The 108,956-nt window shown below is 52.2% G+C and overlaps 2 protein-coding genes across 6 annotated transcripts; one reads left to right on the top strand and one right to left on the bottom strand.

Moving 5' to 3' along the window:
• Nucleotides 1–4,541: 4,541 nt before the first annotated feature.
• Nucleotides 4,542–57,180, top strand: KCNG2 (potassium voltage-gated channel modifier subfamily G member 2). Of its 4 annotated transcripts, none has more exons than XM_065935107.1 (3): nt 4,542–4,598; nt 35,683–36,351; nt 55,827–57,180. In XM_065935107.1, exons 2-3 carry the CDS (start codon nt 35,719–35,721, stop codon nt 56,619–56,621), a joined length of 1,428 nt encoding a protein of 475 aa, XP_065791179.1. In that variant the 5' UTR covers nt 4,542–4,598; nt 35,683–35,718; the 3' UTR covers nt 56,622–57,180. The 4 variants fall into 4 exon arrangements, with proteins under 4 accessions (XP_065791179.1, XP_065791180.1, XP_065791181.1 ...); XM_065935108.1 differs by lacking the exon at nt 4,542–4,598 and adding an exon at nt 4,628–4,820; XM_065935109.1 differs by lacking the exon at nt 4,542–4,598 and adding an exon at nt 4,933–5,261.
• A 3,451-nt stretch (nt 57,181–60,631) lies between these two features.
• SLC66A2 (solute carrier family 66 member 2) lies at nt 60,632–102,602 on the bottom strand. 2 transcript variants are annotated; one of them, XM_065932259.1, is made up of 6 exons: nt 102,528–102,602; nt 101,822–102,155; nt 97,089–97,222; nt 89,830–89,883; nt 74,131–74,347; nt 60,632–62,128 (listed from the first exon to the last, which is right to left on the bottom strand). In XM_065932259.1, the coding sequence occupies exons 2-6, from the start codon at nt 102,022–102,024 to the stop codon at nt 61,921–61,923; spliced, it is 816 nt and encodes a 271-aa protein (XP_065788331.1). In that variant the 5' UTR covers nt 102,025–102,155; nt 102,528–102,602; the 3' UTR covers nt 60,632–61,920. The 2 variants fall into 2 exon arrangements, with proteins under 2 accessions (XP_065788331.1, XP_065788332.1); XM_065932260.1 differs by lacking the exon at nt 89,830–89,883.
• Nucleotides 102,603–108,956: the final 6,354 nt, after the last annotated feature.

Raw genomic sequence — 108,956 nt, 5'->3', positions numbered from 1 at the left:
CTGGAAGTTCTCAGTTTAGGTACCATTGAAGCCTGGCTTGGAGAATTTTGAGCATTATTTTGCTAGCGTGTGAGATGAGTTTAGTTGTACGGTGGTTTGAGCATTCTTTGGGATTTGTCTTTCTTTAGGATTGCAATGAAAACTGATCTTTTCCAGTCCTGTGGCCACGACTGAGTTTTCCAAATTTTTTGGCATATTGAGTGAAGCACTTTAACAGCATCATCTTTTAGGACCTGAAATAGCTTAGCTGGAATTCCATCACCTCCACTAGCTTTGTTCATAGTAATGCTTCCTAAGGCCCACATTTCTTTGCATTCCAGGATGTCTAGCTCTAGGTGAGTGATCATGCTATCGTGGTTATCTGGTTCATGAAGATTTTTTATGTGTAGCTCTTCTGTGTATTCTTGCCACCTCTTCTTAATATCTTCTGCTTCTTTTAGGTCCATACTGCTTTGTCCTTTATTGTGCCAATCTTTGCATGAAATGTTCCCTTGGTATCTCTAATTTTCAAGCTGATTGGCAAAACTGTATGGTGCACACGTTTCGGAAGGACCTCTGTTTCCTGGGTGAAACCCACCCTGTTCGTGAACCACAGGTTCAAGGAGGTTCAGGCCTTCCTGGATGAAGGGCTGAAGCAGACAGCGTCCCTTCAGCAGATGGAGCCCCTGCGTGGAGCTCAAAGTGAGATGAGGAAACGGAAGAAGAGAAGCACAGAGTAGGGGCGGCAGTCGGGGGATGAAAGGGGTGAACAAAGGAGGAAAGCTAAGGCGGCTCAGAGGCCCATCCTCCTGTGGAAGTGGCATCTGATCATCAAAGCGGAGCACGGAGCAGACACAGGAGCCAGACGGCCACCCGCAGCTGGGGAGGGAGGGGGAGCACAGATCAGGGCCGTCTGTGGGAACTGCAAAGTGAAAAGAACATGTGCATTGCTGCAAGTGCTCTGGAGAAAGAGACATCAGAGGCGAGAGAGGCAGGAAGAGAATGGCTTCCAAGTAGCAGTCGAGTGAACCAGGAAAAGGCAACTCAGGCTGGGGAACCATGATGGCGAGAGAGCTGGCTCCCCTCCACGCTCAGGTGGGGAACCAACATGTACAGGAAAAGAAAGTGAAAAAGAAAGCCAAGAACAGGCAGACAAAGAGTCAAGTATCTGGGAGGCTGACCGGGTCCAGGAGCTCTGCTGAATGCAGGAGGGACACCTGGACAGCTAGACAGATGGACACGTGGGCAGATGGACACATGGGCAGATGGACACATGGACAGATGAACTGAAAGGGGGTCCATATCACTAGGGACTGGGATTCTTTAGGCGGAGGTAGACATGTTCTACCATCGGTTGTGACGTCTCTATAATTCTGTGAACAACCTAAAGCCCACTGGATCGCACACTTTACAGGGATAAATTGTGTGGTGCCGGAATTCTTCTCAATAAGGCTGTTACCAAAAAAAGCGGACTGATTGTGTCATCTTGTTTTGAAAAGGAGCCAATAAATGAAAATTCATGAAAGTTAAATATAAATAGCTAGAAGAAAATAAGTAATTTGGAAAATATTGGTAAAGAAGGGAACTAGACTTCTATGTTTTAACAACTCTCATTCCCCTCGTCACTTCCACCCTCACAGTAAACACTTTCCAAACATATGTGGGTGCCAGGCCCCACCTGTGTGGAGGACAAGGAAGCAAAGATAAAAAGGCCCTGTGCAAGGGCCTTTCTGCCTGCTGAGACAGAGACAAGAAAATGCCTGTCAACTTTCTATTTCTTCAAAGAAATTATTTCAATTACATTCACACCAAGGATTTTCCACTAATAACATACCAGTCAGTATTTACTAATATGCAACTATAGTCAAGAAAGTAGGTTAAAATATATATATGAAAGTCATTTTGGTCAAAGTATTTTGTAACAGTAAAAAACTGGAGAAAACATAGATACCACACAATAGAGTTTGAGTTACAGTATGGTACCAGCCATATGACAATCATTTAAAATTATGTTGGAGCCTGGAAAACATTGAAGATGCTCATATCCTATTAAATCCAGTGAAAATCCAGGAGCTGTTTTGATGCTATTTTTGTATAGAAACAAACAAAAACATTCTTACATTTAAAGGGTACAAAATGTTTTGGTACCAAAATAGGTCCCAAACAGTAACAATGATAAAGTGTGGACAATGGAGCTGAGAGGTGTAGAGATTTCTCATTTTCTCTTTTGTGTTTTTCACAGAAGGTTTACTCATTTTCTACAACGGGCATGTATTACATTCCAAAAACATTTTGTAAATGTTTGCTCCTTTCCTAAAACAGAAGCCACACAAAAATGCAAATGCATCAACAAGCAATGAATTTAATATTATTTAAGAAAAGCAATGATGCACCATGTTCTGTAAGGAGGACACCGCAATCCACTCCAGTATTCTTGCCTGGAGAATCCCCATGGACAGAGGATCCTGACGGGCTACAGTCCATAGAGTCATAAAGAGTCAGACATGACTGAACAAACTGCAGGAAAAGTAATGATGCACCATCTTCTTCAACTTTGTCTCTGGTCTGTCCTGTGGACCAGCAGGCACTTTATTAAACACCAGCAGAGCTGGATACCCAGACATGTGGTCGCTGGAGTGTCAAACACCTGTATCCTACCCTGGGTTCATTGAACAGTGAGATACAGCAAGACAGTGTCCCAAAGAAAGTAGAAAATGTGTGCTGCTGGAGCAGTCAGGGTTGGGTAAAGTGTTCCTGGCACTGTGATCAGGCAAGGTCATTGCAGTTGACTCCAAACAGAGGTAGAGTTCAGTGGAGCTCGCCTGCAAGCTCGCCTCTTTGGACAATGTTGAGTTACCTCTTTTCCGCTGGCTCAAGGTGCTGTTTAGTCACTAAGTCATGACCGGCTCTTTGCTGACCCCATAGACTGTAGGCTGCCAGTCTCCTCTGTCCATGGGATTTCCCAGGCAAGAAAGTGGGTTGGAGTGGGTAGCCATGCCCTCCTCCAGGGGATCTTCCTGACCTAGGGATTGAACCTGGATCTCCTGTTTCGCAGACGGGTTTTTACCACTGAGCCACCAGGGAAGCTCAAGGTGAGGTTATAGCGATTGATAGGATGAAGCTTCTAAAACACCTGAGAGGCTCACCAAAGAAGTTAGTAAAAGCTGATAAACAATTGAAAAGAAACAAATACATTGAGCCTAGATTTTAAAGAACTGTATAACTGAAAACCATAGGTCAGAAAGCAAGAACAACGGCACCAACAGACACTGGGGAGGTGCAGATTTCCGTGGACCAAACCCCAGAGTTGGCTGAGAATACGGCATGGTGCCAGGGCAGGCTACTTGGCACTCGGGCTAGATGAACAGAGGTGTGGTGTGTGGGGAGGCAGGGGACAGTTCATTTGACTGTGCTCCTCACAACCAGCCAGGACTGCAAACAGGCACAGGGTCTGAAGGGGCAGCCAGGCGGCGCTGGGTCTGGAAATCTCCCCACATGGAGGGCAAGGGTCTGAGAAATCGTACATACCCACCCACACACACCTATGTAACCCAGCTGCAGGGCCCCGGTTGTGGGCCGGACATGGCCCGAGAATTCCATGAGCTATCTTGTTTAGTTACTTCTTAGCGTCCCTCAGGGTTGGAGGGGTCTCTGTTCCAGGGATCCTCCATGGAGCTCTGCCTCAGCAGCTACAACATCCACTCCTGGTGGGCAAATGCTGCCCCTCCCCCAACGGACTCTGCTCAGCTGGGCAGACTCTGCTGACAGATGGAGCTGCCTCAAACACGGGACAGTCAGCGCCCTGAGCTACCACTTCCTGTGGGAGAGGTGGCCTTGCGGGCTAGAGAGGTGGCCAGCCCTCTCTGGCTCTAAGAGGAGCCCGGCAGGCTACAGTCCACAGGGTCTCAAAGAGTCAGACACGACTGAAGGAGCTTAGCGCGCACGCACATGAAGAAAAAAAAAAAAAAAAAACCCTTCAAGGTCTCAGTGTCCAGGCTCAAGCCCGAGAGGAGCATCCCCGTGTCTACGATGAGAGCCCCTCACAGAGGCCGCGTCAGGATCAAGGCGCAGCTCACACGCATCTGGCGATGCCGGCCCGGGAGAGGAGGCTCTTCCGGTGACCGACCAAGCGTCTCCGGACCCCACAAGCTGCCTTCCTCCGGGCTGGCGACCACACCCACGTGGAGAGCCCCTCGTCTGCCCCTTTACACTAAGGGCCGCTTCGGCATGTGGTTACGGGGGACGCCGTCTGCGCCTCTGGAGCCGCCACTGTGCTTGAGGGTGGGCACATGTGCCTGTCGCGTCGGTGGGCGCGGTGCGCAGAGAGGGGTCCGCGCCTCCTATGCCCCAGAGAGTTCCTCTTGGGGAAACACGGCCCTGGGCTTCTGGCTCCCTGCCGGATAGGCCGGGGGTCCGCTCGCCCTGGGGACCCGCGGCCGGGCGCGAGGGGGCGCCACGCCACCGCAGCCGGCGGATCGCCAGGGCCCGGCCGGGCCGGGGGCGGCGCGCGGGGCGGTGCCGGACTCCGCGGGCAGCGGGCTCCAGAGACGCGGCGCCCCGCCCCGAGGAGGCCGCTGGCCGGGCGAGCGGAGCGGCAGCCAGCCGAGTCGGGCCCCGAGGTGAAGTTGCGTGCGCGGTGGGGCCGGGCATCCGCACCCGAGGGTCCTGGGGCCGGGTTAGGGACGAGGGCGCAGGGTCCACACGGAGGATCCGATGCAAGAGCGGGGGCGGGAGAGCTCGGGGCTTCTACACGGGGTTCCGGGGCAGAGACCGGGACGCAGAGGGTCTACAGCGGAGGGTCCCGAGGAGAGAGCAGATGGGAGGCTGACGCGGCGGGAGAGGTCGGTCTACACTGGAGTCTCTCGGGGCCGCAGCGGGGACAAGGGGTCTACACCGCAAGATCCCGATGAAGGAGAAGGGGCTGGAGGGGCGCGAGCGTCCACCTCCGAGCGTCCGGGCGGGAGCAGGGCAAGGGGGCCACTGTCCGGCGCGCGCGGTCTCCACTCGGCTGCGCAGACGGGTGGGGGCGAAGGAGAGTCCGGAAGGGACATGTACGCTCCCCTCCCCCCACCCGCGGCCCCCGGAGCCGAGGGCGGTGCCGGACTGGGTGCCGACCCCAGCCCCCTGCTCGGCTCCGAGTCCCCAGCCGGGCGGGCGTCCGGCCCCAGGCGCGCGCGGGCTCGGGCAGCTTCGTGCGCTTCCATGGAGGTCCGGGCGGCAGTGGCCGAAGTCTGGTTGCTGCTGCCGCCCCGTCTGTCCGCGTGGGATCTGCAAGAGCTCAGGTGAGAGGAAGGATGGGCGACAAAGCCAGCGGGATGACCAGGGATCCCCCAGGCGCCCGTGCTGGCTGGTTGTGGGCGCACTGGGTTCTGCGCAGAGGGCGCGGGATGCAGTCCTTGGCACATGGGTGCTCTTTCCTCGCCCCTTCCTGCCGCCCCTGCCCTGCAGAGGGGAACGTCGCCCCCGTATACACAGCGATGCGCGCAGATGTAGTCTTACACACACACACACACATACACACTCATGGTCTTGCCTTCTCCTGCCCGCCCGGAGCTGGAGCCAGAGCGGGGACGTATACCGGAATCCCAGAAAGGGAGCCCCTCTCAGGCAGCCTTGAATTCTCTAACTCGGAGCCCAAGTACCCCTGAGCCCCCCGGAGCCGAGTCTGGGAGGCTCCCACACTCACCCGCTGAGCCCCGGTTGACGCCGGGGCTGGGGGCGCAGAGAGGCCAGGGGTCCACATAGAGGATGGTGCCCAGGGGTCCTGGGCTTCAGCAGGGATGACCCGAGGCGTCTAGAAGAGCGAGCCCGGGTTCTCTATGCCTCGAATGCTCTCCCAAGCCTCCAGTCTTCCAGGACCCTGCAGTGTCCCGGGGCCTGAGGGTTTGCCTTCCTGAGGTTTCAGGTGACCCAGGGAGTCCCCTCCCAGCCCCCCTTGCTCCAGCAGATTCAGTTTCTGGTTTCTGACTCTCAGGACACGACTCTGATCATGGGCTCTGGCCCCTCCTGTCACCTTTGTCCCCTCGTCCGAGATTCTAGCCCCAAGCTGGGTTTGTGCTCGGGCAGACTCTCCTCGCCTTTGGCGTTCCCTGCGGGCCGCCCCTTCTCCTCCTTTCCCTGGGCTGCAAAGACCTGGTTTCCTCAGTCCTGCACTCAAAGCCAAGGTTTGGAGCCACTGGCTGTTGGAAGTGGGTTTTGACCCTGTTGGTGCTTGTGGCAGTGACCCCGCTGGGAGGTGGCCTCCGAGGGACAGCAGTGGCAGCTGGTTCACCCCTCTGCTCTGGGGCAGCTGCTAAGGGGGTCAGTTAAGAGAACCCCCAAGGTCTTCCTCTCCATCCCTGCTGAGAAATCCAGGGTGGACCCCACAAGCCCAGACGGGTTCAAGCAGAAGAGGGCGTGCTCCTTACCCCACCCCCACCTCTAGAACCGTGCAGTGTACGTGGCCTCCAAAGGCTCCCCTACACCTGTAGTCCCTAGGCAGTCAGCGGATAGACTTGCTCTGGTCTCTCTTACACTGGCCCCGGGGAGCGCTGTGGCCCACTGGAGGCTGGAGTCCACTTGCTCTGGATCCCTGTTGCTGACCAGCCACACACTCACCAAGGGTTATGCCGCCAATGGAGGATGGGTGCACTTGCACCTTCCCTGGGCACAGGCTTGGAGAACAACCCTTTCCAAGGCCAGCGCCCAGGTGTTCCGACCCTTTTAGACTTAAAATTTGTGTCCTTCCACTTTGCAGAAGTTTTTTTAATACCTTGAGATTTCCATAATTCGAGGAAAAAAAAAAAAACATTGGATGTTTTTGTAGACAGGGGAGAAAAGGAGGGAAGCAAGTTCTTGGCTGGCACCGAGGCCTGCACAGGCCAGATGCTTAGAAAATATGTGCGGGTTGATTCATTGTTTGAGTTTAATTAAGAGTTTCTACCCAGGGTATGGCTGGGAGCTGCATTATCATAATTACAGGTGTATGTGCCATGATTAATAGGTCGTGCAGAACACATGGGTTGGGAGGAAGTGGTAAAATGCTGGGGTTTGCCCTGGCAAAAGCAGGTCGGGTCTGTGTCCCTGGAGGGTTTTGCACCTGGGGTGCGGGCAGCCCCTCTTCTGCCCCCGGCTCTTCCATCCAGGCACCAGGAGCCGGGGGGCAGTTGGATTCTCAGCCTCTCTGCTGAGGGCCGGGGTGAAGGGGAGCAGGCGAGTCGGCTCAAGATGTGTGCACACGGTGGGGAGGGTCACATGAGCCAGGAGGGGCACTGGGGAGCCTGACGGATGGGCCGGTGGGCTCTGTGGGGGTCCGAGGAGAGCGGCCACGTATGTCTGCTCATTTGAGCACCGTGTCTTCATGGGCCATTCATGAGGAATAAGGACGCCTTAGGACAGAGCCACGGTGTCCCCACTGCCTGCAGGGTCCCTCAGGGTCAGGCTGAACAGGGTGTCCCCAGCTCAGGGCTGAGTGGAGGCACCCCATGCCCACAGCTCCACGGAGGGCCCTGGGACTTGCAGCCTCACTGTTGAGCTGGTCAGGGTGCAGGCTCTGGTCCCGCCCAGCCTGGCAGTGGGTGACCGGTGTGCCCTTCACAGCAGAAAGGGGTCCCGCGTGGGCATCGAAGAAATAGCTGTGTCTGTTTCACTGACCAGCAACTCTTCTGAGAGCTTCAGCCCTTCTCAGCCGAAGCAGAGAAGACAGAGGCTGGCTCCCTGCTCGGCGAGGCACCTGCGGGCGCCTGCGAGGTACAGCCAGTACTTGGTGCCTCGTGCCATTGACGCATGCAGGGAGGCGCGGGTGCGTGTGGCTGGGAGGGCAGGCATGGGCGTCCTGGGCCTCCTTGGCTCTGAGACGTGGGCAAATAGTTCAGCTGCTGCTGTTTTATATTTTCTGATTCCTCCTGTGTCAGACCAGAAGGCTGCTCTGAACCGTGCCAGCTCTCTGATTTTCAGAGGAGGAACCTGTGTCGTAAACCAGGGTCAGTAATGCATTCACTCAAAATGAAACTCCCAATATTTTGATTTGATTGTCTATTTAGAAAAAAGGAAAATTGAAATGTCATGTATAAATAGTACAGAAGACCTTTATGTTGCTTTTTAAATCCATGGAGCTATGACAGTAAGAGCAAACTGCACATGGAGGGGCAGATGGTCCCCTGGCCCCTGACACCCATGCTGCTCCTATGGGCGCTGGGCCAGGCTGGGCCACCGCTCTGTGCCCTGCCCGCTGGCCCTTGGCCTCTTGATGTAGCAGTCACACCCCTCGCTTCCCTCTGCACCTGCCCCCCCGGGCACACCTGCCCTGGCCCTGTCCTCCGCTCTGTTCAGCCTCCCTGGACAAGTCGGCTCAGGGAGGAGGCAGACAAGCGCTGGTAGCCAGAGCCCTGGGCTGCAGTTCCCGAAATTTAATGACCTTCCTGGCTATTTTTAACCTTGTCAGATATTTAAACAATGAAGTTTAAATCTTAGATTAGACTTGGGGAGTGCTGGGTACGTGAAAGCCGAGGCTGGGGTTCTGGGGCCCAGAGACTCTCAGGCTGCTCTGAGTGGTGCACTGCTTCTGACCAAATTCTAGCTTGAAGAGGCAAATTTATTTTTGTAAAGGATTAGCCTTTTTCTGGTGGACGAGGCTATGATCTCCGTATTCCTGACTCAGTTCTCACCGACCTGGCCACCTGACCCCAGCAGGACTCGGGGAGGGTGTGTGGATGGAGGGCCTGCCTGTGGGTGGCGTGGCTTCCAGGGGCCTCCACGCCCCAGCTGGGGGTCTCCACGTGCCCTCACCCCTCCCACACCAGCAGGCGCCTGCGTCTATCTGGGGTTCTGTCTGGGGGTTGGGGTGCTGCCCATCACTGGGACAGCGGAAACTGCTTTGTGGACTGTGTTGGCGTCTTTGTAGCAGGAGGACAGAAAGTACCAGCTTTGCACGTATTCCAGGTGCGGTTCTCTGTATTCTGGGTCACGACACTAAACAGGTTCAAAATCACAGAAAGCCCTGCCTGGACTGTGTGTCTGGAGGCCTGACCTCCTGGCTGAGCTCAGACAGGAGCGGCGGCTGGAGCCAGGCTCACAGCGGACCACCGGACAGTCTGCCGGGTGCAGAGGGTCTGGCCCGGCACGGGGGCTGCACCGGCTCAGACCCTGACGTTTGTTAAGTGCGCGCCTGCTGGCCTCCCCCACCCCAGAGCCCCCCAGCTCTGTTGGGGCTCAGGGCAGAGTCACCATGCGCCCGCAGGACAAGCAGATACATGTCATCTCCCTGAACAAGGTCAAACCTGGTTCTGGTGACAGCCAGGAAGAGGGTTCCCTTCCTTCTGGGGGGTTGAGGAGGCACGTAGATTAACATGGGGAAAAGTGCATGACAAGTTTTAAACCCAAATGTTTTATTTAACATCATAGCAATTAATGCAATGGAGTGAAATGCTTTGGTAAAATAAAATGCATTAAAAATTTATGCACTTTATGTAGATTAGCTACTTATTCTTCGAAAGGAACACCCTTCCTCCATAGCCTCTGATATTCGATTGTGAAGCTGTAAGGCCCCTTTCTGGAGCTGGTTCACAGTTACTTCAAGAAAATGACCATTTCTGACTGTGAACAAATTTCCTTGATTTTTTTTCCCCACCAAGAGTAAAAAAAGACATTTTTCCATGAGGAAATTTAGGAAATATGTATCATTGTCTTCTTTAATACATAACCAATTAGAAATAGAGGCTTCCCAGGTGACTCAGTGGTAAAGAATCTGCCTGCAATGCAGGAGACCCGTATTTGATCTCTGGGTGGGGAAGATTCCCTGGAGAAAGGAATGGCAATCCACTCCAGTATTCTTGCCTGGAGAATTCCATGGACAGAGGAGCCTGGTGGGTTACAGTCCATGGAGCCACAAAGAGTCGGACACAACTAAGCACAATTAGAAAAACTCCGCTATTTCAAAATGCTAAGGTGAGCTGGGCAGCACGCACAATGAACAAGGTGAATTTTTGTCTCCAGGAATTGTGATGTGTTGCCTTAACAAGAAACCTACATCTGGTGGGGGTGCTTGTCGAGTAAAAGGCTCCGAGGGGCTCCTCACTCCAGGAAACACCTGCCTAACTGCTGGTGGCCGAGATGCACCTGAGCCCAGGCCTGGTCCCGGGAGTGGAGGCGCCTGGTGTGTCCTCTGAACAGGGCTGCCTGCAGACAGGCCGTCAGAAGGCGAGGGGCCCACTGTGCCCAGTGGGTTGGCGTCCTTTCCTGGGAGGTTATTTCACCATCAAAGGGAACATGACCAAAAAGAAGCCCTCTCTGCCCCCAGAGGAACAGGTGGAAAGGTGAGGCCTCATGTTTCCAGGTACAACAAACACATACAGATCAATGGGATAGAGTTGGGGAGAGATGAACCTCCAAATCTGGGGGAGATTGATTTTCAACAGCAGAGCCAAGGCCATTCAGTGGGGAAAGAATTCAGTTCAGTTCAGTTGCTCAGTCGTGTCTGACTCTTTGTGACCCCCTGGACTGCAACCCCGCCCCCTAACTGGGCCCCACCCCCTAACCGATGTCCGACCCCATGGACTGCAGCACACCAGGCTTCCCTGTCTGTCTCCAACTCCCGGAGCTTGCTCAAACTCATGTCCATCGAGTCGGTGATGCCATCCAACCATCTCATCCTCTGTCGCCCCCTTCTCCTCCTGCCCTCAATCTTTCCCAGCATCAGGGTCTTTTCAAAAGAGTCAGTTCTTCACATCAGGTGGCCAAAGTATTGGAGTTTCAGCTTTAACATCAGTCCTTCCAATGAATATTCAGGACTGATTTCCTTTAGGATGGACTGGTTTGATCTCCCTGCAGTCCAAGGGACTCTCAAGAGTCTTCTCCAACACCACAGTTCAAAACCATCAATTCTTCGGTGGTCAGCATTCTTTATAGTCCAACTCTCACATCCATACATGACTACTGGAAAAACCATAGCTTTGACTAGACAGACTTTTGTTGGCAAAGTAATGTCTCTGCTTTTTAATGTGCTGTCTAGGTTAGTCATACTTTTTCTTCCAAGGAGCAGACATCTTTTAATTTCATGGCTGCAATCACCATCTGCAGTGATTTTGGAGCCCCCCAAGATAAACTCTGTCACTGTTTCCATTGTTTACCCATCTATTTGCCATGAAGTGATGGGACCAGATGCCATGATCTTAGGGGAAAGAATAGTCTTTTCAACAAATGGAACTGGATCACCTGGATGCAACTTGCAAAAGTGTCTCTGATACAAAAAAAAAAAAAAAAGAATCACTCATCATACCAAGAACAAGAAATATCAAAACCTGACTGAAAAAGACCGTCAGTAAATGCTGAGATGATAATTATCTGACCAATCTTTTAAAGCCAGCTTTGTAAAAATGCTTCACCAACCAATTATGGGTTTTCCTGAAACAAACAACAACAACAAAAAAAAGAGAACTTCAGCAAAGAAATTCAAGTTATAAAGAATACACAAATGAAGCTATGGAACTGAACAGTGCATTGATTGAATGGAAAAAACTTTGCATCCCTGCTGGTCCATCTCCCAGTGCAGGGGTCCTGGGTGTGACCCCTGGTCAGGTAGCTGAGATCCGACATGCCACGCGGTCAAAGAAAACCCAACCAACCGAGCAAAGCGTGTGCTGCCTGGGGTCAATAACAGAGGATAAAACCAGTGAGTCTGAGATTAATAAGAACTGCCCAGTCTCAACAATAGAGAGAAAAGAAAGACTGAAAAAACAAAAAAAGAAGAAAAGGAACAGATTCATAGGCACCTGTGTGAAAATAGCAGAAATGCCAACATTTGTACCGTCAGGTCTCAGAGGAGAGAAGAAAGAGGGTGGGGCTGAGAAGATTTGAATAAAGAATGCCTGAAAACCTCTCGAAACAGCAAAAAATACAAACCTACAGATTCAAGGAGCAGAGCTGAAAAACAACAGAAAAACTTGTAAATGCTTGGCAGTTAGATAACACACATAGAAAATTAATATGTCAAAGAAGAAGTCTCAAAGGAAATTTTAAAATATAGAGAACTGAAAGGAAAAGAAAAGACAAGTCAAAATACATGGAATGCAGCCAGAATAGTGCTGAGGAAAGTTCACGGCCCTGAAATGCTTACATGAGAAAAAAGGAAAGCTGTCTACATATGATATTATATCAGTAATATAACTTTTTAAATTGTATTAATTCTTTAAGAACTCCTTAAAAAAGAAATCTCCAGGTCCTGGGGATTTCACTAGAAAATTCTACCAAACATTACAAATCATTTTGAGGTTAATATTACCTGAAGACCACATTAGGAGAAAAATACAGATCCATATCATTCATGAACTTAGACAGAAAATCCTAAACAAAATATTAGCACATTGAATCTAGTGATGCATGAAGTTACTGGGCCAAGTGAGATCTAATCTGGGTATGCAAGTGTGGTTTAAAATTAAAAAATCAGTCAGTATAATTCACTGTATCAACAGACCAGATATAAAATCACAACTTATTGCAGAATTCGTATGGGAAGGCACAGGCTCTAACGTAGCTGAAACAGTCTCGAGAGGAGGGGCAAAGTGGATGAGGACTCTGCCCAGCATTAGTGCTGTCTGTGTGGCTGCAGTAACGAGACCCTGTGATGCGGGCAGAGGGCCGGAGATGGAGCTCAGAGCCCAGGGGTGCCCCCACAGGCACACCCGATTGCCTGTCAACAAAGGTACAAAACCAGGTCACTGGAGGAAGCGTAGCCTTTTCAACAAGTGGCTGTTCATCTGTAACCTCACACCTTATATACAAATTAACTCAAACACATTGTAAATAGCTATACTTTCAATGAAATAAATGTTCAAAAAATTAACTCAGAAATGGACCACAGACTTTAATGTAAAACTGTAAGACTTTTAGAAAAAAAAACAGAGAATCATCTGGGTTTAGGATCCCCTAGAGTAGGATATGGAGAAGGCAATGGCACCCCACTCCAGTACTCTTGCCTGGAAAATCCCATGGACAGAGGAGCCTAGTCCATGAGGTCGCTAAGAGTCGGACACGACTGAGTGACTTCACTTTCATTTTTCACTTTCATGCTTCACTTGCATGCATTGGAGAAGGAAATGGCAAACCACTCCAGTATTCTTGCCTGGAGAATCCCAGGGACGGGGGAGCCTGGTGGGCTGCCATCTATGGGGTCTCACGGAGTCAGACACGACTGAAGTGACTTAGCAGCAGAGTAGGATATGGAACCCACTCCAGTATTTTTGCCTGGAGAACCCCATGGACAGAGGAGCATGGTGGGCTGCAGTCCAAGAGGTCACAAAGAGTAGGACACAACTGAATGACTGAGCATACACGTGCAAAGAGTTCATAGACTTGATACCAAAAGCATGCTCCATAAAAGGTACACTTGATAGACTAAATCTCATCAGAATGAAAAACCACTTTTTCAGAAACCCTTTGCAGAGCATTAAAGGAAAAACTACAGAGTGGGACACAATATTTGCAAACCACACATCCAGTGAAGGACCCAAATCTGTACTATATAAAGAATTCCCGAAATTCAATTGCCAAAAGCAACAACATCAGCAACAGCAACAAAACCAAAAATATGCAATTAAAAATGAGCAAAATATATGAACAGATATTTCACCAAAGAGGATATACAGATGGTAAATAAACACATGAAAAGATGTTCAACATCATTAGCCATTAAAGAAATGCAAATCAAAAGCACAAACAGATATCACTGCACACTTATCAAAGTGACGAGAATGAAACGGAGGCACCGAGCGCTGCCGGGTGTGGAGCAGTGCTCTGTGCATCGCTGACAGGCGTGTACAACGGAACAGTCACCATGGAAATTAGCTTGGCAGTTTCTTACGAAACCAGCGATGCAACTGCAGTGTGACCCAACACTTGTACTCCTGGGCATTTATCCCAGAGAAATGATAATTTATGCTCACATAAAAACCTGTACATGACTGTTTATAGCAGTTCTGTTTGTAATAGTCAAAAACTGGACACAACCCAGATTCTTTCTATGGGTGAATGGTTAACTGTGGTCCATCCACGCCATGAAATACTACTTGCAATAAAATAGGAGTGAGCTTTTGGTACTGTTTGCACGTGTATGCTCAGTTGTTCAGTTGTGTCCTACTCTTTGTGACCTCTTGGACTGCAGCCCACCATGCTCCTCTGTCCATGGGGTTCTCCAGGCAAAAATACTGGAGTGGGTTCCATATCCTACTCTGCTGCTAAGTCACTTCAGTCGTGTCTGACTCTGTGAGACCCCATAGATGGCAGCCCACCAGGCTTCCCCGTCCCTGGGATTCTCCAGGCAAGAATACTGGAGTGGTTTGCCATTTCCTTCTGAATGAATCTCCAGGGCATTTGCTGAGTAAAAACACTTTTTACAATGAAAGTCTATTTTTGTATTAGTAATATACTGTAAAATATATTTACATTGGGGCTAGGGAAGGCTTCCCAGAGAAAGTGACTTTAAAATGCAAAAGGGTGTTCTAAGTGTCTAACTAATGTTAGAATAGTGTCCAGTGCTAGGAAAGTGCTGAGGGATGCTCTTACGGGCAGCTCCACTAGCACCTAAGGGTAGCCAAGGTCATATTTCCACTGGATTCCCAGTCCCAGCGAGAAAACCAGTATTTAGCAAAAACATGGGCATTTCCTTAAGGCCTTGGGGCCCAGCGACCCCACACAGCCAGCCAGACCTCTCTGTGTGAGACTTCTCAGACTTCTGTCGAATTTGCAGAGAGGGAGAAGAGAGAACTGAGGAGACTCAGGACCCCTGAACTCTAGGGCCGCCCGGGGACCTCCTTGTCCCCCTGCTGTGGATGTTCATCGTGCAGGTGTCCATCTGTCCCTCGCCCTCCCCACCCACCCCTGCTGCCCCAGCCAGAGTGTGAATTCAGCCAACCTGTTAGAATATGCACTTAAAGGGGTGGGAAGCCCCCAATCTGTGATGGTCGTCCGTGGTGGTTGCATTAAAGGTTCTTCTTCTGTTTGATTGAACTGTCAGATTTTCCACTTTTCCAGTGGCTTAGTTTTAGAATCGGAACATTATTTTTCATGAAGATGAACCTCCAAGACTCATTTATGCAAATTGATGTAGAGAAGAATGAGAAACATCAACACATATCCTCTTGTGACTCAGAGGGAAGTGTTGCGTCCATGTGGGAAGCCTCCTCCCACACCTTCACAGCAAACCGCCTCCTCTGCGTCGGCAGCTGGCCAGGGACACCTGGGCACTAGCAGGATGGACAGGGCACAGCGCTGGGAGCTGGACCTCAGCAGGATAACAGAGGACCCTTTGGGGCTAAGTTGATCCTCTAGTTGGGTCAAAGCAGGTTGACCACACGGATGAGAGGAGTGAGAGGGCTGAGTGCCGACCGTCGGGCGGAGCCAGGGCTCGGGGCGTGTCCTCTGGTGACCGAGGCTGCTGGCAACCATGTGCATTTACATCTTCCCATGAAAACCTCCTTAGGACCCTGGGACACTCAGGGGGTCACATGCCCCAGGTGGAGTCTGGCACCATGAGTGCCCCTGGGGGTGGCCGAGGGCACTCCCTGACCCCTGCCCTGCCTGCCCCCTCCTGCCGCCCACAGTGGGCTGCTTGCCCCTTCTCGCCCCCGGAAGACTTGGCCCTGCTTGGCTGCCGGTCCAGGCAGGAACGTGAATGGGTCCTCGTTCTCTCTCCTGCCCCAGGTTGCTTAGACTACCCTCTGAAGGCACCGACAGAACCCACAGGGTGGGACCCGCAGGAGAGGCCCTCGGGGGCACAGCGTCCCCGCCCTGGGCCTGGCCAGCCCTCCCTGCACCTCCTCACACCCTGGCCAGCTCTCCCACCCTCTGACAGCATGTGTGCATTCGTAAGTTAGGAAACTATTTGAACTGAAGAGAAGTGTTCCTGAAGTTAAGTGGCACAACTGTTTATTTTTGGAACTCTCACTGTTAACGTCAAGGTGTAGAAAAATTAAATGACACCAGTTCATCCCAACTCTATTGTCATAGCAGGCCTTCCCGGCCCACCGAGCTCCACACGAGCCCCGCGGACCTGGACTGGCCTGGATGCCTGGGCCCTGCCTCCAGCCCCGCAGCACACTTGTGTGTGTTGTCAGCGCATAAATGGCCACATCTGGCCTGCACTCAGGTGACAGCCGTGCTCCACGCGCTGCCCCACCAGTGCCTCTCTGTGACCCCATCTCTTCGGCCGTCTTGGCAGAGAAACGGGCAGGCGGGCAGTAGGCTGATGGGCGAATGTCACACAGCTCTTGGGGGCCGGCCTGGCCCTGGGCCACTGGCTTGGGGAAAAGCCCGTGAGCCCCTCCTGGCAGGATTTCTGGGCCGGGCAGCCAGTGCTGACCATGTGCGTGGCCCCAGGTACAGTCCCTGCAGAGCTGGATAAGCCCGGTTCAGTGAGTAGACGAGCAGCCTCCGATTTCTGTGATTCCTTTATTCTTTATCCTGAATAATGTCAAAAGAGTAGGGCGCGTGTGGTCTTGTCACTGCTTAGACGGCAAGGACTGTGGAGAAGTGGCTGATGTGTCCATCAGTGGCTGATCCAGCAGGCTAGAGCTTGGTCCTGGGCAGGGGCCTGAGCCTGGCTGCCCCCATGCACCCCTGAGCTGGCCTCTCTGGGACAGGACTGTGACCTGTGGAGGGGACGCAGTCGGGAGTGGAAGGAGGGGATCACAGGGGCATGCCGAGAAGGAGGCCCGGTGCCGGAGCTGAGCCCGTTGCAGGCCAATCCTTGCAGAATCGCCTGACGCTCATTCTGGGTCAGACCGCAGCGCATCCTGCCTCCTCTGGGAAGAACCCAGAGCCGCCAGCCGTGGCCTGGGGGAGTACCCCTGTGCCCCGGAGGCCGCACGCTTGTGACGCCCCAGGAGGGCAGGCGGGAGGGGTCCCTGGGGCTGTGCAGCTGTCAGTTTCTGAGAAGTCGCAGAGTCTCTGCTTCTGAGCTCACAGCACAAAACACAGCGGGTATTTCCAGCAAGCCTAGTGCATGTCTAGTCTAGTGCGAGCTTTGCACGGTCTGCTCTGAACCTTCTGAACGGCCTTCTGAGAGGGAGATTGTAGCAGAGAGGAAAGAACAGAAATGGGAGCCGCTGCGTGTGCTGGGAGGAAAGTGCACGAGGCAGAGGCCGAGTTCCTTAAGGGACCCAAGTTTCCTGTTTCGGACATAAAAACAGTGCTTTCTTCATGATCCCTGTAATCTGAAAACTGATCAGCAATAAGGCCTAAGCAGCTGCGTGGTTTTGGCGATGTTGTTTTCTTTAGTTGCAGTAAACTATGCATGACATGTGGCTTCCCTGGTGGCTCAGTGGTAAAGAGCATGCCTGCCAACGCAGGAGACCTAAGAGGTGCAGGTTCGATCCGTGGGTCGGGGAGATCCCCCAGAGGAGGGCAGAGCAACCCACTTCTGAATTCTTGCCTGGAGAACCCACAGACACAGGAGCCTGGCGGGCTACAGTCCATAGGGTCACAAAGAGTTGGACACGACTGAAGCGACTTGGCACGCACGCACACACACACAAATAACATAGGGCTTCCCTGGTGGCTCAGCGGTAAAGAATCCTCCTGCCAATGCAGAAGACCCGAATTTGATCCCTGGGGAAAGACATGGCAACCCACTCCAGTATTTTAGCATGGAGAATTCCATGGACAGAATCCAGCATGTTACAGTCCATGGGGTCACAAAAAGTCAGACACGACTTAGCAAGTAAATCAACAACAATACATAACATAGAAGTGACCATTTTAACCGTCTTTAAGTGTGCAGCTTAGTGGCATCAGATGCATTTGCCTTCCTACCCTCACCCCCATCCTCCGTCTCCAGAACTTTCTCATTTTCCTGTTGAAACTCTGTCCTGATGAAGCCCTCGCTCCCCTCCCCAACCCCACCCAGCCTGCTTCCTGTCTGTGAACTTGACTCCTCCAGGGACTTCACACGGCATGTGCCCTTTTGTGGCTGGCTTCTGTCACTCAGTGCAATGTTCTCGAGGTTGACCCATGCTGCAGCGTGTGTTGGAACTTCTTCCCTTTTCATGACACATGATAACATTCCCCATGTCTGTCACACATGCTGCTGACCCGCCCACTCTTCGGGGACACTTGTGCTGCTCCCACTTTCACTGTTGTGAGCGTGGATGCTTTCAGTTCTGGGTGGACACATAGAGTGGAATTACTGGACCACATGGTGATTCTGTTTTTAATTTTTTGCTGGACCACCATACTGTTCTCCATAGTGACTATATGATTCTATATTCCCACCTCCAAGAGAACAGAGGACGAGATGGTTGGATGGCATCACTGACTTATGGACGTGAGCTTGAGCAAACTCAGGGAGACGGTGAAGGACAGGGAAGCCTGGCGGGCTGCAGTCCATGGGGTTGTAAAGAGTCAGGCATAACTTAGTGACTGAACAACAACAATAAAATCCCAAGTGTTCAAATTTCTCTACATCTTCACCAATCCTCTTTTTCTGTTTGTTTGTTTTTCCTTATAATAGCCACCCTAATGGATGTGAAGTGGTATCTTATTGTGGTTTTGATTTTCATTTCTCTAATGACCAGTGTTATTAGAGCATCTTTTCATGTGCTTATATATTTTTTTGGAGAAATATCTGTTCAAGCCCTTTGTCCATTTTTAAAATTATTCTGTTGCTGTTGTTTTTGAGTTGCAGGACTTCTCCATGTGTTCTAGATACCAATCCTTGATCAGATATATGACTTGAAAATATTTTCTTCTTACATTCTGATCTTTCCACTCTGTGGATAGTGTTCTTTCATAAACAAAATTATTTAATGTTGATAAAATCCAGTTAATCTACTTTTCCTTATTTTATTTCTGCTTTTGTAGCTCAGCTGGTAAAGAATCTGCCTGCAGTGCAGGAGACCCCAGTTTGATTCCTGGGTCAGGAACATCCCCTGGAGAAGGGATAGGCTGCCCACTCCAGTATTCTTGGGCTTCTCTAGCGGCTCAGATGGTAAAGAATCTGACTGTAATATGGGAGGCCTGGGTTCAATCCCTGGATTGGGAAAGTCCCCTGGAGGTTACCACCCTGTGTGGTAACCCACTCCAGTATTCTTGCCTGGAGAATCCCCATGGATAGAGAATCCTGGTGGGCTACAGTCCGTGGGGTTGCAGAGAGTCGGACACGACTGAGGGACTCAGCACACACTTGGTGTCATATCCAAGAAATCACCACCAAACCCAGTGTCATGAAACTCTGGTCCTATTTTTTATTCTAAGAGTTTTGTGGCTTTAGCTCTTATGTTTAAGTCTTTAATCTGTTTTGAGTTAATTTCTTTATATAGTGTAAGATATAGAATCTAAGCTTGTATCCTGTATCCTATGTAAGGGTATAAGGATCCCTCTTCCTTTTTTGCATACAGATATGCAGTTTTCCCAACACTATCTGTTGAAAAGATGGTTTTCCACCTTGAATGGTCTTGGCACCATTTACCTGTGTATTCAAGGGTTTATTTCCTGGCTCTCAGTTCCATTCCATTGGTCATAAATCCATCTTTATGCCAGTGACACACTTTTGTTTGCTACAGTTTTGTAAGGTTTTCTTATTTCATTTTATTTTTTTGGCTGTGCCATGTGGCTTGTGAAATCTCAGGTCCCCGACCAGGGATTGAACTGGGCCACAGCCGTGAGAGCACCGACTCCGAACCAGTAACCACGAGACCCCCACGGGACTCCCGTGGTGAGTGATGAAATCAGGAAGTGAGACCCCTTGTCTGTGGAATCGTCTTTCGTTAGCCCAGCTGTGGAGCAGGGACGACACTAGCGGCCCTTTCAGGCTCTGCCCCACCGACCCCCCGAGCCCCCCATCCAGGGCCTGCTGCCAAACCTCCCCACTGCTTCTGCCTGGAGATCCTCCCGGCTTGATGGATGGAGCCCCCTCCACCTCTGGTCCAGCCCTGCACCAGTGAGCCTGTCCAGCGCAGTGAGCATGGCAGGACCATGGCTGGGACACACCCTGCCTCCGAGGGACCGACCCCCGGGGGAGAAGTGTAGCCGACACGGGTGCTTCCCAGGAAGGGTCTCCTGTCAGAGTCACACCCGGTCCCTGCAGGAGCCGCACAGCTGTGCCCCTTTAAAGGGGGCCTCGGGGACGCACATGGCAGGGGGCCCTGAGACTCTGCAGGAGCAGGATGTGTTTTTACTTATTTTGACCCATGGATAAAAGGAGAAGGGGAGAAGGCTTCCCACTGACCAACAGGAAGCAGCATTGCTTCTAAAAGTGCTGTTTTCTGAAGTCACAGCTCCCCCCCATCACTTAGGGGCTGCAAAGGCGTCTCCTCAGAGGTCCTAATTATGGAGACTATGGAGCTGCTGTCAGAGCAACTGCGCGTCGCCCTTCTGGAGACCTGCGGTGCTGGACCAGCCCAGACCTGCAGGGGCCCCAGTGCCCCAGACAGAACCTCATCCTGGTGCCAGGGTGACCTGCCCCCGGGTGGCAGAGCTGGGTGTCCGGCAGCCCGAGGTCTGACCAGGCTGCCAGGATCCCGGTGACTCTCGGTGCAGCCCCTCAGAGCCCAGGGTCTAGCCCGTTGCCTGGCCGGGCTAGCAGCTCAGTGAACACGTGGTTGAATGAGAAATTGTTGGGTTTTTGCTTGTTGCTTAGTTGCTCAGTCATGTCCTCTTTGCTACCCCATGAACCATAACCTGCCAGGCTCCTCTGTCCATGGGATTTTCTAGGCAAGAATACTGGAGTGGGTTGCCATTTCCTCCACCAGGGGATCTTCCCAACCCAGGGATCGAACCTGTGTCTCCTGCACTGGCAGGCAGATGCTTTACCACTGAGTCACCAGGGAAGCCCAATGAAAAACTGAGGCATCTGCAAATCAAGAAATGAGAGAAGAAAAATAAGAAGGGCCCAGAGGTCACAGCGCTGGCAGAGGAGAGGCATGGCTGGACCCCCTTGACTCCGAGGCCGGTGAGGGGGTTTGGCCACATGAGGAGAAGGCTGAATGCCCACAGGACAGCGGGCATCAGAGAAGCCTGTGGAGGGATGCTGGGCAGGACTGTGGTTTGATTGCGTTTCCCGAGACACCAGTGCTATGGGGCATCTTTTCAGGCGCTTGTTGGCTGTTTGCCTTCTTTGGAGAAAGGTCTATTCAAGTCCTTATCCCATTTTTAAGCTGAGTTGTTTCTCTTTTTGTTTAGCTGTAGGAGTTCTTTGGATCTTCTTGATACGAAACTCTGATCAGGTATATGATTTGCAAATATTTCTTCCTGTTCTGTGGATTGTCTTTTCTATCTGTTGATAGTCTTTCAATGCACAGAAGTCTAATTTTAATCAAGTCCAATTGATTTATTTTTAAATTTTGTTGTGTATGTTTTTTGTGTCATACTGGTGGTTCAAATGGTAAAGAATTTACTTGCAATGCAGGAGATACGGGTTCGATCCCTGAGTCAGGAAGATCCCCTGGAGAAGGGAATGGCAACCCACTCCAGTATTCTTACCTGGAGAATTGCATGGACAGAGGAGCCTGGCAGGTTACAGTCCATAAAGTTGCAGAGTCAGACATGACTGAGCGATGAACACACACAGAGAGAGAAGTGGGCTGAGCATGCCAGCAGGTTTTGCCTTTAACAAAATCCTAGCGCTAATATTTGCGGAGAAGGGTGTGAAGGCGTCACTGAAACTCATCAAATTCAGACCCAAGGTGCTTTTCGTTCCAGTACCTCAGGGTTGAAATGGAAAAAGTTAGATATAAAGAAACTTCTTATTTGAACTATTTTAAACTTACAGAAAAGCTGAAAAATTAGCATAGACTTTTCCTGTATCTGTACCCAGTTTCCTCTCATGTTAACATTTTAACAAAAAGCTCTGTGAAATGAACCCTGTCCTGCACGGGGACTGGGCTGCAACCAATCCAGCGGCGACCCACCCCCACCCCAACGCCTAGTCCCTTAGACCCACGTCTGGGTCGTCTGGGTCGTGTTTCTCCTCTGTCTCTGAGGCAGCACGTCTCTCTAGGCTTGCTTTGCCTCTCGAGTTGCTGACACTTCAGAAGGATGTTTTCAGCCTGTGAGAATTTGCCGACTTGACAGACTCCGCTCATGTTTCAGTCAGTCTGTCTGTCTGTCGCCCCACAGCCATCAGAGCTGCTTCCCACGGCTTCTCAGGCTGGTTTGTCCTCTTGCGGCCCCTCCTGCTTTACCTCCAACCTGGATCTGGCCATTGGCGGAGCTCGGGCAGGTCTCCTCCTCGTCCCTGGAGCAGGTGGCCGGGGTCCCCCCTTGGCCCCACGTCCCTGTGGCGACAGCCAGCGGGGACCCGCAGCACCACAGGGATCACATGGAAGCGGCTTATGTACGTCACATTCTGCAGCAGACAGTGTGGGAATGATTCATCACTTGCTTAATAAAATTGATTTAAGAAAGAAATTACCAATTAAGAACCGTCCTGACTGTAAAGTAAAAATTCAGTGATCTGGAAACTGTCCGCTTCCTGCTCAGGGAGCTAAGGGAGTCCAGGGCCGTGAGAAGGCCACTGCTCTCCCCGGGTCACGGGGATCTCCCGGTCTCCGGTCTTCACGGGGAGGCGGGGGGGGGGGGGGGGGGCCCTCAGGCCTCCTTCTGGCGGCCAGCCCGGAGACCCGTACTGCAGGCCCCGGAGCACAGAGGGTCTGCAGGCGGGTCCCGGCCAGCCCTGTGCCCTCAGGCTGCAGCCTCTCATCTCAGGAGGGGAGATACAGGTCCACACAACACCCCCCCCCCCAAGCCCACCAGAGACAGCAATGGGCAGGAGAGGTAGTGGCCGTGACTCTGAGAACCTCAAACCTGCCCCTTTCCATTTGCTGCAGTTTCCGTTGCTCCGTCCTGTATAAATGTCTGCTCCACGGTCAGCGTGCAGGGCCAGGCTGGACCAGGACCTCAGCCTCTTAGCTCAGGAAGCCCCACGGGGTCCCCTGCAGAGGGGCAGGGGACGAGTTCTGGACGGCTCTGTAATTTCTCCATCTGTCTTAGGCATCAAAGAGCTTCTATTATGTGGGCTTAGGAACTGACTGGGGAGACAAGCCGACTGGGGGCCCTGACACATTGAGGGTCTGTCCCCGTCCCCAAGAGACGCTCTGGGGGGATTTGCAAGATGCTGCAGAGGGACACACTCCAGTGGAAGCCCCCCCGGTGACGCCTCCTCCAACTGTCGGCTGTGAGCCGCCCCCAGTGCCCGGGGCGGCTGCCCCCCATGCCCTGACAGCTCCGAAGCATCTCGCAGAGCCTGGGCTTTGTGGCAGCCTTGCTTCTCTGGCCGCAGGAGCAGAAGCACCGCATGAACAGAGATTTCAGAGAAAACTGATGCAGCAGACGTTTGCATACAGATGTGCTAATTATAGTCCTCAACCTGTACATTGAAACAGACTTAGCAGCTACGATCGTCCTGGAACATAACTGCTTTTTCCAACCTGAGGGCACTCAGGCTCCGGGAGACGTCCTCAAATCCAAGAGGAGGTTCATGCTCCAAGTCTATGGACCCGAACTTGAACCCGGCAGAGGGTGAGGGGGCCCAAGCAGCCTCGGAGACGATTGTTCTTGGAGGGGCCGCGGGGCTCACATGGGGTCAGCAAGGCCCCGAGCTGGGTGGGCAGTAGCCTGAGCCCCAGTAACCCCCGGGCTCTGGGGCAGCTCAGAGGCGTCCAGGAGGGGATCAGGCCTTTGGGGGAACAGGTAGGGGGGCAGAGGAGCCCCAGGTGGGCCAGAGAGGGGAGGGTTGTAGAGGGAAATGCTATTGGTCCCCTGAGAGCCCCGTGAGGTGGCAGGGGTGGGGGGGTGGAGCACTGTGGAGACCCTCGTCCAGGAGGGTGCCCTGTGAGGGGGGCGCAGGCACCGTGGAGACCCTCGTCCAGGAGGGAGGGCGAGGAGCAAGCTGTGCTGGGGGCTGCCTGGGGCTGGAGGGTACGGCTGCCTGTGAGTTGCTCATTTGCTGATTACGAAGAACCCTTGCAGCTTGGGCTGGGGGCTGGAGGACGGAATACTCTGGGAGGTGGGGTGAGGACATGGGACACAGATTGGCCTCCAGCAAGAAAGAACTCTCCCCTGAAGCAGGGGAGATATGGTTCAGGGCCTCACATTTGAGCCGAAAGGTGACAGTTGTACATTTATCATGCAACACCACAGCTGTCTGTCTAGTTCACTGATGGAGACAGAGGAGCTGAGGCAAGGAGCAGTTTCTGAGAAGGTACTATGTTTCCACTCAAAACCCTGCCCTTGAGTGTCCAACACTGTGTAGACTGGAGTGAGAACAGTGTTTGAGGAAAATACAACGACCATCACGATGCAACCAAGTGGGTGCTTGGAATAAATATAAACGTGCCCTGAAATACAGGTTCTTCCCAGGAGTCCTGTGACCATAGCCCATGTCAGAGAGTCCTCAGGACCCCAGACCCACCGTGTATGTGTCTGTGAGGGAATGAGCCACGTGTCCTGGACTCTCCAAGAAGCCCGTGGCCGACCAGGGTCTAGACGCAGTGCCTGCAGGAGGGGGACCTGTCATCTCAGGGGCCAGCAGAGCCCAAGCAGAAGCGGGGGAACCCCCCGGGGATGAGCCTGACGCGGGGAAAGCAGCGGGGCTGAGGGGTCCTGTGTGCGGCCCCACCCCCCACGGGGAAAATGGAGTTGTGGTATTAAGCCATGGCCCAGGGAATCTCAACATGAGGGGGCTGAGAAAACAGCGATTTCCTCAGAGGTTCATGCCCAACGAGAGGCGGAGAGAGCTTTGGAGAAAGAACTGGCAGGACGAACTGGCCAGCCCCGCTAGAGTGTGAGGCCCTGCTGGGGAGGAGGGCAGGAGAGACTGCGACAGACGGAGTGTGGGGAGAGAGAGAGAGACGGCCGCGAGGAGCTCTGGGGCGGGAGGGGACTGCTGGCAAGACGGTAAGCTTGGCCCTGCAGAGCCTGTGGCGCTGCCCTCCCGTCCTGTCCCCTGGGCACCAGGGTCCAGCCAGCCTCATCCTCCTCGGGATGGTCACCCCAGGAGCACGAGGGTCATCGAGGAAACATCGGGGAGGCCTTATTCTTAAAGGCTGTGCCCCAGGGTCCAGACTGAAGGGTCAGCTGGTGACCGAGAGTACGAACCTCCTGAGTGGAACCATGTCCACCTGACCCCGGGTTTCCTGCCTGCCCCCAGGTGTTCCCCCTCTGTGGCCAGGTGTCCCCCCGCCCCCAGGTGACCCTCCCACCTGGCGCGGGTGGCCCCCTGCACTCCCGGGTGTCACCCTTGCCCCCGCGTGTCCCCCCATGCCCCCAGGTGACGCACCCACCTATGGGTGACCCCCCCACCCCCGGGCGTCCCCCCCTGCCCCCGGGTGACCCCCACCTGTTCCCGGGTAACCCCACCTGCCCCTGCGTGTCCCCCCATGCCCCCACGTGTCCCCCTCACCCCCGGGTGTTCCCTTTGCCCCTGGATGATCCCACCTGTTTCTGGGTGACCCCACCTGCCCCCATGGGTCCCCCCACAACCCCATGTGTCTCCCCCCACCCCGGGTGTCCCCCCCTGCTCCCATGTGCCCCCCTGCCCCCAAGTATCCCCCCACCCTGGGTATCCCCGCCTGCCCCTGGGTGTCCCCCCACCCTGGGTGTCCCCCCCATCCCCAACTGTGCCCCCACCCCCAGCTCTGCCCCCCTGCCCAGGTCTCTTTTCTCTTCAGCTCTTGCTGCTTTTTTCCTCCTCGATCCTCCCGCTCTCTCTGGCTTTTTTCCAAGAGACCAGGCCTACCATCTTCTCCACTCTTACCTGCTATTTATGAACCTTGAGTCTGGAGGAGGCCTTGGGATCATCTCATCCACTACCTTGATTCACCAGCTGGACCCTGAGATCTGGAGAGGTTTCAGCAGCTTTCAAGGAGCTGGCTGGGGCAGCAACACTGAGGATCCCGGCTTCGGCTCCATCTGAGGCTTTCCCACCTACAGGCGAGAACCCAGCCTGCACAGCACTGGCACACATCATGCGTCGTTTTCACAGAAACAGAGTCTTGGCCTCATCCCCTCAGCAGCACACATACCGACCTGCCCAGATCTGGGACGTCCCCCTCACCTGCCCACCTGCTGCCATCCATCACCTGCTGTTGGCGGGCAAGGCAGAGGGCTCCCTCCCCTTACAGCGGCCGGGATGGGCTGTTCTGTGTTTCTCAGCCTTGCAGTGAATGGAGGCTCCCTCACTGCTGGGCCTAAGTCTCTCCTGTGCAGCTAGATGTGATGTTACGGTCGCTAGGAATTTCCGTTGTTACTCTAGTTGTTTTTCTTTTGACGCCCACGGGTGTGAGTGATGTTTGCAAAGTGAGAAATTAGTAACTAGAAGTTTATAGAACAAAAACCCAAATCTGGGACTGGTTGTTTAAAAGAAACAAACTTTCAGAGAATTCCCTACAGACGGACCATTTCCAAGGAGATGAAAGCATGCTGTGTACATGAACGAACGACGCGTGTCAAGTCGTGTGGCCCAGGCGGTCATGACCAGTGTGCTGGTTCTGAGTGACCTTGTGACCAGGAAAAGCACAAAGGCAGATCGGAGTCCTTGGCCTGGGCTCCAGTGCCTGAGGCTGGGCCAGGTTCTGTCCTAGAGGCCAGGAAGGGAAGGTGGGATAACCCTCAGCCCAGTCAGGATGTGAGCGTCCTGCACAGAAACGCAAGGAGCAGGACCAAGGAGCCAGCGTGGGCAGCGGGGGGTGCCTTGTGTGGCCGAGGAAGCTAAGGGGGCAGCTGGGCTTGGCTGCCTAGTGGGCTTTTATCTTGACCACCTTTGTGTACGACACCCACGTCTGGGGCTTTTATCTTAAAAAACCTTCGTATACGACACCCACGTCTGGGAGGGCAGTTGGCTTCACTCTACAGATTAAATGTTAATCTCATTCAAAAACACCTTACTGGAAACACCCAGAAAAATATTTGACAAATATCTGGTGCACCCCATGACCCACTCAAGTTGACACATAAAATTAACTGTCACACAACATAGTCATTATTAATAGCTCCATAAATAAAAATGGACGTTGTACATTATTTTGCATCTTACTTCATAAGGAGGAAAGGAACATCACCAAAATTGTGTTTTGTTGGGTTGGGTTGTGGGGGTGCTGTTTCTTTCTCGCTCTTTTCAAGTAAAAAATTTCAAACATACATTAAAGTCGAAAGAGTAGTACAGTGAAAACCTAGCCATCTGTGTAGAAGTATATATATAATACATATGAGATGTATGTGTATATATGTGTGTGTGTTCATATATATATGAGATGAATGAACCATGTGGAAGTAGTTTACAGAAGCCAAGACAGTTATCCCTGAGTAGTTGAGCGTGCATCTCCTAAAAATAAGGCCATTCTCTTCCATAACCAATTCAATTATAACACCTAAGAAAATTAACAATAATGAGTATTTCAGATTTTCCCAGTTGTCCCCAAGCTGTGTTTTATAGGCTTTCTGGTAGACTCTAACCAAGGTCTATGCATTTTGTGTGGTTATATCTCGCGGCCTCTCACTCCACATCCTGTGACATCCCTCCCACCTGTTCCTTTCCTTGTCCTTGACTCTGAAGACCTCAGGCCTCCCGTCTTCTCTGGATGCAGGGACCTGGTTCTGGGCGTCTGACTGGATCTCGTCTTGCCCAGGGCAGAGCCAGATGCTGCGGAGACTGACCACTGCCTTCCATTGCTACCCGGGTGCCAGATGTGACCACAGGGTCATGGAGTGGACAGGGTCCGCACCCTCTCTCCAGACCGTACGAATGTCTTGTTCCCCATGGTGGCGCGTGTTCTTTCTCTCCTCCCTCTGTCACTGTGTAGCGTGTATGCACCATAGACGTGGGGCTTGACTTAGGTTTCCTGTGCAGTCACTATGTACTCAGACTTTCCAAGTCCGCCCGGAGGAGCCCGTCTGTGATGACCACTGATGCATGTGCTCTCACACAGGAGTCTGCTTCCTATCGTCTGCTCACCTGGGGCCTCTCCTGCTTCCCGTCAGAAGTGAGCTGCTCTGGGAAGAAGCGGTCCTGGGGGCTGAGGTGCGATCACGTAGCAAGAGAGCGTGTCTGGCCGCAGGAACCTACAAGCTGTGCTGGTGTGCTCAGATCCACACTCTGAGCAGATCGGGCGTTTCTTTTCTCTTTATTCAGTAGCACTATCAGAGCTTCACAGACGCTTAGAGGTAGATTCACTGCCATCTAGGCTGTTGATTTCAAACTCCCGACGGGCAGAGGTTGAACAGAGGGCTCCAGGTACCCACACCGGGTGTGCATCGCCTCTCAACTGTGAGTACAGTACGTCCCCAGGCTGCTGGACTCCCAGCCAGATGTGCCTACAATGAGTGGAATGTATGAAAATTCTGAGTCATCCTGGAGAGACTAGAAGCACTTTTTTTTTTTAAGAAGCACTTTCAGTAGCTGCTATTCTAAGAATAATTTTAGAAACAGCATTTGTTTAGAAATCAGAGTCAGTGGACACCCAAAACATCTGACTGTTTACATGTTTATACTTATACACAGTTTACAAAAAAGGTGGAAGATACTGAGTATCAAGAACATGAAGACGAATTAGATACTCAATATGCAAATGGGGTAAAATTTCTAGAGGAAAAAAAATACATTGGTTTTATTTTGTTGTAGCTTGTTTCCAGAGCAGGTGGAATTTCTCTAAAATGACTCTATTATAAATTACAAGATTAACAAACATTTTGTGGCTTGCTTTCAAAATCTTTGGGGATGCCCACCTCCAAGAATGGGGTTGACAGGCATTTCCTGTGAGGGTCACACCTTGTACAAAAATTATGTCAAAGTGCATCACAGACTTAAGTATAAAGTGTAAACATTAATTTTGGGAAAACAACACTGGAATATCTTTGGGATGTTGGATCAAGCACATTATTCTTGATACCAAAAGCACAGTCAGGAAAAAAATGTAAATTAGACTTTATCAAAAAGTAAAAACTTTTGCTCCACTGGGTATTTAACCACATGATGGGGGGATGTTTGTGGAAATGTTTGTAGCAGCTTTGCTCTGAACAGCCAAATCCTGGAAATGAGCCAACCATCCTTCACCTTGAGAGGGTTATACAACTGTGAGCACTGCACCAGCCATGATCTGGTGAATCTTCAGAGTTATGCTGAGCGAAAAGACCCAGTCCTCACAGGTTACCTGACAGTGTGGGTCCTCTTATACATCCTGCTTGGGATGACAGGAGCTCAGGGACAGAGCACAGACCGCTGGGGCCAGGTTAGGCAGGGGTGGGGCTGGGAGGGATGGAGATGCTGGGGGCGCGGTGTGATGGACGCTCCTTGTCCGGACTGTGTCTGAGGCGTCACCCTGGAGGTTTGCGAGATGCTACCACTGCACGAGTTGGGTAAAAGGATCTCTACAATCTCAAAATTGAAAGTTTAATTTTAAAAAACCTTTGGGGCAATTATATGCAATTCTGCTATATGCATCATGCTTTACCATCATCCAGCGTGCTTTGTGGATAAGAGTTATTAGCTATCAAATTTCTATGTGCCTTACAGATTTGGAGACTATATGAAGTTATCATAAATCATAACTGAAAATAATCATCAATCTTTCTGTCAACAGCATGACTGAAAATAGATCTAATTAACATGTTTTTGGTTCTGTTCATATATACACTTTAGAAGTGTAATTTGCAATTTGTGTAATTTTGACATATAGAAAAGAAATGCATTCCAGGAAAAAAAAATGGTTGAACACATTGGAGGTTAACAACTGGGCAGAAATTATAGGAATGCTCCTAATAGTACTTTAAGACTGAAATTTCCTAACAATCATGTTTTATTTGAAATTAGTTCTTTACCTTTGGGTCTTTGTACTTAAAACGTGGATGATTTTTATCTTAATTCATGTGATGTTTGTCTTGGTAGGACAATAAGAATTGAAAAACAATGCAGTGTCTCACCAAATATTAACCTGTGTTCTCCTTATTGTCAGGAGGTTGGACACAGTTTTATTTTAAACTAGCTCAGCCACAGTCAAGTGCTAGTTGGTTGATTGGAGAAAAGCGTTTCTCATTTAGATCACGTTTTCTGATTGTCACGTGGCTGGTCTCATGTGTTCGTTCTCGTGAACCCGTGTCAACTCAGAGGTGAAGCACTTCGGCTGTAAGGAAAGTGAGCCTCTGGAGGGGCACCAGGCCAGGCAAGGACCAGAGCGGCCTCAGAGGGGGGGCGAGCACAGCCCCCTCCCCGCAGACCCGGGGGCTGACAGCAGAAGCGGTGTGGGAAGGGGCTCTGCGCCTGTCTCCCAAGCACCCCCTGCTGTGCTTCCCTGACCGAGCTTGGCTCTCAAGCGAGGAGACAAAGCCCTCTCCAGGCCCACAGTGGTGGGCAGACTGGAGGCGCTCTGCAGTGACCCATCTCTGGGGTGCGCTGTCCCCACTGGGAGCTCCCCCCGACCCCGCCTGACTCTCCCTGGGGCAGGAACCTCCCTCACCATTCACTCCTGCTTGGCCTGTGCTGGGCAGGCAGGTGGACCCCGGAGTCCGAGAACGTCCCCACGAAAGATGCAGATGCTAAAGCCTGGGAGTCCATCAGTACATGAACCTGTGGGAGGACGTGGGGCCCCAGGGGCCCAGCAGCGTGGCTCCCTGCCAAGGTACAGTTCAGTTCAGTTCAGTCACTTAGTTGTGTCTGATTCTTTGCTGACCCCATGGACTGCAGCACACCAGGCCTCCCTGTCCATCACCAACTCCCGGAGTTTACCCAAACTCATGTCCATCGACTCGGTGATGCCACCCAGCCATCTCATCCTCTGTTGTCACCTTCTCCTCCTGCCTTCAATCTTTCCCAGCATCAGGGTCTTTTCAAATGAGTCAGTTCTTCAGGTGGCCAAAGTATTGGAGTTTCAGCTTCAGCATCAATCCTTCCAATGAACATTCAGGACTGATTTCCTTTAGGATGGACTGGTTGGATCTCCTTGCAGTCCAAGGGACTCTCAAGAGTCTTCTCCAACACCACAGTTCAGAAGCAGTCATTCTTCACCCCTCAGCTTTCTGTATAGTCCAACTCTCACATCTATACATGACCACTGGATAAACCATAGCCTTGACTAGACAGACCTTTATTGACAAAGTAATGTCTCTGCTTTTTAACATGCTGTCTAGATTGGTCATAACTTTTCTTCCAAGGAGTAAGCATCTTTTAATTTCATGGCTGCAGTCACCATCTGCAGTGATTTTGGAGCCCAAGAAAATAACGTCTGACACTGTTTCCACTGTTTCTCCATCTATTTGCCATAAAGTGATGGGACCGGATGCCATGATCTTAGTTTTCTGAATGTTGAACTTTAAGCTAACTTTTTCACTCTCCTCTTTCACTTTCATCAAGAGGCTCTTTAGTTCTTCTTCACTTTCTGCCTTAAGGGTGGCATCATATCTGAGGTTATTGATATTTCTCCCGGCAATCTTGATTTCAGCTTGTGCTTCCTCCAGCCCAGCGTTTCTCATGATGTACCCTGCATATAAGTTAAATAAGCATGGTGACAATATACAGCCTTGACGTACTCCTTTTCCTATTTGGAACCAGTCTGTTGTTCCATGTCCAGTTCTAACTGTTGCTTCCTGACCTGCATACAGGTTTCTCAAGAGGCATGTCAGGTGGTCTGGTATTCTCATCTCTTTCAGAATTTTCCACAATTTATTGTGATACACACAGTCAAAGGCATTGGCATAGTCAATAAAACAGAAATGGATGTTTTTCTGGAACTCCCTTGCTTTTTCGATGATCCAGCAGATGTTGGCAATTTGATCTCTGGTTCCTGCCTTTTCTAAAACCAGCTTGAACATCTGGAAGTTCACAGTTCACGTATTGTTGAAGCCTGGCTTGGAGAATCTTGAGCCTTACTTTGCTAGAGTGTGAGATGAGTGCAATTGTGTGGTAGTTTGAACATTCTTTGGAATTGCCTTTCTTAGGGATTGGAATGAAAACGGACCTTTTCCAGTCCTGCGACCACTGCTGAGTTTTCCAAATTTGCTCATTTTATTTTATTTATTTTTTTTTTTTTATTTATTTTTTTTTTTATTTATTTTTTTTTTTAAATATTATTTTATTAGTTGGAGGCCAATCACTTTACAACATTTCAGTGGGTTTTGTACAGCAAGATCTTCTATGACCCACCTCCCAGAATATTGGAAATAAAAGCAAAAATAAACAAATGGGACCTCATGAAAATTAAAAGCTTTTGCACAACAAAGGAAACTATAAGTAAGGTGAAAAGACAGCCCTCAGATTGGGAGAAAATAATAACAAATGAGGAAACAGACAAAGGATTAATCTCAAAAATATACAAGCAACTCCTGAAGCTCAATTCCAGAAAAATAAACGACCCAATCAAAAAATGGGCCAAAGAACTAAACAGACATTTCTCCAAAGAAGACATACAGATGGCTAACAAATTTGCTCATTTTAAAGGTCACCTCCTCCAAATAGGAAGGTATCTGTTTTGCACAAGAAAAGACATTTTTCCTAGAGAAGAATACTTCAGTTCTCTTGTGAGATCCAAAGGTTTACCTCTATGAAACAGGTTTTAGTCTGTTCCAGTTCATTGGTAAATTCAGCTACAGAATAAACATTTCTCCAACTGTGGGTTGGTCTTCTGATATTTGAGACCCCTGTCTAATCTTGTGTGTTTTTCCCCTTTTTCATTTTCACTCACACACATCCCTCTGACGTCCCCCTTGCAGACCCCCCAGAGGCAACATCCCTAATGGGTACTGCCCTGCCTGCAGCTCCCAGGATCCAGGAATGGAGTGATGTCTCTCCCAAAGTACCGCAAAGTCAGGTCCTCTAGGATTGAGGTCCCCAGGTCTCCCTGAAAAGTGCCAGGTGGGGGGTGTTCCCCATCGTGTGGTCACTCCAAGCTGCAGCCGGATGTCTCCTATCTTCAGTTTCCTTCCCTTGGGATTCCTACTGAACAGTATTTATAACTTCACTTTATCTTAATATGTGCTCTTGTCTGTGTTGTCTGTCTTCTGTTGACTCCTTTTGGAGGGTTCCTGTGAGAGAACCTGACCCAGCCGAGCTCAGCCTGACCCAACCTGACCTCAACCAGACCCAATCTGATCTCAACCTGACCCAACATGACCTCAACCTGACTTCAACCAGACCCAACATGACCTCAACCAGACCCAACCTGACCCAGCCTGCCCTCAACCTACCCTCAACCTGACCCAACGTGACCCCAACCTGGTCTAACCTGACTCATCTTGACCTCAACTTGACCCAGCTTGACCCCAAACTGACCATCTCTATTTTCAGTCTCATTTATTCATTTCTGGAAACTGGGTTTCATTTTCAGATTCTCCTAGTCTTTTTGATAATATCCTTCTTCCTCTGGGGTTTTTAATTTCTTCTTTGATGTCTTGAATTATTTTTGATAATCCTCCCACCAGAGCCCGACCCTATTACTCCTGTGTCTGCCAGTGTTTGCTCAGGTGGGATTCTGCCCTGTGTATTTTATAATTTCAGTTTGTAAATTCATCTGTCAGGGCTTCACCAGTGGGAACCTATGAGGCTTCAGTGGCAAACTCGTCCCTCCAGACCCGTGGTGCTGTTGGCATTGGGCTGGGTCTGCCCTTGTTCTAGGGTATCATGGGCTTGCACTGTATGATTTCATGGCACCCCTGACTTCTTCCCACCAGACACCAGTGGGAAATTGTTTTATCTGGTCATGACAACCAAAACCATCCCAGGCCTTCCTGATGCCCCTGGGGGCAGAGTTGCCCCAGGTGATTCTGTGTGTGGTCTAACCAGAGTCTCTGGATGTGGTCAACGTGAGACCTTCTCTCATGGGTGATAATTTCTTAGGTTTCGGTCATTGAGACAGAAGTTTCAACCTCATACTTACTGTGCAGGTAGGGTTTTTAGACATGTATTCTCAAAGAGGCAGGCAGAGAAATCTTATAATCCTCTCCCCAGGGCAGATTTCTTTCACTAGGATATAGGGACCCTTTCCCTAGTGTGTAAGGACAATCATCCCTGCTTCGCACAGGGTGAGTTCAAACCTTCCACCTCCCGTCACCTACCAGTTACTACCTGTCAGAAGCAAATGCAATAAACTGTGTCCTCAACCTCTCCCACCCTATAACGCAATACCTGTGGCAACTTGAGGTGTTTACTTTTGCTGTAAGGAATGAACTGGAGCATCTTTTCATATATTTAAAGGCTATTTTTTCCCCTTTACTATAAACTCAGTGATATTTTGCCCATTTTTTCTATTAAGTCTTTTTTTTTTAATCTACAGTGCTTAAATGCCTCCTATACCCCACATGGAGGATGGGGAAGCATTTCAGGGCTGTTGTTTCCTGATAAATTATGCAAAGTCTGTATTTTTTGTCTTTGTCTTGTATTTTTTGTCTTTTGTCTCTGTTGCATTAGCTTAATGGTCAGAAAGTGATTGGACAGAGCATCTGAAATGCCTTGAACAGAAACAAAAACCAGTTTCTGCAGATGAGTTGTGTGTATCTGGGCACTTCAACACCAGCAGGCTGTCCCTCACGGCACGCCCCCCACCCCCTTCACCTCTCCCTGGTGCAGAGCCTGCATGGGGGTGCAGGGGAGGGTGGAGGCTTCTCAGGTCTTTCCAGAGCATGCCCATGGCCCCAGACATGTGAGCCACATTCTATGTTTCCAGGAATTCGTCAGAGCTCTTCCAAAGCGTCTCATTCCCCAGCCTCTTCTCCCTAGCCTTCTGGTTAGCCTGTTGTTTGCCTCGACACAAAGTTCATCCCTTGTCTCGGCAAACATTTTCATGTAAGTGGTTTCCACAAACTGCTCAGGTGGCCACCTCTGCCCTGGGAGGGCCCCGAGTCAGGGGAGGTACAGGCAGGCCCTCTGACGGGTCTTTCAGGGGAGCAACCAGAAAGGTGCCAACAGGTACGGTTCCCCCTGAATGGGGTGCACTCTCCCCCTCCCAGTGCCAGGCGTAGTGCCAAGAATGCAGGGTGTCACCTTCAAGGCTACTGTCAAGCTGGGGGGCAGGTTAAAATGCTGAGTTAATGTTGTTGCTGAGATTCAGGGGTTCTTTCGCAAGTGTCCCCTGGCGGCTGCTACCCTTTGGTTAGTGTCTGGAGTTCCAAAAAAGTCAATTCTGATTATTTTTTTTCCTTTTTTCCATCCTTTCTTTAATGGGAGGATATTTGGAGATCCTTAGTATGCAGTTTTCCAGTCACTCTGAATTTTAAGTGGAGAGCCAGGAATATACATATTTCGCAGGTTCTCCTGATAATTCTGGTGCTGTCGGCCCTCAGTCCACACTCTGAGAACGGTCTCTTTCCCCTCCAGAGGACTGCCCGGCCCATGTCCTCCCTCAAACTGCCCAGTAAAGAGGCTCTGGGCTGGTACTTGCTTGCTTTCTGTGCTCCGTCCCTGTGGCCACAGTCCAGGGAAGCACCTGGTGCCCGAGCGCGGCCCCATCATGTTAACAAGCACTGCGGGGAGGAGCATCCTGGCAGGATTCGGGGAGAACCGGAACCTCCCGTCAGTAGTGTGGAAAAGAACCCACAGGAGTCCATGCAACTTCCGTGATGTGGTTCCTGAGTCAGAGAGCCTGTTTCCAAAGAGATAATGCAGATGTAAGGGGGGCCTCAGGGATGGGAGAAGCACTGAGCGGCGGGGCCGGTGGAGCCCTGGGTTCCATTTGGTCCCAGGCCCCTGGGTCGCGCGCAGGCAGGGTGGCCCCAGCTCCATCCGGCCCGCGGCCTAACACTCGCTTCGTTCCTTTGCAGGCCCAGCCTCCTGACCCCGGCGCGGCACTTGGGGCCATGGCCCTGCTGCCCGGGCCCGCGGAGCGACGGGGCGGCGGCGGCGGGGCCCGCGCCCGGCACGTCATCATCAACGTGGGCGGCTGCCGCGTGCGCCTGGCCTGGGCCGCGCTGGCCCGCTGTCCCCTCGCGCGCCTCGAGCGCCTGCGCGCCTGCCGCGGCCACGACGAGCTGTTGCGCGTGTGCGACGACTACGATGTGAGCCGCGACGAGTTCTTCTTCGACCGCAGCCCGTGCGCCTTCCGCGCCATAGTGGCGCTGCTGCGCGCCGGAAAGCTGCGGCTGCTGCGCGGCCCGTGCGCCCTGGCCTTCCGCGACGAGCTGGCCTACTGGGGCATCGACGAGGCGCGCCTGGAGCGCTGCTGCCTGCGCCGCCTGCGCCGCCGCGAGGAGGAGGCGGCCGAGGCACGCGCGGGGCCGGCGGAGCGCGGGGCGCCGGGGAGCCCGGCCTGCGCCCCGAGACCTGGCGGACGGCTGGCGCGCGGCCGGCGGCACCTACGCTCTGTGGTGGACGACCCGCGCTCAGGCCCGGCCGGCAAGCTCTTCGCCTGCGTGTCCGTGGCCTTCGTGGCCGTCACGGCGGTCGGCCTCTGTCTCAGCACCATGCCGGACATTCGCGCTGAAGAGGAGCGGGTAAGCGTGGGCCGGGGCAGCTGGCAAGGGCACCCGGGCTGGACTGGGGCTGGGACAGGCGGCCGGGCTGGGCAGGGCTGGGGTTGGCGGAGACGGAACCAGCCGGGGTGGTGGGGGTCAGCGGGGACCTAGGGCTGGACTCTTGTCGCGGCCTGGAGGCAGCCGGGCCCGGGGAGGGAGAGGCACCCACGGCTTTAGGCACCCCTGCCCCGTTGGTGGTTGAAACTATGGGCCCTGGACCCACCCTACCAGCTCTGGTTCGGGGGAGAGAGCCGCTGGCATGGCAGGGGCACCAGGCTGTCCACTGCGGGCAGAGGCTCCAAATTCCTGCCAGTTCTGAGAACTCAGTGAGTCCGCTGGGCGGCAACCTTCTCACCCATCCTACCAGTCAGGCCCAGAAGCTTGGACAATGCTGAGCTAAAATGCCCGCCCTAGAGAGTGCTATGCTGTAAACTCAAGGCCTGTCATCCTGGACTAGAAGAAGGGGACCTGGGAACTCTTCCAGGCGCCCTGCTCCCGCGCTGGCTCTGGAAGTGCTGGGGCTGGTGTCTGAGCAGCCGGTGGACTTCCCGCCCAGCTGCTGACCTGAGAGGTACAGGTGGAAGCATCCTCCACGGGGTTGGGTGTCACCCAGAGCTCACAGATGTTTGTGTGCTGCACGCATCCTGAAAGGTCTCAGGCACATTTGGGGAGGGCCGGAGGGGATGGCGTTGGGGCTGGGTCAGGAGAGAGGAGCCGCTGCGTGTGTGACGATGTGACTGTGTCACCTTGCACAGTGTCACTTGCGTTTCCTCACGAAGTGGTGGGGGGTTCGCTGCCTGCCTGCTCTCCAATTCCAGCTTCCAGGCGTGGGCAGACCTTGGACTTGAACACCCCCACCCCCATCCAGGCAGAGCAGGTCAGAGCTCCCATAGCCCCTCCCCAAGAGCCCTCGAAGTCTGGGGTCGTGTCCAAGTTCACCCAATGTGGTCAGCTCATTATTCAGAGATGCAGAGCCCGGTCCTCCGGTAACAGCTGTGAGTGGGCTTCACTGGGAGCCTGGTGACCCTGACTGCAGATCAAATTTAAATGTAAATTTTAGTAAATTGGTTTCGCTTCCTTCATTGTTTGGTTGTCTGATTCCTGGGCTGTCATTTCCAGTTGTCTTAACTAGACCCAGTTTTTGGATTCTGCTTCTAAAGACGTGTTTGGACTTTCTAAGTAGCAATAACTCCATACAATCCGAGGAAGAAATGATTTATGCAAGAATCAGGGAACAGAATTCAGGACTATATCACCAGAGACTGAGCTGTCCTTGCATCTCCTTGCTGGTCCCCACGTCAGCCACCATTCACATCCATCACCCACCTCTTCCTCATTTCCAGAAATATCACTTCCCCGCCACCCGACACTGTCTCACCAAATCAGTCCTCAGGCTAGGAAGTAAGGACCCCAGTGCTGGTGAGCATGTGCTGGGTGTGTCCATGTGTTGGTGAATCCATGGACTTGTACCTGTGTGCACTACCGGGACCCTGGCACACAGTAGGTGCCGAGTCACAGTAGGTGTTGTCAGTGCCACAGGAAGGAAAAAGTTTTATGTTTCATCAACACTGAGTGTGTGAGGCAAAATACACATGAAATTCACTGGCTGAGCTGTTTTTATGCACAGTTCAGTGGCATTAACTACAGTCACATGTGCACTATCCATTGCCAGAAATCTCTCGTCTTCCCAGACTGAAACTCTTCCCTTTAAACACTGACTCGGCAGCCCCCAGAACCTGCCTTGGACCTTCTGCCTCTGTGGATCTGACAAGCTTAGGGACTTTGTTTAAGAGGAATCATGCAGGCACCGTGTCCTCCAGGTTCACAGCTTTGTGGCAGGTCTTAGACTCCTTCCTTCTTAGGGCTGAGTAGCGTTGCCTCATATGTGTCTCCTCTCCTTACTCACCCATTATCCATCCGTGACACCTGGGTTGCTTCCCCCTCTTGCTGTTGTAATGCTGCTGTGGACACGTATGCACGTGTCTGGTGAGTCCTGCCCTCGAGTCTGGGGCTTGTCCCAGCAGTGGACCAGCTGGCTTCTGTGATGATTCTGTGTTTACATTTCCGGGGAACTTCTGCTGTCTCCCCCGCCGCTGCAGCCTTGACTCACCAGGGAAGTTTCCAGGCACAAGGCGTTGGAGATGGAGGGCAGACAAGAATGTGAAACGCTTCATTCTTTTCTTGATTATTGGATTTTTTTTCCAGTAGAATTTATCTTGGGCTAATATTATCTGTATGTGATCTCTGATTTTAATCAAGTAACTGAGTAATTTTTTTTAAAATTTCAAGTCTTCTTTTGAAGGCTCAGAAAGCTTCCTCTGAGGGGCTCACCACTGATCGTCCCTTGAGCCTGAGGTCCTGTCTTCCACTAGCAAGGATGCTTCCACAGGGCACCTACACTCTAGCTGATGGTCCAGATCAATGCACCCAACTTCCTCCTGGAGAAGGATCTTGGGGAGCAGGAAGCGTCCTCAGGAATCAGAGGTGGCTGGCGTGGCTCCCTTGTCTTTAGTCTGGGGACATCGCTCGTCATCTCTAGCAGCGTTAGTGTTTGGTGGTTATTTTTGTGTGTTGGTGCAGAAAAGCATGGAGGGAGAGGAAAGATTATTCTCCATTATTCAGGGAATCAGAGGAAAATGGTTCCGTGGTTCCCGCTGCCGACCCATAAAACGCCCCCTTGAGTGAGTGGGACCCCTACGGGGGTGAAGGAAGCCCCCAGTGCACAGAGACCCTGGCTTTGGGGCGGCCGGGATGTGGCCTTTGGGCACAGGGACCGTCTCCCTCTGCCTTGGCCCCAGGTGGGTCTCACCGTTGATATCATGGAGTCTTTCATGTTGCCTCGAGTCCCCTTCCCCGCCCCTGGGAGGACTCTGCAGCCAGACTGCTCAGGGCGGCTGAGAGCAGTGGGCAGAGACCCTGGTGCTGCCTGAGGCTGTGCAGGGCCTGTGTGCTTGGGGGGTTCTGGGCAGCCCGCCCTCCAGAGTCCAGGCTGTGGCCGGCCCCGTGTCTCTTCGATGCCCAGGAAGCCCCTGTGCCCAGTGGTGGCTCTGTCCAGAATCTCCTCTCACACGTCATAACTGAATGAGAGCTGGTCTCTGCTTTTCGTTGTTTATAGGATGAATGATGGGAAAAGCATACTTGTGGGACAAACCTTGAGGACGCTGTGCTGAGTGAAACAAGCCAACTGTCAGGACAGAGCCTGTGTGACTCCACCTAGCCGAGGCATTTGGAGTCAGCAGACCCTTGGGGACAGAAGTGGACGGGCTGGGCGGGGGCCGGCGGGGCTCCAGGGACCCGCAGGGCACAGACCACCGGGGGAAGAGCCGGGGTTCCACTGCATCCGGCACCTCGCGAGGTCCCGAGGACCCTCGGCCCGAGGGCGGTCAGGACCCCCTCATGCTCAGCGAGAGAGCAGTGGGCCCCGGGCCGAGGGGGGCCCCGGGCTGAGGCGGGTGCCGGGCCAAGCAGGGCCCGGGCCAAAGGGCATGCAGCCCCAGCCCTTGCTGCCCCTGCCCGGCCCGTCGAGATGCAGGGAGCGGGGGGTCCCCAACTCCATGGTCCTCACCTTGGCATCCAGGTCAGAGCGGGCAGGGGCCACAGGGCAGCTGAGGGCTGAGCTCAGCCTGGATGCCCGCCCTGCGCAACCCCCAGGCCCCTTCCCAGATGCAGTGGAACCCTGGCTGCTTCCCCGCTGTCTGAAGCTGGCTCGGCGAGCGCTGAGGCCTGCTTCTCGGGGACTCGTTCAGGGTCGGCCCTTGGTTCCGGCTCCATGTGGACCTGCGTGTGTCCCCGCTGCCGCGAAACAAACCACCACCAGTGTCCTCCTTAAACAACCTCGTGGTCCTGCTAGGATCCGACCTCTTGTCAGGGCTGGTTCCTCCTGAGGCTTCAGGGGACTCCCTCCCTCGTCCCGGGGCCCCTCAGCTGGCTCTCCTCTCCTGCCACGGTTCCCTCCCTGAGGCCAGGCGACTCCAGCTCCAGGGCTGACCCCTGATCTCCCTCCTGCATGTCACCGTAGGAGCCCCGAGCCAGAGGGAGGCGAGCCCCCCATCCTGCTTCCTTGGGGTCTGCAGCGCCTCTGGCCTCACTTCTAGGGTGTTGGGGGCTCAGTGAAGGAGACAGAGCATGTTTCTAGCCCCTCCCCAACACCTTGCTGTCAGGTAACACACGGGCATCAGGTGTGCCCAGAGCACCCCATCCCTGCTGGATACTCGGTTCTGCGAGAGGTGTGTCCAGAGTGGTTAGGCGACCCCGGGAACGGGTGTGCACTCTGGCGCCCACCCCACTGGACGTTGCAGCGATCAGACAGATGCTGAGGACAGGCCTTTGGAACCAGAGAGGCCTTTGTTCCAGCAGTTGGCTCTCGGATTCCTCCCTGCGGGGCGTTGCCTGGAGACAACTGCTGGGCCGGCATATAGTGAGGCCCGGGTGCACACGCCGGCCTGGGGAACAGAGCGTCCTCGGAGGCTGTGCTCAACCCATCACTTCCTTTTCATGGAGGCTGGTATTTGACTTGCAAGTCGATTTTTAACTCTAAGCTCATATGATTAAATCAAGACCCACATAATTAGTTATGGATTTCATGAGTGCAACTTCGAGCACCAGATTCACAAAGACACTTGGCAACAGCATCGGAAGCTGGCAGCAGAGCTGCTGCTGCGTGTGGGCACAGACATGCTCTTCGAGCTTAGCAGCCTGAGCCGGGCTGAGGGCTTCGCTGCTCCAAGTTGTCAGTCAGGGCTCCCCAGCGAACAAACAGAACCGGTGCAGTGGGCTTGCAGCCTGCTCCGTGGGGTGCGGGGCTGGCTCGCTGCGGTGTGGAAAGCACAGGCGCACAGGCTCAGGGACTCTGCCTCTGAAGACTTGACCTGGAGCCTTCCGTACCCCCGACTTGGATGACGTCAGGCCTTAGAGTTGATAGCAAAGTTTCTTAGACTTCGGGGGCTGCAGGATAGAATACAGGCGAGAAGGACATGAATTTGGGGTGCTGGGGGCAGAATGCTGCCATCTGAATGTCATGTTCCCAGAATTCGCAGGCTGAATCCCAAGCCCAGTGTGTCAGGATGGGGGCATCTGGGGGTGACAGAGTCATAAAAGCTGAGCCTCGTGATGGGATCATTCTCCTGCAACAGTGACCACCCAGAGCTGCCCACCCGTTCGTCTACGTGCAGACACAGTGAGAGGTGCTTCTGTAAACCAGGAGGCGGGGACCCACTAGACACCACGTGTGCCAGTGCCCGGACCGCGGATGTCCAGCTCCAGAGTTGCGAGCGACGAGCTGCTCTTTCAGTGCCGACAGCAGCAGGGCTTGAGCCAGTGGCAAAGGGACCCCTGAGCACAGGGACCTGGGCTTCGGTTCAGTCCGTGGCGGCTCGTTTCCTGTCCATGAGGGATAAGAATGCTGTATTGGGGCCGCTGCAGCAGGGCAGGACCGTGGGGCCCTCCCATACACGTTGACTGGATGCCAGGCCCCATGTCCAGGAGTCTCCAGTCCCACCCAGCAGGGGCCATCTGCGTCCCATCGTCACGCCGTGCCAACGGGCTGCAGTGCTTCCTGACCGCGGTCAGGCCCAGGAAGCCGAAAGGAGGAAAGGAGGACAGACCCCAGCCGGCTGCCAGCGCAGCCACTGACTCCAGATAGGGCCCTGCCCCTGGAACCCCAGGACCGAGCTGGGGACAGAGGCTCCCAGGGCCCTGGGCTGGACCGTGGGTCTGGCCACTTGGGTTTCTTATTTGCAAAGGTCTGATCCAGGAACCAACATGACCTGGTGGCAGATACTCCGCTGCAGGCGAAGCTGGGTCTGGTACGGGTCCAGCCCTGATCATCGTGCTCTTCTGTGAAGTGAGGGGGGCCCTAGGGCTGTGAGGAGGGTGAAAGGGTAGCCCCTCCCCACGGGGAGTCTCGTCTGCAGCCCCCACTCTGGCCTGGCGCCCCTGCCACCCCCCAGAACTGCAGGCCAAGCCCCAGCAGTCATCGGCCGCCACGTTGGAGGGAACACTGGCTGTTTTCACGGGGGGCCCTCCTGCCAGACTCTGAAAGGCTCTGGAAACAAAGCCACATGTGCCAGGGGATAAACATGGAGCTCGGGGCATTTTCCTCCACTTTCCACGTAAATTTGGCAGGAAAAATAGGGGATTTCTGTTTTGGATTTGTGCTTTAGTCTGAGGGAAAAAAAGACTTGTCCTCAAATGCCTAGAATAGAAGCTACAAGGTTCCTTTTTTTAAAAAAAAAACAACTTTTTCGAGCAGTTTTAAATTCACAACAAAACTGCGAGGAAGGTACAGAGAGTTCCTGTGCACCCCTGCCCCACCCTTACACAGCATCACACGTTATCCGCCTCCCTGAGAGCGGACTTTCTTACAAATGATGAACTTCCATTGGCAACCGCCCAAAGCCTATGGTTTACATTAGGGCTCCACCTCATTCTGTTGTTTTGGACACATGTACAATGACCTGTATCCACCGTAACGGTATCACTCAGAACTGTTTTCCTGCCCTGAAAACCCTCTGTGCCTCCCCTGACCCCCTCCCCTTCCCCAGGCTCTGGCATCGCTAATCCTTTCACTTTATCTGTAGTTTTGCCTTTTTCAGAATGTCCTATAGTTGAAATTCTTTGCAGATTAGCCTCTTTCAGTTAGTAATATGCATTTAAGTTTTATCCATTTTTTCATGACTTTATAACTTGTATCTTTTTGGCCTTGAATAATATCCATTGTCTGGATGTTCTGGAGTTGGTTTACCTGCCAGGTCCTGCAGACCTCTTGGCTGCTTCCAGGTTTGGCAATTATGAACAGAGCTGCTATAAGCACCTCTGTGCAGGTTTTTGTGTGAACATAAGTTTTTGATTCCTTTGGGTAAAAACCGAGGAGTGTGGTTGCTGTGTCACTGGATAAAATATACTTAGTTTTTTACGAAAGCACCAAACTGTCTCCCAAAGTGCCTGCCCCACTTTGCCCGCCCAGCGACACTGGCTGAGCCTCGTTGCTCCCCTGCCCCCAGCATCTGTGCTGCCCGTGCTCTGGACGGGGGCCTTTCTGACGGGCATGGTGTCTCCGTGTCGTTTTCCCTTGCATCTCCCTGACGACATATGAGGGGGGCGTCTTTTCACGTGCTGCTTTGCCATCTGCTAATCTTCTTTTCTCCCGTATTTACTGAGAACCTTGGCAGGCCCCTGGCAGCAAATCTCCCAGTAAATCTCAACAGGTACCCTGGAGCTTACAACTCTCAGATTTGTTCTCACTGAGCCTCCAGCAGTTGAAAATCACAGTTCAGGATTTCCTACCAGCACTGGCTCCTGGCGGCTTTGTCCCGCCCCTGGAAGCCTGGCTCCCTGCGTTCACCCGTCTGTCACTCCAGTCTTGGGGGCCATGGTTTGCCCTGTGCCCTCCCTTCTCTTACAGACCCGAGAAGAGTGTGTTTTTCAGTCTGTTCAGATTTTCAGCTGTTGTTTGGAGAGAGTGGCAGCTGCCAAGCCCCTGTCATGCAGAACCGGAAACCAGTCCCAAGTTTCTGCCATGATCTAGCCAAGGCTGTGGGTTCACCTTCTCTGTCACACAAGAGGCAAACGGGTGCTGGTTAAGTTCTCAGACTTAAACGCAGACCAGGGCTCCCACCCCAGCCCCTGTACAGTTGGCTGAAGACCCAAAAACACAAGATCTCCTTTCAGAGACTGTTTTCTCTTCTGTAAAATGCGGATACTTCAGAGTTGCTGAGATTAAATTGAACAGTGCTTGCAAAATGACTCTTGACAGTGCTTTGCACAGAGAATTAAGTGACAGCTTTCACCCTTTTGCACACAAGGTGCTGTAGCACAGGCGGGCCACGGGGTGAGTGGAGGCGAAGAGCCCGTGTCCAGGCGCCGGCTGCTGTGGGGGACGCATTGGGAGCTGCTGGTCCGTGGAGGGCGGGGATCGGACCGGGGGTGTGGGGGTAGCCAGTCCACGGGCGCAGCTGGAGAGGCGGCCGACCCGCCCTGCGTGGCTGTCCGCAGGCGCCTCGCCGCAGCCAGGGTGCAAGCGGAGCCTGTGGCGAGGCCTCTGCCTCCCTGGTGGTGGAGGTGGTGGGCAGGCCGGCTGGGAGGCGGGGGCAGGATGACCCCCTGGCCACCTCCCGCCCTCCCTCCTGCTGCCAAGAGGAGCCCCTGCGGGGTTCTCTGCACCCGAGTCTGCACTGACCCCCTCCGGCCACTGCCCTCGGCTTCAAGAACCTTCCCGTCTCGGCTGTCTTGCTGGGAGGCCCGGATCCTGCTCTCCCTACAGCCACCTCGATCAGGAGGGACGGTCACCCGCTCTAGACCCAGGAGGGTGGGCAGGCGAGTGGACGCGGCCCGAGGAGGAGGCAGTGGGGCCTGTGGGTCCCTGTAGCCTGCGCCCACCCAGCCGGCCCCAGGTGCCCCCCCCCCACCCCCCGGCCACTGCGCCCACCCTCCTGGGCAGCCCTGATGTGTGATGACGAGGCCGTGCTGGGCAGTTGGGGCTTGAGGGCGAGGGACGGGAGCCACCTTGGGTTGCAGGAGGACCCGGGGACCTCCTGCCCTGCGGCTGGCAGTGTGGGAGCAGCTGTGAGGACGCTGAACATGGGGTGGATGTGGGTGGGGGTCCCGGGGCCTCTTGGGTACACCTGAACCCTGGCCTCCGCTCTTCCCTCCCAGGCTTGCAGCGTTTTCTTTAAAAGCCGCGTGTTTAAGGCAGGGAGATTATCTGGCACCAGGCAGTGGCAGGAACAGACCTGAGCATTCAGGTAACGCTAGGCTCCACTTAAGCCCTAGATGGGGCTGCCCCGGTGACTCAGCCGGTAAAGAATCCGCCTGCAATGCTGGAGACCTGGGTTCCATCCCTGGGTCGGGAAGATTCCCTGGAGAAGGGAACGGCTACCCACTCCAATATTCTGGCCTGGAGAATCCCTTGGACAGAGGAGCCTGGGAGGCTTCAGTCCATGGGGTCACAGAGTCAGACGTGACCGAGGGACTTTTCAAGCCCTAGATATTCATTATAACATGAATGTACATTTTTAAGGAGAAGGCATTGCCTGTTGTAATTCAGCAAATTGGCTCTTCTCAAACGAAGAGCTCGTGCTGTTTATTTTACCATGAATACTAACTTATCAACACCCGTCAGAAGTTTGGTGAGGGTCAGGGTCAGGGTGTGGGTGGGACACCCCTGCATTGGCAGTTCCTGGGGAGGGGGGTGCACTCCAAGGAGCACGGTGAGGGGGGCCTGGAAGACTTGCTCTTCTTGATACAACCTAGAAATGAGTGTCTGGAGAAGTACACCCAGCGTGCCCGCGGGAACCGCCCCGTGGGCATAGCTGGGTGCAGAGCGGGGAGAAACCAGCCACCAAAGCTCAGATCCTGCCTGGACGGTCAGCCAGGCCCCCTGCCTGCCCAGACGGCCTGTCCCTCTGCTCCCCCAGTGGCCCCAAAACACACCCCTCAGAGAGTGTCCTGGTTGTAAACATGATGCCTGCTCTTCACGGAGGCTGGGCAGGTACAAAGCTGTATGGAGAACAAAGGGAAAACAAACGGCGAGGTAGTTACTGAAGCCTGAATGCGTGTCACTGCCTCTGCTCCGGAGCCTCTCGTGAGACTGGAGGAGAAGTGCGCAGGCAGCGTCTTGTAGCCACTTGGCCCCGTGACAGTAGCAGCCAGGCAGTCCTGTTCTGTAGTTTTACGTGTGCCCTCCTGCTTCCGGCCCTTCCTGTCACGAGTCCTGCTGGGATGAACACTTGATCACCCAGTTTCCACCACTCGACCGCTCACCTGATCAGGTCCTCAGCTATGCCCATCTGGGGTGCTGTGCCCATCTGGGGGCTGCAAGCCCGTGCCCCAGATGCTGCCCCGAGGAGGCCTTGCCTTGCCTTCGTGAGCTCGAGTCCCCAGACCCTGGCCTACCAGTGCTGGGTGGCCTGGTAACAGTTTGCCTGGTCCTTTAAAAAAAGGTCACCTCCTGCTTTTAAATTTTCATTCAGTCACCCCTGGAAGCCGACATCTCACGTCTTTACCTCCATTTGTACTTCCTACAGTTCCGTCTTCTTTGTCCAGCTGCCGTGGGTGGTCTGTTCTCAGCTCCCTGTGAGCATCTCGGGATTCCTCAGTGGGAGACGAGCAGGCAGCCTCAGGGGACCCCTCACCATGTCCGCCTTGAGCAGCCTTCCCTGCCCGCCTGCCCCTCCGTGCTTCACCTCCAGGATGCCCGTTCAGTGCTGGCCACGGCCCTGGTCCCGCAGGTCCTCAGCACGCCAGCCGGCTGGCGAAACAACCATAACACACTGTGCCCCTGCCCATGCGTCTCTACTCCTGGCTGCGGGGTGGACGTGCGGACATGGTTGGCAGGGAGGGCCGCCTTCCTGGAAAATATCACCTCCTGTTGAACCCAGTCGGCATGTGGCGCAGGGGCCAGGCCCCTCCTGCCTGGGTCATGTGAGCTGGGAAGCGTCGCGGGACCAGCTGTCCAGCTTGGGCGTCTCTGCCCTCGTGGACGAGCCACGTCTGAACCCAGGCAGCCAGGAAGGTGCGGTTAAGTCACTGCTGCCAAAGGTTCTCAGGGAAACTCAAGCAGCTGTGCGTCGGGGGTGCTCTCACGGATGGGTGGGGCCAAGCCCAGCACAGAAAGTGTGTCTGTGCCCCGTGGCAAGGGCACAGCCACTGCTGTGGATGCACCCCAGGACCAGGGACTAAGATCGGGGAACAAATGAGGAGCAGTGGCTTCAGATTTTGTATCCTTGTCTGTGACACAGGAAGCACTCAGATTGGTGGTAGGGAACCGTTCTCCCCTGAGATGGACGCCCCCCTCGCTGATCCGTGGGCGGCGCCGCTGTCTGTCACCAGCTTGCTGTCTGTGTCCATCTCAGCTCATGCTGGTCACTTCCGCGGGAACATTGGAACCCTGGGGGTCTGCTCCTCAGGGCACCAAAGTGTGAGATGCTGGCGACCACAGTTCTAGCTGATTCCTGAACCCCTGTGGGGTTCAGGCTGGTGGCATCGTGCTCAGAAGGGACCATGGAGGGCAGGCAGAGGGTGGCGGACTTCACAGCAAGGTATCTTCACTTCTTTCCATGTAACCCCATAAAGCTAGTCCACAGGATGTTGACAGGAAAGTGAACTGACAGCTCCGCTTCAGTGTGGGTGATTTCAAGTGAGCGCATTCGTGACTTCTATGTAAATGCCTGTTTGATCTTTTTATACAATTTGTTCTCCTAAGTGAATTTAATATTCCTTCCCCTGATTATCTATTTGTACTACAAGAGTCTTTTATCAAGATAATTGGAAAAAAATAAACCTCAACTAAGTTCAAAGCCAGGTTATTATGAATGTTAGTAAGTTGAGTTAATAAATATTTTCCTTTAAGTGCTCATGGGAGGCAGAGAGAAAATCTTACACAAAGCTGTTAATGAGTGAGTGGATAAATTAGTAAGGAGAGAGCATTCACCCTTTGCAACATCCTGCGACACACCGGCCTGTTCCCAGCTGCAGACAATAGCTCGGACCAGCTCCTCTGCTGGACACAGGGTCCGTGCTGGATCAACAGAGGGGTGCGAATCGGTGTCCAGAACACATGCAGGCAGCAAGGGGACACGTGTTTTCAGAGTCTGATTACCCTGGACAAACACAGGCAGAGTCTGCCTGCCTCGGGGTCCGCGTTGAAGCGCTCCCAGCGTTGGGGGCCTCAGCCCGGGCGGCAGGTGTTGGCCGAGCTCAGAGCCATCCTCACGGTGAGCAGTCCACCCCGACCTCCCGTCCATCTCCTCGCCCTCACACCTGGGTTTATCCTCAAGGAGCAATGGCACTTGGGCGTCAGCAGTCTTCTTGGCAGAATGGACACCACAATGTTTGATGCTCTGAAAAGAGAACGAAGCCAGGAGTGGGAGCACAGCCAGGCCAGACCTCTCCTGACCACGCCCAGGGTGCTGGCTGCCCCACGGCGCACGTTACCGAGGAAGCTAGTCGGGGTGCCTGCTTATTCTACTAGAAAATTGAGGCAGCATCGGTGCCATGGGACTGCCAGGCCGTGGAGGCTGCAGTTTGAGAAAACGGTTCAAAAACCACTTTGTTAGCTAGGATATGGAAGCAACCTAGATGTCCATTGGCAGACGAATGGATAAGAAAGCTGTGGTACGTATACGCAATAGACTATTACTCAGCTATTGAAAAGAATGCATTTGAGTCAGTTCTAATGAGGTGGATGAAACTGGAGCCTATTATACAGAGTGAAGTAAGTCAGAAAGAAAAACACCCATACAGTATATTAACACATATATGTGGAATTTAGAAAGATGGTAACGATGACCCTGTATGTGAGACAGCAAAAGAGACACAGAAGTAAAGAACAGTCTGTTGGACTGTGTGGAAGAAAGCGAGGGTGGGATGATTTGAGAGAATAGCATTGAAACATGTATGTTATCATATGTGAAATAGATCTTCAGTCCAGGTTCGATGCATGAGACAGGGTGTTCAGGGCTGGTGCACTGGGATGACCCAGAGGGATGGGATGGGGAGGGAGGTGGGAGCAGGGTTCAGGATGGGGGACACATGTACACCATGGCTGATTCATGTCAATGTATGGCAAAAACCACTCAATATTGTAAAGTAATTAGCCTTCAATTAAAATAAAGTAATTAAATTAATTACAGTGGAAGTGAGAAATAGATTTAAGGGACTAGGTCTGATCGACAGAGTGCCTGATGAACTATGGACAGAGGTACATAACACTGTACAGGAGACAGGAATCAAGACCATCCCTAAGAAAAAGAAATGCAAAAAAGCAAAATGGCTGTCTGAGGAGGCCTTACAAATAGCTGTGAAAAGAAGGGAAGCAAAAAGCAAAGGAGAAAAGGAAAGATATACCCATTTGAATGCAGAGTTCCAAAGAATAATAGCAAGCACAGATAAGAAGGGCTTCCTCAGAGATCAATGCAAAGAAATAGAGGAAAACAATAGAATGGGAAAGACTAGAGATCTCTTCAAGAAAATTAGAGATCCAAGGGAACATTTCATGCAAAGATGGGCTCAATATAGTACAGAAATGGTATGGACCTAACAGAAACAGACGATACTATGAAGAGGTGGCAAGAATACACAGAAGAACTGTACAAAAAAGATCTTCATGATCCAGATAAGCACGACGGTGTGATCATTCACCTAGAGCCAGACATCCTGGAATGTGAAGTCAGGTGGGCCTTAGGAAGCATCACTACAAACAAAGCTAGTGGAGGTGATGGAATTCCAGTTGAGCAATTTCAAATCCTGAAAGATGATGCTGGGAAAGTGCTGTACTCAATATGCCCGCAAATTTAGAAAACTCAGCAGTGGCCACAGGACTGGAAAAGGTCTGCTTTCATTCCAATCCCAAAGAAAGGCAATGCCAAAGAATGTTCAAACTACCACACAATTGCACTCATCTCACACGCTAGTAAAGTAATGCTTAAAATTCTCCAAGCCAGGTTTCAGCAATATGTGAACCATGAAATTCCAGATGTTCGAGATGGTGTTAGAAAAGGCAGAGGAACCAGAGATCAAATTGCCAGCATCCACTGGATCATCGAAAAAGCAAGAGAGTTCCAGAAAAACATCTATTTCTGCTTTATTGACTATGCCAAAGCCTTTGACTGTGTGTATCACAATAAATTGTGGAAAATTCTGAAGGAGATGAGAATACCAGACCACCTGACATGCCTCTTGAGAAACCTGTATGCAGGTCAGGAAGCAACAGTTAGAACTGGACATGGAACAACAGACTGGTTCCAAATAGGAAAAGGAGTACGTCAAGGCTGTATATTGTCACTGTGCTTCTTTAACTTATATGCAGGGTACATCATGAGAAACGCTGGGCTGGAGGAAGCACAAGCTGAAATCAAGATTGCCGGGAGAAATATCAATAACCTCAGATATGCAGATGACACCACCCTTAAGGCAGAAAGTGAAGAAGAACTAAAGAACCTCTTGATGAAAGTGAAAGAGGAGAGTGAAAAAGTTGGCTTAAAACTCAACATTCAGAAAACTAAGATCATGGCATCCGATCCATCACTTCATGGCAAATAGATGGGGAAACAGTGTCAGATGTTATTTTCTTGGGCTCCAAAATCACTGCAGATGGTGACTGCAGCCATGAAATTAAAAGATGCTTACTCCTTGGAAGAAAAGTTATGAGCAACCTAGACAGCATATTAAAAAGCAGAGACATTACTTTGCCAACAGAGGTCCATCTAGTCAAGACTATGGTTTTTCCAGTGGTCATGTATGGATGTGGAGTTGGACTATAAAGAAGGCTGAGCGCTGAAGAATTGATGCTTTTGAACTGTGGTGTTGGAGAAGACTCCTGAGAGTCCCTTGGACTGCAAGGAGATCCAACCAGTCCATCCTAAAGGAGATCAGTCCTGGGTGTTCATTGGAAGGACTGATGTTGAAGCTAAAGCTCCCATACTTTGGCCACCTGACGCAAAGAACTGACTCATTTGAAAAGACCCTGATGTTGGGAAAGATTGAGGGCAGGAGGAGAAGGGGACGACAGAGGATGAGATGGTTGGATGGCATCACTGACTCAATGAACATGGGTTTGGGTGGACTCTGGGAGTTGGTGATGGACAGGGAGGCCTGGCGTGCTGCGGTTCATGGGGTCACAGAGAGTCTGAAACGAATGAGCAACTGAACTGAGTTAATTAAAAATGAAAAAAACCACTTTGCTTGCAGAAGGGCCTGGTGGGGACCGCTCTGGCCTGTCCCTTGGGCTCCACCCCAACCCATGTGACACTTCTGGCTGCCTGCCCTCCCCCGCAGGAGCCCCGAGCCTGGGAGCAGGTTTGGGGTGCAGCCACAGAAGGTGTAGGAGAACCCGCCATGGGCTGAACCAGCCCCCATGCACCCGCGGGCACCTGGACTGGGAGACTCCCGCCTGCTGGTGAGGGTCCCCTCCAAGGCCCCGCTTGACCTTCTCACTTGCGAAGCCCAGGGGCTCGGCCACCGAGGGGGAGGCCTGTCAGAAAAGGGCAAAGGCAGAGCCTGGAGGAGCAGGGAGCCCCAGGGCCCTCGGGGCAGGCCCATGCGTGTGCCGCTGGGTGGGGCGGGCTGGTACTGCTCTGGAGGCGCTTGGAGACCAGATCAATGGAGACGTGGGGGAGAGAAGGACATCAGGCATGTAGGTTTATTGCTGACCTGATTTTGGCCAAATAGGCCAGTTGTGTCAAATTATGATAAATTAGGGTAATTTTCTAAAAGTTCCAAGAATAGTTCCCTCCACTTATCCTCCTGACTGGTCCTTAAGGTGGGGGGGGGGGGTGCAGCGGAGGGGTTCACAGGCCGAATCCACTGGATTGACCTGCCTCTGGTCAGGTGCGGGGGCAAGGGGCTGCCTCCCGCCTGCCCCAGGGGTGCCTAGGGTCTTCGTCCTTCCTCCTCCCGCACTTGGGGCCACCACCCACCCGATGGGGGCTTGAGGCTAGACTTGGCCAAGAGATGATGGGGGACCAGGAGCCCAAGTTCAGCCTGGACAAGGGGACGTCATGTGGGAATGTTCCTGGGGTGTGGGTCATGGGACCCCCAAGCATCCCGTGGGCTGAGGTCATCAGACTCCAGGTGAGGACGGAGAGTCCCCCTTCCTGCTGCCAGGGCTTCTACCCCATCAGCCCCACGGCCCCTTCCTGCCTAACTCCCGCCGTGTCCTGAGGCCCCTGGCCCAGCAGGAGGCCCCTATGGCTCCTCCAGGGCCGTGCCAGGTGGGCAGAGACCCAGGGCGTCAGCGCTGCCTGGAGGAGCTTCGGCCTCTCAGAGCCTGCCCCCAGCGTCCCCCAGGCTGCCCAGAAGGAATGAGGTGGAACGGGGCCGTGGGGGCCGCAGGGCTGCCGGGGTAGAAGTCTTTCATTTCATTTTATGTATTTATCAGTGGCTGTGCTGGGGGTCGGTTGCTGGGCCAGCTTTTCTCTAGTTGTGGTGCTCGAGCTTCTCATCGAGGTGGCTGCTCTCGTGGAGCCAGGGCTCCGGGCTCAGAGGCTTCTGTGGCTGTGGCACATGGGCTCTAGAGCGCAGGCTCAGCGATTTGGCTCTGTTGCTCCACTGTGTGTGGGATCTTCCTGGACCAGGGATGGAACCCATGTCTCCTGCATTGCCAGGCAGATTCTTTACCACTGAGCCACCAGGGAAGCCCTAATAATTATTTATTAATAATTATAATTATAATATATAATAATTATAGCTTTGCTGCTATATGATTCACATATAGTTTGCCCCTCTTGAGTGTATGATTCTGCTGTTTCTGGAGTGTTCCCAAATTCTGGAGCCATCACTACTGTCTGATTTTAGAGAATCTCCATCTCCCAGGAGACGCTGGCAGCTGGTTCATGCTCAGCCCTTTCCCGCTCCTGCCAGCCCTGAGCTACCAAGGCTGTGTCTTAAATACTTCCTTGTTCTGGATCCTGAGAACAGAACCACCCAGCATGTCTGGCGTGACTGGACCCTTTCACCCTGAGCTGTCTTCAAGGGTCATCCACGTTGTAGCAGGAGTCAGCGCTTCATTTCTTCCATGGCCCAGCAGTGGCCCAGTGTGTGTGCAGCTTCCAGATTTTTAGTCCATCTGTCAGCAGGTGGACATCTGGGTTATGTCCAGCTCTTGGCTGTTGTGACTCAGTCGACCATGAACATCCGTGTACAGGTTTCTGTGTGCAAATGCATGTTGACTTCTCCAGGCATGCACCTAGGAGTGGGATGATGGGGCTCCATGAGGAAGGTTTGGGGGCACAGCCAGACTCTTTCCAAGGTGACTAGATTGCGGCACGCTCCCAACAGCAGTGCATGAGGCCTGGTTTCTCCAGCACTTGTCGTCGGCTCTTGCACTCGGGCTGTCCTGGTTGGGGTGAAGTGGGATCTTAGGGTGGGTTTGCCCTACATTTCCCTGGTGATGAATGGTGTTGAGCCCCATTTCATGTGCTTCTCAGTCACTTGTGTATCTTCTTTGGAGAAAGGTCTGTTCAGATCCCTTGCCCATTTTTAAAATTGGGTTGTCTTTTCTATCATTGAGATGTAGGAATTCTGTGTTCTAGATACAAGTCCCTTGTCACACATGAAAGTGAAAGTATAGTTGCTCAGTCATGTCTGACTCTTTGCCACTCCATGGACTGTAGCCCATCAGGCTTCTCCATCCATGGGGTTTTCCAGGCAAGAATGCTGGAGTGGATTGCCATTTCCTTCTCCAGGGAATCTTCCCCATCCAGGGATCAAACCCAGGCCTCCCACATTGAAGGCAGACACTTTACCTTCTGAGCCATGATGTGTACATATATTCTCCCATTCTGCGGCTTATCTTATACTTCCCAAGACACTCTGTATTAGTGTCTGTTTAGTCTGCTAAGGCTGCGGTAACTAAGTATCACTGACCTTGTTACTGAACAGAAACCTGTTTTCTCACAATCTCAGAGACTGAAGTCTGAGGTCCTGGTGTTGACAGGTTGGTTTCTCTTGAGACGTCTCCCCTTGGCAAGTTGGACGGCTGTCTTCTCCTGTGTCCTCACGTGGTCCTGCCTCTGTGTGTGAGTGTGTCTCCTCACCTCCTCTTCTCAAAAGGACACTAGTCCTGTAGTTGGACCAGGGCCCACACACAACCTCATTGTAGCCTTGTTCAATTGCTAAGTCATGTCTGACTCTTTGCAACCCCACGGACTGCAGCTCACCAGGCTTCCCTGTCCTTCACTCTCTCCCAGAGTTTGCTCAAGTTCATGTCCATTGAGTTGGTGATGCCATCCAACCATCTCATCCTCTGTCACCCCCTTCTCCTCCTGCTGTCAATCTTTCCCAGCATTAGGGTCTTTTCCAATGAGTCGGCTCTTCTCATCAGGTGGCCAAAATATTGGAGCTTTAGCTTCAGCATCAGTCCTTCCAGTTTTTAGGGCTGATTCCCTTTAGGATTGACTGGTTTGATCTCCTTGCTATCCAAGGGTTCTCAAGAGTCTTCTCCAGCATCACAGTTTGAAAGCATCAGTTCTTCAGCGCTCAGCCTTCTTTATAGTCCAACTCTCACATAGGTACATGACTACTGGAAAAACAATAGCTTTGACTAGACAGACCTCTGTTGGCAAGTTTAATCTATCTGTTTTATCTTGTTTGCTCCTGCTTTTGATATCACATCTGAGAAGAGTCTGGGATCACTGGTTTTCAGCCTGAAGACCTTCCTTTAGAGTTCTGTAAGGCAGCTCTCGGTGTTTGTTCTTCTGGGCTAGTCTTCATTTCACCTTCATGCTTGATGACAGTGTTGCTGGATATAGGAGCCTCAGGTAGGGGGGTGTTTTCTGAGCAGTGTGAACACGGTTATCCACAGCTTCCTGCTGAGATGTTAGGTTGTTAATCTCACCCAAGTGACCTCTCAGGTGACCTGTTGCTGTCTGTGCTGTTCCCAAGGTTTTCTCCTTGTCTGTGGCCTTCGGTATTTTTCCTGTGATGTCTCTTCCCTGACAGAATTCAGTGAGTCTCCTGCTTTTCAGCAGATCTGGGGGGTTTGCAGCCACTGTTTCTCAAACATTCTCCTCCTCGCTCCTCTCCCTCCCACTGGTACCTGGATGCCACAGTGCTGGCCCAACCCGTGTGTCCCAGGTTCTCGCTGTTCTCAGCCTGTGTAATTGCCTCCAGCGATCTCCTAGTTCTCTAACCCTTTCTTCTGACAGTTTACATTCACTGCCAAGCTCCTGTAGTGAATTTTCTGTTATTGTATGCTTCAACTTCAAATTTTCCATTTGATTCTTTAAAAAATTTTTCTTTTTTGATATTCTCCATCTGATGCTATGAACAGTCAATCAAATTTTCTTTAGTTCTGTGACCATACTTATAATGGCAGTTTTGAAGCTTTTTGTTAATCTGACATTTGATCATTCTCATAGGAAGTTTCTGTTGCCTGATTTTTTTTTTCTGATGTACAGGTCATACCTTACTGTTTCTTTGCCCTATGATTTTTTATTGAAAACTGGGCATTTTAGATGATAAAATGTCTAGGAACACTGAATATTGCCCCCCCCCCCAATGTTACTGTTCTCTGCTTGTGTGTTTAATGATTGGTTGGATTATTTTAGTGAAGTTTATTTTATTTTCTTCTTGGGTATCTCCCTGAGCAGCCTCCTTCGTGATCTGGGACTCTGGGAGGTGGAGGGTGGGGGTCTTGGTTCAAATACCAAAGACTCTCGTTTTTAAATGAATTTCCATAGATTTTCTTGAATAAATGTTTCATTTGCTGTTGTCCTTGGAACCGCTTCTGGAGCTTTAAGTGGTTTTGTTTTGTTTTGTTTTGTTTGTAAACAAATCAGCTGAGCTCTGCTCACTCTTTCGCAGGAAGCCCACCTCCTAGTACTTTTTTGTTAAAAAAAAAAAAAGTAATTGGGTTTTTGTGCACAACCCTTGGCCTGCAGTGCTGACATCTGGAGGAAGGGCAGCCCAGGAGGGATAGGCCTCCGTGCCCCCAACAACAAGTCCCCCTCTCCCTGCAGGGTGAGTGCTCCCCTAAGTGTCGCAACCTGTTTGTGCTGGAGACGGTGTGCGTGGCCTGGTTCTCCTTCGAGTTCCTGCTGCGCTCGCTGCAGGCCGAGAGCAAGTGCGCCTTCCTGCGGACCCCGCTCAACATCATCGACATCTTGGCCATCCTGCCCTTCTACGTGTCGCTGCTCGTGGGCCTGGCGGCCCGGCCCGGCGTGGGAGGCAACAAGCTGCTGGAGCGCGCGGGGCTGGTGCTGCGGCTGCTGCGGGCGCTGCGCGTGCTCTACGTGATGCGCCTGGCGCGCCACTCGCTGGGGCTGCGCTCGCTTGGCCTGACCGTGCGCCGTTGCGCGCGTGAGTTCGGGTTGCTGCTGCTCTTCCTCTGCGTGGCCATGGCCCTCTTCGCGCCGCTCGTGCACCTGGCCGAGCGCGAGCTGGGCGCGCGCCGCGACTTCTCCAGCGTGCCAGCCAGTTACTGGTGGGCCGTCATCTCCATGACCACCGTGGGCTACGGCGACATGGTGCCGCGCAGCCTGCCCGGGCAGGTGGTGGCGCTGAGCAGCATCCTCAGCGGCATCCTGCTCATGGCCTTCCCGGTCACCTCCATCTTCCACACCTTCTCGCGCTCCTACTCGGAGCTCAAGGAGCAGCAGCAGCGCGCCGCCAGCCCCGAGCCCGCCCTGCGCGAGGACAGCACGCGCTCCGCCTCCGCCACCGCCACTGAGGACGACGGCTCACAGAGCCCCGATGGCACCGGCTCAGCCGGGGCCTCCTCGGAGGGGCCGTGGGCACGGGCGGGGCCGACCTGACCTGCGGTGACAGTCGGGGGCCTGGGGGCGGCACCGCGTCCTCGCCCCGCTCCGCGCTCAGAGGGGCGGGACGGCTCCTGTCGTCAGCCTGCATGTTGCTCGACCTGCGCACACCGGAACTTGGCCCGGGCCTGACCGGCCTGACTCTGGGGTCAAAGCCATCCTGTGCTTGGAGTAAAGAGTTTCACCCTAGGAGCACCACCAACCTGTTCTGCACTTTCCTTTTTTGTCTCCAGAGTTTCCACTCCATGGCCAACTAAAACTAAATTCCATAATCCTAGAAGGTCCAGGCCTGTAGCAAATGCCAGAAGGCCACACTTGTCCTTCAGCCTCACCCTGACCTTCCCCCGCTGGTCACTGTGGGGCTCAGCGGGGTTGGGGGTCAGCCTTGTGGAGCTGTAGGAAAGGGCAGTGCCTTCCTGCTCCTGCTGTCACCCCCGGGGGCCATGCCACCTCAGAGGGGGGCCTTTACATAGCCTCTGTAGAGGCCACATGCCCACCAAGTAACGGGGGCGCTTACAGCCCCTAGTTCCTTTGGGGGGGTGTGTGCCAGCCCTGACCTCTGACCTCCCTTCCCTAGTCCTCATCTGCTGTCCCCTCAGAATGCCCAGCAACGCTGCAGGCCTCCGTGTCAGCCGGGGGCCCCACAGCCTCCTTGGGCGCCTGGCCCCCTCCCTGGGCATGCAGCTGCTGGAAGCTGGTCATCACGGAGCTGCTGCTTCTCCAGGGGAGGGGAGGCGTCTGTGCCAACGTGGCTCTTCGGCCACAAGCCTGCTCCTCCGGAGGAAACGACTTCCTCCTGGGCGGGGGTTTCGCCGACTGTCCCTCCGAGGGATCGGTCAGCAGTGGGACACCCCCCTTCGCTGCAGTGGTCCTGAGGGCCCCCAGGAGCCCTGCAGAACCAGAGCCACCGCCGGTCACAGGATGGGTGCCGTGGGCCATCCTGCGGAGAACCGTGCAGGGACGGGGGCACGCTGTTCCCCAGCACCCGGGCGGGCCACCAGCCCTGGCTTTCCTGCTCCTCCCCATCCTGCCCCGACCCTCCCACGTGGTCCCTCGGGCCGGGGGCTGGCGGGCCTCTGCTGGCCGAGGCTTTCTCTGCCCACCTAGGTTGGGGGCAGGAACGAGCCGGGTCCCTGCCAGCCTGTGGCCCCACACCCACCCTGGAAGCCCACCCCGAGATGCTCCCTGGGACAGTCCGCATGAGTCCTGCAAGACACAACACACCACAGCTGCTTCCTGCCAGAGCTCTCTGGTTCACCCGAACACGTCTGTACACGTTTAAAGGGGGTGGTCTCTGTCGGTGGCCTTCCAGGGACCTTCAGCAAACAGCCCCCTACCCTCAGGGCTGCTCCTGCACATGCTGTAACCTCCCTGGGCCCCGACTGGCCCTCCACAGCCCCAGCTGACACCTGGGGGCTCGGGGATTCACTCAGATCACCAGGGCCACTCCAGGGCTGAATGTGCTCCACCGTCAGTGATGTGGGTCTGAAACCCCCATATCTGCTGCCAAAATAGGCCCAACTCTGGTACCTCTTATTCAGAGGAAAATGCCCCCCCCCCCCCCCCCGCCCCGCCACACACACAGTTTCCTCCCAGCCAGCTGGAATCCAGGACGGGCAGCAAGAGGTGCTTGAGCTGTGGGCAGGCAGGCGGCTCTCTGAGCTGTTCACCTGCTCTCACTCTGAGTAGACGCGGTCACTCACCCAGGAGCCGGAGCAGCAGCACCGTCTTCTTCCCATTTCCAATATGTCCCCCTTGTTGAGAGGAAGAGCTATGAAAGTGACCATCATATATTTTTCTCACTGGGAGCCCCAGGTGGAGTTACTATTAAAAATATCTGCCTTGCCCTAGTGGACGTCTTGTCCAGGGCCCGGGCCCAGAGCCCTCTTGGCCAGTGTGGCACCAGGCCTGTGAACACGCCCGCTCTGCTCGGTCTCCAAAGGGCAGCTCCTCAGAGGAACACGGGAGCCACTTCCAAGCTGGTTCTCTGCTCATCAGTCAAGTCAGAGGAGGCTAGAGGTAAGTTCTCAGGAACAAAGATGGGTTCCCCAAAAAGACACCCCATATATTTTTTGCCTCTTTTTTTTAAACTAAACTTTTACTGAATAATTGTTAATTAAAATAGTTATTCTGAATTAACACATTATTAGAGGGAAAATAAACATCCACGCCAGAGCAGTACCCCTGCCCTGCACCATTCAGTACGGGGAATCTGGGGTCCACAATGAGGCTCTGTGCTGCCTGGGGTTGCCGTGTCGACTGTCACCAGCTCAGGTCAGCTCCAGCAGCCGGACTCATCCTCAGACACTCAAGGGCTGTCGTGACTCATCGAAAAAACTTAAAATAATTCCCTTTCATGTGTCTTGACTTGGTGGATTTTTTTGGCCTTGCCCCTATTATAAATGCTCTAAAACAAGCTGCTTAGTACAAACAGCTCCAACCCGACCTTCTATACAGAATTGTGCGTTTTCTTTAAAATACCTCTTCTGGCCTTTATAGGAGACATTCCCCAACCTCTTGAGACATTCCGTTGTCAACAGAACTGTGTGAATTGGTGAACAGGCGGCTGCCTCCTTCGGCCTGGTCCCACTGGCACAGGGCGGTCACTGTCCCAGGATTCTGAGGGGTGACCCCGGTGTCACAGGCCAGTGCTGTTCCCCAGGAGCCTGAGGGGCAACCCCGGTGTCACAGGCAGCGCGACCCCCGGGAGACTGAGGGGCAACCCCGGTGTCACAGGCAGCGCTGACCCCCGGGAGCCTGAGGGGTGACCCACGTGTCACAGGCAGCGCTGTCCCTCAGGGATCTGAGGGGTGACCCACGTGTCACAGGCAGCACTGTCCCCCGGGAGCCTGAGGGGTGACCCACGTGTCACAGGCAGCACTGTCCCCCGGGGATCTGAGGGGTGACCCACGTGTCACAGGCAGCACTGTCCCCCGGGAGCCTAAGGGGTGACCCACGTGTCACAGGCAGCACTGTCCCCCAGGGATCTGAGGGCTGACCCACGTGTCACAGGCAGCACTGTCCCCCGGGAGTCTGAGGGGTGACCCACGTGTCACAGGCAGCACTGTCCCCCAGGGATCTGAGGGGCGACCCTGGTGTCACAGGGAGCACTGTCCCCCAGGAGCCTGAGGGGTGACCCACGTGTCACAGGCAGCACTGTCCCCCAGGGATCTGAGGGCTGACCCACGTGTCACAGGCAGCACTGTCCCCCGGGAGCCTGAGGGGCGACCCCGGTGTCACAGGCAGCACTGTCCCCCAGGGATCTGAGGGCTGACCCACGTGTCACAGGCAGCACTGTCCCCCAGGGATCTGAGGGCTGACCCACATGTCACAGGCAGCACTGTTCCCCGGGAGTCTGAGGGGCGACCCCGGTGTCACAGGCAGCACTGTCCCCCAGGGATCTGAGGACTGACCCACGTGTCACAGGCAGCACTGTCCTCCAGGGATCTGAGGGCTGACCCACGTGTCACAGGCAGCACTGTCCCCCAGGGATCTGAGGGCTGACCCACGTGTCACAGGCAGCACTGTCCTCCAGGGATCTGAGGGCTGACCCACGTGTCACAGGCAGCACTGTCCCCCAGGGATCTGAGGGCTGACCCACGTGTCACAGGCAGCACTGTCCCCTGGGAGTCTGAGGGGCGACCCCGGTGTCACAGGCAGCACTGTCCCCCGGGAGTCTGAGGGGCGACCCCGGTGTCACAGGCAGCACTATCCCCCAGGGATCTGAGGGCTGACCCACGTGTCACAGGCAGCACTGTCCCCCGGGAGTCTGAGGGGCGACCCCGGTGTCACAGGCAGCGCTGTCCCCCAGGGATCTGAGGGCTGACCCACGTGTCACAGGCAGCACTGTTCCCCGGGAGCCTGAGGGGCGACCCCGGTGTCACAGGCAGCGCTGTCCCCAGGGCGGGGTGCCGGCCCAGCACTTCCCTGGATCCCCTGAGGTGAAGAACAGACGGGCCCTTGACTCTGCCCTGGGCCGCGCTCCGACTCCACTCACAAGGCCACACTGGATCCGCGAGCAGTTTATTGAGTTAAAGTCACCCTGACAGGACTGTGGGGCTCCCACACGGGGCACGCAGGGCACCACTGCACCCGGCGACAGACATCTCCCTTCATTTTAAAAAATAAAGATTTACAGAGCATCTTGCAGGCCAGAGATCTGCACGGGATCCTCAAACATTCAGGAGCTCTTGAGGAAAAGTCAGGAGGAGGAGACGGCTTTGCACGCATTCCACCGACCACACAAACACGGCACTCTGGCAGTGGCCCGGGGAGCATGGACGCCACAGGCCCTCCACCCAGCAGGAGGGAAAGTGCCTGCGGAAAGTCTGCAGAAGTATCTAGAACACTCGCCTGGGAGACTGAGGTGCCCATGTAGACTGAAGAGGGCCAACGTCAGACACAGGGGACGCGGAGGGCCGCGCAGAAGGTGGGGGCAGCATGGGGAAGCCTGCTCCGCCGCCCCCTGCCCTGACCCGCAGGTGCCTCCAGGCCTGGAAGACGGATGCCTTGGGCTGCGTCTGAAAAGGGCACGGTTCCCAGAGGGAATGGATGCCTGGGGGAGTCCAGTCCTAGACCCGGGCCCCTAGCCTTCCCGGGCGCACCCCAGGCCCACCAGCACCCAGGCCCCCTTCCCAACACCCCGGGCCCACACCGGCCACAGCTCTGCCGGACGTGATTGGGTCCACAGCAGCCTCACCAGGCGGGGCCGGTGGAGCAGCGAGGTCACTAGGGCCTGGAAAGGTGCCGCCCTGGGGCTAGGAATCCGGAGCCCGGCATCCCACGTGGCCCAGCCTAACCCTGCGGTGCGTCACCCCGGCTGGCCTGGACCGCGGGCCCCTCGGGTGGGGACCCAGGCTCCCCGGTGCTGTTTCTCACTCCTGCCACGTCTCGCCCATCCTGAGATCCCCGGCCTGGCTGCAGGGTCCCCCACCCGCCATGTCAGGGGCCTGGGGGAGGTTCCCAGAGGTCCTGGGTCCCACGGGGTGCAGGACTGCCCCCCGGGGCTGTGAGCTTGCCCCAGGCTCTGGCCAGTGGTGTCCTGAGCTGAAGTGGAAGAGAGGCCTGTTTTCTGTCAGCTTGAGAGCGCGGCAGCCCCGTTTGGGGAGACCTGCTCGTGGAGTCCTGGGCAGCAGAGTGCAGCGTTGGCCCCCGGGCCCTGCCATGCCCAAGAGCCGGAGGCCGGGCGAGTCCCCCACGGCCGGACCCGTCTGGGGGCTGTGGCCTCGCTGCCCACGTGGAGCACAGGTGGTCGGGCCAGAAGCTTCGGTCCCGCGTCCTCATCCTCCCGGCCGCCTCAGAGAGCCTTTGCGCTGGTGGGGTGGGCCGCGTGGGGGGCTGGCTTCAGTGGGTGGCGGGTGAACACGTAGGCCTGCCCCAGGATGGCCAGGTCCACCAGCACCTGCAGCAGCCCACACACCGAGAACTGCAGGGGCGCCCCGTTCAGCAGGAAATAGGCCGTCTTGAAGGTGTCTCCACTCGTCCACATGAAGACCATCTTGATGCTGCAGAGACACAGAAGCGGTCAGGGGTCACAGACTGGGGTCAGGGGTCACAGACCACAGTTAGGGGTCACACAGCAGGGTCAAGGGTCTTAACCCAGGGGTCACAGACTGGGGGTCAGGGGACTTAACCCAGGGGTCAGTCAGGGGACATGCCAGACCCTGGCCCACGCTCCTGTCCTGGCCGTGAAGTCGCCACGTGCATGGCCGCAGGGACAGGAAGGCCCTCGGGCAGGAGAAGCCTCAGGTCTGCGGGGCAGAGAAGGGCGCCGCAGGGCCAAGCCCATGTGGGCTCACAAATGTCCTGGCTGCAGGCACAGCAGGCGTGTGGCCCTCAGCTGACCTGCTATGGCCTCAGGTGGGAGAGGCCTGTCACACTGTCTCCCACCAGCCAAGCTCACAGCACGAGAACTGGCCTGCACCCAGGGCACTGAGCAGGAAACCAGGTGCCTCTCTTGGTAACTCCTGCTCAGCCAGGCTCCTCGCTCCCAAGACAGCCTGAGGGGGACCCCCTTCCAGTCATCAGTGTCGCTCCTGGAGTCTCAGACCAGTCCTCAGAGCAGAACTGCATCTCTGACCGCTCGCGTCTGCACACACCTCTCCACGTCTAACAGCTGGCTGGCCAGGCACAAGCACCAGCACATTGTTTTCCTGCATAAAATGTTTAAATCAGACCCATTTCCACAGCAGGCGAACCATATGTGGCTGATTAAGCCAGGCCACAGTTTGTGGGGGCAGCTGCCTGTCGGCTGGGAGGACTCCAGGGACAGGATGCAGGTCTGAGCCGTCTGTGCCAAGGGCAGGGCAGGCGCTCTGCGCTCCTGAAGTGGCCCCATCCACCTGGGGTTGGGAGGCCTCTGACCCCAGGCTGGTTCCTATCAGTAAAGCCAGGCGAGGGGCCATGACCCGTGTCCAGGGCAGTGATCCCCACATCCCCAGCTCTGCCCACTGGAGCATCAGACAGACCACATAGAAGCAGGGCAGAAAGTGGACAGTTCCCCCGACCTGCACTCTCGAAAGCTGGAGCTTCCAGGATCCTTACTAAGGAGAATGGTTCAGGCTGGGGCTCTGAGCCCAACCCCATCCACCCTGCGGCCCGGCGTCTGTGTCCAAACAGCCCTGCAACTCCTGCTGGTTTGTCATCTGGGCTCACACAGTGTTTAAAGACTTTGGTTTTCAGTTAGCTGATATAACTCTGCATTTAAACAGAGTTTAAAGTTTTGACATTTGACTTTGGTTTCACAGTCTGTGATAGAATGCACATTTGGGACTTGCTGAGTATCTTAAATCCGTACATGGATCTTGCGCCAAATTTGGGAAGTTTTTAGACACCATTTCTTCAACTCTTCTGCACCACTCTCACCTCTCCTGCATCTCGAGTGACACAAATGTTAAACATCTCCTGCTGTCCCTGAGTCTATTCTTTTTTCCCCAATATTTTTTTCCTGTTGTTCAGAATGGATGATTTGTATCAATCTTCAAGTTCATTGATTTGTCCTTTGTCATCTCCATTCTACTAATGAACTAATGAAGTATGTTTTCTGTTCAGCTACCGTATTTTTCAATTTAAAAATTTTTAGTTATTTCTCTCATAGCGTTTATTTCTCCCCTGTGATGGTCTATCTTTGCATTGATTTCAAGAGTATCTGCTATTGCTCTTTAGAGAATAGTTACACCAGTGCCTTTAAAATCTGGTAACTCCAGTCCCTGTGTCAATTCTTTATTGTCTGTTGTCTTTTTTTTGAGAGTTGTTGAGATTTTCCTAGTCTTCATGGTGAGTAATTTTGGTTTACATCCTGGAGGTTTTTAACACTACGTAAGGAGACTCTGTCTTGCTGCAATCCTGTGGAGAATGTTGTTTTTTTTGTTCCAGCAGGAAACTGACATGGTTAAGTTCAAGCTGCAAGCTGTGGCTGGTATTTGGGGACTACGGCTGAATTCAGTTCAGTTTTCAAAACCACTCAGATCTGCACAGCATGGCCAGCAGTCAGTGGTCAGCGTGGGACTTGAGTGGTGGTCTGCCCCAAAGGTCCTGGGGGAACCCCATTTCCACGCCTGAGACAGGAAGCTTTCTGCCCCGTGCACCTTTCTGGGCTTGGGGCTGTGCAGGAGTCCAAACTGACAGATGTGGGAAAACAAGATGCGTCCTGTCATTCATGTAATACATCCTCCCATAGTCTGCCTGCTCCTGTACCCAGGGCTGCTCCATCCATCTGGTCCTGTCTGTAGGTGCACCCAAGGGAGACATAGGCCTGGTGTGAAAAGACCTGAGATTGGTAGCCCAGGGAGCATCCATCCTGAGAGTGCTGGCCTCTGCTGACTGGTCCCTGTGGATGAGACCTAGTTTGCCCTGGCCAGAGGCTGAGGACCAGGAGGGAGGATGTCTTGTTGCTGTCCGCTCTTCTATGTGGCATCTTTCCCCACAAACTTGTGCCCCTCTCTCCATCCAAATTCTGTCCTGCTCTGGTGCACCAACTCAGAACTTGAGAGTGAAGTAACAAGTGGCCTGCAGGTGACTCTACATCATGGACACGGAGGGGACTGGGTGGGACCCCCACAGCGGTGTTTGGAAGGAACAGCAGGTGGGGGCACAGGGACCATCTGGCAGCGGCTGGGGTCAACCTGCACACGTCGAGGGAAAGTGCAGAGGCAGGGGGATGAACACAACGTGGTGGGCGAATGCACCAGAGTGACCGCTGGGATGAGACCATGTCCACAGCTGCGGCGGGAGCACCGTGTACCGGGGACTGGGCACCAGTGTGGCTGGGTGGCCCCAGGAGGTTGCGGGCATCGTGGCGGACCACAGCGGCAGAGATGCAGGCCTGCAGCGAGGCTGCTCACAGCTCTCCAGTTCAGAGCACTTTCATTTCAAAGGAAACCCACACCCACAGAGCAAGCATTTCCAGGAGAAGCTCTGACAAGCAACCACAATTTCTGCAAATGGCCGTGAGGATGGGAAGAGAACCAATGTCATAAATGACTCTAATTCCATTCTACAGAATTAAGAGCTAAGACACAGTCTCCCCCAGAGACACCAGAACTTAACAGAAGACCCAAGGACCCTCCCTTCAAAAACAGACACCACATGGTGGCCTGTGCCCTTTTAGAGAGGAGACGCTGAGGCACAAAGAGGTTGGGTGACTCACCCAAGGACACACAGCCAATGCCTCGCAGCGTGGGAAGGGCGGTGGAGGGGTGGCAGAAGGCACAGCTGAGCCCGTCCCAGCTGGTGTCCCTCTGGGCCTGAAGGCACAGGTGTACCTTCACCCTAGCAAGTGGAGACGTGAGGTCAACACCGAGAGCTGGGCTCTGCCTGACACTCACGGACATTTTTAGCTGCCCAGATGCCTCTCCTGGCCTTGGCCCTCAGTTGGCTCTCACCCCAGAAGCAGGAATCTTACAGCCTTCCGAGGCCCCACAACCAGCCCCGTGTGTTGAGGGCTCAGGGCAAATGTTTAATCAAACTGTTCCTGCCAGCCCAAGCGCCACCCTGAGCCATGGGAGCCCGTGTACCAGATGTGGACACTCTGGACATTCAAGCTCATGTTCCGAACCCCCTGGTCACCCTGGACCCTGCACCCTGTGGGCATGTGCACAGGCCCACACCCATTCTCCCCTACGGTGTCAGGCCACCTGTTACCCTCAACAGCTATCAGGTGGGCGAGCCCTGAGGCCCAGTTACCACCGTCCAGCAGGCCAGGGACGTCCTCATGTGTACCAAGGCTGGAGCGTGTCCGCTGCACATGGTGGGGTCCAAGAAGACCCCTCCTTGACTGAGGGGCGCCAGCCTGTGGTTTGGATGGCACAGGAAGCTCAGGGCAGGGAGAAGCTGTGGGAGCCAGTCTGGGCAGGTGGGGACTGTCCCTAGGCTGCATTCTTCAGCTGGGGATGGGCCGGGTGGGCGGCCCGGGAGCTGATTCCTTTCTCTAGTTTCCTCCTCACCCCGGCCCCAACTCCAGCTGCTGCATCCTGTGCCTGACCCTCCCCATGAGTTTAATCCAGGCTCCTGTTACTTCATTCTTGGCGCCAGCATTTTTCCTCCCAAACCGAGCAGCCTGATGACTATTCCTAAAATACTTCTCACCTCGCCCCTGCCCCATCCAGACAACCAGAATGCCTCTCCCCAGCCAGCGCCAACGTGGCAGAAGCCTCACTCCTGCACCTGCGCCGGCCCCACCGGAGCCCACACACCTGCCTGCCACTCCTCACTCTTACCTCCGAGCCCGCACCCACACCTCCCCTCCTTCCTGCCCATCCAAAGCTCTCCCAAAATTCAAAAGCTACCCAGAACACAGGAGTAGGTCTTTGTGATCATGGGTCACAAGGTTTCTTGGGTGTAACACCAAAAGCATAGAAATTTTTTTAAAAAACGATATACTTCATCAAAATTCAAATCTTTTGTGCTGCAGTGTGAAAAGATGGCCTGCAATGGAGAAGATGTATGCAAACCAATAAGAATATTTAAAGATCTCTACAAGTCAATAAGAAAAGACAAGCAATCAAATTTTTACATGGGCAAAAATCTGAACAGACCTTTCTCTAAAAAGATACACAAATGACCAATAATCACAGGAAAAGGTATTTGATGTCATCAGTCATCAGGAAAATGCAAATCAAACCCACAGGAGACCCGACTTCACATCCACACGATCAAAAGGTAACAAGTGCTGGTGAGGCTGTGCAAATGCCAGAAACCCGCACCTCCAGCGAGAACGTAAAATGCACGGCCGCGACTCCCCAGCTCCACTCCTAAGTGTATCCAAGACAGAGGAACACACGTCCGCACAGAAACTGGCACATAGACAACACTGCTGTTCACAGCAACCCTGCTCACAGTAGCCAAGAAGACGCCAACCCACCCAGACATCCAGCAACTGAAGAGGAGATCAGCAGAGCTTGACCTGTGAGCACAGTGACTGTCACTTAGGAAGGATGGACACTGGCCGCTCACTGTGGATGGCCTTGGGAGCGTCACGGAGAGTGAAAGCAGCAGAGAGGACCACGTGCTGTGTCATTCCATTTCTCTGATGTGTCCAGAACAGACAGAGCCGTGGAGACAGAAAGCAGATCAGTGGTTCCAAGGCCTGGCCGAGGCAGAGGCAGTGGGGAGCGATCACCAGCGGGCACGAGACTGCTTTTCAGGTGACGAAACGTCCTAAAATTAGACTGGTGATGGCTGCACAGCTCTGTGAATGCACTACAATCCACTGGATGGGATACTTTAAATGGGTGATGGTGTGACAAGTTACCACTCCATGAAGTTATCTTTGTAAGTTCCAGGGCTTTGGTTGGACTTTGTAAGTTCCAGCCCTCCTTGTCTCCTGACTGGCCCCTGGGTGTGCAAGTGTGGTGTGCACTGTGGTGGAGGTGTGCCTGCGTGTACACACCCACAGGTGCACTCTAATGGGCATCATGCACGGCACCTCCACTCACGATGGCAGGCTCACCACGTGTCAAGGACGACACAGAGGACAATGGGTGGGGGGCTGGGGGTGACACACATGTGGCCCTGGGGAGGCGCTGCCCTGATTCCCAAGCAGCTAAGGCCCCATGCTCGAGGGCAGGTCTGGAGCTGGACCAGGTGAGCACTTCCCAGACACTGGACACTGGACACTGCTGTCAAAGCCAGGAGTGTCCTGGCTGGGACGAGCCAGCAGCTGGCCCGAACTGCTGTTCCCAGAAGCATCCCCGCCTCACAATACCACACACGTGACCTCCTCCTGGGGCCCCCTCGGCCCCCGTGGCCAGGGCCAGCATTTTCTCTGAACACCGCCCCCAACCGCAGGCTTCCCGCCTGCCCCTCCCTCTCTTCGGTCATAACTGGATCCACTGCTGGTTTTCCCCACATTGGCCCCCTTCACCCGCCCCCAGGCTCTCCAGTAATTACTTGTTGGGGAACATCTTCTAATGCAGCAAAACGTGGAGGAAAGAGGAAGGAACTTGGCTCACAAGCTGCCTTTCAGGGCTGCAGCGCTCATTAGAGATCTTATTTCAAAGCTGCATCACTTTCTATTACTGGTTCAGAAGCACCATTCCAACTATCGCTTAACATTCTATAAAGGGAAATCACTCGAAAGTACCTCCTGCATTTCCTCCAAGGTAGAAGCAGCAAAAGCATGCATGTGAGTGTGTGTGTATGAATATGTGTGTGCACATGTGTGAATGTGTGCATGTGTCTGTGTGCATGAGTGTGGGTGCATACCCTCTGGGCAGGTCCCCTGGGAGACAGGTGAAGCTGGACTTTGAGCAAGACCTCACAGCCCCTGCCCTCTTGCACCTCCTGATGGTCTGAGGCTGAGTGTCCCACAGCAGATCAGAGCCGGCCTTGACCGCAGGGCTTCAAGAGTCCTGAGTCTCAGCAGATCCAGGGCTGCTCCATCTTGGGGGTGAAACAGAAACCTCCCTGGGGGACACCTGAGGATGCTCAAGTCAGTCCATGTGGTGCAGCTGCTAGGCAGTGGGGACGGGGTCAGGGCAGCCCTGAGTCCAAGTCCTGAGTCCAGGCATGGACACTGGAGAGGGCGGGAGGGCTCTGGTCCTGAGCTCTGGACAGAAGGAGCCAACCTCGGGGGGCTCCTGTGTCCTCGCCAGTGGGGCTGTCCACTGGCCAGGGTGTTGCGGGCTGGGGTAGGTTCTGCTTTCAGGCTGAACCGGGCCACCACACGCACACCCAGCATGCCGCCTTCTCTCCTCCAGGCTGGGGTGTGGACAGGCGAGGGGCGCTTCCCTCACGACCCCACCCTCCTCGCTTCCGCCTGGGAGCCAGCCATCTGCCCGCCAGGAGTCCGGCTGCAAAGTGTTGGGCTGGACACTCAGGGAACCCCAGCCACCACGGCTCAGACTCCCTGAACCCACAGGCACAGGGCGCTGGCCCTGGGGGCACAGGTCAGACCAGCCTCAGCTGCACAGGGACACCTGGAGTCTCCTTCTCAGGATCATGGAGTCAGACTCACTGACCTTCGACAGCCAAGCCGTTCTGGGTGCTGGGGACACTGCACTGAGCAAGGAAAGAAGGCCCCTGCCCTGGGAACAGTATGACAACTTTGTCAGGGACAGAGCAGAGACCAGGCTGGGGCCGAGGGAAGACCCCCAAGAGGACACACAGAGCCCAGGTGCCCATGAGCTGGGCTGAGAGAAGCAGACGCTGGGGCGGCTTGCTTAACACAGCGGATTCAGATTTGGTCCACTGTCACATGAACATCCCTTCATCTTAGAGGTTCTCTTACACAGACTTCTGTGAAGAAGAACTAATTTTACAGAAAACAAAACTGCACGAGGCTCCACGCCTGCACTTTCTCTCCAAGCACTCAGCCTGCTCACTCACTAAGAAAGAGAGTTGGTTCAGTTGTCATTTCTGACTCTCTTGTGACCCCGTGGACTGTAGCCCACCAGGCTCCTTTGTCCCCAGGTGCTGGGCCTTTAAAAGCACACAGAGCAAGGTCACCCCGCATGGACCCCAGCTCGATGCCCAGGAACAAGAGGCACACCCCTGCTCTGAGCCCAGGGCCCCGTTGCCGCCTGTCACTGGCACAGCCCCACATCACCTGCACCATCAGCTGGCAGGGGCGTGGGCAGCAGTGCAGGATGGCCCCAGGACCGGCCCTGCAGACCCCCTGGAGCCTGACCGTCCTGGGCTCGCAGAACCATTCATCCTCATCACGCCACCCCCAGAGCCCGCTTTTGGGCCGGCAGCTGCTTGTCATCAAGTCAGTCTCCTTAACAAGAACGAGCGCGGTCTGGAGAAGACCCTGCAGACGAAGCCAACTGGAGCAGCGACGCATATCTGGGGCAGACACCAGCCTCCTCCGCGGGCTCGGGGCCCGCTCAGGACCCGCCGGCTGATGGCCGGGTCTCTACCCCACGCAAGGTTGGGGCGGCGGCACCTCCGGGCCTTCTCACACCCCGCTGCCTGCCGCCCCAGGGAAACGCCTCTGCCTCTGCGTCCTCACACCCGCACCCCGACGTCGCCTTCATGCCAGCACCCCAACCCCTCACACCCGCACACCAATCGCTCACACCAGCACCCCAACCCCTCACATCAGCACCCCGACCCCTCATATCCCACACCCCGACTCCTCCCACCCGCACACCGACCCCTCACACCAGCACCCCGACCCCTCACACCCGCACCCCGACCCCTCACCCCAGTACCCCGACCCCTCACACCCGCACCCCGACCCCTCACCCCAGTACCCCGACCCCTCACACCCGCACCCCGACCCCTCACCCCAGTACCCCGACCCCTCACACCAGCACCCCGACCCCTCACCCCAGCACCCCAACCCCTCACCCCAGCACCCCGACCCCTCACGCCCACACTCCAACCCCCTCACCCCAGCACCCTGACCCCTCACACCCCACACCCCGAACCCTCACACTCGCACCCTGACCCCTCACACCCGCACCCTGACCCCTCACACCCACATCCCAACCCCCTCACCCCAGCACCCCGACCCCTCACAACCCACACCCCGAACCCTCACACCCACAGCCTGACCCCTCACACCCACACCCCCACAAGACCCCTCACCGCAGCACCCCAACCCCTCAGACCCCTCACACTGACCCCTCATCGCAGCACCCCGACCCCTCAGACCCCTCCCACCGACCCCTTGCCCCAGCACCCTGACCTCTCACAGCCCACACCCCAACCCCTCACACCCCAGTAACCCAACCACTTCACACCAGCACCCCGACCCCTCACACCAGCACCCCAACCCCTCACATCCCACACCCCGACCCCCTCACACCCCACACTCTGACCCCTCACACCAGCACCCCGACCCCTCACACCCTGCACCCCGACCCCCTCACCCCACCACCCCATCCCCTTACACCAGCACCCTGACTCCTCACACCAGCACCCTGACCCCTCACACCAGCACCCCGACCCCTCACACCCCTCACTCCAACCTCCTCACACCAGCACTCTGACCCCTCACACCCCACACCCTGACCCCTCACAGCAGCACCCCGACCCCTCACACCCTGCACCCCAACCCCCTCAGACCACCACCCCAACCCCTCACACCCCACACCCCAACCCCCTCACACCAGCACCCTGACCCCTCACATCAGCACCCCAACCCCCTCATACCAGCACCCTGACCCTCATACCCCACACCCCGACCCATCACACCAGCACCCCAACCCCCTCACACCAGCACCCTGAGGAGGTGGGTAGGTGGAGTCAGGTGAGGAGGCACCAGGGGAGAGGGGCTTGTGGTCGCAGAGCACAAGACTACATGCATCCCTCACGTCCTAAAGTCAAGACCTCCTCAGACAGCACTGCTCACCCCCACACAGCTCCCCAGGCTCCCCTCCAAGTGCCAGGAACTTCTGCTCGTCCTGTCACTCCCGTGGTCACCCCCCCACCCCACCGAGGCCAGAAGTGGGATGGCCACACCCGTGGCTGCACTTCTGCAGAGTAGCCCCAACCTCTGCGGTCCGGCCAGGCATCTTTCCAACATCACCTTAGCTGGATGAGTCACTGCAGCCCCACCAGGGACATGGTACCCACCGGGGCCTTTTGCAACTTTCGCCACTGTGCACAAATTCTCCAAGAATTAGCCCTATTGGCTAGGTACCCACAGTGGTAAATTTTCATAAATATTCATAAATGCATCCCCAAGGGTTCTCCTATTTCCCGAAACTGGCATAGAGAATCAACTATTTCAGCCCTTCATTAGTTCATTCAATAAATATTTACTGAACTGCTGTAATTTTCCAAACACTGTGTCAGATGTTGGGGAAAGAAATGAATGGGATGCAGTCCATGTCCTCAAGGTCATCAGTCAAGCGGATGAGCTGGCAAGTTGAAACATGGTTAAGCTGTGGTTTTCCAGTAGTCATGTACAGATATAAGAGGTGGACCATACAGAAGACTGAGTGTCAAAGAATCGATGCTTGAGAACTGTGGTGTTGGAGAAGACTCTTGAGAGTCCCTTGGACTGCAAGGAGATCCAACCAGTCAATCCTAAAGGAAATCAATCCTGAATATTCACTTAAAGGACTGATGCTGAAGCTGAAGTTCCAATACTTTGGACACCTGATGTGAAGAGCTGACTCACTGGAAAAGACCCTGATGCTGGGAAAGGTTGAAGGCAGGAGGAGAAGGGGACGACAGAGGATGAAATGGTTGGATGGCATCACTGACTCGATGGACATGACTTTGAGCAAAGTCCAGGAGACAATGAAGGGCAGGGAAGCCTGGCGTGCTGCAGTTCATGGGGTCGCAGAGTTGGACCTGACTTAGTGACTAAACAACAATAGGGGAAAACAATAAAATGACAATGGCTTTCTCATCAGAAGCCATGGAGACCAGAAGGAAATGGCACATTTTTCAAGGTCTAAAAGAAAAGAACTATCAAACCAGATGCTACATCAGCAGAAACATCCTTCAGATGAAAGGGTATCAAGACATTCTCAGGTGAGGGGAAAGTGAAAAAACCTGCCATCACCTGATACCCTTCAAGGTTGGTTTCAGAAATTTCTCAGAACAAGGGAGAAAAAAACAAGAAAAGAAATATTGGAGTAGGAAGGAAGACAGAATATCATAAGCAAAAATAAAGGTAAATACAATATTCCTCTTCAATTCTGTGCATTATGCTGATTGAAGCAAAAATTATAACATTATCTGATGTTCTAAATACAAATAGAGAAAATATTTAAGAAAATTATAAGTGGAGGGGAACATTTTATGTATATAATATATAATGTATTAAATACATCATCAAGGGAGGTAAAGTTTCTACCCTGCATCCAAAGTGGTAAAATGATGACACAATTATGTGATAAGTTCTATACTCATAATATATTACTTAGACAAGTCACTAAAAAATCTGTACAGAGAGACACTCACTCAAAAGCACTACAGATAAATACACTAAATAATAACTCCCCCTTCTCACCTCCTCCAGCCCCCGGCAACCACCATGGTACCTTCTATGAATCTGACGACTCTAAGCTCATATAAGTGCAATCACAAAGTATTTGTCCTTTGTGATTGGCTTATTCCATTGAGCATCATGTCCTCAAATTTCCCTACTGGAACCCATGTCAGAATTTCCTTTCTGTTAAGACTTATTAATTTTCCACTGTATGGATGGACCACGTTTTGCTTATCCATTCAACCACTGATGGACACTTGGGTTGTTGCTATGTTACAAACATGGGCTTACAATATCTGTTCAAGACTATGCCTTCAATTCTCTTGGTTATACACCCAGAAGCAGAATTGCTGGGTCATATGCAGGAGACATAAGAAACTCCAGTTCAAATCCTAGGTTGGGAAGATCCCCTGGAGGAGGGCATGGCAACCTACTCCAGTATTCTTGCCTTGAGAATCCCATGGACAGAGGAACCTGGTGGGCTACTGTCCATGGGATCACAAAGAGTCAGACATGACTGAAACAACTTAGCACACAGTAGCTCCATTTTTAATATTTTGAGGAAATGCCACACTGTTTTCCACAGAAGCTGCACCATTTTGCTTCCCACTAACAGAACATAAGAATTCCAATTTTTGCACATCCTCACCAACTCTTGCTGTTCTTCTGATGGTCCCCGTTTGAATGAGTGAGAGGCAGTGTCTCTGCATTTTTCACTGTATGGGTCTTTCTCCTCCTTAGTTAAGTTAATTCCTAAGCACTTTACACTTCCTGATGTTATTGCAAATAAACTGTTTTTGCTCCATCGGGAAGTGCCTGGACCTGTTCCTGGTGGTGTCAAGCGGAAGGAGCTGCTGTGTTGTCTCTGCATTAAAGGGCTTGAACCTTCTGCCTTCTGGAGACATCTGTAGACCCCCACCCCATCCATGGCTTGTGGTGAGCTGCTTCACAGGAGGCTCTTGGCCTCCCCTCACCTGCTGCACACAAACTCACCTGCTTGCACACCAAGAGGTCAGGAGACCAATGAGCAAACCGAAACTGCTCGTGAACTGGCAGTTTTCCTAGCAGAACTGACCACCAAGCAGCCATACCTATACATCTGATTTCTGCCCCTACCTCATGCCCTCCGTGGACTGGTGGCGGTGGTTGCGATAGAGCTGCGGCACACCCAGCATGGCCTCGGTCAGCACGGCCAGGAAGCCCAAGGTCTCCACAAAAAGGGCCGAGTCAATGGACAGGTAGGTGATGTAGCCCGCCACGCCAGTGAAGGCCAGGACACATTGCACATAGTCCGCAAAGCTGCTCCAGTGCCAGAAGTGGTGCGGGTCGAAGTCTAGGGCAAAAGAGAGAGACATGAACCGGGAGTGGGGTCGAGGGCGAGGCCAGCGTGGAGAGGATGCGGTCGAGGAGGGAGAGGTCAGCGTAAGAAGGACGCAAGCGAGGAGGGCGAGATCAGCATGAGGAGGACGCGAGGGAGGAGGGTGAGGTCAGCGTGAGGAGGACGTGAGGGAGGAGGATGAAGTCAGCGTGAGGAGGACGCGAGTGAGGAGGACACGAGTAAAGAGGGCAAGGTCAGCGTGAGGAGGATGCGAGTGAGGAGGGTGAGGTCAGCGTGAGGAGGACGTGAGTGAGGAGGACGTGAGTGAGGAGGGCGAGGTCAGCATGAGGAGGATGCGAGTGAGGAGGACGTGCGTGAGGAAAACGTGAAAGAGGAGGGCGAGGTCAGCATGAGGAGGATACGAGTGAGAAGGACGCGAGTAAGGAGGGCAAGGTCAGCATGAGGAGGACGCAAGTGAGGAAGACGTGAAAGAGGAGGGTGAGGTCAGCATGAGGAGGACACCAGCGAGGTGGCGAGGTCAGCGTGAGGAGGATGCGAGTGAGGAGGGCGAAGTCAGCGTGAGGAGGACATGAGTGAGGAGGGCGAGGTCAGCATGAGGAGGATACGAGTGAGAAGGACGTGAGTAAGGAGGGCAAGGTCAGCGTGAGGAGGACGCAAGTGAGGAAGATGTGAAAGAGGAGAGTGAGGTCAGCGTGAGGAGGACGTGAGTGAGGAGGACACGAGTAAGGAGGGCAAGGTCAGTGTGAGGAGGACGCAAGTGAGGAAAACGTGAAAGAGGAGGGCAAGGTCAGTGTGAGGACACGAGTGAGGAGGATACGAGTAAGGAGGGCAAGGTCAGCGTGAGGAGGATGCAAGTGAGGAAGACGTGAAAGAGGAGGGCGAGGTCAGCATGAGGAGGACACCAGCGAGGTGGCGAGGTCAGCGTGAGGAGGATGCGAGTGAGGAGGGCGAAGTCAGCGTGAGGAGGACATGAGTGAGGAGGGCGAGGTCAGCATGAGGAGGACACAAGTGAGCAGGATGTGAAAGAGGAGGGCGAGGTCAGCGTGAGCTGGACATGAGTGAGGAGGGTGAGGTCAGCGTGAAGAGGACAAGTATGAAGAGGGCGAGTTCAGTGGTAGGAGGACACAATCGAGGAGGGCGAGGTCAACATGAGGAGGATGCAGGTGAGAAGGTTGAGGTCAATGTGAGGAGGACGTGACTTAGCATACTCAGGTACTTGAAAAAATATCTGTCCCCCAGTCCTAGGGCTGCAGGACGTCGGCACAAGCCTGGATGGGAGAACAGTGCCCAGAGAAAAGCCTGGCATCACATATGTCCTCCCGCCCCCAGGGAGGGCCCCGGGGTTCACCCTGGCTCCGGCAGGCTGCAGGGTCCATGTGACCACCTCCCCCATCTTATTCCCTTCAGGCTGTCACTGTCTCCAGTCTGCTGGTCCCCGTCCCACTGTGTCACAGGCAGGTTCAGCAAAACTGTTTTAGCCAAAAAAATTCATCCATACAAATGCCAGAGACGGAGCACAGCGAAGGGCAGAGGTCACCCTGTAGGTGCTCAGTGGCACCGGCACCCTGTCGAGCCCCTCCCTTAGTGAACACTGAGGACAGGACCCCTCCCTGAATCCATGTGACAGACATGCAGGGGAACACGAAAACCAAACAGTGGGGTTAAGACGGGGGAGAGGGTGTCCCTGGGAGCGTGAGGTTCCCAGAGCCTGGCCGCCACCTGCCAAAGAGCTCGGTTACATGGCTGCCATTTGCCAAGTCTGCAAAAAGATCTATGTTTACACAAAGAAAATACAAAATTGCATTTTATGTAACTAAACTCATTTGTGACAAAAAACAAAGACTCAGATAAATTTAAAGAATTCCTTTTGAAACATATAGTCAGATGAGCCCTCACCCACTTTCTGCCCCCAGCACGACAGACCGAGCAGCCGCCTCCCATCAGCCTGGCACCCTCAAGGGCCCTGAGCAGGCAAGCCAGGTCACGCAGGAGGAACCTCATGCTGGCAGGATGCACTGCACATGCCAGCTCCCAGGACTCAATGCTCAGGGACCTGCCTCTTCCGAAGGATTAGAGCCAAATAATTCACTTCAAGAGGGGCAACCCCGGTGGCTCAGTGGTAAAGGAGTGCCTACAATGCAGGAGACTCAGGTTCAACTCCCGGGTTAGGAAGATCACCTGGAGAAGGGCATGGCAACCCACTCCAGTATTCTTGCCTGGAGAATCCCACAGACAGAGGAGCCTGGTGGGCTACAGTCCATGGGGTGGCAAAGAGTCAGACATGAGTAAACAGGCACACACAATGCAAGAACCTACTCGACAAGAACATGGATCTTTTTATGGTGACTAATTGTGTGATGAGCTGCAGTAATAAGCCTGATTCCTGCTGTTCGGGTTTAATAGACCTTCAACCATGTGGGTCAGACTCCACACTCCAGACAGAACTCAGGCATCACAGCTCTCAGATTATTGCCCAACAGTCCCACCACCTGAGCACCCACTGCTGCAGCTGTGATGACGGTGTGATCATCGCAACCACCAGGATTGCTGGGACGACCCCCAGCAGTAAACCCAACTCCAACGCAGAACCAGAATTTGCCTTCTGCAGCTGAAGCCCAGGCCCACCGGAGGACCACATCCAGGAACTAGCTGGCAGCTCAGGCAAGAGGGCAAGCAGGGCAGGGGGAGGCAGGTGGGACCAGGAGGGGACATTGGGTGTGGCTCCGCCTCTGAGCAGGGGTGGGGGGCCTAGAAACAGCTATGCAACTTGCCTACAGTTCTCCGGTTAGGAGCCACGGGACCAAATAGACATGGTTTGAATGAATAACTCAAGGGTGTTTTCTCAAAGGGTCCTAATGATTGTAATGAGACATCATCATCAATAAGCATGAATTCCAATAAAGGAGTAAAGCTGCCCAATTCAATGCTTGTTTGACAAATAGCACTCAAAGAACAAGATCCAGAAGGCTGGTTTGTGCCTCCAAGGCCAGCACCACTTGGTGACCGCTGCGTGCCCTCTCTAGAGGTGCCTTTCCCTGAGGACAGGAAAGGGCATGAGGAGGCGGGATCAGAGCTGGTCAGGGGGAAGAGGACAAGTCACAATCAACTCCCACTTCCCGAAGCCTGTCCCTGCTGTATCTCAGGCAGAGAAACGTCTCTTTCAGGAGCTCCATGGACCACTGTTTCTGACGTTCCAGGAAAACATACTAGCACCTGGGAGTGGCTGGCCCCTTCCAAGAGGATACATCATCGAAACATGAGAGGAAGGAGAAAGAACCTTCACATGCATTTTAACAATATTTATCACATATCCAAGACAAAAGAGGAAGGCAAAGTGTTATGAGATCAAGGAGACCAAGAGCCCCACAGATGACCAGCTGCATTTCCCAGAATTAACCTCAAGAATGTCTAAAGCCCACAAAAACATCCACCATTCAGCAAACTAAAATTCACAATGTCTGACATCTGATCAACAATGACCATAGGAAATGGTAACTAAGTGGGTGAATATATATGATTTTTTTCTTATCATTTAAATCTTATTAACAGAAAAGGCTCCCCTGGTGGCTCAGATGGTAAAGAATCCTCCTGCAGTGCAGGAGACCTGGGTTTTATCCCTGCGTCGAGAAGATCCCCTGGAGAAGGTAATGGCAACCCACGCCAGTATTCTGGCCTGGGAAATCCCATGGACAGAGGAGACTGGTGGGCTGCAGTCAAAGGGGTTGCAAAGAGTCACACATGACTGAGTGACGAGCACACATACACACACACAGGGGCTATTTAAACAAAGAAGGACAATGTAGTAGTGGGTTTTAGCACATGTAAAGTTAACCATTTAACAACAATTACACTAAGGTGGGCAGGGTATAAACAGATATATGTGTTTCCACTAAGATCAGGACCAAAGCAAGCAAGTTCACTCTCATCACTTCTAATCAACACTGTATTGGAGGCACTATCCAGAGCAATCAGGCAAGAAAAGGGGGGAGAGGAAGAAGTAAAATGATCCATATTTGCAGATGACATGATCTCCTTATCAAATATATAGGGAACCCATTAAAGCCCACGAAAACAAACAAATGAGCTCAGCAAGATTGCAGGCTATAAGATTGCAGAGCAACTTATAAAAGTAAATTGCATTTCTACATAGTAGCAGTGAACAATCAGAAACTGAAGTTTAAAAGCAATACCTTACACGATACCATATAAATATAAAATACTTAGGGACATATCTGACAACGTGCAAGATGGGTACACTGAAAACTACAAAACACTGCTGAGGGAAACCAAAGAAGACATAAGTAAGAGGAGAGCCTACGGACCTCCTATGCTGGAAGTCTCAATGCTGTCGTGTCGAAGCCTCCAAGACCAGCCGCGGGTCTGGTGATCTTCAGGGGGACTCACCCAGCGTGCCGGCGTAGTCCCAGCTGTGACACATGGCCACAGGACACACAGCTGAGTCAACGAAGGGAAAGGCAACTGGGCAGCGCCCAGAGGACTCCAGCTATGGCCTCCAGGAGCCTCTCCCTTGCATGAGCTTTATCCTCCAGAAACAGTGACCAGGGGAGCTCATCAAGGCCTCAGTGCCCAGAGTTTTTACTGGGGGCTGGTCACATGACACCTTCCGCTTAACACACACTGAAATTCCAAACTTCCAGAAAGACAACAGGTGTCCAGACAACTGAAGCACAGAGAGCACCTCTCGCCAATTCTGGGAACAACAGGAAGTCTCCCAAAATCCAAGTTCCCAGACATCACTCAGGGGCCCACTGGGGAGGCAGGCCTTTCTAAGGACAGCAGCCCCAGGGTGGCTGTGGTAACACTCTCTGCACAATCATAATGATGACTAGTCTTCCCAGATTATAGATTCAAGATAACCCCAACCAAAGTCCTAGCATGCTTTATGTAGAAAATGACAAATTAACCCTAAAATCCACGTGGAAATGCAAAGCACACAGAACAGAGAACAAAGCTGGAGGACTAACACTACCTGATCCCAACCTCAGTACCAAGCCAGTAATTAGGACAGTGTGGTGCTGGCACAGGAACCGAGAAATAAATCATCAGAACAGAGTCCAGAAACAGACTCACACACAGAGAGCTGACTTCTGACAGAGATGCATAGGTGATGTAGTGGAGGAAAAAGACAGTCTTTGGACATTCATACGCAAAAGCAGTAAAGTTGAATCCATACCTCACACCAGAAACAAAAAGTAACTCACAGTTAATTAGATCACAAATCTAAATGTGAAACCTAAAACTACCAGGAAAAAAACCAGGGAGAAACCTTTGTGGCCTTGAGTTTGACAAAGATGTCTCAGATCTGACACCAAAAACACAATCAACAACAGAACAAACTAATAAGCTGGGCTTCATAAAAAATAAAAAACTTTTGCTTGTCAGAAGAAATTACTAAAAGAATGAAAAGACAAAGCACAGACAGGGAGAAGATACTGCAAACCATGTATCTGATGAAAGGACCTGCATCTAAAATATTAAAAACTCACAACTCAATAAGAACAACTTTTAAAGGGACAGAAAACCTGGATACTTCACCAATGAAGATTATAAGGATGACAAACAAGCACATGAAAAGATGTGACATCATTAGTGAAATGCAAAGTAAGACAACAATGAAATGCCACCACAGACCTATCTGAATGGAAAAAAATTTTTTTAAAAAGGTCCATACAAAGTATTGATGAGGATGCAAAGCAACTGGAATTCACACACTGCTGGTTGGAATGCAAAATGGTACAGCACTTTGGAAGACAGTGCAACAATTTCTTTAAAAATTAAACATAAACTTACCATATGATCCAGCCAGTCCACTGCTAGGTATATACCCAAGAGAAAAGAAAGCACATGTTCATATAAGACCTGTACACGAGAGTTCATTCACAGCAGTTTTATTTGTAACAATCAAAAACTGGAAATGATCCAAATATCCATCAACCCGTTAATAAACACAAAACTTGTAATATAACCATATAACTCAACAATAAAAAGGAACAAACTGTTGATACATTCTACACTGTGGACAAATTTCAAAACAATTATGCTCAGTGAAAGAAACCAGACAAAACAGTATGTACTGGATGGTTCCAAATTCTGGTAAAAGTCCAGTAAATGTGTCAAATTCTAGTAAATGCAAATGAATTGTGACAGAAAGCAGATTAGTGTTTAGGGTAGGCAGGGGGTCACAAAGAGGAAAACTGGGGGATGACCAGCATGTTCACTGTCTTGGTCTGGGCAAAGGTTGTACACAGGCCCAAGCTGACCGGAGTTTCACACTTTGATGCACTTATTGCATGCTGATCAGACCTCAGTAAAGCTGCTAAAAGGAAACAGAGCTGTTTGAGCAGACAGGGAGTTCAGAGGGGCCTGAGGAGCAAGGGCAGGGGGACAGGCCCTCCGTCTCGGGAAGCCCACCCTCATGGCTGAGTCTCAAGAGCTGTACGTGGGCTGGATGAGACCTGGTGTGGCTTTATCTGCCAGTTATCTGGGATAAGGAAGGGGCCGGCTTCCCAGTTAAGGCCCTCCCGGGTCTCCCTGACCATCTCTGCCGCCCGGGCTCCCTCAGGTGCAAGGATGGGCCCCATGTCCTCACACGAGGGAACTGCCAGCATCCCAGCTCTGCCCCATCACGACCTGGGGCAGCGGGTGCCACCAGCATCCTTGAAGGTCTCCACACTCCGCGACAGAGCCCCTGACTGCCTCCGGACAGGCTTCCTCCAGGTCACAGAGCCAGGAGGGAACACTGCTGGAGCCCGTCCACCTCTCTGCCTCCTGGACTTGCAGGTAGCTAAGGACACCCCCAAGGGACATGCTCTCAACACATCCTCAGTGCATGGGCCAAGGACCAGGCAACCCTGGGGGGCCGCACCCAAGGGCTCCTGAGGACCTGAGTTGTCCAACCACAGACGGTACACAGAGGCCGGGGGAGGAAGCATGAGGGCTGCTGCAGGGAAGACATACATGTCCCGGTCCCCTTGGAGAGGACAGGACCAAGAAAGGGTCTGCAAGACACTAAAGCATGATAATCTACAAAACAAGCACCACTTACAACTCCCAAAAGAGAAGAAATACACATTCCTTTTGAATATATATGATTTACAATAAGACAAACAACCCAATTAAAAAATGATGAGGACCCAAATAAATATTTCTCTAAAGATACACAAATGGCCAACAAGCACATGAAAAGATGCTCAACATCACGAATTGTAAGGAACTCAAGTCAAAACCATAATGAGATATCACTTCATAGTTACTATGAAGGCAAAAGTGAAAAAGACAATAGAAAGTCTTGATGAGGATGTAGAGAAACTGGAAACTTCATACACAGCTGATAGGAATGTAAAATAGTGTAGCCATTTTAAAATGTGGTCCAGCAGTTCCTCAATTGATGAAACCTGGAGTTACCACACAGCCCAGCAACTCTACTCCTATATAAATGCCCCAAAGAACTGAAAACCTTCTTGTTCATGTGAAAACTTCCCATGATTATTCACAGCAGGACTATTCACAACAAGCCAAAAGGTAGAAACAACCCAACTGTCCAAAACAACCCAAATGTCCATCACTGGACACATGGATAAACAAAATGTGGTCCAGCCACACAGTGGAATATTACTCAGCCTTAAAAAGAATGAAGTACTGACACAGGCTACAATCAGGATGAATCTTGAAAATACATGCTCAATGAAAGAATTCAGACACAGAAAGCTGTATTATTCCCTCACATGATGTGTCCAGAATAAGCAAAACAGAGGCAGAGAGCAGATCAGTGGTTACCAGGGCTCAGGGTAACAGAACTGGGCAGTGTGGGGTCTGTTTTGGGCTGATGGAAATGTTCTGTAATGAGATGGTGGTGGTCACTGCACAACACTGTGAATATACTAAAAACCAATACACTGTACACTTTCAAATTGTATACAGACATACATATTCACTTTAGAGAATATATTCTCTAATACTGAAGATAAAAATAGTTCTTTCAAACTTTTAAGTTTGAGGTGCTGTCATTTGAATCCTGAGCAATTTAAAATACATTTGATGACCCATCTACCCACTAACTGTAACTGATGTGTTGTGGTGAGTTAAAACAAGCAGCAGGGAGAAAAAAGCAGGAAATTACATATAGAAAAATGTCAGTTGAGGATAACACTGGGTAGATACAGAAAGCATGAAGTGAGACTTGCAGAGTTTCGTCAGAAAAAATTAGAAGAACACAGGAGATGCTTAATAAAATGTACAGATCGCTGATCTGTAATCAGATGAATCAAGCATTTCTTATACTTCGTTATGGATTCCTATGTCAAAGATTTTTTGATGAATAATTTTTAAAAATAAGCTAAGAAAGAAGAGTGGTCTGGACTCCCTCCAAGAAAAACTGATCTAGACCAGGCACAGGGGCGGGCTGGCACCCTACTCCTGAAACAGAGCCACTCAGGTGACACCTTCCTCCTGGGCCACTGGGTCCCACTCTGTGCATGAGTGGATGGTGCTCAGAGAACAGGGACGCAGGCAGAACACCACCAGGAGGGTGCCCACGAGAGCTGAGGTGTTAACAGAAATCACCTCCCCTCCTCACTTCCCTGGCAAGCCCCCAGCTCAAGCGGGATATGCTTTCTCCCAGGATACGGTTTCCAGTCAGTGGCCCCAAAAGGCAAGTCTGGATGGCAAAGGACTCAGAGCTGAAAGAAGGCCCCAGGCTTCAGCGCCAGTCAATCAGCATGTGGCCTCCAGTCCACCCAGCTTGCCTGCCCCTGAGCTGCCACTAAAGATGCCTGGTGGTGACCAGCACATCCCTGAAGCTTCCCAATTATGTAAACATGGAGAAATCCCCACCTGGCCGGCAGAAGGTCTGAGGCTCCCTGGATCCACAAAGCCATTCCTTCCCTGATCAGTCCAATCACTTCCCAGTTAAGAAGCCATTTGCTATCTGAAGGATCTGCACCAGGAGCTTGCATCCTAGTGGCAAGAAGGACTTGATTTCCTATCATACTGTATTTTTATACTCCAAACAACTATGTAAGAGATTTGGTCTCAAAGGGTATAGACGGTCCACCAATGATGCCAGAGTGAGCAGAGGTCTGGAGAGAGGGTGGCCACCCTTCCTGCCCTGGATCAGAGCAATTCCAGCAGCGACTCCAGCCACGCGGCCACGTAGGGATGCTGCGCTTGGCCTGCCGCTTTCCTCGCCAGAGAAAACCAGGACCAGCGAATGAGCGGGCACCCCGGGTCAGCCACAGTGACCTGCCCCAAGCCCGGGGTCCACTGAGGATGGGCGCGGCTGGCCTGGGCCCCTGTGCCCCCAGGGACGGTCCGAAAAGCTCCCCTACGTGGGCTCTGCTGCAGGGAAGCGCAGCTCCACGGAGCCGACCTTTAAAAATCGCAACCCCCTGGGCAGTCTCAGTGGACAGCTTCAGGCTCTCAGATCGTGAGGACACATAGCAAAGAGAAGGGAGATGTCTGGGGTCAGCGTGGGCCGGACTTCTGACCCAGGCGCCTGGACAGGCCGGTGGCAGGGTGGATGCAGAAGCCTGGTTGCTGCCGCCCGGCCGGCTGTGGGTCAGACCCGCACGCCTCCTGCCTCCGGGGCGGGGGGAGGGGAGGCGGGGTTGGCCGCCCCCGACAGCAGCCGCCCCCCATCCTCGCGCCCGCCCCGCCCATCAGGCCGAGACCCAGTTAACTGCGGGTGCCCGGCTCCGCGCAATGGACCCTCGATCCAGGCCGCGTGTGGATCGTGCGCCCCCGTGTGGCCGGCCCGCCCTGACGCTCCTGGGAACGCGCGCGTGAGTGACCGCGGACACAGTGGCGCCAAGCCCAGGGGGCAGGAACCCCAGCAGCGAGGACGAGGTGGATCCCCACGCGCCTGAGGCTGTTGTCAAAATCAACAGAGCGAGCACCTACTGATCAGAGTGTCAGATCACCCCCTCCCCCCGCCCAAGCTTAACAGGGGGACAAAGGAGAGTCAAGGTCAGCTCCTGGCACCCTTAGGCCAGGTCACTAAACACAGAGACAAGCAAACAAGTCCCCAAGCCCAGTGGGGTCGGTATCTGGAGTTGCTACAGTATTTTACCTAAAATAGCCAGTTTTCAACAAAGTTTGGCAAGTGGCCCATACAGAGAAGGAAAAAAAAGGAAACAAATTACTTTTTAAGAGACAGAGGAAGCATTAGACTTGGCAGAAAAGACTTCAAAGCAATCAGTACAAGTTTGATTTAAAAAAATTAAAGGAAACTACACAAAAAGAATAGAAGGAAAGGCTTCCCTGGTGGTTCAGTGGATAAAAACTGGCCTGCCAATGCACAAGACACGGGTTCCATCCCTGATCAGGGAAGATCCCACATTCCGCCGGGCAACTAAGCCCGTGTACCACAACTACTGAGTCTGCGCTTCAAAACTAGACAAGCCACCACAGTGTGAAGCCCGCACACAGCAACGAAGAACCAATGCAACCACAAATAGATAAATGTTTTGTAAAGCAGAATTTAAGGAAGTACACTGACAATGTCTCATCAAATAAAGCCTATCAATAAAGAGGCAGAAATTACTAAAAAGAACCAAATGAAAATTCTGGAATTGCAAAGTCCAGAAACTGAGGTCAAAAGACACACTCTCAGTGCACAACAGCAGAGCTGAACTGGCAGAAGAATCAACAAACTTGAGGGCAGATCAATAAAGATCATGCAATCAGAATGAGAAAACAGAATTCCGAAAACTGGACAAGGCCTCAGAGACACATGGGACAGCAGTCAGTGCACAAGCATGTGCCGTGTACATGGGAGGAGAGGAGGGGAGAAAGGGGAGGAAGACCGCCAAAGACATGATGACCGAAAACTCCCAGATATGATGAAAATATCAGTCTACACACCCAAGCAGCTTAACAAATTCCAAAAAAGAACCGCAAAGGGATCCACACCCTCACATATCATAGTCAACCTGCTGAATGCCAGAGGAGAAACTCTAGAAATCAGCAAGAGAAGGACTTCCCTGGCAGTCCAGTGGTATGTAGTCCAGTAGGACTCCACACTCTCACTGCCAGGTTCAATCCCTGATCAGGGAACCAAGATCCCGTAAGTCATATGGCATGGCTGAAAGAGAAATTAGCAAGAGAAAATGAAAAACACATTTGAAATGCAACAACAACAAAAAAACCCTGTCAACCAAAATTCTTACATTCAGCAAAACTCGGTTTTTTTTTTTTTTTTTTGCTGGCCATACAGCTTGTGGGATCTTAGTTCCTTGATTAAGGACTGAACTCAGGCTCCAGGCTCTAGGCAGTGAGAGCAGAGTCCTAACCATTGGACCACCAGGGAATTCCCACAAAACTTTTTTTTTTTTTTTTTTTTTACATAAAAAGGGTTTTATTTGCAGGGAGCAGGACTCTAGTCAACATTTTTTAAAACAAGGGCAAAACAAAGACATTTCCAGATTAAAAAAAGATCTGGGAGAATTTCTTGTTAGCAGACCCATCTTATAGGGAATACTAAAAATAAATTATTCTTTCTGAAAGAAAGGGACCTCGGGCAGTAATTACAATCCACTTGAGAATAACAAAAGTGTAGGTATTGGTGATCATGTAGGTAAAAGGCAGTAAAAGTGCATATTTCTTCTTTTTTTCTCTTTTAACTGATTAAAAAATCAAGTTAGTATAAATTTAAAGTAGATTTTGGTAAGATGCATATCATAAGCTTTGGTGTTTGAGTCAAATGCCAAGCAAATAACATAATATAATGTGATAACAATATAATGTAGTATACTATTATATATACATATGTGTGTGTGTATATATATATATATGTATATATATATATATATATATTTAAGGCTCACTAAGAAGACTCTTGAGAGTCCCTTGGACTGCAAGGAGATCCACCCAGTCCATCCTAAAGGAGATAAAGCCTGGGTGTTCATTGGAAGGACTGATGCTGAAGCTGAAACTACAATACTTCAGCCACCTCATGTGAAGAGTTGACTCATTGGAAAAGACCCTGATACTGGGAGGGATTGGGGGCAGGAGGAGAAGGGGGACGACAGAGGATGAGATGGCTGGATGGCATCGCCAACTCGATGGACATGAGTTTGAGTAAACTCCGGGAGTTGGTGATGGACAGGGAGGCCTGGTGTGCTGCAATTCATGGGGTTGCAGAGTCGGACACGACTGAGCAACTGAACTGAACTGAACTGAAAGGAACTAAAATATTACACTAAAAGAGTTCACTTAATACAAAGAAGGTAATAAAGCAGGAACAAGTGGAGGTTAGGGTAGATGGGAGGACAGAAAGCAGAAATGGTGAGTGTAAATCCAAACATAGTAACATGAAATGTGAGTGAAGTAAACAATCTAATCAAAGGTTGGAAGTGCCAGAATGAATTTTTTTAAAGATCCACTATATGCTTTCTACAGGAGACATACTTTAGATTCAAAGATATAAAAAATAAGCCAAAAGCACAATGGAAAAAGATATGCCATATAAACAGCAATCACAGGAGATCTACAGTGGCTACACTACTATCAGAAAAAAACATAAAACAAAATGATTACCAGAAATAAAGGAAAATTTTATAATGATAAAAGGGCCAATCTATCAGTAAGATAAAACTATAAACATACACACCTAACAACCGTGCCCCAAAATATAAAAAGCAGAAAGTGACAGAAGTGAAAAGAGAAACAAATAGGGTAGTTGGAGATTTCAATACACACTTTTAGTAACTGACGTAACAACTAGACAGAGGAATAAGGAAAGAGGAGAGCTGACAACACTACAAAACTTAACCAGACGCCCCCTACCCCACCTGACAAGCAGAATATACATCATTCACAAGTGCACATGGAACGTTCTCCAGGAGAGACCATTGGCCAAGCCATCAAACAAGCTTCAATTTAAAATGACTGGAATGATACAAAATATTTTCTCCAACTACAATGGAATTAAATTAGAAATCAATGCAGGTATGCTATGCATGCAGGCTAAGTCACTTCAGTGGTATCCAGCTGTTTGCGACTCTATGAACTATAGCCCACCAGGCTCTTCTGTCCATGGGATTCTCCAGGCAAGAATACTGGAGTGGGCTACCACGCTCTTCTCCAGGGGATCTTCCCAACCCAGGGACCAAACTGGAATCTCTTAGGTCTCTTTCATTGGCAGGTGTGTTCTTTAACACTAGTGCCCCTGGGAAACCACTAGAAATCAATAACTGAAGGAAATTTAGGAGATTCATGAGTATGTGGAAATTAACCAACACACTCATAAGTAATAAATGAGTCAAAGAAGAAATCCTGAAGGAAATTTAAAAATATTTTAAGGCCAATGAAAACATACCAAAACTTATAGGATGCAGTGAATGCATTACTTACAAAGAAATTATGGCTATAAAAGTTATATTTAAAAAGTGTGACATATCACACTATATGTCAATAAAAAAAGAAGGAATATCTCAAATCCATAAATTAAACTTGTAGCTTAACAAACTAAAAAAAAGAAACTAAACCCAAAACAAGCAGAAGGAAAGAGATAATAAACACTAAAGTGTAAATAAAGTGGAATAAATAAATAAATAAAGTGGAAATTTCTAGGGACTAGAAAAACAATAGAGAAATATTAACAAAACCAAAAGTTGGCTCTTTGAAAAAAATCAATTAAATGCACAAACCTTTAGCTGCAAGAAACAAAACAAGATGGAGAGAGAGGAGACTCGAATTACTAATGTCAAGAATTAAAGAGAGATCATTACAACTGACTTTACAGAAATCAAAAAGATTATAAAAACAATATATGCCAACAAATAACAGATTAACTGGACAAATTCCAAGAAAGAATTTCTCTTGAAACTAACAGGAAGAAATAGAAAGTAAGAATAGATTTACAAGTAAAAGACTGAATTAGTCCTTTTAAACTTTCCACAAAAAGTGCAAGCCCAGATTGGTTTCACTGTCTGATTCTACCAAACACTCAAAAGAACTGATAAACCTGCAGCAAGTGCTGAACAAGCCCCTGGATCTGATGCACTGTACAGTGAGTGCAGTGAGTGCAGTCGTAACCATCAGACTTGCCAAGAGACTAAAAGTGATCATCCAACCATCAAACTTGCCAAGTGACTAAAAGTGATCATCCAGCCATCAAACTTGCCAGAAGATTAAAAGTGATCATCCAACCATCAGACTAGCCAGGAGATGAAAAGTGATTGTTACAACCATTAAACTTGCTAGGAGACTAAAAGTGATCATCCAGCCATTGAAAAAAAAATGGTAATTAGGTAATGTGATAGAGGTACTCATTACCACTACTTGGCTATCATATCACAGTATATAAATGTGTCAACACATACCTTTAATTTACATGTCAAATATATTTCTTTTTTTTTGTCAAATATATTTCAATTAAAACATTTTTAATTAATAAAGAATTAATAGCAATTCTTCACAAATTCTTTTAAAAAAGAGAAGAGGAAGGAACACTTCCCATTTCCAACTTATTTCATAAGACCAGTTCTGTCGTGATACTAAAATCAGTTATCATATGAAGAAGGGAAAAAAAAAGGAACCTAAGCAACCTAACACTAGCTAACAAAATCTAGTAACTTATAAAAAGGATTATACATTATGATAAGATGAGATTCATCCCAAGAATGCAAGGTTGGTTCAACATACAAAACTCCATCAACATAATGTACTGTAATTAGTAGAATAAATGACAAAAACCACATGATCACCTCAACAGACACAAAAAAGCATTTGACAAACTCAAATATCTTTTCATAATGAAAACAAACTGAGAATAGAGGGCACTTGCTTAACCTAATACAGGGTATCTCTGTAAAATCCGTAGCCAACACCATACTCAATATCAAGAAGGAAATGCTCTTTTACTATGACCAGGAACCAGACAAGCACATCTACTCTCCCACTTCTGGTCACAGTACTTAGTCAAGAAAAGAAATAAAAAGTTTCCAGATTGGAGAAAATGCAGTAAAACTCTCAATCTGTGGATGACATAATCTTGCATATAGAAAATCCTCAACTATCCACTAAAAAGCTATTAGAATGAATGAGTTCGGCAAAGCTGTAGGACCCAAGATCGATATGTGAAAATCCATTTTATTTCTACAAAGTAACAATGAACAATCCAAAGTGAAAATTAAGAAAACAATTCCATTTACCATAGAAACAAAAAGAATAAAATACTTTGGGATAAGCTTAACAAACAGAATCCCAAAACTTGTGTTCAGATCATATGTCTTTCTTTTTACCTCTCCGCATCCCTCCCCCGTCAACACACACAGAACATGGGTAGGTTTCTAGTGGTTACTTCATGCTTGAAAGCAGCAGGCTGTGCTGGTTAGCTGGCTGGGTGACGCCCATGCAGGAAGAGGCTGTGGCACCGGCGGGGAGGAGCAGAGACGAACAGGGCAGAGCAGGACACAGACCCGGTGCTCCGCGGCAGCACATGCGCGTGTACATACCCAGAAAGGGCCGCCTGGGGGGGACTCTGACTTCTCCATCTTTATTATCTGCAGCTACATTTAAAAAGAGAAAGAGAGAGAAAACAGAGAGGAAGAAGAGACAAAACAGACCGGTTTTAACACTGGCAAGTCCTTATTGCATTTCTTTAAAAAAAAAGGAACAGAAAGACAAGCTTTTGGTTTCTGTGCATTAGGAAATCCACTTTGTGAACCATTTTTCTCCAAACCTGTCCTCTTTCAAAATAAGTCCCTGGAACAGAGGGAAAAAGTGAAACGTCACCAAACCTCACTTCATTTCTAAGGTCAGAGGTGCTGACGAGATACAGCAGACCCTACTTCCACTTTCCCCCAGAAACTCATCTGGACATAAGCCCTGGCTGCAAGACAGTTGTCCCAGGGTCCAGACTCTTCAGAACAAAGCTGTTTTCTGAGGGCACTCAACACAACACCCACGTGAGCAGACAGCTAGTTCAGTATGTGAACCTGCCTGCCCTTGGACGTCACATCAAGTCAGGGAGCAGGGCTGGCAGCTGCCCCCAGCCGTGGCCCAGGAAGGACCCAGCGTGAGATTCCACTGCCAGCTACCTTGCCTTCCCTCCCGCCCCCACCCCACCTGAGACCTCCCTAGACTGAGCCACCCCAGGACAACAACAGACTGACCAGACGCCCTGAAGACCACCAGAGCTCCTCCAGGGGGCTTCCACCTGCAGTTGGAGCTGGGGATGGAGGTCAGTTAAAGAGGAGAGTCACCGAGGTCAGAAGCAAAGGCAGGATCAAAGGTCATGGGTCTGCACTAGGCAATGGAAACTACCCCAAACTAGAAATTTTTCAAGTAATCAGCTAAAATCAAATACCAGGCTTTCTGCCTAGACCCAGGGATAGCTGACGCTGCTCGGGGAAGAGCTGGGGGGATGGAGGGGGTGGTTCATAAACCAGGAGGAGCCACAGTCTCCTCTCCTCACCCCGCCTCCCTTCCAATACCCGCTTCTGGACCTTCTGGGTTCTGAGTCCCCAGAGTTGGTCAGATTCTCCCAGCTTTTTGCTTCTATCTTTGATTTAGACCAAGTTCACCATTAATGGGCACCTCCTCTAAAGATCAAAGTACCAAAAGAGGGAAGGCGGGGAGGCTACAAGACAGGGTGTTCCACTCAGCCACTTACGGGCTCGGATGCAAAGCTGCCCTTCTCTCTCCCAGCCTGATCCCACTGAGCTGACAAGCAGGGCTTCACACCTGCCCTGCAGAACCACCAGGCGTGGCCAGGTGCAGGGCTTGTGGTCAGCCAGACACACACCCTGGTCGGGGCAGCCAGCAGCAAGCTTGGTGGGAAGGTCACATCCTTGTGCACGGCGCCGAGCTACCTGAGGTTTTTTGACCAAGAGACACTGGCAATGTTTTGTGATCACGTGGCCCCACAGATCTGTACTGAAGACACACCAGGCACCAAGCTTCAGAAATGACTGCAACGCTTCCAGACCACACTGCCCTCAGAGCCTGCACCCCCCACTAGGAGGAGGGCCTCTGCCCCCTCAACTGTGGGTGGGCCTGAGGTGCAGGTTGGCAGAAGCAATGCTGTGTGATTTCCAAGACCATCTCTTTAAAAAGATGCAGTGTCCACCCGGTTCTTCCCAGACACTCCCGTTGAAACACAGCTTCACTGTGTGAGGAAGCCCAGTTCTCATGAGGAGCCCATGTGGGAGCGATCCAGCAGAGCCCAGCTGAGGTCCAGCCAACGGCCAGCACCACGTAGACACAAGAGTGAAGAGTAAAGAGAGAAGCAGAGAGAGGGAGAGTGAGAGGGAGAGGCAAAGAGAGAGAGAGATCCAGAAACAGAGGAAGACACGGGGAGGACAGGCAGAGGCAAGAGACAGTGAAAAAGTAAACGGTCCAAACTGCAGAGTCTGGGGTGAAAATGTCCTTTCCTGTCTCCAAGTTTTGGGGCCCACCTGTCAAGCAGCCACAGAGACAGGAGCCAGAGATGACAAAGCCGAAGTTTCAGCAGGGCTGAGACAGGACAGTCAGCCCTGGGGCGGCCAGAGGACAGGACGGTGCTTGACAGACAAGAGGCAGATCCACAAATGCCCCAGGCACTCTGGTCCTCATCACGGTTTGAGACTCACTGCTGGGGGCGCCTTGGAGAGACGACCGTGGGGGCTACATGTGGGAGGGGACGGAGGTGGACAACGCTGCAGTGGAGATGTAGGGGGCCCAGGGCCCACAAGGAGGTGTGTTCACGGTGGTCCAGCAGCACAGGAACAGAAGACCCTAGGTCAGCACCGGGCAGTGGGCTGGACTGAGGCAGGATCATACCCTGAGGTCTAAGGACACCAAGGAGCCCTTGAAAATGCAGAATAGTCTGTGGATAAGCATCCTCCCGGGAAGGGGGTTGCTCAGCTTTCATTCTCAGGATGGTATGCGACTCTCCCCACCCAACATTTTCTTCTAGCTGTACTAAGTTATAACTACATACCATAAAAAATTTATGCTTCAAGTGTGTTTAGTACATTCCCAGAGTCCTACCATCACTACTACTATGGAACTCTAGGGCTTTCATCAGCTCACAAGGAACCCTGTCCTTTTCAGCAGTCAGCCCATCCCCCTCTACCACTGGGAGGCACTCGCTGTTCTTAGTGACTGCAAGGTACAGGCATCTGGCAGGAGGGATGTGTGATCCTGAGGACCCCATTAGAACAACTAGCAGCCTCGCTATTGGCATGACCTCAAGATGGCACCCGCCAGGAGCAAAGAGGGAAGCGAGCTGGAATGGCGCTCCGCCTCCTGGAAACCTCCCTGTCCCACCCACTGGGGCCCTGAAGAACCCTGATCCAACAGCCATCCCAGGGACCCGGACTGGGGCCTCCAAGGCCATGTCCAGACCAGGTCTGGGGCAGAAAACTGGACAATGAGCTCAGAGCATCTTGTTATAGCAAGGTCCACAGTCCAGGGGACCACCGTGCCAGAGTCAAGAGCCAGCAGCAGAGGGTCTGAGGCGGGCAGATGGCCACAGGGGGCAATGGGATTTCTGTCACGTGAATCACAGAATAAAGTAAAACAAACATGCTCACCACTGCAAGGTGCTGGAAACCAATTTTGAAAAGTAAATAAAGAGAAATATGGGAATCACCCCTGAATACTCATTGGAAGAACTGACGCTGAAGCTCCAATACTTTGCCACCTGATGTGAAGAACCAACTTGTTGGAAAAGACCCTGATGCTGGGAAAGACTTGAGGGCAGGAGGAGAAGGGGACGATGGAGGATGAGATGGCTGGATGGCATCCCTGACTCGATGGACATGAGTTTGAGCAAGCTCCGGGAGGAAGTGAAGGACAGGGGAGTCTGGTGTGCTGCAGCCCATGGGGTCTCAGAGTCGGACCTGACTTAGCAACTGAACAACAAGCAAGCATTCACCTACTTCTCCTTTATAAATCAAACTGTGGAAAGGCTGAGTAGCAGTCATGGGGAAGTACCTCTAGAGGAGCAGGACAGCAGAGTGGGGTGCTGGGCGGCCGGGACAGACTGTCGGGTCTGGGCCCTGGGCCCCTGTGGCTGCCACCCTCCAGAGAGACCAGTTGCCCAGCATGCCTCCTGGAGGAAGAGCACGACAGTCCTGCAGAATCTAAAGGGCGGACCTGGATCGAATTACCTTGCAGAATGTTCTTCACAGGGCAGCCCACATGGCCCTGCTTCAGCAGCCTGATTCTGTGCAGATCTTGCAGCCCTGACGCTCCAAGTGCTGCTGCCGGTCCGCTGACCCCATGCTGGGCACAGAGTGCACAACGTAGAACAAACAACAGGTGAGTTCCAAGGACAAAGGGGATTTAGGCAGAACCATAGATTAAAAGGGCTTCCCAGGTGGCACTAGTGGTAAAGAACCCACCTGCCAATGCAGGAGATATGAGACCGGGGTTCCATCCCTAGGTCAGGAAGATTCCCTGGAGGAGGGCATGGCAATGCACTCCAGTATCCTGGCCTGGAGAATCCCATGGAGAGAGGAGCCTGGCAGGTTACCGTCCATGAGGTCACAAAGAGTCAAATGTGACTGAAGGGACTTAGCATGCACCCACCCCCAAATAGATTAAGAAGACAAACTGCAACAACAAAAAGACACAGACCAATTACAGTGTATGGCCCATAACCGGATCTTGATCTAAGGAAACAAACTGGCCAAACACTTAGGAAACACAAGAGACAGTTGGAAACTCACACAGATGGTAGTTTGATAATAAGGAAGAATTGACTTCTTATGGGATGATGATATTGGGTCATGCTTTCTTAAAGTCCTATCTTTTAGAGACACATTACAGACCACCTACAAATGGCCTGTACTGAGGACTTGCTTCAGAAACTGCAGGAAGAGGATGTGCACAGGCTCTGGAAAACGGTCAGAGGCTGTCATGGCCCCACACAGAGCGCCATATGCTGCTCTCCCACTTCTGCTACTGCTGCTGCTAAGTCGCTTCAGTCGTGTCCGACTCTATGCGACCCCATAGACCACCAGGCTCCCCATCCCTGGGATTCTCCAGGCAAGAACACTGGAGTGGGTTGCCATTTCCTTCTCCAGTGCATGAAAGTGAAAAGTGAAAGTGAAGTCGCTCAGTCATGTCTGACTCTTAGCGACCCCATGGACTGCAGCCCACCAGGCTCCTCCATCCATGGGATTTTCCAGGCAAGAGTACTGGAGTGGGGTGCCATTGCCTTCTCTGCTCCCACTTCTACATGTTTGAAATTCTCCACAATAAAAAGTGAAAAAGGAAAACAGCACTGTCAAGACAGACACCACACTCCACTCCTGGTTCACAGTTAAACAGCAGGTGCATATTAGCATCTCCAGCCAATTTCTCCCTGAAACACGTGGCCTCCGTGAATGCTGCCCCATTCTGGACATCCTGAAAGGGGAACCCACACCCCTGGGTCCTGCCTCCACTGCATACAGGGGCACTGAAAAGCTTCTGTGGAATGAGAGGTTTTAAAACATTTGATCCTAATTTTGAAAATGATCCCAATCTTGTGGAAGGAGACTGAAAAAGAAAAACCTGGGAAAAACACCAAAATGTTCAAGTCAGTCAGTCACCTCTGGGCAGTGGGGTGGAAAGCATTTGAGTTTTGTATTGTGTCCAGTCTCCCCCAAAATGTCTAGTGAGCAGGTGTCACTCATCAGATAACAAATTAGATATTTATTTTTCTAAGTAACCTGCTTTTTTTCCTTAATACCAGTAATATTTCTTTAATCATAACTTTCAAGTTGAATGGGTGATCTTCAGAACTGAAAACTTTTATAAAAGATGGCTGGAAAACATTCGAGCTTTTTTGCAGGCTGCCTGACCATCCTATAGCTGAAGCTGGGCTCCTCAGACTCTCCTCCTGAGTTATTTTAACGTGCACAGTCAGTTTCCCTGGAAGTCTGCTTCCTGGGGTTGAAGGCACCCTCGCAGCCCTGGCTGACACACTGCGGAAGCGGAAGCTGGCCATCTGCCAGGTGGAGGGGGCCACGGGGTGAGGAAAGCACAGGACAGAGGCCCATGGGCTCCAGAGCTTCCTGACCCAAGCCACTTGCTTTTTCACAACCCGCTTCTGGCAGATGAGAGGAAATAAACCCACGCACTCATTAAAGGCTTCCCTAGGAGGATGCGGAGACCTAGGTATCTCTTAAACAGCAGACACAAAAATATCACCCTGGATTCGAGTACTGAATTCTCAAACACTTAGCCGGTGTGGGCAAAGGTTAGGAAACAACCCTCCCTGAGGCCGCGCTGGGCCCAGGGATCAGGAGCCACAGCCCTCCACTCCCCTAGAGCTGAGGGCGCCCACTAGCACACCGGCCAACATCCTCGAGCTGCCATTAAGTGTTAAATTCTGAGTTCACTGCGTGATGCGGGGGCCCCCACGCCTGCTGTACCTGTGTTGTCATGGCCCACACAAGGTTTCCAACAAGGTCACTGCTGCAGAGCCCAAGGCTCAGGGCACTAAGCCACCAGGGCCCTGATGTCTCCCCAGCCTTCCCCCACCCAGTGAGGACGAACGCGCTGGCCACCCACACGGCCAGCTCCGCAGTCGGCCGTGAGATCCTGCACCCCTTACAGGCGAGGTTCACGGGGCACAGATCACAGACGCTCTTGTCTCAGAGGAAACTAAGCTGCAGCTACTCCCTGGTGAGGGATCCGCGATACAGGAGCCCTGATTCCCGGGCACCCGCAGCAGCACGGTCAGCACCACCTCGGGTGAGTGCTCCCAAGTCACAGCAGGGAGGACTGCGTGATGGGGAGAAGCAGCAGAAACAGGCAGTGCTGATCACCTTTACAGCCTAAGCGACACTCAGCGGTCCAGGCTACTCACTGGAGCTGGAGGCTGACACATCTTCTACATAGACTCACAGTAAAAACAGAAGCTACACAAGAGGAAATGATTTGCTCAAAGGGAAAGAAAATAACTATCAGGAAAAAAAAAGAGCAGGGCAGGAGCGCAATCCACAGGAGTCCCTGAACTAAACAAACTCCAGAGAATACCCTTCTCTAAACAGCAACTGAGACTGAACACACACAGCCTCAGATGAAATAAAGCGAGAACTGTCTTAGATTCAGTCATTAGACAAAAGAAGTGCAACACCAAACCCCCTGCAGATAGAAGCCCACCAGCCCACTTGGTCAAACACAGAACATCAGCTTGGAACGAACACTGTCAAAGGAAAAGGCAAAACCAGGAGCAGCATCTTCTATTTTCTAAGCTGCCAAAAAAATGCACATGGATTGAGCGTAGGATTCGCCAACCTGAGCTCATGGACCCTGTGTGCCCATTCAAAGCCCACAAAGCATGACGCCAGGTGAATGTTTAACAAGGTACATAACTGATCCCAGTTGACTCAGGAGGAAGACAAAAATGGAGAGGCTGTGTTTAGAGCACAAGCCACACAGAAGGTCAGAGATAAACCCGCTTCTGCAGGGAACGTCTGTCTCTAGCCTGATCAAGCCAGAAACAGACCAGCAGTACCACCTCCTGCCTGATGACGGTCCAGTGAGACCATAGCCACAGACAAGCGCACGTTAAGAAGAGTTGATCACTTGCCCGAGTCCCAGCTTCATGGATATGTCGTCGAGTCAGTCACTGGAGAATGCGGCTGCCATGACAGACGCCAGCGCCATTTGGCGAGACAGTGACCGCCCGGAGGCCACTGGGCGAGGGCAGCCCAGTCTCTCCCCAGGAGCTCCAGCTGAGTGCCCCTCCTGGAGTTACTGGACTTTCTCCCCAGAGCTGCCGGTCACCCACCTGAAAAGACCCGGCGTTTCAGGTTCAGCTCGTTGGCCACGCGGACCTCGGTGCAGAGCTTCAGCATGAGCAGCATGGTCAGGATCATGACGACACTCTGCCAGAGCAGTGGCGACTCGAAGCGCCTCCCGAACCTGTGGGGGAACACGCCGTGGCATCAGGGAGGCACCAGGCAGAGCCCCGTGCGCTGGTCGGCCAGCGCTGGGGTGGGAGGGCCCAGACCAGTCCTGGACAGCCAGACCCCGGGTCTCCACAAATGCCTGGGATCATGTGCAGGAGTGAGACATGCCACACACCCCTCCCCAGGAATTGCTGGGACCCTCCCAAGGCCTCAAACTGACTGTGACTGGGCCTCCTGCACACCGCCCACCCCCCAAAAGCCCAGCCAGACATCCATCACCCTCCTGTGGAGATGCTGCTGCCACCAGGTGAGACGCCCAGGCTCTAGACCGCCTGCCTCCCCAGGAAGATGCATCCCAGAGTGGGGACCAAGAGTAGCCCTTCCCCCTGCCTGCAGAGAGGAGGTCTCCAGGCCAGCACAGTCTGAAGTGTGAGCAGAGCAGGGCACCAGGCCCCCGCCCCTCACGAGGGAAGAGGAGAAGGCAGCAAGGGTATGGGTGTGGGCCTGGCAGACCCCCACTGAAGCCCCATGTCCCCCTCTTCTCCCAGCCCCAGCCCGCCCAGCTACAAGACCCCAGGCCTTCCTGCTGACTTTTGTGTTGAGCATTTTACCAACTCAGCCAAAAGTTCCTAAAGGCCAGAGTCACAGTTCAGTGACCAGCACCACTGGGCCCATTAGAAGATCCCAGTCCCCAAGGGGTGATCACAGCACTGCCCTCCACATACCAGATGGGGGTCTCAAATGTGGCCAAGAGAACCACGGGGGCTGAGACATTCGATCCAGCCCACTGCAAGCCTGTAAACCCGTCACCCCAAGGTGAGGCCTGGGCATGCCCAGGCCTCAGTCCTTACTTGGCTGTTCTGAGGCAGAGAGTCCACTGGGAGCAGTTTCCCAAACCTGAGCTGGTACCAACTGTCAGAGTCGAGAGGCCCTGGATGGCCCTCCAACTGACCCTGGAAACCAGGCGACAGGCAGACAGTGGCCCACCTCCCCGCCGCCCCTCCCCATCCCTTCAAGGAGGCGGTCACCAAGCGCTGCCGCTGCTGGGGCCACATGCATGCTTCCACACAGGCTGGCTCTGGCCACCATGCCACCCCGGCCCTCACGCTGCGACTCACTGCCTCCGGGCTTCGTCTCTTCTATAAAGTGTAGACCCACAAGCACTATGGCTGTTTGAGGATATTTCTAGCCAGTTCCAGGAACTAGCCCCCACTCGTTACCTAGCTGACCCCAGGGGCTGAATGACCCATAGATAATCCAGAAGAGGAGACACAGAAAGGTCTATATTAGACTGGGGGCACTGAAGCAGGTGGGCATCACAATAAACACTTCGGTCTAGTGTTTCACTTCTAGTTAGTTACAAAACTGAAGACATGGGATTTGGGCCATTGTGTAATAAATGCCACTTCCATTTTTTAAATTGTTCAACAGAAACAATGAGTGACTAGAAAAACTGGGGAAAAAATGAAGGTTTGTTGTTCACCTCCTACCACACACCAAAAAATCAAATCTAGGTGAATTCAATATTTACAGTAAAGAAAGAGATATTTACAGTGAAGTACGGGTGGGGCAGAGGTGACTATTTAACTGCTTTTAGGGTGAAGACAAGCTAAACAAGACACAAAATTTCAAAAAGCTCAACTTCCCACAAAAGATATACAAGCGACAAAACAAAGTTCAATATCATTAGTAATTTTTAAAAGCTCATTAAAATAGACCCTATGTTGTACTCATCAGGTGGGTTAAACTTCTCCTTTTAACCCTTGCAGTCTGTGCTGGCATGTTGTCAGAAGGCCCTTTCTCCTCTCCTGCTTTGAGAGTGAGGTTGGCACAGCCTCTCATGCAGATGATGGGAGAGCCCGGCTCAGGGGAGCTGGTCCAAGCACATCCCCCCCAGGGTGCAGCACACACCTGTCACTCCCAGTGAGACACACACTGCAGAAAATGTGCAAAATTTCACAGAGCTTAAGAAAAGTTTCCACCAGGAACACCTCTGATGCGCCTTCAAAGCCCCAGAGAAAAGCTCACGTGGAAGAGAAGCTGGTATCTATTTCCTGCCCCCACCAGACTGCCTTCTGCCCAAATAGCAGATTGCTACTACCCCACTGATACAGTGTCCTGGAGTCTTGGATACAATTTTACTACATCTCCAATACAATGTCACCACAGTTCTGGTACAGTGTAACAATCTCTCTGATCAGACAGGGGTGTGGCTGGAGAACTAGCTCCCAGATTAATCAGACCCTGGGTCAGAGGCCCTGCAGCACCATCCCTGCACTCTGGGCCTCTCCCTCCCTTCTCTGCAAAAACCACTCAGTCCTTCTGGCTTCTAACAACACAAATGCCAAGTCCTGTCCATCAGCACTGTGCATGATCTGCTGAATGCTGGTTCTGCAAAAGGATGGGAAGAATCATAAGAATGAAAGCACTAGTCTCGTGACTTTCAGAAACCTGGGGTTTATGTAGCTTGGTCAGCCTCCAGCAGGCCTGCAGAGCCACTCACATGCCTCATGCTAGAAATTTCCCAGAGGCTTCCCAGGCAGACAAGAATTTCTAGGACTGCCTTCCCGGCAAGCTCTCGGGAACTACGCTCGTTCCTTCCTCTATGTCCACCACTGTCCTTACACAGACCCAGCTCCATCCCACCTGGAGCCCCTGGCCTGAGCTCTGTCCCTCCCCACCACCCAGAACCCATGTGTGCGTCTGTACGTTCCATACAGCACTGCTGCTAAAGCTTTAACCCTACAGCATCCGCCCAGGGTCTGGTTCATGGGAAACCCTCAGAAACCTGTTAAATGAAATGGGCTGCTAACCTGTGAAGACTGGAGGGGACTCTGTTAACCTATGAAGCCTGGAGAGGACCCAGGAGTAGGTGCTTTGGAGGCTGCAGAGAAAGGAAGGAAGTGGGTCACAGGCGTTGCCCTCAGAACAGAGGGACCTTGGGACCAGGTGGGCAGAGACGCACACACTCATTACAAGTTGTAGGCGGAGCCTGGCCTGCCTGCTGGGCTTCACCACATGAACTACAAAGTACTGCCAGGAGTGAAGTACAGGGAAAGCACACTACCAGCTGAGAGCGACGCTGGAGCAGAGACCAGCGCCCCCTGCCAGCCCTTCTTTCTTCCCTAGGATCTCACAGGCTTCTGGGATCCTGGCTGAAGGCAATCCTGTGGGTTCACAGGGCAGCCACTGAACCCCTGAAGCGACCCCGGCCAGTTGAGGCAGCTCAATCCTCCTCTGTTTGAAGAAGACCTGCCGCCGCCTAAAGGAAGTGCGGCTCCCAAGCAGGGGGACCTTGGCTGGGCTGAGCCTGGGCTGGAGCTCTGGCGTGGCAGCAATCTGTGGCCCTCAGACCCAGCAGCAGGCAGTCGAGAGAGGGAAGGGGGGCGTCTTGCTGCAGTGAGAGAGTGCTGCCCTCAGCCAAGCAGAAAGGAAGAGGCTTCAAAATGCAGTTTTTCAACAACTTAAAAGATAAGTGACCTCTGACCCCTCCTTTAGAAGTAGACTGGCCCAAAGGCAGGGCTCACAGTCTGACAAATTCTCCTGGAAGAAGGGGTCACTCACCAGCTCACATTTTAAAACACCACACTGAGCAAAAAAACACAGTGAGAGTGCCCAAGGGTTGCCTGGGGCCAGGCAGTCAGAAGGTGAAGGAGCTGAGAATTTCTGGACTCCGGGGACTCGCACCCTGATGACTGCGGAGGGGACATCGGCCAAAACTCATCAAAATGCACACGTGTGATTGCACTTTTCTTTAATGTAAATCCTACCTCAGTAAGGCTGACTTAAAATTAATTAGAAAGAAAACTCGATTTCTCCAACAGTGACCCAAAAGTCAAAAGGAGCCAGAAGCAGCACTCAGATGCCAGCAGCTTGGTACTAGCTGCCCTTACTGTCTGCGCTGACAGAGGGCCTGGGACCCTCGTGAAGGAAGGACAGTACCAGGTTTTACTGAAATCAGGAGGCTTCGAGACCTCTTCTCATTTTCACTGAAAATGCACCTTCCCAGTTACATCTGGCTTCAACAGCTGTTAAAATAACATCCCGCTCCTTACCAGAATGCAAATGCCAGTAAGAGGAAGCTGACTGGGAGGAGCAAGAAAAGACAGTCCATTAAGTACTAGCCAGAAAATTGACTTACTATTAAAAAACAACAACATAAAATTCCACACACAACAGAGAAGGCAGGAAAGGCAGCCCTTCAAGGCAGACGCCCAGAACACTGCTCCCTTTCCGGCTCAGACGCCCCTCCTGACAGCTTTCACTGGCCAGTGCTTTGTCCTTCCTGCTGACCGCCTTCGGTCACTGCTATTCATGAGCTCCCTTCCTTTTCTCTCCACTGCCCCCCAAATGGCACGCAAATGCCTGAGGGCAAGGACCCAGTCCTAAAGGCAGCCCCACAGAGAAGGCCCTGGGTATCTTGTGAAGGTAGGAGCCATACGAAATGAAGACACAGATCTGAGACTATGTGAGATTCTCCACTCCATTCCTACCATTTTCCCTGGGAAATAGTCTCATCGTTTCACAGCTCCTTCTCAGGAAGTACAGACACTTCCACCCACTGGCCTCACGCAGACAAGAGAAGGCCATCTGCGCGGGGCACCCCACCTACCAGAAGAGTATCCGTAAGATATTGGCCACCAGGAGCACCAGACACACGTAGGTGGAGAAGCCCTCGGCGTTCTGAGTCCGCCGGATGTCCCGGTACTGCGGGATGTATGGCACCACGCCTCCGAAGACCATGGCCCCGGCTGCGCCCCAGGAAACCAGCTGGTGCAGCGGGACCAGAAGCCAACCCAAGCCTTCCGCTTCCATCCCGCTTGCCCGGCGGCCCGCCGGCTGACTGACGTCCACCCGGCCCGCTCGCCCTCCGCGCTCCCGGGCTCCCGGCGCGCGCTGTCACCCCCACGTGCCGCCGCCGCCCGGGACCATCCTCCGCAGCGGGCCTGGAGAGAGGAAAAGAAGTAAGGGCTCTGCTGGGTCGCCTAGCCCGGGGGAGCCGCGCCCCGTGCATGGCCCGAGGCCCAGGCGCGCCCAGGGCGCACCGCCGGCTCTCGCGTGGGGCACGACCCCTCCTGGGGCGCGCACCCCGAACTCCGCGGGAGAACCAAGGCGCGGGCCGCCAGCCTGGGGCCGGCAGGGGGATTTGCCGTCGGGGTGGGGGCTCGGTTCCCGGGGTGGGGGTCGCACAGCCCGGGGATCAGAGGGCCAGGAGAGGGAGGTCCGGCCCAGGTGGACTCGCCGCCGGGGCCGCCCCGCACCCCAGCCTCTGGCCAGGCAGACTTGGCGCGGCCCCCGCGTCCACGTGCTCCGCGTACCCCTTCCGGCTCACCCCTGCGGCCCGATTCCAGCAGTCTGTCCGCTGTCAGTCCGTCGGTCCGCGCACCGGGCCCCGCCTCTGAGTGACGTCACAATACGTAGCCCCGCCCACACCAGGCGGCGGGACCGTTTCCGCGGGGTCCTAGTGCGCTCCAGCGAGCCGGCAAGGTGGGGCGAGACCCGGGCGAAGTCAGGGGTCGGCCAGGTTCGGAAACTGTTGCCTGGCAAAGCCACTTCTGGGTCACCGGTTCACGTGGCCCGGCTCCGCCTGTTCTGCAGCGGGTGGCCGCGTAGACCGGGTCCTGTCGCCGCCCCAAGGGTCAGCGCGAGGCCTGAGGGAAAAATCAAAGTCCGTTTTGAGCAGGCAAAAGAAAGAATCTTTCAAAAATCTTTCTTGTTTCAAGTTCTAAACAAACTGGCAGTACGACATTGATCTTGGTCCAAGTTTGAGAAAATGAAGACCCTTTCTACCTGTGGGAGGCTTAAGCCACTTCCCCCTTTTCTGTTTCCTTAAGTCTTCATTCTGCAGGTTTGACCACTAGTTCACACAAAGAAACCCCTGGAAGGTATTTACCCCCACCCAGGGAGCTGACAGATGTTACAGGGCTGAGTCTAGTCAGCCTCCTGGCGTGGCTCCTTCGTACAGCCAGCTCTGAGAACCACTGTTTCAAAATTCACAACGTACACAGGAAGTCCTCATGATTCAGGTTAATTGCTTCTGGGAAAGGCACTTACTCTAAATGGGGCCAGAATTGCATAATAAATAATTAGTGGGTTAAAAAATAGGTGCTTATGTTGCATTAAAAATAGAAGTTAAGGGACTTCCCTGGTGATCCAGTGGCTAAGACTCTGCACTCCCAACACATAAGGCCTGGGTTCAATCCTTGGTCAGAGAACTAGATCCCACATGGCGCAACTTAGACCTGACACAGCCAAATAAATAAATAAAGGAAATATTTTTTTTTAAATAAGTTAAAATTATGAGATATTGCAACAACCAATAAAAGGAAGCAAAAAAATTTTTCTATGCTCAAAATCTGTGTATCCACCGATATATTTAAAATGGATAACCAACAAGGACCTTCTATATGGCACATGGAACTCTGCTTGATGTTATGTGGCAGCCTGGATGGGAGGGGAGTTTGGGGGAGAACAGGTATATGTATAAGGGAGTCTCTTCACTGTTAACCTGAAACTATCACATTGTTAATCACTATATGTCAGTATAAAATAGGAAGTTTCAAAAAATCTGTATATCCAAATAAGTACCCTAAAAGAACTCTTCTTTTCTTACAGAATTTTTAAGTGAGAATTTCAAACATACACAAGAGTAGAGATCGTAGCACAGTGAACTCCATGTATCCATCACCCAGCATCAATAACTATAAAAGAGCTCTTTTAATGAATATAAAATAAAAAACAGCACAGCGAATTGGCAGCATTTCTCTCTTTTTGGCTATAATGATGCATCTTAAAGTCAGCAGCATCTTAGATTGAAGGCTTTAGAAATTAAGTCATTCACATGGACTCAGAGGGGCATCTGGGCGCGTCCGCTGGCGTTCATGCTTCAGGGATAGAACTTCCTCTTACATCCAGTACAGTTTGTTCAGTCGCTCAGTCGTGTCTGACTCTTTGTGACCCCATGGACTGCAGTACGCCAGGCTTCCCTGTCCATCACCAACTCCCTGAGCTTCCTCAAACTCGTGTCCATCGAGTGGGTAATGCCATCCAACCATCTCATCCTCTGTCGTCCCCCTCTTCTGCCTTCAGTCTTTCCCAGCATCAGGATCTTTTCCAGTGAGTCAGTTCTTTGCCAAAGTCAGTTCATGGCCAAAATACTGGAGCTTCAGCTTCAACATCAGTCCTTCCAATGAATATTCAGGACTGATTTCCTTTAGGATTGACTGGCTTGATTTCCTTGCAGTCCAAGGGACTCTCAAGAGTCTTCTCCAACACCACAGTTCAAAAACATCAATTCTTCGGTGCTCAGCTTTCTTTGTGGTCCAATGCTCACATCCATACCTGACTAATGGAAAAACCATAGTTTTGATTCTATGGACCTTTGTCGGCAAAGTAATGTCTCTGCTTTTTAATATGCTGTCTAGGTTGGTCATAACTTTTCTTCCAAGGAGCAAGTGTCTTTTAATTTCATAGCTGTAGTCACCATGGGCAGTCATTTGGGAGCCCAGAAAAATAAAGTCTGTTACTGTTTCCTTTGTTTCCCCATCTATTTGCCATGAAGTGATGGGACCAGATGCCATGATCTTCTTTTTTTGAATGTTGAATTTTAAGCCAGCTTTTTCACTCTCCTCTTTCACTTTCATCAAGAGGATCTTTAGTTTCTCTTTGCTTTCTGCCATAAGGGTGGTGTTATCTGCATATCTGGGGTTATTGATATTTCTCCTGGCAATCTTGATTCCAGCTTGTACTTCATCTAGTCTGGCATTTTGCATGATGTGCTCTGCATATAAGTTAAATAGGCAGGGTGACAATATACAGCCTTGATGTAGGCTTAATGTAGAACCATTCCTTTCCCAATTTGGAACCAGTCCATTGTTCCATGTCTGGTTCTAACTGTTGCTTTTTGACCTGCATACAGATTTCTCAGGAGGCAGGGTAAGGTGGTCTGGTATTCCCATCTCTTGAAGACTTTTCCAGTTTGTTATGATCCACACAGTCAAAGGCTTTAGCGTAATCAATGAAGCAGAAGTAGATGTTTTTCTGAAATTTTCTTGCTTTTTCTATGATCCAGAGGATGTTGGCAATTTGATCTCTGGTTCTCTCCCTTTTCTAAATCCAACTTGAACATCTGGAAGTTCTTGGTTCACATACTGTTGAAATCTGACTTTGAGAATTTTGAGCATTACTTTACTAATGTGTGAGATGACTACAATTGTGTGGTAGTTTGAACATTCTTTGGCATTGCCTTTCTTTGGGATTGGAATGAAAACTGACCTTTTCCAGTCCTGTGGCCACTGCTGAGTTTTCCAAATTTGCTGACATATTGAGTGCGGCACTTCCACAGCATCATCTTTTAGGATTTGAAATAGCTCAGCTGGAATTCTGTCACCTCCACTAGCTTTGTTCATAGTGATGCTTCCTAATGCCCACTTGATTTCACACTTTAGGATGTCTGGCTCTAGGTAAGTGATCACACCATCATGGTTATCTGGGTCATTAAGATCTTTTTTGTATAGTTCTTTTGTGTATTCTTGCCACCTCTTCTTAATATCTTTTGCTTCTGTTAGGTCTGTACCATTTCTGTCCTTTATTGTGCCCATCTTTGCATGAAATATTCCCTTGGAATCTCTAATTTTCTTGAAGAGATCTCTAGTCCTTCTATTCTATTGTTTTCCTCTATTTCTTTGCACTGGTCACTTAGGAAGGCTTTCTTAGCCCTCCTTGCTATTCTTTGGAACTCTGCATTCAGATAGATATATCTTTCCCTTTCTCCTTTGCCTTTTGCTTGTCTTCTTTTCTCAGCTATTAGTAAGGCCTCCTCAAACAACCATTTTGCCTTTTTGCATTTCTTCTTCTTGGGGATGGTTTTGATCACCGCCTTCTGTACAATGTTATGAACCTCCATCCATAGTTCTTCAGGCACTCTATCTATCAGATCTAATCCCTTGAATCTATTTGTCACTTCCACTGTATAACTGTAAGGGATTTGATTTAGATCATATCTGACTAGCCTAGTGGTTTTCCCTACTTTCTTCAATTTAAGCCTGAATTTGGGAATAAGGAAGTCATGATCTGAGCCACAGTCAGCTCCTGGTCTTGTTTTTGCTGACTGTATAGAGCTTCTCCATTTTTGGTTGCAAAGAATATAATCAATCTGATTTCAGCTTCTCCATTTTTGGTTGCAAAGAATATAATCAATCTGATTTCAGTATTGACCAACTGGTGACATCCATGTGTAGAGTCATCTCTTGTGTTGTTGGAAGAAGGTGTTTGCTATGACCAGTGAGTTGTCTTGGCAAAACTCTCCTAGCCTTTGCCCTTCTTCATTTTGTACTCCAAGGCCAAACTTGTCTGTTACTCCAGGTATCTCTTGATTTCCTACTTTTCCAGTCCCCTGTGATAAAAAGGACATCTTTTTTTGGTGTTAGTTCTAGAAGGTCTTTTGTAGGTCTTCATAGAACCGTTCAACTTTAGCTTCTTCAGCCTTAGTGGTTGGGTCACATCAGTCACACCAATGTTCTCATCTCTCAGAGTTAGAATTCTAGCTTTCTGATTTAAAGTTTTGTTTTATATTTAGCTGCTGCTCTTGTGGTCTGTGTCTTTGATTCCATTGTGTACTTCTTGTGAGTGAAAGTGTTAGTCTCTCAGTCATCCAACTCTTTATGACCCCATGGATTGTAGCTCACCAGGCTCCTCTGTCAATGGGATTGTCCAGGCAAGAATACTGGAGTGGGTAGCCATTCCCTTCTCCAGGGGATCTCCCTAACCCAGGGATCGAACCTAGGTCTCCTGCATTGTAGGTAGATTCTTTACCACTGAGCGACCAGGGAAGCCCTGTGTACTTCTTACCCAGACTCTGTTTTCTTCCCCAGCCTGTCTTTGCACCAGTGAAGCATTGTCTAGTTTGTGCTGCTTCACAGCACACTTGAATACTCTCCTGTTGTTGATTTGCAAGATCAGCTTCATTAGAGAATTTCCCCCCTGAACCAAGTTCCTGGGATTTAATATCCTTAACCAAATGAGTTTTTGTTGAGTGATTCTCATTTCCATATTAATGAATTTGTGTTCCACAAAGGCAGAACTAAGAATTTGACCCCTTCTTAGGACTTCCCTGGTGACTCAGACAGTAAAGCGTCTGCTTACAATGCGGGAGACCCGGGTTCTATCCCTGGGCCAGGAAGATCCTCTGGAGAAGGAAATGTCAACGCACTCCAGTACTCTTGCCTGGAAAACCCCATTGACTGAGGAGCATGGGAGGCTGCAATCCATGGGGTGGCAAAGAGTTGGATACGACTGAGTGACTTCACTTTCACTTTAAGGAGTCTAGGTGCTAGATAGAGAATGACAGATCCCATTTCTCCAGTAGAGATTGGGTTCTTGGGGTTATCAGAGAGTTTCTGAGTAGGTTTCCACTGAACCACAGAGATTACAGTTGAAGAAAGAAAGAAACCCCTTAACTATGATGCAATCTCTCCCCTTCCCCCTCCACTTCCTGTCTTTATGGATCTGCCAGTCTAGACCTGTCCTGTGAATGGAGTCTAACCACTCATCCTCCCATGACTAGCTTCTCACTGAGCATCATGCTCCCCAGGTTCATCCATGCTGTGTCATGGGTCAGGGCTTTATTCCTTCTTATGCCTGAATTGTACTCCATCCTGAGGCAGGACCACATTTTGTGTATCCATCCATCTGTTGGTGGACATCTGGCTATTTCCACCTGTTGACTATCATTAATAGTCAATAATGCTGCTATAAACTTTTCTGTACAGGTTTTTGTGTGGATATATGCTGTCTTTTCCCTCGAGCACATACCTAGAGACAGAACTGAGGTTGTCTGGTAACTCTGTGTTCAACTTTTTATGGACCTGCCAGACTGGCTGCACCAGGGCACCTTCCCACTTGGGTGTGATACTCAGACTCTGCCACTCCTTGCCCACACCTGTCATTATTCCTTTGACTTGGGCCATCACAGTGGGTGTGAAGTGGCTCCCCTGGTGGTCTTGATTTGCATTCTCCTGATGAAAGAGGATGCTGGGTTTCTTTGCACAAAAGGCTGTGCTTCCGCACACATCCAGCAGCCAAGACCCCTGGGGTGCTGGGGCACCCGTAGAAACACAGCCCTGCCCGCAGAGAGGTGCAGATGTGTAAACAAAGCAGGTGCTTGCCAAGCACAGGGTCCTGGACCATCACCCATGAAGTGCCCCCGAGCCACGATCCAGACGGGCCTGCAGGGCACAGAGGGAGAGAAGGCAGCAGTGACGCCTTCCTTCCAGATCCTCAAAAAATCAGAGCAGAGACTCAAGTATTGGCCATTCTTTGTTGGTCACAGGACAGGACTAGTCTTTCTTCTCTCTTTTTTTTTTTTTTGGCCACCCTAGGAGGCTTGTGGGATCTTAGTTCCCTGACCCACGGATTGAACCTGGGCCCTTGGCAGTGAGAGCTTGGAGTCCTAATCACTGAACCACCAGGGAATTCCCAGAACAAAACTATTCTTAATCTTAAAGTTGGGGGCAGAAATGGCAGAGGTTCAGGGAGAGGAGAGTCTCCTGGGTGGAAGATCAGGAGGCCCAGGACCTTAGTGCGAACGTGGGCTGCGGCCGGACTCCATCCCCGCCCCCGCACCCCCACCCAGCCTCCAGGATGGAAGCGCGAGTGCCAGGGGCTGGGGAGCTGGGGAGGTGTTGTCCCCAGGCGCAGAGCCTGGCTTTGGGACGAGGAGAAGGCTCAGGGAGTGGATGGCGGTCGTG

Source organism: Muntiacus reevesi, chromosome 4 (genome assembly GCF_963930625.1).
Source record: "Muntiacus reevesi chromosome 4, mMunRee1.1, whole genome shotgun sequence".
NCBI lineage: Eukaryota > Metazoa > Chordata > Mammalia > Artiodactyla > Cervidae > Muntiacus > Muntiacus reevesi.
This window is presented reverse-complemented; position numbering and strand designations above follow the sequence as displayed.

Excerpts from the sequence above, each read along its gene's own strand:
- KCNG2 (XM_065935106.1), top strand. The coding sequence starts at position 35,482 with ATGTGGTTCCTGAGTCAGAGAGCCTGTTTCCAAAGAGATAATGCAGAT. Across the intron at positions 35,530-35,682 it reads TCCAAAGAGATAATGCAGAT|GCCCAGCCTCCTGACCCCGG; the intron begins GTAAGGGGGGCC and ends GTTCCTTTGCAG. Across the intron at positions 36,352-55,826 it reads TTCGCGCTGAAGAGGAGCGG|GGTGAGTGCTCCCCTAAGTG; the intron begins GTAAGCGTGGGC and ends CTCTCCCTGCAG.
- SLC66A2 (XM_065932259.1), bottom strand. The coding sequence starts at position 102,024 with ATGGAAGCGGAAGGCTTGGGTTGGCTTCTGGTCCCGCTGCACCAGCTG. Across the intron at positions 97,223-101,821 it reads ATCTTACGGATACTCTTCTG|GTTCGGGAGGCGCTTCGAGT; the intron begins GTAGGTGGGGTG and ends GTTCCCCCACAG. Across the intron at positions 74,348-89,829 it reads CCCCAGGCGGCCCTTTCTGG|ACTTCGACCCGCACCACTTC; the intron begins GTATGTACACGC and ends CTTTTGCCCTAG.